This window comes from Periplaneta americana, chromosome 15, assembly GCF_040183065.1.
Source record: "Periplaneta americana isolate PAMFEO1 chromosome 15, P.americana_PAMFEO1_priV1, whole genome shotgun sequence".
Lineage (NCBI taxonomy): Eukaryota > Metazoa > Arthropoda > Insecta > Blattodea > Blattidae > Periplaneta > Periplaneta americana.
The window spans coordinates 108,636,457-108,780,635 of record NC_091131.1 but is presented as its reverse complement, the minus strand read 5'-3'; the positions used below and the strand labels follow the sequence as shown (position 1 = coordinate 108,780,635).

General features: G+C 35.8%; 2 protein-coding genes across 2 annotated transcripts in view; both read right to left on the bottom strand.

Moving 5' to 3' along the window:
• Positions 1–7,174, bottom strand: part of LOC138715258 (proton channel OtopLc-like) — a 117,753-nt gene extending 110,579 nt beyond the window's left edge. The window contains exons 1-3 of the mRNA XM_069847985.1: positions 7,042–7,174; positions 2,901–3,300; positions 1,029–1,169 (exon numbers count right to left, since the gene is read on the bottom strand). Of these exons, the coding sequence (XP_069704086.1) occupies positions 1,029–1,169; positions 2,901–3,300; positions 7,042–7,064 (564 nt within the window). The 5' untranslated portion in view covers positions 7,065–7,174. The remainder of the gene's footprint in view (positions 1–1,028; positions 1,170–2,900; positions 3,301–7,041) is intronic.
• A 23,864-nt stretch (positions 7,175–31,038) lies between these two features.
• On the bottom strand, positions 31,039–133,491 carry LOC138715730 (uncharacterized). Its single transcript, XM_069848788.1, has 9 exons — positions 133,387–133,491; positions 130,467–130,594; positions 125,315–125,396; positions 73,681–73,916; positions 69,710–69,902; positions 56,147–56,335; positions 52,212–52,432; positions 48,587–48,693; positions 31,039–31,374 (listed from the first exon to the last, which is right to left on the bottom strand). Exons 1-9 carry the CDS (start codon positions 133,489–133,491, stop codon positions 31,313–31,315), a joined length of 1,323 nt encoding a protein of 440 aa, XP_069704889.1. The 3' UTR covers positions 31,039–31,312.
• Between the last annotated feature and the right edge of the window lie 10,688 nt (positions 133,492–144,179).

Genomic DNA, 144,179 nt, shown 5'->3' with positions numbered 1-144,179 from the left:
CATTATCTTCTCGGCCTTTCTTTTTTCCTTTTTGACTTGGTTGAGATATATAACCGATAAGAGAATATGATAATTTATTATACATCTGCTTATACCTATACTCGTACTATAATGAAATTATTTCATTATCCTATTATATTTTATAACCTAATATACAGTATATAGTTCATCTTGTATATTTCTCTATTATTCCACGAGCAAAACTGGACTGCCTGTGATAAAAAAATTAATTAAACCTACTAACTTATAATGCTGTAGGGGGGAAAGCAATCAGAATATTGATAACAGGGATTATTTTAAAAAGCATGCTTCGCGTTGCAGAAAAACAGAACAAGTGGAGAAATAAATATATATAGATATACATAAAGATTAAAAAGTTTCAATACATACGAAATAATTAGATTATTTTGGAAACAGTTCTGAAAAAAGCACTATATAAAGAAAAACATATAAATATATTCTTTTGTCCAGAGAAGGAAGTCTTTCCTCTGGAGTGGCCTCCGATATCACCTTATCCCAGCTCAATTGAAGGCCTTTGTGAAGATACGAAACTTTGGACCTTCATAAGGCACATATTCAACGTGTGTATGCACACAACACCAGGTGTTTTTAACATTTGTTTGCCATGACCGGGAAAAACACGTTCTAGTGTTTTATCTGATGCCCATAAAGATACAGATATTCGGATATGCGTCATTGAGGAATGTGGGAGCCAGGAAGATAGAATTGCCATGATTTACTGACGTCGGCATTAGAAGACGATGATGTGGTAAGCATCACGCTTCGATCACTTCTACCACCGGAAAAGATCCGTTTGAATGGATCCGGCAGTTACAAAAATGACGTCTTCACCTTGGCTTGAGCCCGAGCTCTTCCAGTCACTCCACTGTCAGAGTCAACTTCGTTCCAATGGCACTCACAGGGAGTGCATTTTTTATATCAATGATCGTTTTGTTTACTGAGAGACAATTTGCCTTATGTTTTGAAACTTTTGAATAATTCTGTAAAACAAATGATAGGGTACTCACCAAGTAGCCTCCTCTTATGGGCGGGTGGTATGACACTTCATGAGGCATGCTGAAGGAACTAACACGACGTAACTGGCGGACAGTCTTCTCTCTTCTCGAGGGTGGAACTTTGTCTTCCTCCATGCTGTGTGGACGACCATACTGTAGAAAATTAATGCATACTATTGTATTTATCTGAGTGTGTGGTATTCAGCATTAATTTACATATTTCTGTCTGTGAGTCCGGTAGTGTAATAACTCGGTTCTTATCACAGAGATTCTTAAGGAACCTAAAAAAATATTTGGTAAAATTAATGACAGAATGACAGAAAAGACGAATAACTCAGAGGAAATCTGTCTCACACCAGGACTGAAGTTTTACTAGGACATGGCCTCTTGGGAGGATAGTTGCAATACTTAAACAGAGGTGACAGACTTTCATGATGATTGGGATCTAAACATGTTTCGGCTTTTTCAAAAGTTTTTTGAGATCCATTCGTCACTACGAAAATACTAGGAGGTCCATTATTGGGGTCGTATAGCCAAAACCTGCTTTTCTTTCGGGCCTGTTACATTTTTTGGCTAGTTCAAACAATTAGATCCAGATACTGTTAGTATTTCCGAGACATTGAAGAAAAAAGTGTTGAACACACGGGTGAAAAAACTAAAATGTTATTCAAATTTGTCAAATAATTAATATAGCTATGTGTACGCATCCCAAATCTGTCAGTATTCATATCTGTTTAATTTTATATCGAACAAATGTTTCCGAAATGTATTCAAAATCTGTCAAAATGCCTCCTCTAGCATATACTACCAAATGAACATGTTTCTAGAATGTATGTTTAAAATTGACAGCACATCTGTCATATGTTTGGGCTAGGTATACTCTTAAGGTGACCAGACGTCCTCTTTTGTCCGGACATGTCCTCCTTTTTAGGCCTTTGTCCGGGGCCCGGGCGGATTTTTAAAAAAATCAAGAAATGTCCTCCTTTTCGTAACTTGTATGCCTGGTATTTTCAAACTATCTGATTTCACGCCTTTTTCAAGTAATTTGCCTGTAGGTGGCAGCAGCATCGACGGAATATACTCTTTACCAACGTTCATAACTCTCTTTGCTTCTCCTTTTGATAATAATTATAGTTCCTTTGGCTTTCATTAACTGTAAAATCATTTTATATTACTAAGTTTTATCGTAAGTATGCTAAGCTAAAATAGATATTGACATATAGGCCTAAACCTAAATGTAAATAGATATTTTCTGCCCTTAATAATTATAGTTGCCTTGACTTTCATATGTACCTAACTGTAAAATCATTATTATTATTATTATTATTATTATTATTATTATTATTATTATTATTATTTTGTAATAAAATAGATATTAACATACTTTTAAATATGATACAAGCCTAAACCTGTATTGTATATTGAGATAATTTAAAGTATAATATAGACCTAAACCTAAAACTGAGTACATATTTTCTGTCCTCTTTTTTCGAACAATGTTCTCCTTTTTGAAGCTTTGTGTCCTCTTTTTTATCGATGTGAATCTGGTCACCCTATTTTCTATGTTACTCAGAGTACGTGTGTATGTCGATAATGAAAATGATTTCCAGTTATGTTTGAAATTCCTCAGAATTTCTCCCTCGGGTATATGGAATAAATAAATAGATACATAGATACATGGATATATGGATAAATGGGTACAAGAATACATGGGTAGGTGTTTCTATAGATAGGCATGCAGACAGACAGATACATCAATAGATAGATAGATAAATAAATAAATAAATAAATAAATGACTAAATAAATAAATAAATGACTAAATGAATAAATAAATAGTTCCAAATATGTCGATTATATGAAATTAATATTTTTCAGCACACTACCTGTCTGTAAGAATGCCCTTCATCTTCCTCCGCTTCAGGCAGGGATTCAACGCTGAATCGTCCCGTCCTCATTTCCACCTCCTCAACGGCCTCAGGTCTGTAATGTCTTTTCTTCACATCAACCTCGTTTGTCCTTCCCAAGTTTTGAAGACGCTCCCTCGCTGCCTTGTTCTTCAGTTCAGAATCGCTGTACGCGTCATCTCTAGTGTTGTTAAACCGTTTATATCTATTTCTGCATTGGGGGCTCTGGTTGGAGCCAAGATTATGTTTGGTGCCTGCTGGTGGTTCTGCTTTGTGAGAAGTATTGAGTTTTCTGTTACTAGTACTTGCGTTGCCTTTTTTTGCGTTTATTGCCACCAGGTCTTCTTCCGATGAGTCGGAGTATCCCATTCGCTGATACCTGATACCAAACAAGGACCAGTCTGACAATGAAACAGAACATCTTATCACCACCACCACCACCACCCTCTTCGGTCCTTTCTGTCCTCACTCTTGAGGATTACGAACCAGTACTAGGCCCCATATTCAGAGTGTAACTGAATGACTTTCTCAAAATTTGGGGGGATGTAAAGCGTGATATGGTCAAGATTCTTCTCATACGAATCTATGACCGGAAATGAGAATAGGAGTATCTTCAGTATTTTGTGACTCGTGAGCCAGTCCCTGGAGAAGCCTGTCTCAAAACGTAAATAAAGCCACAGCAGTGGTGCCTTTACTTGTATCAGCTTTGTTATTTCCTTCTTGTTGATCAATGAGTAAGTGAACTGAAACCTTGGCCTGCGCGCTCCCCTAACCTCACCCCTTCTGACTTTTTCCTGTGGGGGTACGTGAAGGCTGTTGAGTTCGCAACACCAGTAGAAACAGAAAATATGCTTACTGAGTGCATCTTTACAGCATTCGATACCATAAAAAAGGAGCGTGGAATTCTTCACAGAGTATGACAAAACATGGTTCGTCGTTGTAAGCTATGTAACGAAGTTGACGGTCATCACTTTGAACACTTATTCCAAATGTGAAAGTTAATAAAATTCTTCAAACTACCCCGACGTTTTATTTAACCTACAGAAGGCGTAGAGAGTTCGCCATCACAAGAACAGGAAAGCAACATTTCACAGTACTGTAGATACTCCAATTCTCATTCCGGTCATGGGTTTCTGGGTGAAAAATCTTCACTGTATCACCCTCTACATCCCCCCAAATTATGAAAAATTATTCAGTTACACCCTGTATACAAAATTAGCGAAACTATAACTGATCCTTTTCTTCTATGTCGTTATGAAACATACAAATCTACATCTCAATAGTGTAGAGTACAGGGTAATTCTGAAATAGGTGGCAATATTTCAGATATACTTGATGTTAAGGGTAGCTATCTACGTGCAAATATTTTAGAGGTAACTGAGTATAATATACTGAATCACATTATACAATAACAATTTCTCAATCATCGAAGTTACTTTTAGACATGAAAATATACCATGTTTTGAGGCTCGGTAATGCTTTTAGGCGATTTGTTTTCCTTACGAACGCCTCGCTAGATAAGTGCAGGTCCAGGCTTGTGGAGGTTGTCTATTATTCAAGCTTACCAATAAGGTCATTTATTTTGTTCTATAATACGTTCGAATTTCGAACACACCTATATTTTTATTCTTATAAAGGTGGTAGACTGTAATAAACAAAACCATTGAAAGCAATGTTATCTAAATTATCAAAATGACAACGACACTTTAAACGACACTTATAAAAATACTTCCCGTACGATATTACTGAATTTATACTGATAGGAAGGGTGGGATATTGTTGCCTATTTTAGCAATGATACAACACAGTATATGGTAGACACAGATCTATATAAATTATGTCTTATAAGTGTCATAAATCTGGCACCGTAGTGGTGTAAGATGCGATACATCAGGTTTGAACTTAGTTATAATGATAAGTGAAAAAGTAACTTACGTTCTAATAGAACGGAACATGTTACGCTATAGTTCAGGTTTTCTGTGTTTTACAGTTTGTATTGGCAGCTACAATTTTGTAGTTCATCTTTCATTTACAGTATGTAGGCCCACTTATGTACAAATTATGAAACGTGATTTGAACATGTTGTTATGGAAGTTTTGTTTTGCAAGCACAGAATTTTAAATAGACCTATATATTTTAAAATATGTGTTCCATTAGTGCCGAACACGGAACTCAAAGTTTTGAAACGTTAAACTACTCGTAGTTTTCATGTAAAGTTACACTCCACAACCGGGTAATGTCAAATCGTGTCTTAAAAGTAACTGAAAAAAAATTAACCTATTGCTTATGTTTAAATCATTAAGTAGAGGGATTTCTTGGTTATGTAGTCGGCAGAGGGTGAGTTCACAGCACGGCACAAACACAAAACAGGGGACACACAGACAGGTTGTATGAGACATAAAAAACTCCAATTTCCTGTATAGAATCCAGCACGGATTCGCAGAATTTATAGGTAGAATTTCCAACGCTTGAGCCAAAATGGAGTACTTTGATAGTTTAGCTATGCACAGAATAATATTCCAGTGCTCCAAAGTAGGTCTGCTGTTGTGGCATACCTGACAGCTAAAGCATAATTTTAACATTGCGTAAAAATCATGATCGTGGGTGGTAATCCCGTCTAAGATACGTGAATGTTAGTTCGTTGATAAATATGATTTCCTGTATCGTGTGTAGTGAAAGTACCGAGTTGATATTATGTCACGGAGGTTTCGCCCCCTATACCTCTCAAAATGTGTCCAGTCTCGAAGTTAAAATATGGTCTAAATTCTAGATTAAGGCTCTTCGAATACTCTACAAGCCAGAAAGGTCTAGTCTACGGTTATAAACAGCAGAGAGTAAAATTTGCACAAATGAGATTTACTAAGCTTCGAGAAATGTAGCAATTGTAGAGAATTTGAAAGTGTACAATGCAGAAAAAAATAGATCTATATACTGTATGTTACCGAAGAATGCGAACGTCTTCTTCTGTTAGTATTTCGGTATCATCCTCAAAATCAGATTTTGGTCTGATAAAAAGAAGTTGGAGAGAGCGGGAAAATAATGAGTTGAATTGGAGAAGCCTTAATGGTCTAAGCTGAAAATGTCTTGAATTATTACTACAAGTGCGTTATTCCTGTGTAAGAATAATATGAACAAAATCCGTCCAGTAGTTCAGGAGAAATCACAGCATATAAAAAACCAACGTCATGTAAAAAAATACTACTTGAAAGTCAGAGATGCCGCAAAATGATTTTCTTCAAAACCCCGAAAAGGTATTTAGTATTTATTGCTACATATAATACAAAATAAATACAGATTGTCGACGTAGCGCACACCCGTCTGAGCAAGCTCGAGTTCAGAAATAACTATTTTGTACTAAATGGGACATAACAAAGTTTTAATAAAATCACAAAACCAATACAATTATTATAAAACAGGGATAATTAACGAAGATAAGAGTAGAGAATCAAGTCAAGAACGGAATATAAGTTGGAATGAATAAATAGTATATTGAAATTAAGAAAAAGATAAAAGGAGAAAGGAACATGAATACTAAATAATTTGTTTAATTCTTTTCTTAAATTTGTTAAAATCGAAATAACCTAGGTCAGGATTTATTATCAAAATAGAGTTGGATAACCTTAACCTGCAACTCTGGCTATGATTTATTCCAGTGTTTGTGTAACATTTAGGTTCAGCTAAAGGACATGTCAGATTTCTTCTGGTAGGATAAACATGTTGTTTTTCTTTATATTTTTGACAATCTTTATGATAATATTTTAATAATGCATATTTATATTTGTTTAATTTGGAAAGAATTAAAATCAGAATAAACAAAATTTGTTGGATAATCAATTGACTTTTTAAGAAAATTTTAATTATCCGCTTTTAAAGCAATAAAATCGGAGGAAGTGTAAATTTTGTGCGCCTCCCATCCGATCATACCATACTGGACGACAGATTGAACCAAACCTAAATAAATTAATCGCAGAATATGTGTAGGGATGAAGAGTGAAGAATTAGTACGATAAATAATTTACGAAGTCTGTTATATAAAGAAAAATATGTTTATTCCACCTTAAAATGTTGATAGATCGCAGCTAATATTTATTCCGTACAAACTGAATTATTGATCGCGTACCTCACACTGCTGTCTTCTTCCATGATAATGTGTTCCGTCGCGCTCACTCACTGATCACAAACTGACATATAGTCTCTGCTATCTTTTCTTATATCTTCTGATTGTATTGTAATCTTTTGGGTAACTGATTCAACAGACGTTGAGGAAAACCGGCCGGTATCCGGAACGGTTGTCACTTTCCTGTTTATCTGTAATGAGTGAACCTCGTACGGATTTATTATACATTAATACATGTTGGAATAGTCTTCATTAAGTCAAAGTTTCAGTCTTCGATACAGCATACAGTTGCTCATGAGACGCATAGAAAAGTTCACAAGGGGGGATAAATTTAACGGTAATGCCACAGTCCAGTATATACAGTCACGAAGCTTCATACTTACTATATATGCAAACATAGACAGTTGAAATATGCATCCATAGATAGTTGCTCACCACCAGGATCGCTACTATCGCCTCATCACAGACTCTTTCCCTAGCAGACCATAAAATGTATTGTACTTTCGATATCGTGTTCTTTTGAAAAAATTAACACCTTCCTTCCACTATTGAAATATGAAATACATAAGGTTTATATATTATTTTCATAAAATATATATTATATTCTATAAACTCACCTTCCTGGATCTTTCGGAAGAAGGATAAATCTAACCTATTTTTCTTACAATTTATAGTACTACAAACGTCTCCTTGTCCCATATTATTATTCAAATTATTGTATTTTAGCCATTTACATTTATTACAACCGATAACGAACATTTCACAGTTTACATAGATTTTCACAAAAATGCGAAATACGGCACAGTCAATGCTTTTTCGATCTAGACCAGGCCGTAATGTTTGTTCGGGTTTTCTATTTCAGTGTATGGAGCTCAGTGAAATATTATATTATAACTTTATTGCTTATCATTGGTAAGCTTTATTTAGTGTAATGTGTCCGTAAGTTCCGTTTACTTCTTGTTGCATAATATGTTGCAGAAATAATTACAAAACTGTGTTATTTTAATGTGAAGAGAATTTTACATGTTAACATAATCTGTTCGCATCAACATTTCAAGTTGAAGCTATTTTGAGGTTAAAAAAATAATTTATATTGTAATTTCAATTTAGCACATATACCTTCCTTAATTTTAGACAAAACATTTACCATACCACTCCTATGAAATTAGTGTACGTACATTATTATTGTGTACTTCGTCTCTTAAGTAGTAGATAAATACAATAATTCAGTACTCAATTGTAGTATTACAATACAGACAAATTGAATGTCCGGGGTATCATACATGACATTATGCTTAATTATAATGTACGATTGCGAATTTAGGAATATAAGTTAAATATATTAAACATAATCTATAATTTTCATATGAATGGCAAGGCATTGAAGATTACTAAATTTAGACAGAAAGGGGCAACTGGTACAGTAAACATAACCTATAATTTCAACATATCTAAATATCCGTGCGGTGCAACTGAAAATTATTGAATCGTGCAAAACATAAATGTACAAGAATTTCGCAATATTTAATCGAAATAAAGGCAGGTATTACATATACGAACAAGGTAATTTTCACACCATAAATAATATTACATCTTAACTCGCAAGTGAATTATGTCTGAAGTTTCTCATAATCATTGTTTTAAATTTTATTAATGGAATTACACTACATTTTAGAGAAACATATGTTACTGTTTATGCATTCCAACTAATTTATATGGTCGAAACGCCGCCCTTTGTGATCGGATTAAGCGAGTTACATGGTCTGCCTTACGGCCTGTATTAGATTACGATGGCTGTGGCACAGTCTATTGTTCCTAGTACTCACAGTGCTCCAAGCGGCTAGCAACTATCGCGAGATTTGCAAAAAATCATCCCAAGCTTCGTGACTGTATATAGTAGACTGTGGTAATGCTATGGGATACGTACCGATCAGAGTTAGAAAGTTCGTAACGAAACTGTTAAGTTGTCAGATGAGCTTGGACTCCATATCTATCGAATGAACATCAGTAACGCAGCTATCAACGTCAGCAAACCAGCAAAATAAACATGTGAGGAGCATAGTATCACAGGTAGACAACTCCATTTTTTGCGATTTTGAGATATCGATTGTCTCTCATAGAATTTTGTATCCTGAATGTGATTCTGGAACTGTTTAGGTTCAAGAACGGACAGAACACAGCGAAAATAGCACTTACTTGTGCGTTTTAGAATCAAAATGTAGCCAACTCCACTGTGGCTTGGTTTCAAATTAGGACAATTCCTTTAGTAGTCAATGAGAAATCCACATTCGTACCACCTTTTCCCATCACGCATAGCGAATCCAACATAGCTGATTGTTTATATAATCGGTTTGTGGATGAATAAGTACTGTTTTACGTAAATTTGCTTTAAAACTGAGTTAGAAGAGACTTAGATTCAAAAGTAGGCAATTTGGTTTTAAATATGGCTTTGTTTCGTTTCAAAAGCAGACAACTGCACTTTAAATATGGCTTCATTTGGTTTCAAAAACAGACAACTCCATGACTTAGTTTCAGAGATGGACAACTCCACTTTTTAAACTTAAATTGCGACCTGAATATTAATTTCAATCACATTTTGAGACTGAAAAATGTTTCTATGACCCATGAGAATGTTTAAAATTAATGTATGTATAATAGTGACATTAGTTTTCAAGGATCTAGTTTTTCGCCTTTCCTGTAAAAAAAGCAAAAGTGGAGTTGTCCAACTTTGATACCAAGCTCCTCATGTACAGTAAAGTGGTAACCAAACTTGTCTTTGTGCCAATGATCCATGGTCTCAGAAGAAGAAACACAACGAACAAATAGTTTTATATAAAAAAGACAACAATTAGCAATTAAAAATATTCGTAATTTTCAATATAAAATAATTTACCTTCACATATAAGAATAAAATATATTAGGGCCTACCTAGTCTTGTTAAATTATCAATAATGTAGATTTTTCACTTTATCAAAAGAGATACTCTTCTATGTTTAGAAAAACAATATTTTTGTACTCTGAAAATGTTAGTTCTACGTCAAAAGAGGTAACTGGAGCAAATCTGAAATACGGTACAGTGTTCCTTACTGTATCACCAAGTGAACAATAGCTTCATGAATCTAGTAGTGCATTTCGTAATATCCCACATCAAATTAAACTTATAATTCGTTTCAAGAACACTTTTCATGTTTTGCTTTAATGACTATTGGGACTTCTGCGGACTGGTTTATATATTTGAACAATAATTATTCTTTCACATCTCGTGGCGTCAGTCATTTATATATTTCTCGACTACAGCAGAGTCATTGCTGCAGACAATTGTTTGAAGGAATGTTGAAACATAACCAACATAGGTCGAGATAGAATAAAAATTATGTCTATTTGAGTCAGATTTTGATTTTGAAGTATAATGTTTCTCGTTATTGTTGCATTTCTTACGCAAAGAAAGGTATTCCATATAACTGTCGCCCGACCAGTTTTGTCTTACGAGTGACAAATGCAAGGCTTGGACCATAAGAACACCTGACTCATCAAGAATAACAGTTGTAGATGAAGTTCATGAGATGTACTGCAGGAGTCATAAGAAAGGACCACAAAAGAAATTATGATATTCTGAAAGAACTAATAAATCAAACCAGTATTACAACATGTAAACAAACAAAGAAAAAACTGGGAAAATCATGTCAGAAAAGATGGATAGAATACGCATCCCGAAACAAATTCGTGAAGATCCGTTGGACTGATGTGAGACTCTAATAGACCACCTGGTCTAATACGTGTTTTGGATGATGGTGATGATTATGATATATATTTCGTAGCGCAGTGTCCCTAAACTAATATTCATTTTGTAGATTATTTTTCCACATTACATAATTTCCAATAAAATTTTTCTCCATTATTTGTTGATATATGATTACCAGCAAATCTTGAAGTATTGGATTCAACTTAGTGTGATTGGAAGATTTAAATTCCGCCATGATAAAAACCGCTCACTAAACTGCACAACTCTACTGCAAACGTTAGCACGTAATGAAACCCTTTCTCTACTGTGGATATTGCTGAAATGTATTAATTACGAAAGTCATCCATCCACACTTGCGGATGTACTGTGAGTTGTTTATATGAACAGAGTATAGCATATACAGAAGACAACTAGTGCAATAGAGCCGGTGTCATCTATATGAATGGCTGCACTCAACCTGAAAATTATGTTCTGGTACGAACTTCTTACCCCTAGTACCTATATAACATCGGATTTCACATGTTTGCTAGTTCACTGTGCTAAAGAGTAAATAGTCATTAAACTCGTATATACATAAATACAGAACTTATCAAATAAATTATACACATTCAGTAATAAATGTATAGATAGATTGATAGAAAAATAAGTAAATAAAACAAACAAACAAAAACAGACAAATAGGTAAATAAGAAAAAATAGACAGAAATACAGATAGACATACAGACAGACAGACATTCAGACAGACAGACAGGCAAACTATTTTTTTGAAATATGCAGTATAGGTTTTCTTAACGAAAGTACAGCAGTTTTCTGTCTTTAAATCTTGTCCACCACAAGTCATTTCATTCAATGCTGAGGATTGATGCCGAGTTTGCGGAATGAGCTGTATTCTAGAACTCTGAGGATTGATGCTGAGTTTACGGAATGAGCTGTACTATAGAACGCTGAGGATTCATGTTGAATTTACGGAATGAGCTGTGCACTAGAACGCTGAGGATTTATGTTGAATTTACGGAATGAGCTGTGCACTAGAACGCTGGGGATTGATGCCGAGTTTGCGGAATGAGCTGTACTATACTGGGTGTTCATTTCAAAGTGTGTCATGACGTCACTGTTGTGAGTCAGCGATTTGAAGCGAGTTTCAGCTTTTATGTCAGAGAAGTTGCCTATTAATCAAGGCGTTCAATCTGAACTTGAGAACGTGTACGGTATAACTTGAATGTCGTAGCAACAGATGGCGGTCTGCAAAGTCTGTGTGCTACCATAACCTCTTTCGAACTGTGTTTTGCGCGGGCAAGTCGTACGCAGGGTATTTCTTATCATCGATTGCGTACGGCAACATTCCACAACACAAATCAAAATGCTCTGTGTCCATGTTGACCGTCCAAGTTAATGTCAACAAATACGTAAGTAATCGTCTTAACCCTCTCCCCATATCCCGACAGTAAGAAAAAAAACTCACTTCAGTACGTGTTTCCAAACAGTTCACATTCTTTCCACTACTGGCGTTACCGTACGTATCGGTAAGTAATCTTCAGAATGAACGCCGTACTTGCTAGGCAACTTCTCTTGCATTTATGTAATACGCCTCTGCGGAAGTGTAGGAAGATTGAATTCTCTAGGCTCATCGGTTAGCCACATGACGACATACAGCGAGCCACGACACATTTTGAACTGAACACCCAGTAGAACGCTGAGGATTCATGTTGAATTTACGGAATGAGCTGTGCACTAGAACGCTGAGGATTTATGTTGAATTTACGGAATGAGCTGTGCACTAGAATGCTGGGGATTGATGCCGAGTTTGCGGAATGAGCTGTACTATAGAACGCTGAGGATTCATGTTGAATTTACGGAATGAGCTGTACTATAGAACGCTGAGGATTGATGCCGAGTTTGCAGAATGAGCTATACTATAGAACGCTGAGAATTCATGTTGAATTTACGGAATGAGCTATGCACTAGAACGCTGAGGATTGATGCCGAGTTTGCAGAATGATCTGTACTATAGAACGCTGAGAATTCATGTTGAATTTACGGAATGACCTGTGGACTAGAACGCTGAGGATTGATGCCGAGTTTGCGGAATGAGCTATACTATAGAACGCTGAGAATTCATGTTGAATTTACGGAATGAGCTGCATTCCAGAACTCTGAGGATTGATGCCGAGTTTGCGGAATGAGCTGTACTATAGAACGCTGAGAATTCATGTTGAATTTACGGAATGAGCTGTGCACTAGAACGCTGAGGATTGATGCCGAGTTTGCGGAATGAGCTGTACTATAGAACGCTGAGAATTCATGTTGAATTTACGGAATGAGCTGTGCACTAGAACGCTGAGGGTTGATGCCGAGTTTGCGGAATGAGCTGTACTATAGAACACTGAGGATTCATGTTGAATTTACGGAATGAGCTGTGCACTAGAACGGTGAGGATTGATGCCGAGTTTGCGGAATGAGCTGTACTATAGAACGCTGAGAATTCATGTTGAATTTACGGAATGAGCTGTGCACTAGAACGCTGAGGGTTGATGCCGAGTTTGCGGAATGAGCTGTACTATGAAACACTGAGGATTCATGTTGAATTTACGGAATGAGCTGTGCACTAGAACGGTGAGGATTGATGCCGAGTTTGCGGAATGAGCTGTACTATAGAACGCTGAGAATTCATGTTGAATTTACGGAATGTGCTGTGCACTAGAGCTGAGGATTGATGCCGAGTTTGCGGAATGAGCTGAACTCTAGAACGCTGAGGATTGATATCGACTTTGAGGAATGAGCTGCGCTCTAGAACGCTGAGGACTGATGCCGAGTTTGAGGAATGAGCTGTACTCTAGAACGTTGAGAATTGATGCAGAGTTTGAAGAATGAACTGTGCTCTAGAACGCTGAGGATTGATGGAGAGTTTGCGGAATGAGCTGTGCCCTAGAACGTTGAGAATTGATGCAGAGTTTGAAGAATGAACTGTGCTCTAGAACGCTGAGGATTGATGCCGAGTTTGCGAAATGAACTGTGCTCTGACAGCCAGACATAGGGCGGTGTGTCTATGTTGCTTCGAAATTATGAACACTACTCAGGAGAGATGACAGGATGCTGCAATTGAGTAAAGGTGAACCGAGAAAGATATGAATAGTCCTACTGAAATAATCTGAGACGACCTTTCGCAAAGCTGTTTGTCCGAAACGAATAGGCATATGCTAATCATGTAGACCTATCAGGAATCCAAATCTGAGAAGTCACTGATTTATATGTTGTTTTGTTGTTTAGTCAACTGTCCGAAGACAGGTTTGAACCTCATAAGTAACACCAACAAGGCATCACTCATGAAGGAACTAGGCCAGGAGATAATGGGGTAGGGTGGCCAGTTCCTTTCCCCTTCCAATGCATACGTCCCCGATTAGCTACATATTCCACTAATCAGACTTCCGATGCATATAAATAATTGTTCTTCCTCTGACACATATCGTCAAGTGAGATGTACTGCCTGATAATAGATATACATATCAGCCAGAACCTCAATCAGAGGTACTAATTTATATAGTAATTATAATATTAATAAATATAATAAAATAATAATAATAATAATAATAATAATAATAATAATAATAATATAATAATGAACGTAGTTTTCCTTCTCGGATTTTGGATAGTGTTAGACTTCTGTATCAGCAACAAACTTTTCAGTCTCATGAAAGTTGAATTGGGTCACCCTAGGATTCCCCTTCTGAATGTGTTTTGACGCTGATTTAATTGTAATTCACCTTTGTCGGAAACAGTGCTCCAATTCCGCATTAACTGCTGCATTAAAGTTGCCGTAATTCTTCCTGGAAACAGACAAATTTGAATGCTTCTAAGGCAGGAAGCATCACGCTATGACATCAGCCTGGATACCCCTTACCACTTCCTGCAAAACTAGACAGGACGCTGTGATCTGCCCTGGCGTTAAAAAACTAAGATACTATGAACTTGAGTTTAAATGTCATTTAATTGAACAGGACTGTGGGTTTAATCCGCCAGTCCAGGTACTTATCGAATAATTACAGTAGTTTAATCTATATGATTTATAACTTGGCTTCTACTGGTTATGCATGGACTTTGTCTCTAATTATTATTGGAGAGAATTTTGTCTACAATTCAGAAATGGTACTTATAGTGTTGTCATTTCCCAGATTAGTGTTAGGTCTACAAGCATGGCATATTTGACGAAAACAGACCCAGAATGCTCTCTTCTTTTTACGAAAATTATACTGTTTTCAGCTAATTTCGTAGTCCTCCTCCTCCTCCTCCTCCTCCTCCTCATCATCATCATCATCATCATCATCATCATCATCATCATCATCATCATCATCATCATCATCATCAACACCAGCAAGCAATCAGGATTATAGGTCCCGTGGCGTGTTCCGATCCAATAGTGCATCAGTTTAGAAGTCTTTTGATTCGATTTCTTCTGCGGTGTGGTACGAGTATTTCCGGATTAAATGTGGTAATCTGCTGCTGTCCATTCAATGAATGTATTGAGTAAAATTACAACGGTAATTTTAAATTATGTTCAACAATGGCTTGACTTTTATTCCTGATAAAATTTCTTTGTTTTGCAATCTTGCTACATATTATATTTTGCAGTTTTTTTTATTTCATCTCTGCTACCTTATCCTGGATTTCTCTTTTCCTCTTATTTCTCAAATCTCACGTCCATATAAATGTTTTGCATATTTTCAATCTGATATGTTTTTGAATTTGGGATGACTTAGTATTTTTTTTATAATACCTGTTATTTGGAGAAACTCTGAAATTTTTCTGCTTATATCTTTTTCTAATATTAACGTTAGTCAATATTTCTTCTTCTACATAATTAAATATTCAATTATTAACGTTATTTAACGAGAAAATGTAACGGTAGAAAAAAATGTTATGTTTTATTTAACGACGCTCGCAACTGCCGAGGTTACATTAGCGTCGCCGGTGTGCCGGAATTTTGTCCCGCAGGAGTTATTTTACATGCCAGTAAATCTACTGACAAGAGCCTGTCGCATTTAAGAAAACTTAAATGCAATCGACCAGGCCTGGGATCAAACCAGCAACTTCGGGCATAGGAGGCCAGAGCTATGCCAACTGCGCCAACCAGGCTGACTGTAACAGTAGATTTATCAGAGTTATATTTGGAATAGATAATGGATATACTCGTAGCCAGTTTTAAGATATGATTGTTGTATATGCAACTTTACGTGGTGGACTGAAACTTTTTCCTAAGATATATAGTCTAGTGTTACTGACACAATATCAATTACTCATACATCTGTTGCAATTCTTTCTAAATGTTCGATGCAATTTCCCTATGTAAAGCGATGTAATTGCTTTGTAAAACGGTAGGCGTGGTTCATTTTTCTAAATAAAGACATATATGAACTATTTTAGGTACTTTCCCAGCTTTATATTTAAACCACAAGAAAATCCCAGTAAAACCTTAAGAATGCGAGGCCTCAAGCGCTGGCATTATCTCGCAGTGTACTGCCGATACAGCAAGTCATGGTGATTTAGACAAGTGATTTTTTTTATTAATTCGCGAAACAACAAAGATGCTGACATACAAGAATGCACTTAGTCTTTCGAAATTTTTGCAAATGTCTACCGGATATTTTTGGATATGAAAGGAGACTTGATTAATAGATTGTATTTCGGAAATGAGGAACTGCCAAAGCTGGAATTTATATACCTTCAAGGTCCACAAGTCCAAGCTTCCTTTGCAATATTGTATATGTATAGACACTATAAATATGAAAGAATTACTGCCAGTGAGAAAAATGAAACACAGAAAAACTTCCAAAAACAGTTCATAATCTGACTTTGAGGAATCTTTTCTTTTCTATTGGAACTCACTTGCTTTCATCAACTAGTCCTGTAGACCAAATATGAACATTCCGTCTTTTACCTTCTATTACATCATACTGGAGTTTTATCGACAAATAAGATACAATTCCTCTAAGTGTTCAAAAATTGCACAACACAGTTCGTAGTGATATGGATAATATTTATAAAATTGTTTCTAGCGTAGCACAATGTGTAACTTCTCTAGTGACAAAGACAAGTAGATACTGGCAGAACGGAGTATTTTACGCTATTTTTCAAAGCAATTTTTTATGTCTTACAATTTGTACCGTCAGATCCAACGAGCGGTGGAGTTCCCAGCCATGCACAGGTCACGAATGCCGTGAGAAAGGGTGACGAAGAATCCCACCAGCAGTCAACAGCAGAGTTCGGTGTAGTGCGGACGTATTGGTCGTGTATTGCGTTCATTGTGACATTATTTGTGACTGACTATTATTGTTTTCAAATAAAGAAACGAAGTGACTTTCACTGTAGATCAGAGAATTTTTAATTCTTATTGTGGAACATTTAATGAGAAAGAAAGGTCACAAGAGATTGAAGTGACGTTTTAGACGAGAGTATCCGGAAACACAGTTCCTTGATAACCGTACATTTATAAACTTCGTCATAAGTGGAGATCTGCGAGATGTGTGTTACAAAAATACTGTTGTAAACAAAAATAAAAGCTTACGGATGAAAAGATTAATAACATTCCAGTGCACTTGAAACTGAGTCCCAAATAGCCCTAGTCTTATTAAGACGTTTAGCCCAAGAAACCTGGTTATCTTGCAGTAATTAAGCCTAGTGTTATGTCTCATTCACGTTTTATTTATTCATTTCTTATGTACCTCCATTATCCAGTAATTTTATTTATTATCTATTATTTCATTTACTGGAAAGGGTGAGAATGGTATATATAGTCCTAAGCCACACAGACAAAATTTTACAGGTAAGAATATTAAAAGTTTAGAGTCCTACACTATTAGGAGCGGTATCATAATTTCTTTGTTGAGTAATTTTTATAGTATTTTATTAGTAGCTTCCCCATGTGTGTAAGAAATGAACTTGCACAAAAATATTTTTGTTAAAAGTGTGGCGTTGGACAATCTCATTCTCACCCCTTCATTTATTAATTTAATAGAATATTTTATACAGGGTGAATCAGGAGAAATGGTTCATGGTTTGAGAGTGATAATATTGATGATTCTGAACAAAAACGTTTATATGAACTTATGTCCTGCCAGGCAATGGGACCACTCCTTCCAATCCATCTACATGGAAAATGGTGATCTAACCATTGGCGTACTGGAGGTCTGAAATGTGCTAGAGCATCGTTTAGTTGATACCACTATTGGACTTCTTTCTCCGGGGCTGAATGAAGCAGAAAGTGTACCAAACGGAGATAGCAAGCAGGGAAGAGCTCGTTATAAAGATTAATACGGCTGCAATGGAGATACACCAGCACGGATTGGATAATGTGCAGCGAGAGGTCAGACGGCGTGCTGAAGCGTGTGTTCGTGCGAGAGGGGGACATTTTGAGCATTTGCTCTAGACAATTATCCTACCTTCTCTCAAGCAGACAAGTCCATTAGATGTGGAATGAAATGGGGATAGATACGGTACGTCATATTCGTGTAACTCGGAAATGGGGATGAATATTGAAAAAGTGTATTAGGATTTTTTGTTGCAAATAAGGTCCTGAATCACCTCCTTAAGGATTGACCTGACCTTTTGATACACCGTGTATAGTAGGCCTATGAAGTGACAGATGAAACGTTTGGGATGGTAATTCGGAGACATTAATAATATGCTAAAAACTTTTCAAAGAAAATCTTCATATAAAGCAGTGGTCGCCAGCACTCGCTGAAATGTGCAAAGGGTAAGTGGAGCCGTCCCGTGCAGCAGGAAGAGGTAGAGAGCATACCCAGTAGCAGCTACGAGTTCACCATGGTGCACTGTGTTCTCCACAGGTAAGAGACGCTAGCCCCAGGTTGCTCTGTGCTGATGACCGCTGATATAAAGCATAGGACTACATAAAGAAGACAGACCTTCTGTTGTCGGGTTTCGAATCCATAACAGTTGCGATGATAGGCATGAACTATCACTGTTGAAAAAAAAATGCAAAGTTGAATACTTCTAATAGAGAGAAGGAGGTGTTCTCGAACTCTGACCTGTCACGAATCACCGAATGATTTTCTGATTAACTCGTTGACCAACCAACAAAACTAGTTTACCGTAAATATTTGTCTAAAATATTGGAATGCAATTTTTGTGGTTAGGACATAACAACGTTCACCATGTGTGGATTACAAAATTATTTAATTTGTTTTTATTTGTAATGTATTATTTTACTTACTAACCAGTGGTAGACTTCTACCTAAGCAAACTGGCCAGCTGCCTAGGGTCCCAACATCGGGGGGGGGGGCCAGGGATAATAATAATAATAATAATAATAATAATAATAATAATGTTAAATAAATAAACAATTAAAGTAAAGTTTTTTTTTTGCTAAATTATCAAAAAAGGGACCTAACTCTATAAACTGCCAAGGGATCTGAGTCTCTATGTCCTGGCCTGTTAACGTATTACGTAACCTTTTGCCGAGGACTACCGACTGTATGCGGAAAATGCTTTGAGAAACATAGATGTTGTACAAAGGAAAGGATATAAAAATCATTTCTGTCGTCGAGATTCAAACCCAAACTATAGCATTTACAGACAAAATCTATTATTGTCCGAAGATACAAAAAACTCAAATTCAACAGAGGCAATACAGTACATTATGAAGCAAAGAACATCCATAAAATATTGACATCTTACATTCTTTTCGATTATTGGAAAGGAACTGAAGTGTTTAAAGGCGTGAGTTACTGTTTCTTGAAAAGATGGAAACTTGAAATTGCTATTGAAATAAAACATCACATTATAAAGCAGGGAATTGCAATGTAAAGAAGATGTGTAAATCATCATCACCTGGATTGGCAACCGGGATCTCTATGTTCGTAGCTCTACTTCCTACCATCGGTCCAAAGCAACCGTCTGCGAGCCACTTTCTCCTGTCTGAAAGCGCAGCATGAATGAAACACTTGATTTGGTTTTATTACCATAGAACCTGAATGACGCTGCAAAAGCTGGCACCGCTTTCTTCCCAGTCCATTTACTCGCTCTTTAATTAACAGACCAATACGTCACTCTCGAGCGGACACGTCTATATCCCCAAATACTCTGACGTAATAGTCAATCTGGACAAGTAAATCTATCAAATATAGGCCTATTATATTTCTATTATATTTTGCATAGAGCAATACGTTGGCAATTGACGCTATACTTCTTTTTCTCACTCGCTTGCCAGCAGATGATTCAGATCTATCTGAGGCGCTCATTTATCAGCGGAACATTCTACAATTTCTCAAAGGTCAGCCAACAGGAAGTAGTTTGGTATTTACTATGTATTCGTAATTCTTTATTTATATTTATCTTAAAATACGATGATGCGATGAAATAGAGCAGTAATGCATTTAAATTGGAAAGCAAAATATAGGACTAGACAAAATCTGACCTGCAACTGTCCTGTTCACCACAAATCTGAAAGATGTACCTGGAAACGAACTCTAGTCTTTAGGGAAAGAGGCAAATTAATTAAGTTAATAACAATATAAACTTTATTTCAATAATTTATTTCATGTACAAAACCATTTCATGTCATCGCACAACATACTAGCTATGTTTAATTTATTATGTTTATAATCTTCGTATATTTCGACCAATAAGAAAATTCTTAGAAACTTTTCAATTACATGAATCTTAAATTGAATTTCTTATATAAGCAACCATTTACACCAAGTTAGCCTATGTGAATATGCAATCTGTGTATAAATTAGTATGTCACCATCAAAATAATTAGAAAATGCTTGTCCTTCATTTTATATACTCCTCACGCTTTCTAAATTTGTGAAAATCTAATCTTAACGTCGATTTAATCAAAGAAAATATTTTTACCATATACAGATTTGTCACTTAAAAATCACCGAAATTCTTTAATTTCCCATGAAATAAGTCAATAACAACCATTTTCTTCCAGATTATACTATACAAGTACCTGTATTCTGCAACTTCTCCCGACATTCTATACATTGTAAGAACATACTTGAGATTAAAGAAATTAATACTTTTACCGTTTTGATATTTCACATTATTTTTCTTTTATAATCAACAAAATTGCAAGATTGAAGATTTTATAATACCGTGCTCAAAACGGTCCCAAGATAATCTCTGTGAGTGCTGATGTACCATCTTGAATCATCGTGTATTTTAATCTCTGCAGGGCCGTACGCAAGGGGGGTTACCGGTTTGAACCCCCTCCTGAAGTTAAAAAAATTACATTTAGATTTGAGTATTTTTTATATCCATAATCGTTTCCCAGTGTCTAATTTTTCACTGTCAGGGTAACAAAATCTACATCGACATACCCTTGGTGCTGCGGCACGTTCGAATTAGGCCTATAACAATGCTTTCTTTCTTATAGAGAGACCTACCGCCTAGTACCGACCTTGTAATATAATGAAGGTCACATAATATGAAATTTAACTTGTTCTGAAACATATTGAAAAGGCTGTTTTTACAGTTCTGCAGTGCAGATGTTAAATATTGTGCATTGTCGATTTTAAACTCATTATATAAATAAATTTAGCTTCCCTTAAGAAAAGGTTGCCAGATTTGACAAAGCGTATTACATATAATTTGGAAACACACCTAAAAGGTAAAATGATATACATTTGAAACGGTTTGGGAATCGAATATACAAAATGTCAGAAAAATTTATACTTAAGTAGCGTTTGTGCTCATTTGCAGTTAAGAAAGGGGGGAGAAATATCATCAGATAGGTTAGAATGATTTGAATGCCATATACCGCGAGAAAAATAATAGTACTGATTTATTGGAACATTCAACAGCCATCGGTTAAGATAACTTGAAATTTCCATTATCACTCCCATACAAATGATTTCTCAATATCTGAACCGATCCTTTGAGGGCACTAATGGCTATTTCCTTCACAGTGCTGTGTGTTAGGCCCAGGTTTTTACATTTGTTGGCAAAGAAGGAGGGTATGGTACCTCGTGCTCCCACCATCAGACCTATTACATCAATGTGGGACAGGCTATATTTATCTTTATAGAACGGGATTGTTGGTTCATAGACCCGTTTATTTTTACTGTCCATCTCATGCGGTTGATCTGCATGTGTCTCGAATCTGATGGTGAGATCGAGAATGTATGCCAAGTTGTTCTTAATGGCAATGATATCAATTCACCGATCACTTCCTTGTGTGGCTAGTCCCTGCAGCTCTTGATGGACTGTAAACCCTACTTCCTTCACCCGTTCGTTAGTTTGAGTTCTCACTTTATTGTGAAACATTCGTTTAACGTTTTGTGCATTTGATAGTTCATATTTGTAATACAAAATTAACATTATCTTTCCGGGTTCTTTGATATGTCCAAGCGACCGCAAAGCTCAATTTTACAATTCTTTTTAGCAAAAAGTCATTTAAGAATGAGTTTCTCTCAGATCTTCAAATATTGAGTGATGACAAGAAATGGTCTAGTCTTGTTGACAAAGTCAGAGATACTTCCTGATGACCCCCGTAAAGAGATTGTAGCTTCCATAAGGATTGTCACAGGACACGACTGCCTGGCGGAATATTTATATAAACTGGGTATTTTACCATCACCTCAGTGTGTCGTTTGTAATGAGGAAAATTATATTATGAATTGGGAACATTAAAATGTTTGTAAAAAAACTTGTAAATTTTAAATCCTCTAGGGCAGTGGTCGTCAGCACTCGCTGAAATGTGCAATGGATACGCGGTGCCGTCCCATGTGCACTGTCGTGCAACAGGGAGAGATAGAGAGTATATCCGCTAGCAGCTACGAGAGCACTATAGTACACTGCGTTTTCCGCGGGTAAGAGAGGCTAGCCCCAGCGTGCTCTGTGCTGACGACCCCTGCTCTAGGGGAACTTTGTACCGGTCTGCCAGAAACCAAAAGATGTTGAATCAATCTGGTTGAGCATTACATACATACATACATACATACATACATACATACATACATACATACATACATACATACATACATACATACATACATACATACAATGACACTGAAGTATAGGATTATTTACCTCATTGACAGAACGGACAAACGGTCTCATGTTGAAATGTCTGTATTACTCGCACCAATTTATCGAATAATTTGCCACTAGTCGCGCGAAATAATTCGTTTCTAGTCTTAACTATTCGTTGTGAGACAAGGTAGGCTATTTGTATTCTAAGGCCTATATTACACTATCAAATTTCTGTGTCACAAAAGTTTGACAAAATATATATGATAAAATCTTTTACAGTGTAATATATCATCTTTGATCACATCTAGATGTAACATAGTTCTGTGATAAAAGTATGGTCATCATCATACCTTTGATAAAATCTGTGACTGAGAAAAAAGAAAATGGCGGACATTAAGTACACATGGTCTGTGAAAATTACAAAACTTTTAATATCACATTATAGGTCGCATGAAATGTTTCATCATCCATTATTAAATACTTAGTATATAATAGGATTTCATATCTTCATACTTAAGTTCTCTCAGTAGAGTTTGATGGATTCCTTTTGTATTATTTTCTCTCTACCCCAATCTCTAACCTAAATCGTCGGCTTAGAGTGTAAACATGCTAACCAACAAAAAGGAAATTTTACAGGGGAAACAAAAAACTGAGTATAATTAACTCTGGGTCCTAAAGTTTCAGAGTTTATTTATACTCGATTTTTTGTTTCCCCTGTAAAATTTCTTTTTTGTTGGTTGGCAGGTTTACACTCTAAGCCGACGGAATACATTTCGTCTTTGATTTCTTCTTTAGTATTAATGCAATAACCATTACTGCATATTTTACAGTTGCAACAAGCATTGAACTATTGTGGATCCATTATTAGAACTGTGATGAAAGATATGACCAAAGTTTTGACATAGTATAATATAGTCAAAATCTTACACTTGATTTTATATATTTGATTAAAAATTTTACCATATTCTGTGACACAGAAATTTAATAGTGTAATATAGGCCTAAGTGATGATAGCTTGTGGTATTCATATGATTTGTTGTGCTAATATTGTGATTTCTCACGGTTAAATATTCTCTTGAACAGTTTAATTTTACGAACAATTCTGATGGAAACTGTTCTTCAGCAAGAAAGTACCACAGAAAGTTTAGTCCAGACTGCAGACAGTTCAGAATTTGTTAATTCAACAATGGCTGAGTTTTCCCGCAACCGACTGAAGATGAATGATTTTTTTCCAACAAAATGCTGCAACTTTCCAGTGTCCAAATCAAAGAAAATTAAATGTTTGAATTAAGAAGCATATTTGGGGGACAGAGCAACAAGTCCTGTTTTGAAGCCAGAATATTTTTGTTCTATCTAAGCCCATTAACATTAATATATGGAAGATTTTAAAAGAAAGTGTTTGCAAAAAGTCTTCGAATAATTGAAAAATTAAATGATAATATCCATAGTTTAATTTGGAATAAACATTTAATAAATATGATTATTGGAATAAATATTGGAATAAGACATTCAATTTGGAATAAATATGTACCCATAAAAAAGAAAATAGCAATGTATAACGCATATTTCAAGACAGTGTTGACATATGCTTCAGAAACCTGGACATACACCAATAAAGATCTGAGCAGAATTCAAACCTCAGAGATGAAAACCCTGCGAGGTATTGTATAAAAGACGAATAGACAGGATACGAAACGACATAATCAGGGAAACTCTGAAGGTTGAAAACACAGTTACGAGTAGAAAATAAGAGATTACAATGGTTTGGAACCTTAACAGAATGGAAAGAAAAAGGCTGCCAAAGAAAATATTACATTTAAAAGTGAAAGGAAGACGACCAATGGGAAAACTACGTGAAAGGTGGATAGATCAAATTCAGAAGAATTTACTAGAACGGGAATACAAGTGGGAGGAAATAAACAGGAAAAAAGCTTGGAAAGACAGAGACGGATAGAGGCATATTATATTTGGAATCGACCTTCCAAAAGGAGGACACGATAAGAGGATGATGATGATCCACAGTCAAATTATAGCAAGTAATCATGAGGAACTTCCTTTAGGATTTACAGAATGAGTTTTTGGATGTTTTGGGCAGAATTTCCTTGCATCTGCTATAATTAAAAATAACTTCGTTTGTTGTGAGTATACAGTATAGGCCTACTCCTGATTTCTTATACTACCGGACGCGGGAGCCAACAAGGAAATAATCTAATTGTAGTGGCTATATAAAAACCATTCATAGTCTGAAACCAAATTCGGTTAAAATTATTTTTTTTAACTAATGACGAGTACTTGACTCTTCGTCATTCACCCATAAGAAGCCAGTTGTGTAGACCAATTTACTAACAGAGTTTAGTCTCTTATATTGAGACAACTCATCCTGCCTAAGGTATTTCCGTGGTTTTCCTGAGGCGTTAAGACAAATGTCGGGATGAGCCCTAAGAGAAATGGATCACGGATCTATATGCCCTTCCCCATAAATTCCCTCTTTTCTAACAAACGACGTAATGCCCTAGTTCAGAATCTATCAAATTGCCTGTTACATGTGTGAGGTCACTCATTTAGTCGCAATGCGAAAGGACAGGGAACCTTTCAATTTGCAGATTCAGAATTCTTCTGACGGTCTTCATCTGCCTTGTCATCGAACAACAGACGACAGACAGCGTATTCCGAATCTCACCGGACCGGTGGACAACAATGACGTCACGCTGCAGCGAAATAGGAGCAAAACTGTTGGAAGGATCGATGGCTGTCATGACGACTGTATATGTTGTTGTCTGTGCTAAACTAGCAAAATTTTGCGAAATTTTCGTACTGCCATCTCGTTCAAAGAAAAGAGAGCATAAACAATTTATTTCTTGAACCGGTAGTAATAACTGGTCCGTTGACATGTTCACTCATAAGCCATTAACATATTGTTTTTACGTTGTGCTCATTACAAACAATACAGCAGAACCAAAGCAGAACACACCGCCATGACACAACAGTGCACGACGTCATTCGTCTGCTAATTCCCGCCCTATACAAGAACCAATCAGATTCACTGATGGCAGCTGATGGAGACTGCCACCACCTCTGCAAGCTGATGGCACCGGTGCGACACCGGTGGAGCATCAGTGACTCCATCGGTGAAATTCGGAACACCGTGATGCCATCAGATTGCTCAGCGCTGAGATTCGGAATACGCTCAGAGTCTTCTCGACTCCATTTGCATTGCGAAATGGCAAAGCCCTTTTCAATGTGCAAGATTACACCTGCCATCCTAACTGCAAACAAACGAGTATTCTCGACTTCTCCTGCACAGTTCCTTTCAATGTGCAGATTTACACCAGCCATTTCTTCCTCGTCCCGTCGCATGATCACTTTGATCACTTTTCCGTCCCCTCGCGTATGTGTACCTAAGAGGTTACGTCCATTTTCGGTTTTTCCCCTTCAAAATTTTCTAGAGCTCCTTCAGTGGAGCAGCGTAACCCGGAGTGAGACAAGTGGCCAACAGGCTTGGAGCTCACATATTTAGTTTCTTACAGCCCCGAACCCCTTGCAGGGACGCGTTTTGCGTACCTTTTAAATTTCTCCTCCCAATTATCCTCTTTCAATTCAATTCACCAAAAAATTCACCATTGTCCAGGATGTACCATAGGAGGCAGCCTACGCTATATTAGTCGCGATATGATGATGATGATGATGATGATGATGATGATGATTTGTTGAGATGCCACAGGGTAACTGGAGCTCCCGGAGAAAACTCCTGAGTTACCTGGACCACAAACTTGCTTAACACAAGTTATAAATCGGTACTCCGGAAATCGAACTCAGGTTCACAGGATTATACAGTAAGTCCAGCCCTCTAGCCACTGGACTATCGTGGCGGCTCTCGGTTAAATTATAAACTTCAAAAAAAGTTTAACACATTTATTTCAAACAACCTTATGATGTCATCTAGGTTTCGACCAATTTTTAGTAATGTATATGCATGCGTGATCACTTTAGTTCGCATGCTCTATCCAGGAAAGTAAAAGTTATTCTTTACAAAACATTAGTGAGACCAGTTTTGACATATGCGGCAGAAACGTGGTCAATCTCCAAAAATGATGAAAAAAGACTGGAGATTTTCGAAAGAAAGATTCTGCGAAGGATCTATGTCCCAACATTTGAGGAAGGTCTCTGGAGGAGGAGATGCAACTATGAATTATATAGACTTCTAGGAGAGCCAAATATAATCAATACAGTTAAAACTAGCAGATTGAGGTGGGCAGGACATGTAATACGCATGGACCCAAGTGAACCTTGCAAAAAAATTGTAATAACAAATCTGGGAGGTCAGAGAAGACGAGGTCGACCGCACTTGCGATGGATTGATGGAGTGGAAGAGGATGCCAGAAAGTTGGGGTGCAAGAATTGGAAGGCTGCTACACAAGATAGAGACTGATGGCGACAATTACTAAGGGAGGCCCAGGCCCACCAAGGGCTGTAGCGCCAATGATGATGATGATGATGATGATGATATGCATGCGTGTGTAGCCTATTCATGCACGCAATTAAAAGTAACAAAGAAGAGCAAAGTTCGTTATATATAAAATAGGCTGAGAGGTTCTTAGCAAATAAGTAACATCACAAAATCAGATCTGTAATCTATGTGAGAAACAGTAATTCATCGGTTGACATGTTCGATAGGTAAGATTACAGTGGCTTAACGCTGACAGCGGTTACTTTGAGTATCTAACCTATTGCTTTATGGATGTATTTTCCAGTTTTATTTGTTTAAAGAACTTAAACTAAAGATTAAATCTACTAATGTGATATACATGGACAATGGCGTAGCAATTATAGTTACTGTATAATCCTTCTAGTGTTTAGTGAAATATGTTTATAACACTATACAGATTTACATCTTCCCTAGAGGTTCTTTTCTTAAGATGAATGTAAACAATTGTGACTTTTTATAAAATAATTTATGCCAGTTGCCAGCAATTCAACCGAAGAGGTATTTCCGTTCACTAGTTGGAAGAAAATGGGATTTAACTCAGCGGTTTGTGTTAAATACGTTAGGGAAAGCCAGACAAAGAATCCTTGCTCACAGAAGGGAATCCCAATCGGTGGAAGGAAGTCGGATCTTGTGTTCAAACGTAAACCTTTCCAAGTGAGTAATATTTACACAGAGCGGACAGTAAATGCCAACGCACAACTCAAGGACTTGATAAGGAAAATAACACTGATTAAAGCCACGTCTACATATAGCTTCTGTTCAAGCGATCTAAGTTCGAGCCCCAGCTAGGTTGTGATGGAATTAGTAGTGGACAAAGCAGACGTTGCAGGCGATTTTTCTTGGGGTACTCCCATATCCATATTTCATTCCGCCAACATTCTCAATCGCCCTCTTCATTTCAGCTATCATCTGCAATAATTAAAATGGGCTGAAGTGAAATCTTTGGGGTACCCTGATATAACAAGGGCTTGGAGCTCCGATCCTTGGGACGTATCAGGTACGTGTCTGGGGATGGGACCTAGCTCTGTCTGGCTGATTAAGATAGCCTACCTGTCAGTATCGGATTCATGAATTCCACCCGGACCATCTGTCGGACTAGAAAATTCACCACATATAGGGGACAATAGGGGCCAATGTAAGCCTAAGTGCTAATAGTGAAACCAAGGTATTCATTCGAGATCTATGTCTACTAACCGTCTAATTTTGTAAATAAAAGTTATTATCCTATTGTTAGGAACACACTGTTTATAACAACTCATTTAGCATCATTTATCATGTAACAAAGACATTTTTACTACAATGTTGACTTAAGGGGTTAGGTACAGCTCACAGCAGAAACATTTTGAAAATATTCGACATTTTTTTCCTCCATTACTGTATTTTGTACAATAATGAAAATTAGTATGTATAAAACACTGTCCTTTTGCTATATGAAAAAATATTTTTACGATAAAAAAAATTACATTTTTGTTTTCAAAATTCAATTCACTGTGTGATGAAGCATTTCCCACATAACTCAAAAACTACTCAACATTCTGTCATGAAATATTTTGTAGGTATTTATGCATGTCATATCTAAAATATGATGCAAGATCACTTCTCTACCTTTGATAGATTGTATGATAAAAAATAAATTCATTTAAAAATGGTCAAATATCAGTACTTTCTTCTACCACAAAATAAAAAAAAATATTTATTAAGGCATGTAGTTGAAAGAGCATGATATTGTAAACATGAGTGTTAGCAATAAAATAAAAGAGAGAGAACATGAAAAAGTTAACAAGTTTATGCGTTATGATCGAAAAGTTTTATCACTGCACAGTACACTGTGCCATTATTAATTTTGAAAAAAAAAATATATATATATATATATATATATATATATATATAACTTATATAATTATTTTAAACCGTAAAGATATTTTTTTTTCATATAGCAGAAGGATAGTGTTTTACACATACCAATTTTCATTATTGTACAAGATACAGTAATGGAGGAAAAAATTTTGAATTTTTCCAAAAATTTTACTGCTATAAGCTATAACTAACCCCCTAAGGAATACAGCTGATCTCATGCAGTTTTTCAGTTTAAATGATTATATTTCATGTTCATACTTTCCGGTGAATTTACTCTTAGATAATGAGTATGAACAAAGTCTATCAGAAGGAAAGACTGTACACAGATGGATAGACAGACATCATTCCACACGCCAGTTTTCGTCTGGAAATATGTTTTTTCCTAAATACCTAGAAAATGGATTTTTGCAGCAACACAGTATTGTCTCATCAATCCCTACTGGATGGAGAAAAGTAAGCAAACTTGGATCCTGTTAGCTGTTACACTGCCATATATGTACTACCACTAGTATTTTCTACTTTTTTCCTACTTCTGTCAGCCATGGGTCTATGCAAGCATGAGTCGCCCTGCAGAGACATCTGAAATTTCAAAAAGGTGATGATCTGCATGTACATCTGCTCTTTAGACTACGGAATTTCGTGGACAAGAATGGTGGGGCCGGTGAATTTTGTCTGCCACCCTTTCATTACGGACATGATTATTTTACATGTCATCATAAATTTGACACAGAATCACTGATTATACTGGGACAGAATTTTATTTTTACTAACATTTCTTATTTAACCTGGCTATGCCTTTGGATTAACGGTTGAGAACCGGAAATACTGTTTGCTACCCCCTTCCACGACCGGAGTTCGATGATACTGGCGTAAATACAAACAAATCACTTTACTAGTTATAGGAGGGAAGAAAAGTAGTTCATCCATTTAGGAAATATCGCGATTTTGAGTTTGATAATTTTCATTACGTTTTTGTTTAATCGAAATACAGTACAGTATTAACAATAAGTGTTTTTACTCACGAGCTGAGCTATCCATGCGGACGTATTCATTATGCAGTGTATATTATACTGTTTACAGCGCATTAGCGTACAATATAGAGAGTGAATTTAAATTGAAAAATAATGATAATATGGATATTTAAACACATTTTTGAAAATGGTGGCCGTTCAATTCGATACAGGCTTCAGTTCTTTTGTGCATGTTGTAGCACTGTAAACTATTGTACGTAATTCCAATTTCCAGTTTCGTCCTTCGTACCAATAACTTATGTTGAAATAATTCTGTACCTACTCTATAAAAGAGTACCTTACGTACCGGTACTGTAAAATTCAATCTTCACTTCTGCCCGATCCGAAAAGATAAAATTACTCAGACATGCTATTTACTGTCCATCAAAGTGGTTTTGTCGCAGGATCGTAGAAAGGGGGGAAATCACGTAACAGTTAATTACTTAACGAAGCCCTTTGATTTAAGTTATTTTGAACAGTTGTATAATACGTAGACGTCCAATTTCTCACAGAAATGTTTACAGAAAAGAGATAAGACAGCCCACCACTAGCTTTTACAGAGAGGCGAGCAGAAGCAGGTAGGGGAAACCGGGTTGCGACGTTAGCAAAAGGACTCACAGTATTTGTGCGAAAATATGACTCAATGTTGAAAGCTCTTTCTTCAATGGAAAACGTGACCATATTTCTGGGACTTATTATACTCACTAACTCAATACTGTTTACTATGATCGTAAGGCGACTTTGACTACATATTCGGCCTTGGTTCTGTGTGGAGGATGGTTGAACTTCGTTAGTAGAAGGGGTGAGAGTGAAGTATATAAAAAACTCAGGTACAATAAAAATTGAAGTAAAATAAAATGATGTCCCTGTACTTCTTTTTCGAAAGAGGCCATGCTAAAGATACTTACTGTCACTTAAAATTTATCGTCCTTGTATCACATTACAAACATGATATCCATTTTGTCATCAGTAACTTTAGCACATACAACACTGCAATGCACAATAAAACGCTAGACTTATCTTAATTTATAAGCTTGTCGTGGTGTTACAAATAAAATATATATGTTAATTAAAATATTGCACCACGTCTATGCAAATTTCCAAGCTCTCTATAGCTAATATGGTTACATTCAGCTCTATGTAAATGTGATTTCGGTATCAATGGGCAGTTCATTACAATAATTAACGTCAAGCCTGCTTCTTCCTGAAACTGATGAAGGACTCTTCCACATCTGAACTAAGGCTCAGCTCTGTAAGACAATAAAAACAACAATATTGGAATGGTTAGTTAGTGAGGTTGAAAAAGAGCGTGTCAGCTACTATGGCTATTTCACCCTTAATATTGGAATGAAAATAGAAATCCTTAAAGGAATAATAATTGACGTATGCATTAGAACCTTACATTACGATTCTGGTTTAAGTTATGATTTTCAGTGTTATATGATTCTACATTCTCTCTGATTTCAAATACCGATATGTATGTGAACAGTTCATAAACAATATTTTGCAGTACATGCATACAATTTGAATTTTTATAATTTGGAAGGATACTTTTCTTCATATTATTGTCAAAATGTCATCCATCTTTTCCTGAATGTTTTTTTTCTTTCGGATTTTCCACATTTTCAAAATACAGAACTATTATTATCATAGATCCTAGAGAAGAACGCCCGGCCATGCCCTACGTGGTTTCCGCCGCGCGCTAACCGTTTCTCCCGAGCAATCGACCTCCAGTAGCCATATGGCATTCAGTGTGCTTAGAAGTCGTGTAATGAAACTCTCAATTCTTCAAGTGTACAACGTTAGTGTATAATGTTTATTGATTATTGTGTGTTTAAGTAATGCCTAGCAACAAATTCTCATTGTGTGAGCGTGTGTATATGTACAATACGTACATAAAAGGCAGAAAGATGTGTGCCAAACAAGATGAAAATTTCGAATAAATTTTCCAAACAGACCTGTGCCTTCTGCCGAAACAATTAGACGACTCGCTAATAGTACATTAAGCAACGAGCCTATAATGGTAGTAATTAAGACGCGAGTATGTTTATGAAACGAGCGCGAGAGAGTTTCATAATTTTCATACAAGCATCTTAATTACCATTATAGTCAAGTTTCACACGACTTTTTATGCTCGACCATATTTCTAACTTGAAATTATTCATAAGTATTCATGTTATTCTTATCTGACTGAGGAGCGGATATTGATTTTTTCCGAGAAACAAATGTCGACATTGACCTTGATATAATCTAGAGAGTAAAATAAACATTAATCTTGATATAACCTTGAAATTGAATTGGACATTGAAAAACGAGATGACAAATTGGATTTGTTTGAATATTATTTACAATTAACGCTAATTATTATAGTAACAGAACTGACTTTATTTCAAATATAGATGATTTATTAATTTATTGTTGTCTTTCGATTGCATATCCGAGAATAATCGATATTTGCGCTTTCATATTGCTACAATGGTATTTTCTGATTGGTGGAACACCTGAACTTTAATGAATAGGTGTACTTTAATGAGGTCCATTTAAGGGCTGCTACCAGGTGTATAATTACTACATTTCGTAATTTTAACATTGTATTACTACATTTCGGCATGGTCGAGCATAAAAGATTTAAAGAAATAGGCTCAGTGAAGAATCGAAAATCAAGCAGAAAACGTAGTATTCTTATGCGGAACGATTGTCAGTTTATTTCAAACAAGATTCTGCCACTGTTCATACAGCTGTTGTGTCAGTGAGAGAATTGAGGCGTATTTTCGGTACGAGACTAATCAGTAATAATTTCTGTCTCTATGAAACCCAGATATAATACCCTGTAACTTTTATTTATGCGGAACACTAAAAGATAGGGTTTATAGGAAACATCCTCATTCTATAAATGAACTAAAAGACTATATACGAGAACTATATGATGTGGAACTTCAGAGTGTTGTTCATTCGTATATCAGAAGATGTCAGTTGTGTGTTTCGGCAAACGGGAGCCATTTTCAGCAACGACTGTGAGCATGGTATGTCTAAATTATTGAACATTTATTGACCGTATTGTTATGTATTGGAGAAGCACTGGAGAAAAGGTTATGCGCTCGGCGAATACCACGCAGGGCGCGGCTGGCCGGCCGGCAGCTCTTTTTTGGGACGTGATAATAAAAGCTCTGTAGAAGCATGTATTACACTTAACGATTCTGTATATTTGAACTATAAATAAAGAACATTACAGATCTTTGTAGTAATTAAAAGCTTTAACTACATAAATAATGACACTATATAGGAAATAAAATACTTTGTTACATTTCCAGCACCGATGAAGGAGTCATTTATTTGTCAGAATACAAAATGTGGGTTACATCATAGTCTAGTATATACAGTCACGAAGCTTGAGTTGTGAGGGTGCTAGGAACAATAGATTGTGCCGGTACTATTTCGCATTGTCTGTAATTAGACGATATTAGCGACCCTAGTGGTTAGCAACTATCTATGGATGCATATTTACTACGTATTGAGGTTCGTGACTGTATATACTAGACTGTGGTTACATACCCTTTTTGAGGCTCAAAACATCTATATATTTAGGAACAATGTTAAGCAAAGAAAGACAGCTTAATATTATTCAGTAAGAAGGTGAAGTATGGACATGAATGTGAGTCTTTTATTAAGTACATTTTTGGCCGATCGTGTTTTTATCACCTTACCGATGTTGATGGTAGGCCTTGTAAGTTAAACTTACAACATGTGCGGTAAGTAAATAAATGAAATCATCTATCATTTATATACTTAAAAGTAACGAACTATCAGTGTCGCGCACCACTATGTGCTATGAGGAAATAACTAAATGTCTTATTATACTCTGTACTCTTTCTAAATTAATTTATTGGAGTGGAGATTTGTAAGAAAACAGTAATTAATATAGATAAAATGTAAGGGTGAAAACCATTTCTGACGACTTTCGGTTGTTGATCTGAACGCCACTCGTGAGGTCGTGACTGAACACGAAAACATCCATGGAGTAAAATACGTATTCAAGCATTAACCTATACCGGTATGCAATTTATTTACACTGATGTATAATAAATTAATGTGTCACGTACAAATATATTTTATATGCTATTTATTTATATTGATGTACAATTAATGTGTCACCTACCTACTTCTTTGAAGACAAAACTAATTTTTTTTATAATTTATTTTATTACAACATTTTCACAATCGCCGCCGAATAATAACAAATGAATAACACCTATCGACAAATACAAATAATAACAAATAAATGACACCTATCGACAAATAAACGGCGATCACACATGAAAATGTTAGCGTCCAAACAAACTATTTATTTAAATTAAAAATGATTAAACTTCGTCTCGTCTTCTCAAACTTTTCATCGATTCTGTTATAATGCACTTACCACGTTATATCGCAATATACTATTTTGCCCACGCGTTACATTAGTTTGATCTCTTCACAAAATGTTTAGCATTGAACCGAGGTGTCTAGAATTAGTATTATCTTCCGCTGTCTCGCAAAGCGACGTGGCTCTGAGTAATCTTTACCTTTTCGGCATTTCAATTAATTATATTTTTTAATTCATAACTTTCTTACCTTCTAAAAGTGGTATCAGTCTGCATGATACAAAAATATCGAGGTATGATTGTTAATTGTTAATTAGATACGTTACAATAGAAAGGTACTAAGTGACAAATTAAAAAAAATGTGGTATTTCAGTAGAATGGTGCACATTGCGAAGGAGTATAAACATACATATCAACAAAGCTAGGTCCACAAAAGATGGTAGAGTGTTATTAATACCATCAAAAGATGGCAATGGTGCTATTTCACCGAGCTCTCTCATAAGAAAGTTGCAATGTGCCATTCGTTTTGATTTCCCTCTGTTTCTTATTTGTGACGTTAATAGTAAAGTTCAGGCAAAAGGCAATGGCAATTATATTTAGTGGTATTTTCTACAAACAGTGAGGTCAGGGAAGGTAAGACATATACAACATATAAGCTTGTAGGTAATATAGGACTATGAATCACATAGACGACGAGTCGACCTGGTTGGCGAGTTGGTATAGAGCTGGCCTTCTATGCCCAAGTATGCGGGTTCGATCCCGGGCCAGGTCGATGGCATTTAAGTGTGCTTAAATGCGACAGGCTCATATCAGTAGATTTACTGGCATGTAAAAGAACTCCTGCGGGACAAAATTCCGGCACATTCGGCGACGCTGATATAACCTCTGCAGTTGCGAGCGTCGTTAAATAAAACATAACATTAACATTACTAAATTCAATATTTTGAAATTAAAGGATGAGGAAGCTCAGCAAAATTTTCAGGTCGAAATTTCGAAGAGGTTTGCCACTTTAGAAAGTTCCGATGAAGTTGAGAAAGAATTAGATATTAATAGCGTGTGGGAAAATATCAGCGATAGTATCAAAATTGCGGCTGAGCAGAGCAGAGGTTATTATGAAACTAAGAAAAAGAAACCGTGGTTTGATGAAGATTGTTGCATGGTAGTAGAAAGAAGGAAACAGGCAAAATTGAAATTCTTACAGGATCCAGTTGAGGAGATGAGGGATAACTATTTCAAATGAAAGACGGGAAGCAAGTCGTACACTTAGGAATAAAAAGAGAGGTTACTTGAAGGAAAAACTGAATGAGGTAGAAACAAATAGTAAGAATAAAAACATTCGAGATTTATATAAGGGTATAAAGGAATTTAAGAACGGATATCAGCCAAGGGTAAACGTGATCAAGGATGAGAATGGTGACTTGCTTGCAGACTCTCCATCAATCCTAAATAGATGGAAAAACTAGTTTGCGCAACTACTAAATGTACATAGGCCAAATAGAAATGATCGGGACGAAATTGAAATACAAACTGCTGAGCCATTTATACCCGAACCCACGCTTTCAGAAGTCAAAATTGCGATAGAAAATCTGAAAAAGTACAAGTCTCCAGGTATCGATCAAATTCCAGCAGAATTAATACAAGAAGGTGGAAGTGCATTATATAACGAAATTTATAAACTTGTACTTGCTATTTGGGAAAAGGAAATTGTACCAGAACAATGGAAGGAGTCCATAATTGTACCTATCTTTAAGAAGGGGAACAAAACCAACTGTGGTAACTTTCGAGGAATATCACTTTTGTTGACGTCGTACAAAATTTTGTCCAATATTCTTTTGAGAAGATTAACTCCGTACGTAGATGAAATTATTGGGGATCATCAGTGCGATTTTCGGCGTAATAGATCGACTATTGATCAGATTTTTTGTATTCGACAGATAATGAAGAAAAAATGGGAGTATAAGGGTACAGTACATCAGTTATTCATAGATTTCAAAAAGGCATATGACTCGATTAAGAGGGAAGTATTATATGATATTCTTATTGAATTTGGTATTCCCAAGAAACTAGTTCGATTAATTAAAATGTGTCTCAGTGAAACATACAGCAGAGTCCGTATACGTCAGTTTCTATCTGATGCTTTTCCAATTCATTGTGGGCTAAAGTAGGGAGATGCACTATCACCTTTACTTTTTAACTTCGCTCTAGAATATGCCATTAGGAAAGTTCAGGATAACAGGTAGGGTTTGGAATTGAACGGGTTACATCAGCTCCTTGTCAATGCGGATGACGTGAATATGTTAGGAGAAAATACACAAACGATTAGGGAAAACACGGAAATTTTACTTGAAGCAAGTAAAGCGATCGGTTTGGAAGTAAATCCCGAAAAGACAAAGTATATGATTATGTCTCGTGACGAGAATATTGTACGAAATGGAAATATAAACATTGGAGATTTATCCTTCGAAGAGGTGGAAAAATTCAAATATCTTGGAGCAACAGTAACAAATATAAATGACACTCGGGAGGAAATTACACGCAGAATAAATATGGGAAATGCGTGTTATTATTCGGTTGAGAAGCTCTTATCATCCAGTCTGCTGTCCAAAAATCTGAAAGTTAGAATATATAAAACAGTTATATTACCGGTTCTTCTGTATGGTTGTGAAACTTGGAAAACTCTCACTCTGAGAGAGGATCATAGGTTAAGGGTGTTTGAGATTAAGGTGTTTAGGAAAATATTTGGGGCTAAGCGGGATGAAGTTACAGGAGAATGGAGAAAGTTACACAACACAGAACTGCACGCATTGTATTATTCACCTAACATAATTAGGAACTTAAAATCCAGACGTTTGAGATGGGCAGGACATGTAGCACGTATGGGCGAATCCAGAAATGCATATAGAGTGTTAGTTGGGAGACCGGAGGGAAAAAGACCTTTAGGGAGGCCGAGACGTAGATGGGAGGATAATATTAAAATGGATTTGAGGGAGGTGGGGTATGATAATAGAGACTGGATTAATCTTGCACAGGATAGGGACCGATGGCGGGCTTATGTGAGGGCGGCAATGAACCTTCGGGTTTCTTAAAAGCCATTTGTAAAAAAAAATTGTATTATCAGGCAATACATCTCACTTGACGATGTGTCAGAGGAAGAACAATTGTTTGTATGCACCTGAAGTCTGATTAGTGGAATATGTAGCTAATCGGCGATGTATGCATTGGAGAGGGAAAGGAACTGGCCACTTATTTAGATGCTAAAATAATTCTTACTTAAGTTTTATCTTCATGTATAAGTGAAAATGAATTTCTTTCTTCTTCTTTACTGTATCTTTGATGTCAACGTCGAGCATGAGCAAAGCGATCGCCTTATCAGTAACGTATTGAGTGGTGTTCCTGTAATGGGAGGAGTCAGCTAGCTGTCCAAATTAGAAACAGGAGATTTGAACGGAGGGACTCCACTGTATTATTTGAGGATCTGTGGATAATAAATAGAACCCAGCACCTACAAAATATTTATGGGACTTAGGACCTTTCATAAATTGTGAAGTTTGCTTTATCTCAGTATGTTAATTTTATTAATATCATCAAACCATTGAGAAAGAGTGTTCAAAAGTTGTCATATGTCTGAAAAGTAAAATTTCAAAATTGTTTAAGAGAAGAAGTTTCTATTAATAAAATACTGTTTACAAATTTGGCACTTTGCTCCTTTCTACTGCTACATATCCAATTAACCAAAGAATCCCAAAATAATTATTGGGGGAGCCAGAATTTTCCTATAAGACAATGAATGTGATAAAATAAACAGTTTTGCAATGATGGCTCTAGCTGATCGATCACAGATCACCCAAACATTTTAAATACTCTGTTTTTATTCAGTTGTTAAAATAATAGTTTCCTTAAAATTAGTCAACGCAACCGAAAATCAAGCTCACATGAATTCCTTCGACTTGATGATGCGATGATAATATTCATTTTGTTACAAAGCAACTTTTTTGAAGATGCAAGACTGTGTAGTTCAAGTGGGAGCTAGGCCCACAAAAAATATTTTTCTTATGACACATGCTGTCCCATTACACGTTTGCGCAATAAATCCGGTATTTTACAAAATAATTAATTGCTGTTCCGTTAATAGATAGGCTACATTTTATTTATACAGGATGGAAGTGATATAATAATTATACATAATTTTTAGTGGTTATTTTACTACGCTGTATCATCATCTCATGTTATTTTGCGTCTGAATGAAGTGAAGGTAATAATGCCGGTGAAATGAGTCCGGGGTCCAGCACCGATATTACCCAGCATTTGCTCATAATGAGTTGAGGGAAAACCCCATAAAAAACCTCAACCAAGTAACTTGGCCCGACCAGGATTCGAAACCGGGCCACCTGGTTTTGCGGCCAGACGCGCTAGCCCTTACTCCACAAGTGTGTATTGATTATACATAATAGTAGGGGGATATAGAATACATTAAAATAATTAAAAACGTATTATTCGTTTTGTAATTAAGTGTATGGTTAATTAGAAAATTGCCTACGCTGAAAGTTTGCGTAGTTTGGCAACAAAGCATCGCCGGTTTGGTCTGAATAGCAGCATTCCGTCAGTTAGTCATTGTAGTAGATTTGACAGGCTTCCTAATGGTAGGAAGTAACAACAGGCCTACGTGTTAATCTCTTCATTTAATTTGCAAGGAAACCGTCTATTTTATTTAAAACTGTAAAGAGATTAATCATTCCTTATCAGTTTCTCTAATGATAAGAGTAAAAATCAGAGACTTGCGGATAGTACCTAAATGCCGAATAAAACAATGTCAACATTTAGAGACAAATATATCTATTTTTTTTTTTTACTGAGAAAAGTCTGAAAGTATTCATTTGGGACTAATATGATATTAGATATTATTGTACTCTATCCAAAGAATAAAATCTAAAAAACTGCACAATTATATTACTTCCATCCTGTATATAAAGAACTATTCACTTCCATTTTTCCATGAAATTAGTGTTTGTAGTATGGTAGAAAAGAAACAATTAACAAAGAAAGCGGGTCCTACGAATAATGTATCTACCCAAACGCTTCCCAAGTTAGATATTTTCAAAAGAACAAATCTCTGATAGATAGATAGATCTTGTCCTAATAAGAAAGGGAAATATTCGCATTCATATAAAATTTAGGCACGTTCAATTTTCAATATTTAGTCTACTATTTTATCCAATATTGTGGTCGGCTTCGGTAGCGTAGTTGGTATAGCGCTGGCCTTCTAGGCTCGAGGTTGCGGGCTCGATCCCGGCCCAAGTCGATGGCTTTTAAGTGTGTTTAAATGCGACAGGCTCATGTCAGTAGATTTACTGGCATGTAAAAGAACTCCTGCGGGACAAAATTCCGGCACACCGACGACGCTGATATAGCCTTGCAGTTGCGAACTTCGTTAAATAAAACATAATTTAAATTTTTATCCAATATAGCGTGTCGCCTTTGACAATCTCAAAATTATCATGCTTGTCCCAGTAAGGTGTATGTTATCTCTTATAGCATAAATACTACAGCAAGCCTTGGAAAGTACAGCCTACAGCAGAAGTCTTTTAGGAGAAGATGTACGCCATTCTCATCTGTATGGAATTTTGTGAGGAGAATGGTTATGTTTGCAAATACTTCATCTTTCTCAAAGACAGTCAATCTGCACTCACAATGCTTACTTTTCACCAAGTATAATCCTGACTGACATAAAAAATGAAACTTAAAACTAAGTAAAGTTGTGTATGCTGAGGCATCTTAATATTAAAGCCAACAAACAAAACAGGAAGTAGCAAAACTGGGATCTAATATTTTCCTCACTGAACTATAGAAATAAGAGGAAACACTGCTGGAACTGCAGCTTATGAATGGATCACGATAAAATATACAAATTTGGAAGAATGTTCCTGATAAAAGACCAGAGAAACCTGTTTTAAAACGCTCAGCAGCACCTTGCTCAAAGTCTTGATTCAACTGGGCAGAACACAGACTGGAACAGATACTTACATAAGTACTAGAGACGCGTTCAGGAAATGTAAAAAACTATGGAGTTCTCCCGAGGAGTTCGTATTTGCAGTATAGTGAAAAAACTTACCATTTTGCAGTGTGAAACTCTGGGCGGAAGAAGATTTTCACTTTTTGAAGAAATGTAAGTTTTACACGAAAACTACCCAAATTTGAAGGAAATTTTCTGGAACTTAGAAAAGAACTAGTATTAGAACAAAAATTAGGAACCGAGGTATACAAAAGATCCTTTTGTCTTACGTGCCACGGTATACATAACGCGGTCCTTAAAAATCTATCGACCTCGCCCAAGCTTGAAACCGTGAACTTTGCATCTACTCCTTTCCGAATATCACGAGCAATGGGCATGGAAATCGATAAGACCTTATTAAATTTGGTATTAACTTCTTAACAAATGCTATCCGTTTCAATTTTCTTACAATTTTCTAATACCCTAGTCGAGAACAAGGTTAATGTTTTCACCAATCAATCAAAGATGACAAAATATCTGGACGCATTTATCATAAGCGCACTGTGATAATACGATAAAGTGAAATGTCTCATAAGCATCATTATGCATTGTTGTTGGACGCAGTCCTTTTGTTTTGATATGCGTGTCGACAGCTGATTTAAGGCTGACTTAAAACGATAAAATCCTGGAGATCTAGTAAAAATCTATAGTACTATAATTTCACAAATACATCTCTTCTACTGCGAATTAAATGGTAGCACATGGCTTCAAGCCTAACGGATCCAACTTTGATCTCGGAAAGATATTAGGGAACTATATCACTTCCACAGACAGCGACTATGTGTACCTTGTGTTCAATTTATCTTGTGATATTAACAGAGTTTCTTAAGTAGAAAGGCTAGAAGCCACAGCGTCGATTTTATAAGCTTGAACTGGGATTGGGACATATTATACAGTTTTCTTTGACATAATATTAACTTACCTTCTTAATTTATTATAACTCTTTTCACTGACATAGTATAAATGGAAAAATATTGCATTACATCACGTGAACGTATGGGATTCCTAACTTGTAGACTCTACGTAGCAAATAAGCACGGGAATCCCCGAAGCCTGACTATTAGGATATTACGCCATATAACATTTGGTGTGAACATTTTTGGATTTTGTACCGTGTACATAAAAACATACAACGTTTCGGAACCACATATTGGCTTCATCATCAGCTTAGCAATGGGAATATGTGTAATGGATCTTTACTAAGGGCGATTCTCTGTATTGACATGGAATTCAATATTGTGTGTAGGCATATTATAATTATAAAGAGATCAAACCTTGAGCTCTCATTGGTTATTATCCAGAATTAACAATAAAGGCTATTTCGAGAGCCATGAAAATATATTTGGACATTAACACAAACATTGGAGGAAAAACTCAATGCATTTGAAAGGAAAGTCTGAGAAAGATTTATGGACCAGTACTAGATAATGGACGCTGGCGTCTAAAATACAACAAGGAACTGTATGATTTGTATAGGGACATACATATAGTCGATGACATAAAAATCAGAAGACTAAGATGGGCAGGTCATATTGTAAGAATGGATCAAGGAAGAATACCAAGGAAGATAGTAAATGGGAAATTTTATAACACCAGATCAGTAGGCCGACCAAAAGCAAGATGGGAGGATGCAGTCCAAAAGGACACAGGAGAACTGTTGGGAGTACGAGGATGGAGACGTCAGGCTGGAGACAGAGAAGAATGGAGGCGACTTCTAAAGGAGGCCAAGGCCCAGTAGGGGCTGTAGCGCCATATGGTTGGATGATGAAAATATGTAGAAAAGAAGGAAAGAACAAAAATATCTGTATCAATTATCGTTAACATTCATCTTAATGAAACCTGTCGTCGATACTTTCGAGGACCAAGGAAATGTATACCAAGCTAAGGGATAAACGAAATACCATCTATTATTATCAGGCACTACGTTAGTCCTTTTAAGGTTCAGGAAAATTCTCGAGACTACTAACATATAGAAAGAGCAGAGTTATCGTTATTCTTTAGCCAGAGATCAGATGGTCATGAATATTAGCCATGTTTAGGGCCAACATATTAAATGCGAACCTGATATAATGGAACTATTACGATTAACATAAACATAACTAAATATTGCTGATGGCCCCTTTGGTGGCCAGAAAACGCTTTTGAGGTTGTGAAGAAAGAAAATGAACATTGTTAACCATTGAGGAATTAGATAAATTTTTTTGAGCAGACAATATGCAGGACTCAGAAGTAGAATACGTATTGACATCGAAATATCGACCTTTCGAGGGCCCAGGAAATGTGTAGGATTAGAAAAAAAATCTATCAAGCACATTAGTAAGAAAACCATATCGAAACATGACTGTTGGCCCTTTTGTGGAAAAATTGACTTAAAGAGTTGTGAGAGAAGAATTCTATTATGCACAGACATCAAAGAAAATTTTATTGGCCCATTTAAGAGCGATTAAATTGTACAGGACTTTGGGAGTAAAATAACTAACAATGACAATCACCCACAAATCATAGCCTAATATCTTTGAAACAACGGAATATATGTGAATAGAAAAATTACACGGATTTGTGGAAGAAGATATACCGAAGTTTGTATTCCAATTCACATGGAAGCAACGCTTTGAGACGTATGATGATCGGAAAGAATGCATGCTGGATTATAAGATGGGAAAAACTATCGTTGATTATTGTTAAGGAAGCCGTGTCGTTCCGTTTAAGCAACAGAAAAATATTCGAAACTACGATACCACTATATCTCTACTATTTGCAGATGATAAATTGCATTAGGAAGAAAAGTCTTACCTCCGGACTAAAAATAGCTGATTCTTATGGAAATCAATGCGGTGATTTCGAAAATGTCCTTGTCAATTTAAATGTCAATTGAAGTTTTCGTATTTTTAAGGACAATGAAAGATCATCCAAAACAGGAATAAAATAGATTTGTATAAACCGCTTAAAATATTAGCAATAGAAATTATATAACTCACAGGTCTTAAAAATGCTTACTACTTGATGGCTTTCTCTTATAATCACAAATATTGTCCTTCAGAAAGCAACAATAATCTCCCAACAATGCAGGATCCCAACGAACATGATAACATTTTTCCACTGTGGTTGTGCCCTGATGAAAAAACTCTCTCTGTTCATCACTAACAGCACCTAAATTTGCAGAAAACATTCTAAGTGCGAATTAAGGAAATGCATTTTCAATGACATCCTACAGTCCATTTCTCTGCAATAATGTAGTAATGAGTCCTTTAAAGATTAATATTTTTCATCCTTCCTATTGCATTAAAAAAACCCTTCCACAACTTCCTTAAAATCATGCCAGGTCTCCAGTTTCACATATGTTAATTTACTTTAAAAAAACTTCGTCTTTTAAAAGCTTCGTTTTCTGTGGGGCAACGAAACCCCCCCCCCCCCCAAGTTTGCATATGTTAAACTGGGAAATAATTCTTGCAGGTAACAAAAACCACTATTCAATCCTTTGACAAACTGTTTCATTAATCTCAATGCTATGTACAGAGGGGACAGGAGAATATTTATAGCATTCACAAATGGGTTATACTTCGGATTGTATTGACCTCAACGTTATAATGTTTTGGAGCCCACTTTTTATCTTGATCACCAATTTTGTAACCGAAGTAGTGAAAGTAAGCTGTTTTAGTAACTTTATTGATTTTTCCTTGGAATTTTGGTGTGAACTTTCCACAAACATAACAAAAGTGATGTGGAAATTACGACTTTGACGTCTGTTACTTTTATTAACCATTTGAGCACTGAGGGTCGGGTGAGTGTTGTTGATGCTTGTTCTCAGCATGTTCCAGATACATAGTCTATATCTTGCTTCAAAGAAAAACACTACACTAATTCATCAAACCAAATGTCGTAACAACATTTGCACCCGAACAATTTTAAAGAAGCAATAGCATATTTAGTTTATTTATATTTTAAGATAATATTTCTTTTCAATACTAAATAATTTAGTTCTTACGCTCTGACGCTCCCATTTCAGGCAAGGGACATCCGGTAATAAAGTTCTACCTACTTCATACATGACACACGTAACAGGGTTTTAAGAAATTCGCCAAGTACAAATATAAAGATGTGTAAGAGTTATGTTTTAAACTGCATATAAAGTGTTTGGTATACATCCTACAAAATAAAAGGAACAAAGCCTTAGTAGGCCTATATACAGGATGTTTCAGAAATACTTTGACAAACCTTGGGAGCATGTTCCTCATATTAAAACAAGAAAAGAAGTTCATATAAACATATGTCCGAAAATCCTTAGTTTTTAAGTTATTAATGAAAGAACATAACGAAACATCTCTTAGATATTGTCAGCTTGATAGCAAGTGTTGCAACTTTAATCAATTCAGAAACTCATAACAATGAAAGTTTACGTTCAACGCGTTTCGAGGTACAATCCAACAATTTAACTTAAGTTTGTAACCGATAATAATATTAATTTTGTTAGATAATCGAATGATGTCGATACAAGTCTGCTAATGCACCCATTGTATCCTAAATGGCTATGTGTTGCTAAAGAGACTTGTTTACTGCAATCATTTGTTCATTTGAACATTTGTTATAAGTTTCTGAATTGATTAAAGTTGCAACACTTGCTACCAAGCTGACAATATCTAACAGATGTTTCATTATGTTCTTTCATTAACAACTAAAAAAAACTAAGGATTTTCGGACATATGTTTATTCGAACGTTTTACTTGTTTTGTTGAGAGGAACATACTCCCAAGGTTTGTCAAAGTATTTCAGAAACACCCTGTACTGTACATGATATTAATTTTGCAGTAATCGGGAATTAAATATAATAAAAACTGAGACCCGATAGGCCAATTTAAACAACATAGTCTATTCGGTTTCTACATACTGTATATTGACAAAAAAACAGCCATTAGCTTCCCGGAGGTAAAAATCGTGTTCCCCAGTGTTATTAATTGAATAAGAGTAGGACGATTTAAAATACATGATTGAAAACTGATAGAAGAATATGAGTTGTGGGGCTTGAAATTAAATATAAAGAAAACAAAATACATGGCGATAGGGGGCACTTCAAGGGATAATCAGTCATGTAAATTAATTATGTATCTAGGGACGAAAATAAACCGACATGGAAATAACGAATCAGAAATTAATGAGCGAATTAATAAAGGACAAGCAGAGGAGGAGCTATTGTATATCAGAACTCAACAGTGTTTTATAGGATCGGGCAGTGACTTCTGAAACAAACACTCATATTTATCATGCAATACTCGAAAGTAGAAATTCATATGCAGCAGAAACATGAAATTTAAAAGCAAGGAACATAGAAAAATTAAACTCATCAGAAGTGGAACTTAGTATAAATATTTGTGTGAGAAGTAAATCTCAGTGTAAGTCAGCCTGTTACACTTAATATATAACTAAGCGTTAAGGAATAAAAATATCAATGTAAATAAAATTATTGTTATTTGAAAAAAACATGATTTGAAATAATAACTACTAGTAAAATATTTAATTATGATTAATTATATTATTAAAGTAAATGAAGAATATGTTATATTAATGATCTACAATTGGAACCTACAGAATTTGTGGGAGGAAGGAATGCGTTGAGAGTCGCCCATGCTGTAACTGTGGTTCAAAACATAAAATATATGCTATTACTACTCGACCGAGGTCAGTGGAGTCCTGCAGCCCGGAGCGTCACTTGTACTGCTCCTGCGTTTTTATAGCATCATCGCGAAAGTTCACATTACGCCCCCTGCTCCACTCGCCTCAGTCGAGTAATAACCATGGATCAAAACATAGGCTATATGCTATTAACCGCTCATATAAATATTGATCGCAACTTGACGGTTATTGGCGGTTAGTGACAAGCTAACGCTACTGATATATGTTTAACTAATGTTGCCAGATTGTGAGAAATTTCCCACAGAGGCAAAAATAGCAAGAATTTTGATTTGTGGGGAAAAATGGGGAAAAAAGAGAAAACATGTAAAAACACGTGATGAGGCTTTCGACGGAGTTGCTGTAATACGATCCACTTTTCAAACTAAAAGATTGCACTGCTGTTCAAGGTCACCAACACCCATCTGAAGCTTCACGTTTAAGATGTTTTGTATTATATTTGGTGAGTGATAATTAGGGACCAGATTTATAGGTATTTATCTATTTTTTCCTTACTTCTAAATTCATAATTTCTTAGATAATTTTCCGAATCATGGTTATAAGATTCATATATATATATATGTTGACTCTAAAAATCCTAAATTGGATCTAAAGAACTAAAAAAACCCTAAATCATAATTAATATGTATTATTCTATACTTTATCTCTGATTGAGGTTTTGGCTGATATGTGAGGGGTTCACAACCAGAGTGGACCAAGTCCATCTGGAATAGTTCTGAGATATTGAGTCTTAAAGTTCCTGGCTCACGCTTAGCAACCTTCACCTTCCATAGGAAATGCTGCCTCTGTGGAGTAACAAATAAGTTATGGACTTGGTTTGTTATGGCAATGAATAAATCTAAGTTTTCTTCATCCGAGATTGTATTAATCCACAAACTGATCACTGGTGGACTTGGCCCACTCTGGTTGTGAGCCCCTCATGTATATAGCAGTACATCTCACTTGACGATATGTGTCAGAGGAAGTCTGATTAGTGAATATGTAGTTAACCTGCGATGTAGGCCTATGCATTGGAGGGGGAAAGGAACTGGCTACCCTACCCCATTATCTCCTAGCCTAGTTGCCTCATGAGTGATGCCTTGTTGGTGTTACTTGTGAGATTCAGACTTGTCTTCGGACAGTTGACTATATAATTTCTATATTTACTGCGTTTTATGTAACTATATTTAGAAATTTCAATATATCTTCTAATTTTTATTCTCTTCTGCACTGGAGAAAGCGAGGCTTCACCCTCTCAAGAATAATGATTGGGACTGTAGGTTTTAAAATTGCCATTGATCAGAGATATGACATGCCATTAGAAGGGTATGAAGTGACTGAACTTTCTCTTGAGGTGAATGCACTGCGAAAAAGTCGCATTGTTAAAATTCGTGAAATTTCCGAACATGTTCCCTGATAGAAGACTGTGATCTTGATTGTGCGAATAAGAGCTGTGAACTTTTCTGCGTTCTCTGTGCAGCTATGTTATTCTAGTACTTCTGATGTTAACATTGAATTTTTATATTTTGTGTTTTGTTAAGCTATGCCAAACAAATGAAATCACGTTTATAATGACAGTGGATTGTAAATGATTCCATCTTTACAACCGAGGGAAAAGTTATGTTATTTAAAATTGACTGTAATCGTACATTTTTAACACTTGCTCACAGGCAATTTTTGCGACCCCATTCACAGCTTGGAAAAAAACTAAAAAAATCTATTTCACCTATTCTAATAACTTAAAATGGACTTCTTAAAAACCTAAACATCCGGTCCCTAGTGATAATATTTTTATTTTCATAGTTATAGACCTGTTATTAGAGGAGAGGATCGCTGCCAGGAAGAACTTGGCTGTGAGATCAAACTTCTCATGCAGTGGCAGATCAAGAAGTTCCCTTCGTACTCCGGTTACATATCTTAACGAAGGTTAGGTTTGTTTAGTTTAGATTTTTTATTAACCAAGTCCGCACATGTGCAGTTTGATCTCACAGCCAAGTTCTTCCTGTCGTGAGCCGCAAGAATAATTACTCTGTGTTCTTTTTCATTACTATTTGTTTATTTAGGTTGTGGGATAAATCTCAGTTGTGTGGGAAATTTTATGCTTCTTTGAGGAAAAATGAAGGTGGAGTTTCTGGCAAAACTGGTTTAACTCAATAGTAGCGTGTAGTGACTGCGAGACCTTGGGCCAAGTTTTTGTCTCTTCCTGCAGCAGTGACTGATACTAACTCCTTACACCACTTCAGCCCCCGCTCGCAAACAGTCCAACTCCCAACAGTGTTAGTTTTTACTGATGTATTTTCATTTTTAGGGTAGTGCATAGCAGTATTGTTATTTTGAGATTTTTTAAGCATAATACGCAGAAGTGACTGTATAGATTCAGATACTTACTCCCTTGTTGACTTTCAATTGAAGTCCGCAATCCTTCCTTTCTGAGGTACTCAGGTTGAGGTATTGTGGGGTGATCAAGAAGCCACTTGCAGTAGGCCTTTGTGGATCTGGTGATAGAAAACAGTTTGTAAGAAAACTAGGAAATATTTCTAGTAAAGTAAGTAAAAACATACAAAATTATACACCAAAAGAGAATCCGTTACATTGTAGTTCTATAGTATACCTAAAATATATTGGGAGTGAAAAGTCAGGCTTCATATGTTTTTCCGATAGTTCAGTATAAGGCCGCAGCTTTATCATTCCGAAAACACGGTTCCGAAACCGGTGTGTTACTTCTGAAGGTCAAGAGACAAAAATGAGGGTTATTCTATTTTCTTTATCCTTACTAATTTTCGGTCCGTTTTTTCTTATTTCTCTTCTCATGTCACACCATTTCGGCCAGACATAGGCCTACAATTTCTCTTTGCAACATTCACAACAATAGGATGATGCCGGTAAAACGAGGAAACTTTTCTTAAGACCCGACTGAGATCTCCAGTTGGCGAGATCCACTACTAAAAATCTGGTCACATTTCCTCAGAAGGCTGTGAGTGAAATAGACCGAGTGGTCGCAGTACGAAGGACTCCGTTGGTGGAATAATAAAAAAGTCTATACAATATAACATGTTGACTTCATGCACGCCCTTCATTACTTAATAATGTTAATTAAGGTTTTTTATTTCAAGACTTAACGACCTTTATGAAGTTTTAGAATGTTCACAATAATGCAGGAAATGATTCGAGTTCCAGACACAGTTGGCGTGAATGTAGAGGCAGGTAGCGATAGGAGACCTAAGATGCGACTATAGATATTTTCTATGGAGAGCATTTTAAATAAATCTAGGTCAGTATGATGTGTTATGTAATGGAAACATTGTATGTCCTCACTTATTTCCAGCTCTCTTAAAATGCACGTTAGTCCACCTAGTAGACTTTTTAAAGTCATATTTCGAGCCCCATCAGTTACTAGAGATATCAGTTGCTTTATATTCAGATTATTTTCTTTATACATTTTCATAATGCTTGGGATACTCGTCTCCTGTTGTATTTCCTGTAAGTGGTATGATATCAAGCAAATATTCTCATATAGAGGGATTCTTTGTAACTACGCGGATGAAAATTATCAATTCTACTATATCAATATCTATGTTTTCACCTAAGGCGAGAGAATAGACCACAAATTTTATTGATACATCTTTGATTTTATTTCTCGTCCAGCAAGTGTTGCAATGTCCGTTATCCTCCTTGGTATTGTCCGTGTGGATAATTTCATATTGCTAAACACATCAGATTATTGGGACTAATAACAACTTTATTCAAACACGTTTCAATGAACTCTCCTTCATTATAGCACTTAATGATTTTGCGATTTCCAAAGCAATAACATAATAGGCATATAGTTTTTTTTCACTCATATTTTGTTTCATCATATTTTAATATCGGAACTATTATTTGAATTTCTTTTTTAAATGTTGTAATTGCTTCGCCCCGTGCAACCCTACGGAAAGAAAAATTATTTTTATTCTTATTTTCTATTACAGTAGATCGTCCCGTTTAGGCACAGTGAAAATGTAAACAAAGTGCAGGTAACGTGTGGGGGGAGGACTAGCCGAAGGATAAACACGAGGGATGCACAAGGTTTTAGTTACAACATTTATGGCGGAGCATTAATTGAAATTATATTTTCCAAAAACACACACAAAAAAAGAACACAAATTGCATAACACATTTCAACAAACAAGCAATTGTAACTATAATAATAGGTAGCTACAAGTTGACTACATATAGCCTTGATTATTCAATGAGAACGGCGAGGCCTCATATATGAATACATTATAAGCAATTGTAACGTTGAAATAATTCAATATAACAAATCAAATTTTGCTGCTGTACCTGAATAAATTGAACTTTGAGAAGGGGTGATTATGTTTAGGAAATTGTGTTGTTACTTCAGACCAATATACTGTAGTTATGTTAATTCGGCCACAGAAGACGGTGATATTGTGTTAGTCATACAGAGAATGAAATTCGTGACCGTAAAAAATTCTGCTTGTAAGCAACATCATATAAGTAACAAAATTTGATTTGTTATATTACATTATTTCAACGTTACAATTGCTTGTTTATTAACATGTGTATATGATAACGTTATGCAGTTTGTGTTCTTTTGTTTGGGTGTTTTTCGAAAATATAATTTCAATTAATGCTCCGCCATTAATGTTGTAATTAAAACCTTGTGCATCCCTCGTCTTTATCGTTCGGCTTGTCCCCCCCCCCCCTCACCAAGCATTACCTGCACTTTGTTTACGTTTTCACTGTGCCTAAACGAGAGGACTGTACATACAATATCCGTTCACAATTAGATTGGATATGTTCATGCTTACCTACGATTTCATGGTAATCATTATGGCATGTACTGTATCATAATGTCGTCCGATGTTTGATTAATAAGTGCCTATTAGAATTTTAGAACCCGCGAAGCATCAACATTGTCACCATGTGCACAACAAATTTTGTGCAAGATCGTGCGTATTTGCTTGCTTTCCGCACAAAACCAATACGCGGTAAGTGTGAAATACCACATTCAGTATTCCCAACGTAACACACATAACAATTTCCCTATTCTTACCGCTTAAGCGCCATATTCATTTTACTGCTTTAGGCTTTTAACATATTATTTTTAAAGGCGTTCAATATAGTAATAATTATATATTGGAAACTTACCACTGCAATATCACCTAAATTGCACTGTTAATTATTGTTTTTAAATATTTGCAAAAATTAAGTAAACTCTACAACACCACAAAAGTTACTGCATTTGTAATGCAAGTAACATTAAGGAAGCCGTGAAAAAATCAATAGGATTCCAGACTCATCATGGCGGCTACTTTGAACAAAGGAGATGAACCTTACCGTTTGTTTTAAGTTCGCATTTACAGACTGGGGAAAAAAAGACAGACATATATCACGGCCTGCTGGAGTATAGTAAACACAGAAAACATTTTATAGGAACAATGTTGAAGATGGATATATTTGTTTTCCAAAGTTGCCGTCATTGAACAGAAACCAAGATGGAGATTTCATTGCAACTAATTAGAAATTCCTCTTTCAGGTATGTAATAAACGATCTTTGTACAAAATAATGTACGATACACGAGCGGTATGTTTGTTTTCATGTTCTCGGAAATTAAAATAGCTCAACTACGTTTCGCTTTTTCAAACTTTTCCTCGAACATGAAAACTTCAACATACCGCTCTTGTAACGCATATTACTATTATTCTTCCCATTCTTCGTTAAACACACGTCTCCGAACAACGATGTAGGTTTTGAGAAAGAAGCAGTCTAAATCTAAGCAGTAACCCGTCACTGATGGTTGCTTGTGAACTGGAGTTGTAGGGGAGTTGGATGGAAGGGAGGGGGTGAAGCAAAGACAGTTTACTGTGCTGCCCCTTATGTCACTATTGCTAGTGATCGCGATTACATTTTTGCCGATGCCTGCCTTATAGGAATGCTGATTAGTGTACCATGCCTTAGTCTGTTTTAAGGAAGTGTGCATTTAACAAGTATGATTTCTGAGTTACCTACCTCAGGTCGGTAATGTCTTGCCATACAACTTGCATGGTTTCCAGGTCCCTTGGCACGCTAGCACAGTCTATCCATCTCTTCTTGGTTTCGTTTCTGGGAGGACGGAAGCGAAGAGGAGGTCTGATGGGCAAGGCTGTTCCAAAGGCCACAAGTTTCGCAGGCCTTTTCTCGGCTTTGATATCCAAGAGGATTTCTTGTTTCAGACCAGCACGAATAGATGCCTGTAATATGGTTATTATTAAACAACACATCAAACTAAAAAAATACAAGCCCACTGATCTTGGGACTGATTGATATAATGATGTGATCTCCAAGTCCGTATGCCATTTATCTCGCTTCAAGATTCACCATCCCAACGATGTATAATTCTTTGAAGGATCAAAAAGAGAGAACTTAGTCTACTAGAACATAAGGGATAGAGCTCAACACGAAAGAAAAAAAATGACTAGTTCACAAAATTGGCTACAGTTTTTCCAATCGAAGTCCGTACAGTCCCTCGAGAGACATTTAGTAGCTTCATCACTCACAGTTATCGAAATTCAATCCCGTGACATTTCAGAATCTCTGAATTCATACACTTGAGTCAACGTACTATAGTCCCGTCGCTCTAATTTCCGGCAGCCAATCACGTTGCAGGTCGGCTACATTTAAACGTGTGCGTCTTGTCATTCGCTGATGAAGATGCTGTTCATTTCTTAAGGCTCGATAAATACTCACCATTTTGGCTCTTTCGTTGGCGTTTGCAGAAAGCACACAAAGACGTTATTTGCAGCTCAATTATTTGCTGAATTACACTGCGTTTGATTTATTATCATAGGAGCTACGACATGATAATGTTTAACGGTGTAGCAAATAGATTCCTCGTCTGATAGCTCGGCAACGAAAGAACAAAAATGGCGAAAGATACTACCTACCTAGATTTTATAGAGCCTTCACTTCCTAAGACGTAAGCAAAGAGAAAGACTCACGCCGGGAATAACAGCGTCGCGACTACAACAGTGTAAACCTTAAACTTCATTTCTCACACTAGTTTATTAAACCTTGTCGGACTATAAAGAAAACAACTATAGCACTGTCCATATTTCACATGTTTATTAAGCCTTGTCGGACTATAAAGAAAACAACTATCGCAATGTCCATATTTCACATGTTGTACAATATTATAGTATTTTATGAAATTTTAATTTTCCTACCATTTTTTTCTATTGTTCTATTAAAATTATAACATATAGCCTATCAATCTGCTGTATCCTATAGGATACTTCGTCAATTTAAGGGTTAAGAAGTAAAGTTTAATTCGGAAAAATCCAAATTATTAGGGAAAGTAAGTAGACACGTAGGCCTATTTCAATATTTCTAGGACTCTTCTCTACTGAAGACGCATAAGTACAGCAGAAGCAGTATTTGAATCGAGACTAACGTAGTTAGATGTTGCTTCTAATCAAAATCAATTGTGGGATGAGAATGGCAGTTGGGGTACAGTATTCACATTACGTCCCTTCCTCTGATAACCGTTAGTTTCTTGAAACTCATGAGAAGGGAGTATTGTTGACACGTGTATGTCAGAGTTCAAAACATTAGCTTCATTTTCTCCTGGAAGTTTGTCAATACGTAGTTTGTCAGTGTCAGTCAAATTGCCAGAGCGTATGCAATAAAATTTTACAAAATGTCATTTTAAGCAATGCGATATCTTGCACGTAGCTGGGTATTGTAACGGCGACATAACTCCCAGTAGAAGAATAGACAAGGTTCGGTCTCTCTTAGTAAAAACAGTATCAATACATTCCACAATAGTTGCTAGAAACGTTCTCTGCTTGTGTCTCAGTATAAGTTGAAACCACCTTAAACATTTCGAATTTATGTAGAGTTTTAGGAGTTCTATGAGAGGAATATATTTCCCAATATTATCTTCCACTTATTCTGAAATGCGAGAATTTTACTTACACACTTCGTTCTTTAAATTCACCCTCAAGTACTTAATGATGGGGGGAGAGAAATTTTTAATTTAATTTCTTTTCTACTTCGTGTCTAAAAGAGACCCGCTGCCTTTTATTTTATTTGTAATGCTGTATATCGTCGTCCTGTCGGCTATGGCTGTATTTGGTAATTATCTAAGGTATTCTTTTAGTTGTTTCCAATTAATTAGTTTTCACATAGTATTGTACATACATAATAATCAATGTATTACACTCAAAAGCTGTCAGTCAGGAACTTACCTGTTTTTCGTATCGAAGTAACGTAAAACAGTGTTCATTTGAACTTGAAACGCACATATAGGCCTATCGAATTTTTCTCTTATGGAGGAAGGGTCTCATCCCTATGCGGCCTGCTAATATTCTATAGAGTAGCTGAAGACACTGTAGTTTTACGATATTAGAGGCTGTGATTAAGATGTGATTCATTTTCAAAAATTTTTAAATTACATTTTTAAATTATAATTTACAGAATGAGAAATTATTTTTTTCATAATTTATTACAGTATTCTTCTGACCTTCCATACCTTTCAAAAAGAAATAAAAATATAGTCCAGCGGCATTAATAAAATACGTTCACAATATATGGAAATCCGGTGACCAATTTTCGCTTTGTACACAAATCTCGTAACAGTTTCCAGGAATAGATCCTTTGTATTGATAGACTAGTTATAGTCCCGTCGCTCTTATTTCCGGCAGCCAATCACGTTGCAGGTCGGCTACATTTAAACGTGTGCGTCTTGTCATTCGCTATTGATGATGTAATGAATTTCCTATGGCTCGATAAATACTTAATATAATCGCCCGCCATTTTGGCTCTTTCGTTAGAGTTCGCAGAAATCACACGAGGACGTTATTTGCCGCTCAATTACTGTATTTGCTCAATTACAGTGTGTTTGATTTATTATCATAGGAGCTACAACATGATAATGTTTAACGGTGAAGCAAATAGATTCCTCGTCTGGTAGCTCGGCAACGAAAGAACAAAAATGGCTAACGATACTACCTACCTACATTTTATAGAGCCTTCACTTTCTAAGACGTAAGCAAAGGAGAGGAGTCACACCGGAAATAACAGCGACACGACTATAGTAAGAAAATATCAGCCACTGCCAACGGAATATAACTAGTCGACGAGATCGGAAAAAAAAACGAGTAACATGAATATCAAATTACAGCAATTAAATAAAGCGGTACAATAATAAAAATTATTATTTTCAAAATTGTAAAATATGAACAAGCACTGCAGAAGTGCCATGCGTGCTATTATACGAACATGAAATCTGAATGATAACGGAAAATCATACTTAAATTATCATCAAAAGAAATATGAAAGAACAAAATAATTATTGTCATTTTCCTAAGAAACCGAAATTGAAGCACGCTAAACTTCACGAGCAGTTCACGATTAAAAAAAAAAAAGCGAACCCAAATGCTTTTAGAATTGCGGGCTGTTCAGGCTATTACAAACCCAGGGCCATAGTTCGCCGAAAAGATTAGATCAATGAGAAAAATCAATGACCATGTGTAAACACTAGAACAAGTTTTGTAGTATAATTAAGAAAAGAAAAAAGAGAAAACAGAAAACGACAGAGATGGTAAACTGACATCAGAATAGGAAGTGATTTGAGATGATGATCATGATGATGGTGATAGTGGTTGTGATGGTGGTATTGGTAGTGGTGATGGTGGTGTGTTTGTGAATATGGTGATGGTGATGGTAATGGTGATGATGATGATGATGATGACGACGATGATAATTTAATGTTTTTGGTGTAGCAGTGGTAGTAATGGTGATCGTGTTGTGTTTGTGAATATGGTGATGGTGCCTGTTGCGTTGGTGGCGGTGATGGTGATGGTGATGGTATTGGTGGTTACACTATAACTAATAATGATGGTGATGACGATGATAAGAGATGATGAAACAATGAGTAGGTTAAGTTTTGGGCTAGTTCATCTTACCTGCGGCACATTTCGCGCCATGGCGATTGTCTCCGTGACCACTGGTAGTTCCTTGATGCGTACACAGAGGGCTTTAGCTGCCGGACCTTCAAATCTGATCTCAAAGAGTTGTTGCACTGTATCTTCAGTCATCGGAGATTTCTCCACGCCACCAAGACTTTCAATCCATGTGCAGAAATCTTTGATGATCTAAAATCACAATTAAGTAAAACTCAGTATTAAAAAGATGAGAGTTTAGTTTCTCATTATATACTATGTGTATATTGTATATTGTACTCAATTAGAATCTGGCTGGGCGGACGAGAAGGCCTACTGACCTTAGCTCTTCCAGATTAAATAAATACTTACTTACAAATGGCTTTTAAGGAACCCGAAGGTTCATTGCCGTCCTTCCTCACATAAGCCCGCCATCGGTCCCTATCCTGTGCAAGATTAATCCAGTCTCTATCATCATACCCCACCTCCCTCAAATCCATTTTAATATTATCCTCCCATCTACGTCTCGGCCTCCCCAAAGGTCTTTTTCCCTCCGGTCTCCCAACTAACACTCTATATGCATTTCTGGATTCGCCCATACGTGCTACATGTCCTGCCCATCTCAAACGTCTGGATTTCATGTTCCTAATTATGTCAGGTGAAGAATACAATGCGTGCAGTTCTGCGTTGTGTAACTTTCTCCATTCTCCTGTAACTTCATCCCGCTTAGCCCCAAATATTTTCCTAAGCACCTTAATCTCAAACACCCTTAACCTATGTTCCTCTCTCAGAGTGAGAGTCCAAGTTTCACAACCATACAGAAGAACCGGTAATATAACTGTTTTATAAATTCTAACTTTCAGATTTTTTGACAGCAGACTAGATGATAAGAGCTTCTAACCGTATAATAACACGCATTTCCCATATTTATCCTGCGTTTAATTTCCTCCCGAGTGTCATTTATATTTGTTACTGTTGCTCCAAGATATTTGAATTTTTCCACCCCTTCCAAGGATAAATCTCCAATTTTTATATTTCCATTTCGTACAATATTCTGGTCACGAGACATAATCATATACTTTGTCTTTTCGGGATTTACTTCCAAACCGATCGCTTTACTTGCTTCAAGTAAAATTTCCGTGTTTTCCCTAATCGTTCGTGCATTTTCTCCTAACATATTCACGTCATCCGCATAGACAAGAAGCTGATGTAACCCGTTCAATTCCAAACCCTCTCTGTTATCCTGGACTTTCCTAATGGCATATTCTAAAGCGAAGTTAAAAAGTAAAGGCGACAGTGCATCTCCCTGCTTTAGCCCGCAGTGAATTGGAAAAGTATCAGACAGAAACTGACCTATACGGACTCTGCTGTATGTTTCACTGAGACACATTTTAATTAATCGAACTAGTTTCTTGGGAATACCAAATTCAATAAGAATATCATATAATACTTCCCTCTTAACCGTGTCATATGCCTTTTTGAAATCTATGAATAACTGATGTACTGTACCCTTATACTCCCATTTTTTCTCCATTATCTGTTGAATACAAAAAATCTGATCAATAGTCGATCTATTACGCCGAAAATCGCACTGATGATCCCCAATAATTTCATCTACGTACGGAGTTAATCTTCTCAAAAGAATATTGGACAAAATTTTGTACGCCGTCAACAAAAGTGATATTCCTCGAAAGTTACTACAATTAGTCTTGTCCCCCTTCTTAAAAATAGGTACAATTATGGATTAAATAAATAAATTAACAAATTAATAAATGAACAAATAACTGAAATAAACAAATAAACAAAATAAATAAATAAATTAAAACTAGTTAAATACACTGGTCAAAAAAAGTTAAGCATATTTCCAGTTTACCCAATAATACCTGATATTTATGTTTCTTTTAGTTTTATGTGGCACGTATTATGTTTACCAATTCAAACTCTTTCATTTGTTTTATTCTGCATCACTAGGTAACGTCCAAATCACGGCTAGTAAACAAAGCCTGTAATTCGAGCAAAGTTCAATCAGTGTCGTTTTGCTTCATAGTGCTTCATAGTGCTTCATAGTGCAGTAAACAAAGTCTGTAATTCAAGCAAAGTTCAATCAGTGTCGTTTTGCTTCATAGTGCTTCATAGTGCAGTACAATGGATCGGAACACCCTTACAATGGCAACCCGCATCAAAATCGTCACTTTGATGGAACAAAACATGAGACAAGTTGATGTTGCTAACATTCTTCATGTGAATCAGAGTATTGTCTCCAGACTGTGGAGAAATAGAGATGGCCGATATTTCACAGACCGATATTTTGTCACAGGTATTTTTTTGTCACAGATGAACCTGTGACTGATGATGCGAAATATCTGTGACAAAATATCGCTACCGAAATCTGCTCCGTATTCAGTAGTCTGTGACTAAAATATCACTAGTGATCGATTCAGTACTCTTATCTCTTAGGAACAGGGAGTCTGTGACGTTCTCAGAACTTTCTCCTCTACGTCGTGGGTTTGCGCATGCGCATGATACAGTAACAGCAATCGGGCGGTGACATTTGATTATTTTTTCGTGATATTTTCTGCAATATTATTTTTTGCAAAGTGATGATTTGTTGCAAAGTTATTAGCGGCATTATAATAATATAATTATCAGTCTGAAATTTTTGTTTTCATAGTTAGTCTGTAGCCTATATATGTTTTATAAATATTTTATGCATTCTCCGATATCTTTACATTTTCATATAACTGTGAATTCATATTAACTTATATGTATTTTCCACTCAATTTTTACGCAGTAGCAATATTTTTTTCAGTTATACTTATAATTACAAACAGAATAGTTAAAGGAGCTTACAACATTATCTTAATAATGTCACTGAACGTTATGCTCTTCCGAACTTTCGAAGCATTTCTCAGAAGCCGACAACAGCACCTATAGTATTAAAACCGAACGAGACAAAACTGGCTAATTTGGTGGGCAACTTATTTGACTAAACTAACCTTGAGGTAGTTTTCTTCGTATTCCCCTTATACACTTTGCATATACGAATCTGTGACAGGTCAGGTTTGGTTAGTTTAAGCTTTTATTATGCCTAGACATATATGATCAACAACTAAACTAGCGTTGAGGTAGTTCTCTTCGTACTCCGCGCATACACCTTACATATACGAATCTGTGACAGATTAGGTTTGGTTAGTTTAGGCTTTGCTATGCCTTGCATATACGATCACCTGCATCTCCACAAAACATCAAATTCAACGATTTTCATTTCCGATATCACCGAAACTACCTCAGCGCTAGTTTAACCCGATCAACTGCATCTCCACAAAAAATTCCTTATAAATGCAATGATTTTCACGTCCGAAATTGTCAAAACTACTTCAGCGCTAGTTTCACCATCTTATTATAAATGATGTGATTACTTCAGATATCACCGAAACTACCTCAGCGCTAGTTTAATCCGAACAACTGCATCTCCACAAAAATTCCTTAGAAATGCAACGATTTTCACGTCCGAAATCGCAAAAACTACTTCAGCGCTAGTTTTACCGTCTTATTATAAATGATGTAGTGATTACACGATTTAAATAATACCCCATTGATTACAAGTACCACTTTATCTTTTGTAAAATCCTATCTGAACAACTGTTTTGTTTCGTAATTATTTTCCAATGTTTTTCCGAATACTTATGTTTCGTTAATTTTTATTCTATGACTGAATATTATAATGTTAATGCACGACTTAAAATAATTATCCATTATATTATATACAATAAAAATGATCAATTTTTAAAACGATTAGGATAATCACATAACCTCAATTTCTCCATATCCAACTACATTTAAAAATGATCAATTGATTCAATATTTATAATATAACCTCTTGATACAAGAGGTTAACTTTTGACATTTATTTATTTATTAATGGTACATGTACATAATTTATTTGTTGCATTTTCCCATATAAATCACTGATGTGTGGCGCGTATAGAGAAATCGCATTCACATTTCATTGCTCTTCAATATTTCCTGCTAGTTTTTATCGGTGTGACAAAATATCGGTGTAATTCATGCATATTGTGCTTACTTATCGATATAAAATATCGGTGTGACAAAATCACAGATAAAAGTCACAGATATTTAATTGTCACAGTCACAGTTGTCACAGATACTTGAAAATATCGTTTAAGCTCATCTCTATGGAGAAAGTTCCAGGAAACCCAGTCAATAGCAGATCGACCTCGCGAGGGCCGTCCACGCAAAACAACACCAGGTCAGGACCGGTATGTAAGGTTATCTGCACGTAGGAACCCTATATAGCCTCAGCTACAACTCTGCGCCATGACCTGCGCGAAGCCACTGGTGTTGTTGTAAGTAGCCAAACTGTGCGCAATAGACTTCATGACATAGGGTTGTATGCTCGAAGACCACTCAAGACTCCAGCATTCCGTCCATATCACAGGGGTGCTCGTGCAAGATGGGCTGGAGCACATGAGAATTGGACGAGACCAATGGACCAGAACTTTATTCTCAGACGAAGTGAGAATGGGCCTACACCCTGACAACAACTCTATTCGCGTATGGAGACAAACAGGGGAACGAAATCATCCCTCAATGACCGTGGAATGTCACCAACAGTTTGGTGGTTCAATCTTGTTTTGGGCAGGTGTCATGTTTGGCCGCCGCACACCACTGGTTTCAATAGAGGGAAACATGACTGCTGCCGTGTATGAGAACAACATCCTCCAACCCATAGTAAGTGGTTTAGCAGAGACTGTAGGAGAAGGGTTCACTCTACAGGACGATAATGCTCGGCCTCATCGTGCTCATAGTGTGCAGCGGTATCTGGTAGATCATGGGATCCGAAGAATGGTTTGGCCAGCATGCTCACCGGATATGAACTGCATAGAGCATGCATGGAGCTTTCTCAGGAATGCTGCCTTGGAAGAATGGGACAATTTGCCTCAGGAGAGCTTAGATGCATTTGTACTGAGTATGCCCCGTCGCATACAAGAGTGCCTCAGGGTTCGTGGAGGACCAACACGTTATTAAACAGGGTACTGAAAGCACCATTTCCTTTTCTTTGATGATGTACGAATTTCAACTTCCCTTATCTTTTCCGTTGTTTCCAAACAATGAGTCCATTGTTAACAAATAGTGTATTTCTACTTTTAAGTTTATTCTGTGGAACCAAGAAACCCAATTATAATTTATATATTTTATTTTAATTAATAAAAACCGTTGTATGCCTAATTATGCTTAACTTTTTTGACCAGTGCAAGTGTAATTAAATTAAACAAACAAACAAAAAACAAAGGGATAAATAAATAATAATTATTATGTGTTGTTATTAAAATATTAATTTCTTTAACAAAGATGGATACAAGAAATAAAGGAGCCGCAACGGGCTTAAAGCCTACAGCTTGAAGCAGCAGAAGAAGAAGAAGAATTTCTTTAACTGGCAAAACTTTATTTCTCACACCAGTTTATTAAACCGTGTCGGACTGTAAAGAAAACAACTATTGCAATGTCCATATTTTATATGTTGTACAATCAATAGAAGAACCCAGAAAGCGATTAGACCCTACGATTTGCTTTGAACTAGATACGAATCAGGCACTGCAGATAAATGATGACAAGCTAGCTAAATATGTACCTTGTCTTCCATTCCTCAGTGAGAAATATGGCATTTCACTTTACAACTGAAATATTACATGCTTACTATTTGGAGCGAGGGGTTGTTTACCAAAATTTACATTAATATCTTTAAATCCTTTAAAATTTCCTTTTATGAGGTTCAGAAGACTATGATGGAAATTCTGAAGGCCTCTCTTCAAATTCTACACTATCATTTATATGTTAACACATAAATTTTTGTTTTAATTTACAAATCGAATAATTATTTTACTAGTTTCATTTCCCTTATCTTTTTATGTTTGTTAATTCCGGATCCCAGTGGTCAACCTCACTTGAGGACGGATGATTTTAAATAAATCTTAGTAGTTTGTGAAATTTTAATTTTACTACCAATTCTTTTTCTATTGTTCTATTAAAATTATAGCATATAGCCAATTAACCTGTTGTATCCTATAGTATACTTTGCGAATTTAAGGGTTAAATTTCATTTTCTGTAACTATGATTTACAAATCATCTATACTAATAATAAATCTGTAGTCGAAATTTTTCTGGTAATTTTCGATTTTCCAAAAATAATTGGTCCTAACATATATAATTAACCACCCTGAAACCGAAAATCGCTTTTCTGAAATTTTTGTTTGTATGTCTGTCTGTATGTTTGTTACCTTTTCACGTGATAATGGTGGAACGGATTTCGATGAAAAATGGAATATAAATTACGTTCGTTGTAACTTAGATTATAGGCTATATGGCATTCAAAATACATTATTTAAAAGGGGGATTGTAAGGGGGCCTGAATTAAATAAATCGAAATATCTAGCTTATTATTGATTTTTATTAAAAATGTTACATAACAAACATTTCTTTAAAAATCATTTCCGATAAGTTTTAGTCTTTGAAAATTTTGATAGGACTGATATTCAATGAGATAAATGAGTTTTAAAATTAAAATAACTGCCATCTAAGGCCGTGTAATGAAATAAACAAATGACTTCGTCTATAAGGGGCCTTGGTCAACAACAATCGAAAGCTGTGAATCATAGCCTGCAGAAAATGTTTCTGTGTTCGTATGAAGCAATATCGGAAGCTAAATTAACCGATTTGTATAATTAATTATTATTTCACCATTGGAAAGTGTAGTTTCTCTGTATCGACATAATGCTATAATGTTATTACATTAACTTCTGAGTGAATTGAGGACAGGTAAGATTAAAATAGCTTCTTATGCACAGAAAACTTGATAGGCTATTCTGTGTATTCGTTTCCTGTATTTCTTAAAATAATGTTTATCTCAGAGAATTAACGACCAACGAGAGTGTATTGATTTAGTATGCAGTAATAATACGTTAGCTTAGCATTTCATTATTTTATAATCCAAATTTTAACGATGCTCAATTGAATCGAGCTAAAATACATAAAATACATATGCATTAAATGCAATGCAAAAAATTTGGGTAATGAGCCAAGCAGATTATGTTGCCCTGTTGTAAAATAAAATTTGTTCCTCCTGAGATTTAAGAGCCTCCATAACAAATTGAAAACTTACTTATCGGGGTACATCCGTTATCAACACAATTTTTATATAATATAATATAATATAACATAATATAATATAATATAATATAATATAATATAATATAATATAATATAATATAATATAATATAATATAATTTAAGTTAGTATTTAAGTTATTTGAAGGGTTCAGAACCATAGTGGGCCAAGCGCCATTTACTGAATACGTAGAAAACGAGAATTAAAATTAATTTATTACCATAATTCAATGGAAACATATGACAAGTAAAATAAAGTATACACATTAAATGTAAATGATGTCAATGTTCATTGAACTATGGATGCATGTAATAAAAATTAAGAAACATGTTAAAGGAATTGTCATTGCTCCAAATGAGTGCTCTGTGGACCAAAATGATTCCATTTTAATTATTTAAATATAATTTAAATTAAGTAACATATTAAACGATTTACCCTTCTATCAAACACGAATATTCCCTGGATCAAATGTCCTATTTTAATTATGTAATTACTTTATATCTATTTCTAACGGGTGCAGCGGAGCGCACGGGTACGGCTAGTAAGAAAATAAATCCATATTCTGTGCAGCTAAACAAGAAAGTAAAAACTGGTCTTCTGTATTGTACTACATAAAATACATATTCGATAATCTTGAGAAGATATATCACTTCAGTAGTTATTTTTACGGCTTGAGTAAGATGCAGTTCAACTTATGTAATTAATTTTGTACACGTTTCCATGATATAGTTCTTCATATAATGTAGGGGAAAGTGTTGTACCTTTAAACACCTTTCACATTTTATTTTATTTTTTTTAATTTTGGGAAATGAAATTTTTTAAATGAAAAAATGCTTGAAATAATTATTGAAGATTCCTTTACAACTTCCTGTATATATTTTCTTGCTTTACAGATCTATTAAGGATGGAAAAAATAAAATGAAGGGATATGTAATGTGTTCAAAGGTACAACAGGTTCATGTACCTTGGAACATACCCTCTTGTAAGTTGGTACACATGGCATGCAGGTGGGAATATAAGCTGTAAAAACTGGCAATCATATTTAAAATGTATTTGCCATCATAAACCAAAGCAGGCTTTTCTGATTGAGATTTTATTTCCTGGAGGATCAATAACTGCTTCAACAGCTTTCTTCAAGGCATCCGGATCAACTGGGAGGCCTCTTAACTCCAGACTTACTTTGTGATGACCTTAAAATAAAACAAAAACAAAAACCGGCAGTATCGTGTACTTTGGAACATGTTCCATGATACAAGATGTTTTGTGTTCGAAGGTACAAGAGGGTGCACTTTTAAACAAATATGGCTCCCAAAACTAGAGATTCGAATAAATCATGGATATTAAAATATGTTATTACTCACCAGATGATAGGGATCACACTGTATTTGAAAGATATTAACAAATACAATCTGGTTTCGTGTTAGGAAACATATATCAATGAACGAAATGTTTACTTTTGGTACTAAAAAAATTTCTTTTATCCACGGGACTCACACTTTGCAATAAATCAAACTGAAACTACGACCAGAGCTACTTAGCGGCTTTCTCTACGATCTACTTCAGTTTGAGTCCTCTAGGTAGCAGCAAAAATTTAAAAACAAAAAATGTTCAAAGGTACACTATGCTAAAGGTACAACAATCTCCCCTACTAGTAGCAGTAGTGGTAGCTGTAGCGCTGTAGTTGGTTGATTTTATTATCGACGCTGTTATCAACTGCGTGGTTATGTAGCGTCGATGAAACAGCTGATAGTGAGACGGTATTTGGCAAACGGAGCCAAGAATTGGCCGTAACATTCCTTGACATTCGCCTTACAGTTGGAAAACCTCGAAAAACCCAACCAAGTAATCACCCAAGCGGAATTCGAACCTACACACGAATTCAACTTTGGATCAGTAGGGAGAAGTGCAACTGAGCTATGGAGGTGTGGCGGTGGCGGCGGCGGCGGCGGCAGCAGCAGCAGTAGTAGTTGCAATAGTAGTAATTGGCGCTTTCAACTACGTCGGGAAATGATCGACCGATAAATTTTGTCTGGAACTCTCGGGGATAATATTTTTTAGGTAAAGGTAAATCCAATCCAATTACAGACCAAATAGATTCAGAGAATAGGGGGAGTTAAGGCTGCCACTTTCACAGACAATCGGCATTAATAACAATAGAGCCTTTACCCCCAAGGAAATGATCCTGGTGCTTATTTCTGTTAGACGCTGAGTAAACCCCAGGGTCATCGTGGCGGCCGGAAGAATTAGATCAAAGGAGAAAACCCATGACGCCATTGGGAATCGAACTTGTTACTTTCAAGCTTTTCAGAGTTACGCCTTGACTGCGACGCTACCGCGCGCCCCCAATGTTATTTTGCATGTCTAAATGTACGACACGGAACCTAGAACTTTACTTTCACTCATGAAGGAAGAATTTTATCGCTCTTTGAATTTCATCGTCCTCGGCCGGGTTTGAACTCACGGACCTGGAATGCAAAGGCTAGCTTGGTAACCATGAGACGACTCAGGGTGACTTGTATAATGCAAATACTTGTAATATTACTGTACTATTTACGAAAATCGATGTATTTAAAATTGATCCATCCATCCATCCATCCATCCATCCATCCATCCATCCATCTCTGTACGAATATATGCTTCCAGATCAGTAGGTCTGCAGTAAAATTGTATAATTTTACTTAAGGTCTAACGGTCAAAATGTCTAACAAAATGTTGTCTACAACTAAATGAATGTCAACGATAAAATGTCTATCAACAAAATAGTCTAATGCAAAAATATCTGTACTTGTCATATCTAAAACTTGCCTACAAAGGAAGTTATGTCTATACTTTACTAAAAATCTTTTATACGCTAAAATATAATAATACTAGCCGTACCCGTGAGCTCCGCTGCACCCGTTAGAAATAAATATAAAGTAATTACATAATTAAAATAGGACGTTTGATCCAGGGAACATTCGTGTTTGATAGAAGGATAAATCGTTTAATATGTTACTTGATTTAAATTGCATCCAAATAATTAAAATGCTATCATTTTGGTCCAGAGACAATTTGGTGCAATGACAATTCCTTTAATCTGTTTCTTAATTTTTATTACATGCAACCATAGTTTAATGAAGAATGACATCATTTAGATTTAATGTATATATTTTATTCTACTTGTTATAGGTTTCCATTGAATTATGGCAATAACTTAATTTTAACCTTTGTTTTCTACGTATTCAGTAAATGGCGCTTGGCCCACTATGGTTGTGAACCCTTCAAATAACTTAAATTATATTATATAACTAGCCGTATCCGTGCGCTCCGCTGCACCCGTTAGAAATAGATATAAAGTAATTACATAATTAAAATAGGACATTTGATCCAGGGAATATTCGTGTTTGATAGAAGGATAAATCGTTTAATATGTTACTTAATTTAAATTATATTTAAATAATTAAAATGGAATCATTTTGGTCCACAGAGCACTCATTTGGAGCAATGACAATTCCTTTAACATGTTTCTTAATTTTTATTACATGCATCCATAGTTCAAAGAACATTGACATCATTTACATTTAATGTGTATACTTTATTTTACTTGTTATATGTTTCCATTGAATTATGGTAATAACTTAATTTTAACTTTCGTTTTCTACGTATTCAGTAAATGGCGCTTGGCCCACTATGGTTCTGAACCCTTCAAATAACTTAAATACTAACTTAAATTATATTATATTATATTATATTATATTATATTATATTATATTATATAAAAAGTGTGTTGATAACGGATGTACCCCGATAAGTAAGTTTTCAATTTGTTATGGAGGCTCTTAAATCTCAGGAGGAACAAATTTTATTTTACAACAGGGCAACATAATCTGCTTGGCTCATTACCCAAATTTTTTGCATTGCATTTAATGCATATGTATTTGATGTATTTTAGCTCGATTCAATTGAGCATAGTTAAAATTTGGATTATAAAATAATGAAATGCTAAGCTAACGTATTATTACTGCATACTAAATCAATACACTCTCGTTGGTCGTTAATTCTCTGAGATAAACATTATTTTAAGAAATACAGGAAACGAATACACAGAATAGTCTATCAAGTTTTCTGTGCATACGAAGCTATTTTAATCTTACCTGTCCTCAATTCACTCAGAAGTTACTGTAATAACATTATAGCATTATGTCGATACAGAGAAACTACACTTTCCAATGGTGAAATAATAATTAATTATACAAATCGGTTAATTTAGCTTCCGATATTGCTTCATACGAACACAGAAACATTTTCTGCAGGCTATGATTCATAGCTTTCGATTGTTGTTGACCAAGGCCCCTTATAGACGAAGTCATTTGTTTATTTCATTACACGGCCTTAGGTGGCAGTTATTTTAATTTTAAAACTCATTTATCTCATTAAATATCAGTCCTATCAAAATTTTTTAAAGACTGAAACTTATCGGAAATGATTTTTAAAGAAATGTTTGTTATGTAACATTTTTCATAAAAATCAATAATAAGCGAGATATTTCGATTTATTTAATTCAGGCCCCCTTATAACCCCCTTTTAAATAATGTATTTTGAATACCATATAGCCTATAATCTAAGTTACAACGAACTTAATTTATATTCCAATTTTCATCGAAATCCGTTCAGCCATTATCGCGTGAAAAGGTAAGAAACATACATACAGACAGACAGACATACAAACAAAAATTAAAAAAAAAGCGATTTTCGGTTTCAGGGTGGTTAATTGTATATGTTAGGACCAATTATTTTTGGAAAATCGAAAATTACCAGAAAAATTTCGACTACAGATTTATTATTAGTATAGATATTACATATTATATTATATTATATTATATTATGTCAGAAGTTACTGTAATAACATTATAGCATTATGTCCATCTAGAGAAACTACACTTTCCAATGGTGAAATAATAATTAATTACACAAATCGGTTAATTTAGCTTCCGATATTATTTCATACAAACACAGAAACATCCTCTGTAGGCTATCTTTCATAGCTTTCGATTGTTGCTTCCAAGGCCCCTTATAGACGAAGTCATTGGTTTTTTAATTCATTACACGGCCTTGGATGGCAGTTATTTTAATTTTAAAACTTATTTATCTCATTAAATATCAGTCCTATCAAACTTTTTCAAGGAATAAAACTTATCGCAAATTAGTTTTAAAGAAACTTGTGTTATGTAACATTTTTCACAAAAATCAATAATAAGCGAGATATTTCGATTTATTTAATTCAGGGCCCCTTATAACCCCCCTTTTAACTAATGTATTTTGAATGCCATATAGCCTAAAATCTAAGTTACAACGAACTTAATTTATATTCCATCTTTCATCGAAATCCGTTCAGCCATTATCGCGTGAAAAGGTGACAGACAGACAGACAGACAGACAGACATACAGACAAAAATTTCAAAAAAGCGATTTTCGGTTTCAGGGTGGTTAATTATATATGTTAGGACCAATTATTTTTGGAAAATCGAAAATTACCAGAAAAATTTCGGCTACAGATTTATTATTAGTACAGATTAGAAAACATATTATCTCCAGTATTGTATACGCATCTGAATAAACAATGGTTTAAGTTACCGTGGTAATGAGAATATGTAATTCCATTTTGGCTCCAAATTTGCAAAAACGTATCATTAAATACTAGTAATCATCTTCATATTTAAATAGGTCAAATAAAGGTAAAGATAGACTATTTTAATACACAACACGATTATCACTTTAGATGAAACAGTAGGGATGTAAGAAGAATATACTGGAGATACAGTACTTCCAGAGAAACATTTGCAATGCAATTTGTGTTACTGGTGAACTACAAGTAATGAAAATCGGGATCCATAAACTCAAGCCTCGCAGATCAGAAATTCAAGTGAGACGGAGAGGAGCGTATTAAAAGTTTAAGGGCCGTATTCATAGATATTCTTAAGGCGGGCTTTCGGTGGATGATCGGCGAACTAACGTTTTTCATATTCATAAACCTGTGTTAGCGATGTGATATGATATGAATCCTGTACAAGTAACCAGTCGGGGCTAGTTTAGCACGCTCGTAGCGCGGGCTAGCGAAATGTCTATGAATAGCACATTGAGTCCAATGCTATTAGATACTGTGTCATAATTTTTTCAGTATATACTCATAGTTATATTATCTATTTATAAATTTTATAATACTTCACTAGTAGCTTCGCGTATGTGAAAGAAATGAATTTGCATAAAAGACTTATATTTGTTAAAAATGTGGCCTTGGACTATCTCATTCTCACCATTTCAGTTAATTGACGAGGGAAGTAAACGTGTAAATAATGTAACGTAACTGTTTCTATATTTCACTAGCAATCATAACTCCATTTCTCAGCCCTATTATACCTACAGCGTTTGTTATAGCGTTGGCTTTCTCACTTAGATTCGTCTTCGGATCGACAAGTAGATGAGATGCAGCAGCGACTGAAGATCCAGGAGGCACCACAAATACATATTTTGGCCTCCAGGAGGCAGCACGGTGTTCGGGTTTCTTCAGAAATTTAATGTATGGATTGGTTTCGTGGACGATTGCTTTATGCTCCCTAAAAATAAAGAATGCAGTATGAAATGAACACATTAACATAATGTACTGTACAATTAGACAGAAATGACTGAGCGCTCTCTGAAGGTTTGAAATACTTCTAAGTCAATTTAGTTGAGAGTTAAATTAATAAAATGGATTTCAAGTAATTTCATTGTTTCTGAAACACTTTTGTGATGATGGAACTCTTGAAAGTTGAAAGTTGCATTATGCCCTATGGCATAGAGTTAATGTGTCTGATATATGCTGGAGATCCCAGCAAGATCCTAATTTGTGTATTATGTCCATATCATCACGTATTGGACACAAACTTTATTTTACAATCACTAATAAGGAATCGCACATGATCGGAAGGGCATATGGAAAATTAATTGAACGGGTAGCGTAGCTATAGAGATCGGATAACCGCACTTTGTTCCTTCCACGATCTTCTTTGAGGGGGACGAGAGGAAAGCTCTCGTATGCCATGGAGTAATAAAAGGTTCCTGAAGTGAAACACTGTGTTCAAATGTAAGAACAAAATACACACCTGAAGTTATGACACTGAGGACAAAGTCCTTATTGGTTGTATTGGAAAAACAGCGTCTCGCTCCATGGGGTTAATATAATAAGTAGCTACAGAGCGTTCCCTTACATCATGTAGGTCGACCGGGCGGCGCGCGGCCGACACGAAGGCCATGCAACACTCGGCAATCCAGTTCAGTCTTTCCGTAGGAGTGGTTGTGTTGACGTTAGTTTACGTATTATTCTTATGATTTGTATTAGTGAAGTGTTTAGAATTAGGAATGATTGTGTTGACGTTAGACTACATGTTATTCTTCTAATTATGTTAGTGAAGTGTTTAGATTAGCTTACTCAAATGACACCAGAGAAATTTACATTAGAGCAAAGGATTTTCATGATACTTTTCTGAAAAAGAGTGATTGCGGAAAGGTAAAAAGATGATTTGAAAGAAAATTTCCCAATGTTATCGTTCCACATAGCAACAGCAGCAAAAGACCACTCCCAAATCTACATCTAAACACTTCACTAACACAGTCAGAAGAATAACAAGCAATCTAACGTCAACACAACCAATCCAACAGAGAGACTGAATTGCATTGCCGAGAGTGCGCGAGAGAATTTGCCGCGTGTTGCATGGCCTTCGTGCCGGTCGCGCACCTCCCGGTCGACATACATTATGTATGTTTGCAAAGGGATAACCATCTCATCAGCGGGTGGATCAAACAGAAATTCAGAAGCCTTGAACGCACTTGACAAAGAGAAAACAACTTCTGATATCTTCAATTGAGGACCGTTTTTGCAAAATTGCTAACTGAAAAAACTAAATTTTACAGGAGAGACAAAACACTGTAGTAAGCAAATTTTTCTGTAACTCTTAAATATAGGAGAAAGCAAGTTTTGAAAAAACGATCACACTTTGACACACTATAATGAAGAGAAATAATCCAATTTTACTAAGACGCCTTTTACATCATGTAGAGGCCTGCCTTATGTTAACGAATCCATCAAAATCTCAATTTTGCAAATTTTGCAGTTAGCAAGTTTTGCAAAAACAGTCCTCAATTGGAAGCATTAGGATTTAGTAGACACTATATTTTGGAATATAATCAAGAAAGGAAACTGTGTGTGTGTGTGTGTGTGTGTGAGACTAATGCCTACCCACTTCACTTGCGTGATTCGGGTTCCGCATATTGCGGAAAGAAGGCAGGACTGTGACCAATTTTCAAATTGCACACCACTTCGGCGGGCCACGTTATGCATGATGTGTATCTGTGGAGAGTGATGTCATATTTTAGGGTGAGTGTACGTTAAGTGTTCGTGTAAGTGTAGTGTAAAGAATGGGTGAGGATGATGGTGAAGGTGAGGAAGGGAGAAGGGGAAATTCGGTGCCGGCACGTAGCCTACTCCTGTCGAATTCAAAGGGGCCGTCAGGCTTAACGTCCCCATCCGACGGACGAATCACTATCAACAATGACATATGCCTTCCCTTCATATGCACTGCGGAGAGATTTGGGATTTAACACGGTCATATTGGTGCACAATTAGAGAAAGGAAACTGTTGAATAGTTGAATTATCCAGTTTACAGAAGAAAATTATTTACTCAGAACACAGAAGAAAATTTAAATAAGCTACTAGACTTCGGTGGTAAGGATGATAAAACCACTTTCAACCTCCAACCAACCTCCTCATTAATTTAAACAGACGACTGACCGATTCAACAAACCAAACCAAACGAAACCAAACCAAACCAAACAAGGAAAGAAGAATGGAAGGAAGGAAGAAAGCAAGCCATTCAACTAACCACGAAATCGGTCGGTCGGTCGGTCGGTCGGTCGGTCGGGTGAGTCACTGAGTCTGTCAGTCAGTCAGTCAGCCAGCCAGCCACGTCAGTCAGTCAAACCAGTCGGTCAGTCGGATGAATCGCTGAGTTGGTGAGTCAGGTAAGTCAGTAGCCAGGTCAGTTGGTCGGGTGTATCAGTCAGGTCAGGAAGTCGGTCGGTCAGGTCAGTCGGATGAGTCGCTGAGTCGGTCAGTCAGGTCAATCAGATTACTGAGATCAGTCAGTTAGTCAGACAGATCAGTCAATCAGTCGGTCGGACGGTCGGTTGGGTCAGTCGGGTGAGTCACTAAGTTGGTGAGTCACTCAGATCAGTCAGGTCAGTCAGTCAGTCAGTTGGTCAGACAGTCGGTCGGGTCAATCGGCCAGTCAGTCAGTCAGCCAGTCAGTTGGTCAGACGGACGGTCGGGTCAGTCGGCCAGTCAGGTTAGTGAGATCAGTCCGTCAGTGAGTCAGTCGGTCAGATTAGTCAATCAGTCGCTGAGTTTTTGAGTCAGTCAGATGTCAGTCAGGTTAGTGAGGTCAGTCAGTCAGACAGATCAATCAATCAATCAATCAATCAATCAATCAATCAATCAATCAATCAATCAATCAATCAATCAATCAATCAATCAATCAATCAATCAATCAATCAATCAATCAATCAATCAATCAATCAATCAATCGGTCGGACAATCGGTTGGGTCAGTTGGGTGAGTCATTAAGTTGGTGACTCAGTCAGTCAGATTAATCAGGTCAGTCAGTCAGTCAGTCGGATCAGTCGGATGAGTCGGCCAGTGAAGTTAGTGAGGTCAGGTTAGTGAGGTCGGTCGGTCAGTCAGTCAGTCAGTCAGTCATTCAGTCAGTCAGTCAGTCGCTGAGTTTTTGAATCGGTCAGTCAGATGTCAGATTAGTGATGTCAGTCAGTCAGTCAGTCGCTGAGTTTTTGAATCGGTCAGTCAGATGTCAGATTAGTGATGTCAGTCAGTCAGTCAGTCGGAGATCGGTTGGGTCAGTCGGGTGAGTCACTAAGTTGGTGAGTCGGTCAGTCGGGTGAGTCGGCCAGTCAAGTTAGTCAGGTTAGTCAGATCAGTCAATTAGTCGGTCGAGTCAGTCGCTAAGTTTTTGAGTCGGTCAGTCAGATGTCAGGTCAGTCGGTTGGATCAGTCGATAAGTCAGTCAGTCAGTGAGTAGTCAGTCGAACGACCAAGCGACGAACCGACTAAACCGCCCGAGACCAACTGATCAACGGACCTCACATATTCCCAGCAAATAACTTACATTAAAGAAAATAAACTTGCTTACGTTTTCAATTAAGATCCGCATGGAAAGAACACGTGACATGAATGAAGAGAACATAAAGGATGAAGAACGAGAGTCTAGAATACTGAGCCTAGTAATGATGAAGATGTTTACTTCTAGGGAATGAACAAGTTTCACGTAATAAAAGCTGTTTACCTACTGGAAGGTGGGTTCACCATGAGGTCAGAAGAGAGTACGGTATCTTCCGATTCCTCTTCGGAGAGGCTAGCCAAAGACACTTTTTGGATGAACTCTTCCTCCTCTTGGTCTCTGTCACTGTATGATGACTCTTTAACATCGGTTGGGGGTTTCATCTCTAGGATGGAGGCGAGGACTTCGTATGTGTCCTTCGGGAGTATGCTCTGCACGAAGGAACTGCTGCGATGCTTCGGCTGCAAACATTATAGTAATAGTAATAATAATAATAATAATAATAATAATAATAATAATAATAATAATAATAATAATAATAATAATGCTTGTTTAAATTGTCGAGCAGCAACCGATAAGGAAAATATAACATTTGTGCATAATTCATCACCGATTGTATCCAAACTATAATAGACTAATAAACTAAGATTAATAACACAGATTTCATAACCAAAACTTTCTCAGTTTGTGAAAATTTTCATATTATAACTAAGAAACGAAGCTGAGACACCAAAACATTGCCTAGAACCGGCTATAAATTTAAGGAACACAGGATATAGGGTGACGTTAGTTGTTTACTTTACTGGTGTAGGCCCTATCTTCAGTTTCTTATGCAAAATGAAGGACTCGCGTGAGGGATCTCTGTTCATTCGAAATGTAATAGGTGCGGGTTTTGTATTGTTTATTGGATTATAATAGTTGTTTTGACACTTTACTCCTATTTTATATTTAAAAAGTAAACCTTTTGTATGGAATTCAGTTTTGATCTAGCAAAGGTACTGCGAAGATGTATTAAAATGTCGCCAATAAAAACTGAAACTTTGTCTGTGCTTGTAAAAGACTTCGGAGATGACTATTTTTCAGTCAAGAACGAAAATATATTATGGTGTAAAGCAGTGGTCGTTAGAACTCTGCTGAAATGGGTAACGGGTAAGCGATGCAACGAAATATGCATCCTCGTGCAGAAGGTAGAGGTAGAAAGCACACCCGGCCAGCAGCCACGGATGCACACTGATGCTGTAAGAGACCTGCGGATAAGTGACGCTAGCCCGAGGATGCACTGTGCTGATGATTGCTGGTGTAAAGTGTGTAAGTCAGACATAAAAGTTAATGAGCCTCATGTTTTACAAAAAACATTGTGACTCTAAAAGACACATCGAACATCTGGAATTATTTAGTGACTTGATTTCTGATCAGTCCACTTTTTACTACTAAGATTTATTTAAAAATCATCCGTCCTCAAGAGAGGTTGGCCACTGGGATCCGGAATTATAAACTGCAAAAAATAAAGACACATGAAACGAGTAAAATAATTATTCGATTTGTACATTAAAACAAAAATTTGCGTGTTAACACATACATGATAGTATAGAATTTGAAGAGAGGCCTTCAGAATTTCCATCACTATCTTCTGAATCTCATAAAAGGGAATTATAACTTGTGCCTGATGCTGATATATGCGAATATTCCGTTCCATAAACATGAGAATCCACATTTTGAACACTTATTGAAAAGTATACGTTTAGAAAATTGCCGACTCCAACAACCATGCTTACATAATATTTAACCTAGTGTAATGGAGTAATTTTAAATTCTAACGATCAGTTGTCGGTAACAATAAACGTGTTAAACTAAAACTGAAGAATGTTCTTGAAAAAATCATGCTTATTCGAAATTCTGTGAAGTGCAATATGAAGTAAGTAATGAACAGGCACAAGATTATAATAAACAAAAACAATTTCAAATTCGCACCTATAACATCGTGTTATGTCGAAAGAAAATTTTCTTGTTTCAGTGACGATCGAAACAGGTACAAATTTGATAATTTATGAATGTACTGTACACAGTTGTACATCGCAACAAAATTAGTGACACTTAAAGTATACCATTATTATTTAGAATGTATCACCATTTTATACAAAGAAGAGAATTAAATAAGTCGCTTTCGTAAATGTGTTATGCTCTACTTGTTTTAGTCTCCTGATTATACCGAGCAATGTTTTCATTCAAGCACAGCAGTTATCTGTAGAAGTCCCTGTACAGTAAGTTGATGTAAACAACACGACTTTTATAATACGCGACGTAGTTAACTTCATAGATTCGGTATCTAAATTTCCATACCTAATTATAACTACCCTGAAATGTTATAACCTCTAATATTATAATTAAACAGCGCATTTGGGGCTTGTAAACCTCAAGGTTAACTGCAACATCGACTATAGTTATGGACCATGAGCAACACGTAAGGCAGTGCAGTGTATAACTCGTTGCACGAATGATTGCCGATTTCGAGAGAGGCATTGGCGCTGCGTTACACGATACGATCCAGTGTTTACGCTTTAGTTCTCCTACTGGCCGCCGGCAATCATTCGTGTAACGAGTAATATTGTTCTCATACAGCCAGAACAACAAAGCTTGGCGGTACAGTCGATTGAGCTACATATTTAGAGTTTTGTTCCGTGAATACATTTAAAAGATTAAATCACCTACTATTTACATTTTACATTACCATGTTTATTTAAAATATAGATATTCAATTTAGTTTGTTACAGCATTATAATACACATATTTACAATGAATTTATACAGCTATCCTCATGTACAAAAAGGTACATTATTTTACTCTGCACTACTTTCTTTTCCATTATGTTTGCACTTGTCCCAATGGACAACAATATACTGCACAAGTACTTTATCAGGAATTGAGAACATATAGAATGAAAAATCGAGGATTATAAATGTCGACAGAGCAGCTTCTGCAGCATTTTCAATATCATAATTTTCTGAATCACACATATTTACGAGAGATTAAAAAAAATCATGTGCAGGTCTCTAGCGTAAAATGAGCATACCTACTGAGAGCAAACATTTCATTCAAGAAACCTGAACACCCTTGTGTCTAGAATTTATACAGTTATCCATGACAGAAGCTATCAACTTAGTAGAATAACTAACACAGTCACTCAAGTTTCTAAGTCTTCCCACTGCTTGTGAGTTTACATAAGATTTATTATTATTATTATTATTATTATTATTATTATTATTATTATTATTATTATTATCAAATGTAAAGGTCTTGTTCCTAACAATTTTAAAATTTCTGTATAATTTCTTTCAAGAGCGATTTTTTACATTAACTCTGTTACTGTACCCAACTCCTCGATTGAGAATAAATCAGTGAGCGGTGAGAGGGAGAAGAAAAGAGAGAGAGAGAGGTAGAGGGAGAAAGAAAGAGAGGAAAAGAGAGAGAATAATTATGTCTCAAGCAGACAGACAAACACGCTAACACCCATCTATATATAATGGGAGCAACAAAGAGCTGCTATACTTCAGAATAATGCGTAAGTACTTATGTATAGAGACTGTGCAAATTAAAAATAATTAAAAACAAGATTTTTATTGATGGTACAAGGGCAGATAAATAAATACGTACATAAAAAAGAGATGTCCCTTGCACCAAAAATAAATAATTCAATAATGAATTAACGACCTAAGTACTTACACGGTATTCTGAAGTCGTTCCGAAAGTGCTTGTAAATGTGAAAATATCGAAATTAACCTCTTTTTTTTTTTTTTTGCACAGTTACAATACTTAGTCTTTTCATATTGAGGAATGAAGTGATTATAATGCCTATTTGCAGGAGAGAAAAGAGAATCACCTCATCCTTACTAATTACCGATACCAAATAAATTATAAATGTTCTCAAACAAATACCCAGTGGCACAACTTACATCCCAGCAGACCCCGCGTTGCGGGGGTGGCCGAGGCCAGGGAGGGCCGAAAACGTTCAGTGGCTAATGACGCATATTTGGAAATGAGTTCGAATTACAGTTCAAGGCCCATATCATGTATTTTCCCTAACGCATAGCCACTCTTTTTACTCTCTGGCATATGGAAATCTATGGTAACGACCACCATCACTGGATCCGAGGATGCGCATACAATGATCCAACTGGCAGTACTTCGCATCAAACACCCCATTCGATTGCCTCAGTAGACTCGTCCACAACCATACTGCAGTGACGCCAATGTTGAAAATGTGACAGAGTGATTTTTATGGATGGATACATTGCTTCTCTTGATGTATTTTCATATCATCAGGTTGCCAGTCATAGTTGCAGTATATAAACAGTAAAGACACATTAAAATAAATAAGTTTTGTATAGTAACACGTCTACTTGTTACTAGATTTAATTTATCATTTTTCTCATGTTTTATGTCATGAAACCTTTTAAAAGTAATTATGAACATTTAAGTGGTGCAGAAAAACGCAAAAGGAAAAAACTTGAAAAATATGTTTTGAAACTGACTAAATTAGACTCAGTATTTCGAACAAGTTGTCAAACACAAACTACCTGTTTCAGTACCATGACTCAAGAAAAAGTCAAAAGGAAAACGCGCTTGTTGAATTAAGCTTCACGTTAAATTTATCTTAGTTAGGCCTATTATTGTGTACTTATAGCCTTAGTAAAATAGTAGTTATATCATTTAAATTTTTTTTCAGTTCTGTTCACTTAATTTTGCTTAAAATGGAGTATTTTGCTATGCTAAATAAAATTGTTTTGTTCAAATTAGATGTAAAAAATAAAATTATGAACATATGAAAAAAAATGGCAGTAAGGAAAGGGGGCCCAGATTATCATTTTTTCTGGGGACCCCAGCTATAAAAAGTTACGCCACTGATTATACCTATTTATTAATTACTAGAAATTCAAAACTCTTATAACAAATTGAATACATAACTTAAGATTATGTATTTATGTATTTCAAGAGCAATGAGTTTTACCACTGGAGGTTTCTCATATTCTTTGAAGATTTCTTTCCACTTCTGCTTCAAGCTTCTGTCTCTGTACTCGTATTTCGAAGTTAAAACAATTTTTTTAACTTCTTCACAATTATTCACGTTCATAATAGTAGTAGTAAAATAAAATTTAAAAAAATATATTCATATATTCGCATACGAAACTGTACAGCGCCTTTTCAATGGCTATAAACGCAATTCAACAACTGTTGCATGGCAACAACGTTCTTAACTATCGATTGTTTCCATCATATTGTTCTGTATGCTCTTGCCATCTGGAGAGGGAAACAGAAAACAACTTTCCATGTGGTTCACTGTTTCAGTCGGCAATGACGTGCTGTTCTGTTTTAGTTTACTAATAATAGAAAGCGCTGTTATGTTCATAGTTTGGTGTGGTACTGAGTATTGTTTGATCTCCGCAGAAACAAAAATGTGAAAAATGATGCTGGAGTAGCGAAAAACTGATGAGCGGCAGAACAGTATGCAGGAACATGGGTATTCATTCGTTGTCAACATTACGATTTAGGCCAGGTTTCTTGCTGACCCCACGTCAAAATTTTCGTCTGTTCGAGAAAATAAAAAGTAAATGTTAAGCTATATGGCATGTAATACAATATAAATACGAAACAATAAAGCAAAGCCTTTTATAATGTAGTATTACTAAAAAGTGACTGGTATAAAACAGGATCATTGAAAAAGTGACAGGGGATTCATAGAATCCCTATAATTGTGTGAAACGTTCATGTTGTTCGTTATTGTCTTTCTAAGTTTATTTATTCACGCTTCAACAACTTCTGATCACTAGATTATGCACCAATAGGCCTGGATTAAATCCCATATGAAGAGAAGGCATATGTCACTGTTGATAGTGATTCGTCCGTCGGACGGGGACGTTAAGCCTGGAGGCCCCCTTGGTGCTACTCGACAGGAATAGGCTACGTGCCGGCACCGGATTTCCCCTTCTCCTTTCACCACCACCACCACCACCACTACCACCGCCGCCGCCACCACCACCACCACCGCCGCCACCACCACCACCACCACCACCCATTTCATATACTACACTTACACAAAAATGTACACATACACTCACCCTAAAACAAGACATAACACTCCACAGATACACATCATGTACAGCGTGGCCCGCCGAAGTGGTGTGCAGCTAGAAAATGGGTCACAATCCTGCCATCTATCCGCAATATGCGGAAACTGAATCACGTAAAGTGAAGTGGGTAGGCATTGGATACATAACTTACATTACATACATACATACATACATACATATGTATGTTGTGTCAGTGAAGTGTGTGTTGTGTCAGTGAAGTGTGTTGTGTAAGTGAAACTTGTTCCTGTCAGTGAAGCTTTATAGTTTATAGTGGCAGTGCAAAGTATTTGAACAGTGAAAGGTTTTTGAAGTGTTAGTGAACTCAGGATAGAATCAGTGAAATGTGTCGTAGTTCCAGTGCAGTGAGTGAATTGACAGCGAAATGAGTGTAATGTTGAAAGGTTCTTGTGCAGATATGAACATATACTCGTGGGTTTTAGTTCGAACTTAGGTTTAAGATACAAATTAGATTTATTTTAAATGTTATTTTAAGTGATCGTGCTTCATTTAATTTAGGATATTCCCTGTTATTATTATTAATATTATTATTATTATTATTATTATTATCATTATTATTATTATTCTCATTATTATTATTATTAATTACTCTTAGTATTAATTATTAGTATTATTAATTGTAGTTTTAATTAATAAATTTATTATTGTCATTATTGAGTGTAATTAGTTACCACTGCCACCGGGTATATACCCATTGCAGTGTGAATAAATAAATAAATAAATAAATACATACATACATACATACATCTGTGGTCATATCGCGTGTAGTATCAGGTATGTCAGTAGGCCGTTGTTACTACTGTTGAGTTCCTGTTTCTATTGTCGTGTGTTATAAATGCCTTGTGTTCATGTAACTGGTTTTAGATTTTGATTGTTTATGAGATTAGTGATTGAGGCGGTGATAAATCATGGTATGTAAATTTCCAATCCCGAATTTTTACTTTCTGACTGAGGGAAACTATGAAAAACCCCAGTCAGATTGGTCGGTCACGGGATTTGAACCCGACACCTCCCGAATCTCAAACGTCACCGTCTCAGCCAAATCGCTCGGTGTTTGTTATTGTGAAAATGGTTGGAATTGTAAGAATGTTTGGAATTTGAAATTAAATTCTGATATTTCATTTCATTTCTGTCTTTATAGGACTAGTCTCCGCATTGTAGGCCTATTTAATAGTATGGAGCCTTCTCGTTGATATATAATTTATTGCTTCCTCATTCCATTGGACCTAGTCTCGAAACAAAAAAATTGTAACTGATAGCCTAACATTTAAACACTTTGAATAGTACTATGCAACAAGATGTTAACATAGTGAGATTAAAACAACGGATTTATAAACAATCTTGATTTCTCGTCGATATGACTGACAAAAAGAAATATTATTCATTCCAGTTTATTAAAGAACTCACGGAAAATGCAGCTAGTATGTATGATACGACAAATACTGAATTTGTTTTTGCAGACATGCAATTAAGTTTTCACAGTTTTAAACAATAGATTTTTTAGTCTTTTCCCGAAGAAACTCAAAACAATTATGACAGTCAAAAAAAGATAATAAATCTACTTTTAGACAGTTGCGTTCAACTGACTGAAAAAAGAAGGAAAAACTTACTGAAATGTATATCTACTGATGGAATGTTGAAATTAGAATTTACTTCGCAGGACGTTGACCAGTTTTGAATCAAATGAATGAAAAAATAACTCGAACTTGGACTGTTCATTCACCTGGAAAGCCTTTTCTTTTGACATCTTTTTTAAGCGTAGACATATAAGCGTATTATAGCAGTTAGTCAGTGCCGGATTTAGGCCTAGGCAGTTGCCTAGGGTGGCAATTTCAAGGGGGCGGCATTTTCTCTCTCGCTTTCTCTTCTTTTTTTTTTTTACAGTGAAATTTGTTTTCAAAACACTTGCTAGTAAACCTTTTCTGAAGTTCGTTCTTGGACACCTTGTGGAAGTCGGATATTGTTTTGTTATCGCATTGTTGCAGTCACGACGACAGTACAAGGAAAGTGTGCAGCTGCATAGTTATATTGTAATGCCCATGGATGGGCAACTCATGCTCACATAGTGCTAAGAAACCTTGAAAGAGAGAAAGACAGAGGGAGCCAGCCGCAGCAGTTACAAGATGTTTGTAATTTCGCTGCAAAAGCAGTTCACTACCACGGTGCGCTCTGGTGGCTCATGCAGGTGGTCCTGATATCTACTCCATGATTTGAATTTTAGAATGGCGCATAGTTCAATAATATAGTAATTTTAGACAGACTGCACCTAAAGACACATAAAAAAATTATATTATTTCCTAGCTTTGTAAATTAGTTTAGCACTGGATGCATAAACTCAATACAACCTTTTCAAGATACAACAAATAGCTGCAACACGTATTTATTATTACACTATTTGTTAATATTTCTTATTATATGTCTTATTTTAAACATAGAAAGCGAGAATTTATAAGTCTTTATACATTAAAGAATAATCTTCTGTTCTCAGAAGGGTAATAGTCTGTATTCGCAAACAATCACAAATTCAAGGAACTAATTTACATGTCACGGCAAATGAAATAAACTTACATCTAAGCTCCTTCTGTGCTTTGAAAGTTTTTACACTTCTTTCTTGTATTAAATTCTGCCTCAAGCATATACAGTATATAATATGGAAGCAAAGAGTATATTTGGAAATTCTGACTTAGGCAGCATTACGAACAGTTCGATTCCCGATTTCGCTGGAATCTGAGTGGCATGCTGTTCTGTAGATTTATTAATTCAAGCTATATTGTGTTAAATTCTGCCTCAAGCACATACAGTATATATGGAAGCAAAGAGTATATTTGGAAATTCTGAATTACGAACAGTTCGATTTCTGATTTCGCTGGAATCTGAGTGGCATGCTGTTCTGTAGATTTGTTAATTCAAGCTATAAACTTTCAGAATCTTCTATCGGCTGTAAGCCAAAAGGATTTCAGTAAAATCTCGATTCCTTGTCAATTATCACTTTCTCCAAACTTGCCAATGAATTCTGCTGTAGGTTTTGAAGTAGGGCCTTATATTTGATGAGAAGATTTTCTTATCGCTCTTCAAGATAGTTTATAGTTAAAGAAAGTGAATTTGTCTATGTTCTACATGATACTGCCACATTTCAAATTTATCCATAAATGCTCTTAATAGTCAACTCTGTAACTCGCACGCACAAAGTGTTAACGATATTTGATATCAGTCTCACCTGGTTGAGATCCCATTTTTACCTTTAGCTGTTCTAAAGCAGATCTAGACAGTATTTCTTTACTAAAACCTTCACTGTGTTTATTTTTAACAAAATGTAATGCGTAAAAAAGTGTAATAGAACATAAGAAAAATTTTACCTCTCTTCATAATAAAAAAATCGTTCTTTTTCGACTCATCACTAACGGAAAATGATCTGGGGATTATATTGTTTTTCACATAAAACGAGCCGCCACTTACTGCAGACGAGAGCAAACTTGCGTCTTGCAAGAACCGCATGCAGACACTACAGCTAGTACAGAGTCCGTTCTACCTGCACTGAGGTTGTGTTGACACTTTGAGGGCACAAGATGCCCACCCATGGAATGCCGGTATCACGTTATTATACTATGAAACTGCTTAAATTTAACTGCTTGTATAAACAAGAATGCATTATTGAAAATCAAATTGGATGTGTGTTTATTAGCTATTTATCGCTATGGATTTATTTATTTTATTGGGTTATTTTACGACGCTGTATCAACATCTCAGGTTATTTAGCGTCTGAATGAAATGAAGGTGATAATGCCGGTGAAATGAGTCCTGGGTCCAGCACCGAAAGTTACCCAGCATTTGCTCGTATTGGGTTGAGGGAAAACCCCGGAAAAAACCTCAACCAGGTAACTTGCCCCGACCAGGATTCGAACCCGGGCCACCTGGTTTCGCGGCTAGACGCGCTGACCGTTACTCCACAGGTGTGGACTATCGCTATGGATAGTAACCACAACTCTCAGTTACTTTTCCAATATAATTATATCGTCAACAATACTATTGATCACTTTTCAGCATGTGCACTACATTAATATAATTCGATAGGGTAAACTAGGGTCTGTTGGACAGTCGGGCATGTTGGACACTCCGTAATTTAACGTGTTACCACGCCACTTGTGAGCACCACATTCTGCTGGAAGTCAATGACTCGTGCCTACTTCCGTCATTGACTTCTAGCTGAATGTGGTGCCCACAAGTGGCGTGGTAACACGTTAAATTACGGAGTGTCCAACATTCCCGACTGTCCAACAGACCCTAGTTTACCCTATGAAATGTTTATTCCGCAAAGAGTTGGAGTTTATTTTCCAATTTACTTTATACTTCTTATCGAAGTAAGAAATAGTGGTAATAATATACCACCAACAAAACCAATGCTTAAAAGTAAACCATAGCTTGCCTTTCACAAATCAATTTTGTTTCAATAATGACTAAGTTTGAATGTGTTTCTTTGCATAGATTCTGATGTGCTTCGTCAGATCGACTTTGATGACATCATTAATGCTTTCTCTATGAAGAAAGTGCGCAGAAAATATTTATACTTCACAAATAAGATGCATGTATTTTGATTCCAGTAATTTATTGTTTTCTGAATTGTAACATTTCAGTTAGGCCTAAAACTAATTTAAACTAAACATGGCCTTTATAATAGCTGCTCATAAATTGTTTGTGGGAGTTGGGCGAAAAATTTTAGCATTTCCTAGGGGAGGCACTATACCTAAATCTGACCCTGAGTTAGTGGAAGTGCTACAACTGTGCTAGAGTTAAGAACTGATTCACATTATTAATTAGTAACAATGTCTTTCCGTTTTTCTTTCATTCCATATCCGTAAGTAAAAGTTTTTTTTTAGAGATTTAAATGGGCTATACAGCTGACGTATGAACAACATGAAGTGTGTACAATAAAACTCTAGACACTATAACTTAACTGAAGCAACTGATACAGTTGTTAACTCGCATCAAAACGTTTGCCTCGACTGATGGACTTGTTATGTATGGTTTGGCATGGCAGCAATAATGTACTTGATTCGTATGTTCATTGTAGGTACATGTGGATGGCTGCACGGAAAAAGAAGTGGAAGATAACACTACTAAAATTCCACACTTAATCCACTCGTCGAATATTCAGTACTTCAATTCACTTTCTTTGTGCTTTCCATCGTTAGGGTGACCAGATTCACATTGACAGAAAAGAAGACAGAAAGCTTAAAAAAGAAGGACATTGTTCAAAAAAAGAGGACAGAAAATATGTACTTACATTTAGGCTTAGGCCTATATTTTACTATAAATTACGTCAATATCTATTTTCTTACAAAATATTTACAGTACAGATTTAGGTTTATATCATACTTAAAAGTACGTTAATATTACAAAAATAATTATGATAAAACTTAATAATGCTTTTACAGTTAGCTACATATGAAAGTCAAGGGGACTACTTATTAAAGAGGACAGAAAATATCTACCCTATTCACATTTAGGCTTAGGCCTATATTATACTTAAAATTATGTCAATATCTATTTTATTACAGTATACTTATGATAAAACTTAATATAAAATGATTTTACAGTTTACTACATATGAAAGCCAAGGGAACTATAATTATTATGAAAATACATGAAAAGACCGCACAAAATGCGCATTTAATAGTCTGTTACTCTGTATGCAAAAAAGAGTTATGATCGTTGGCAGAGAATATGTTGCCACCTGTGCCGTTTTAGTTTCGGCACTCTGTGTTTCTTCCTTTCTTTCCTTTTTTCTTCCTTATTTATGTAATTTTTCTTGTTGTTAGTTACCCTTACTTCTCATTGATGGCATTCTATTCCGCTATTTTAGGTCTCTTTCTTCCTTTTACAGATAGCTTGTTTTTTTTTCCCCCCGCCATTCATGGAGTTTTACTTCTCACGTATAAGGAGCGAATTTAAGTTATCACGTGACATGGGTTTTAGATTTTCATTGGCCCTATTCACATTAATTAGTGTCGGTTCTCCTGAGAGGGACGCTTGACGCGGTGCAGTCTGGGGTCGACGCTCGAAGTGTATGGTTGTGTGACAACCGTGGAGGGCTGAGGGGTTTTTGTTTAGCGACTATCTGTGATAGGATCACGGATAACCCAGCCCGGGCAGGGACGTGTACTGCTGTAGTCGGGGTTCGATCGGGGATAGTGTCTTACTACATGTAGAAGCGTGGCCGAGCTATGGTGTGGTGTGCTGTGTGATAATGGAGGCATGAGAAGTGAAGAGAGACCATTGTTGTTTGGTTTCGAGACTGGCCTACCAGGGATCATAACAGGTTTTTCTACATCAGTAATTGTATGTTTCTTTTGATCAGTAGAAGTATATTTGATTTCATACAGAGTATTAGGTAATTCACATTTGTTTAAAGAATAAGCTGGCATTCGTCAAGTGTATATTTTACATTGGTTGTGTTTGGTTTCGTATTTGTGCTTTCTGCCACATCCGACAAGTTTGGACTTGTCTAGCAAGTTACTTATACTTATAATCTGTGGGTATAGATGGTGTTACTATTGTGTGTAATGGTGAATGCCAGTTGAGTGACGATTAGTGGCAAGCCAGTTTCGATGCATTGGTGGAGTTATAGGTGGCTGTATTTCTACTGCATCCTTTTTGTTCATCTTCCAATTATCGGAAGTGCTAATTAATAAATGTAAACGGATAATTGATCATTTGTGCTGAGTGTTTTCTTTGTACCACCTCACCCATGAGACAATCGACCCTATCATATGATTGACGGCAGGGCAAAACTTTATCATTTAAGTATTATTTACTTATTTATTTATACCAACTATTCAAAGTAAACAGAGGTCCACCGTTGCACAGCTACAGAAAAATTACTTGAACAAAGTCGTCAAATCAGATAATTTCAAAATATCAGATATACAAATTACGAAAAGGACATTTCTTGATTTTTTTAAAATCCGCACGGACTCCGGATAAAGGCCTAAAAAGGAGGACATGTCCGGACAAAAGAGGACGTCTGGTCATCCTATCCATGGTAGTTCTTGAACAGTGAATAATGAAAGCAATTAAGAGTCAATCCTCTGGGGTAGCTGAGCGGTCAGACCTTCAGCCTGTCACGCAGGCGGTCGGGTTCGAGTCCCGGTCAGGCCTGCGATTTTTCATCGAAAAATCTAATGACACTTGGCGGACGAGGTAGCAGTTGAGGAATTTCTCGAGGTTCTCCCGTTTTCCAAAATTATACAGCTACATCATTCTGTCAACATTTCTCCATCTCTTCATTCGTATACAATGACGAGATGAAGAAATGGTGAATCGTCAAAATCCTTCTTCCCATACCGCTAGCAGGAATGGTTTAGAATATGAAATTTCATATTTTTCCTGTTTCTAATGATGATCTAGTGTCAATTTACGAACATTCTCTTTAAGGTACTCCTCTACCTTTGATTTTTAATTTTCCTTAAAAAAAATTAATGTTTTATTTTTATGTAATCTGAAAGATTGAACTTTCTACTTCTCAAAATTATATCAGTTTTGTCTCTATGTTGTTTGGTTAATTAATTAGCTGATTTTTTATACCGGAAGAACTCTTTCTTTAAACCGGAAGTGCAGTTCTGCAAGTATCAATCTGTCACAATATGTCAATTTTATATATATTTTCGTGTACTAACAATTCGGATTTGGCGGTAGAATTTGATTTATATTTTTCATACCCTCAGAATATAGATGATTTTTCTACATGTTCAGTTTTACAGCATTTTACAACACTAATGTTAACATAAAGTGCACTTAGAATTGAGATATTTTCATCATTCTTGCACCAAAATTAAGCTGATTAATGTAGCTAAATGTCAAATTACAAACAGTGTCCTACTGCTTACTTACTTACTGGCTTTTAAGGAACCTGCAGGTTCATTGCTGCCCTCAAATAAGTCCGCCATCGGTCCCTATCCTGAGCAAGATTAATCCAGTCTCTATCATCATATCCCACCTCCCTAAAATCCATTTTAATATTATCTTCCCATCTACGTCTCGGCCTCCCCAAAGGTCTTTTTCCCTCCTTCCCAATTAACACTATATGTCCTACTGCTTAGGAAAGTTAATTTAATTTAAAAGTCCAAGATCTTAAATTTTTATTTTTATGTTTGAAATTAAAAAAAAAATAAAATTACATTTTTCCTTAATGGGATAATGTAGGGGAAAGCTGGTTTCACAGTTTATTCTGTGTTCTTTTATGAGCAACAAAGTGAAAGAAATTTTGTTTTAACATAAAAACTGTGAACCAAAGACTAAAACAAACAAATTTCAGTTTTCGTTTTAAAAAATTGCCCCCTCTGTCCTCCCAAAAATATTTTAGGGGTTTATTTTGTGTGAAAATCCTTAATTGTGTGTCAAGTAATCAGGGAAAAAAAGAGTTTTTAAAATCTGGATAAAAACTGCAAATTTTTCTCCCAAGGGTAGATAAGCATCTTAAAAGTACATACTCATTCCTACTACTACGCACTTCTGCCAACTATGCACAGTTGCTGGTAACAATGTAGAAAATCGTTTTCGAAACTGACCGAAGCATTTGCATTGCAGCTGTGGTAATTTCGTTTGCTGAAGCGTAACCCTACGCCCTCGCAACTGACCCTTTCAAACAGAGAAGGGGTGAAAATTACAAGATACAGTCAACTCCGGATATAGTGAATCTCTGCGGACTTGCATATTTCGTTCACTATATCCGAGGTTCACTAAATCTGAAATGTCTCCCCCCCCTAACCTTAAATGACAGAAATGAATGAAATTATTGTGAACAAGAAAATAAAATACTATACAGTAATTAAAATATTTCATTTTTGTGGATTACACTGTATACTGTTACTCACAGTTGATTTACTTAAACTGTGCTGTAAACCCACGTCCGATTGCGAAAGACCACGTTCAATGTCACTTATAATATTCGCCTCATCTTCCAAATAAAACACTTTAGGCTTCGACATTTTTATACAGTACATTCATTACATTCACTGTTCGAAACAGACTGGTAAAGTAGAAATGACAAACGCTGTTATGATGTGACTGCGGACTCAACCTTGGAATTTCCCGGGTCACTTAATGGAAACTGGGAGGGAGGTTGATGGAGTTTGAAAGCCATCGGAATCTTACCTTCCTTTATGCTTTGGTCATAATGCCCGTCCCCTTTTAATAAAAGAAGGCAATTTCATTTTTCGTTGTTCCGATACTATCCGTCATAATGGAAATGTTTCTGAGAACAAAAGGCAACCCTTTGACTGTGGAGAATTAGAAATAACAGTAGGGTAGTGTGTCTGAGAACAAAAGGCAACCCTTTCAGCGTATTCCGAATCTCACCGGTCCGGTGGCATCGATGACGTCACGTTGCAACGAAAATAAGGAACAAAACTGCTGGAAGAATCGATGCTGTCATGGCGACTATGTAAGTGGTTATCTGTGCTACGCTAGCAAAATTTTGCGAAATTTCCGTACTGCCATCTCGTTCAAAGAAAAGAGAGCATAAACAACTTATTTCTTGAACCGGTAGTAATAACTGGTCCGTTGACATGTTCGCTCATAAGCCATTAACATATTGTTTTCACGTTGTGCTCATTACAAACAATACAGAGAACTAAAGCAGAACACACCGCCATGACACAACAGTGCACGATGTCATTCGTCTGCTAATTCCCGCCCTATACAAGAACCAATCAGATTCACTGATGGAGACTGCCACCACCTCCACAAGTTGATGGCACCGGTGCGACACCGGTGGAGCATCAATGACGTCATCGGTGGAATTCGGAACACCGTGATGCCATCGGATTGCTCACCGGTGAGATTCGGAATACGCTCTTTGACGGTGGAGTGAGGCAAGGTCGTCACGCGTTGCCTAGATTTACAGTACAGCTCACTGTCTAGGAATCACTAATCCTACCTTTGGCCTTTGACTGAAGGACTAAGAAACTTATGTTGTTCTCAACACATTCTTTCAATTTTATACAAGAATGTCTGACTTCAAATAAGAATTTGGCAGGGTACAACTCTTGTAACTTCAATTTTTAAGGTTCACTATAAACGGAAATATTAATGTATGCAGGTCAGGACCAACGATTTAGGTTCACTACAGCCGAATGTTCACTATATCCGAGTTCACTATATCCTGAGTTGATTGTATATGTCGGGCAAGCGTGGTTTCTTCACCATACACTTTGTGGACAATTTTAGAGCTTCAGTTACTACTGTACCTATTTTTTTTTTACAAAATTAAGTATTTAAATGTTCAAATTTTAATATCGTATAATCCCAAATACCACCCGCCCTCGTATAGGCCTAAGACCGGCACCCTAAATTTCTAACGACAAAATTCGGAACAATTTACGTATGCAACCACTATACTGAAGGCTTGAATTAGACCCGCACCCGATTTTCAGAAGAAATATTTTTGCAACAAGAGTACGAGTGGTATTAGGGATTATAAGGTACTGTCGAACTTGACAATACATTGTTCTCACAACCACGAATGGATACTAAACGATTACTGCTGAAAAACAACAACATACCTACAAAATGACACTTGTTGTACTGCATTCTGATAGATAGATACTCCTATTAGAAGAGCAGTGTAGTTGGTTTACAAGATGACTGAAGCTATTACATATGAATAATTTATAGCTATGAGTTTACCAATTAATTAATTAAATATAAAGTTTAATTCTAAGAAGTATAACATTTTGATGTGGACTGAAATCATACATAAAGTAAAATACAGCCTCATAAAGAGGGAATTAGCACTTTTAATATAACAAATATACAGAGATAGGATCAGGATTTAATTACGATGTAATGTTATAATATGTGTATATACGTAATGACGGACAGACTCATGTTTAATCCGGATATTTTTCCCAGTACTTCGCGCAGATTTGGCCACATAATTACTACATGTTCACTATTAACGAGGCGACATGGCTATACACTCCCTTGTAACACACTGTACCTGATCCAAATATATGCATATAGCATAGCATATAAAACTGGCTGTTAGGCTGTTAATTAGACAACACGGTTATACACTACCTCCCTGCCTGTGAGTGGCATTTCCAAGGCCTTGACTAATATGATTATGTCATCTCAGACCTTGGCAACGTCTGTCATCACCACCAGGATTGCTGTTCTTCTACCCATCATAGATTTGCAAAACCTTTGTTGAAGGCAATTTTTAATTTATATCCCTATGGACAGCAAACACATTAGCAAAAACACAACGTTTTTAATAAAAGCTGTCCTCTTTACACGTCATGAAGGTGCATGAGGGGATAGAGACAGAGCTCTGTGATTTCACGATCTAGGTCCTACAATTAAGTGGTGTTGCCGTATTTACCCCCGAGAAATACCCAGTACTCAATCCGACAGGAGGCTGAGTGAACTCGAGACCATTCTGGAAGCTTTGGGAGCGAGAAAAAATTCATTATCACCCTGAATCGAATCTGGGTCTTTCCAGTCCGTAGCCAGTTACTCTATCAACTGAGCTACCCGGTCGCCAAATTTAAATAAATAAATAAATAAATGAACGAACAACAAACAAACAAAAAATAAATAAAAATGAATGAATGAATGAATGAATGAATGAATGAATGAATAAATAAGTAAGTAAATAAATAAATAAATAATAGATAAACAGATAACCAAAACAAAAACCTAAATAATTAAATAATAAACAATTAGTAAAATAGTCAAATACTCAAGTAGTCAAGTAGTCAAATAGTCAAGTAAACAAACAAACAAACAAACAAAGAAGGAAGTAAATAAATAAATAAATAAATAAATAATAAATAAATAGATAACCAAAACCAAAACCTAAATAATTAAATAATAAACAATTAGTCAAATAGTCAAATACTCAAGTAGTCAAGTAGTCGAATAGTCAAATAGACAAACAAACAAACAAGTAAGTAAGTAAGTAAGTAAGTAAGTAAGTAAGTAAGTAAGTAAGTAAGTAAGTAAGTGAGTGAGTGAGTGAGTGAGTGAGTGAGTGAGTGAGTGAGTGAGTGAGTGAGTGAGTGAGTGAGTGAGTGAGTGAGTGAGTGAGTAAGTAAATAAATAAATAAATAAATAAATAAATAAATAAATAATTAAAATAAATGAAATGGTAATTTTCTTCGTAACTGAAAGGCTGGCGTCTTGAGCTACAAATCCAGATGGCTCGGTTTTGATTCCTGGCAGGAAATTATACATTTGTATCTCATTAATAAGAAATTATGAGATCCCACGACCTGTTTTGTTTTGTAACATGCTGATCACATGATTAGGGAGTAACGCTATTTTTAGATGTCTGGCATTTTGTTCAAGAATCTTTACATAACTGAAGATGGAACGGACCAAGAGCCACAGTTTCTGAAAGGAGTTCTTTTTGACCAGGCCCTGTGAGATGAGTGGTAGACAAAACAAATATTGAATAGGTTTGCTCCGAGTACTTTGGTTTTTCCTGAAATTGTTATTCCACCATAGCTTCATGTCGCAGTAACATTATGTAATCGTCTTTGAAAATCTCTATAGTTCAAATGAGATTAAACGAATTACCAGTTAATTACTGTACTCCACTCGCTATTTAACCTAGGCCTGTAAAAAGAAATTGACTGGGTCACTGACTAAGATGAAATTGCCTACTGAAGGATGCACTGGAAATAATGATGAACAGGACAGAAGTTCAGGGCAGAAGATGATATCAGATGATAGACAACAAATATACAGGGTGTTTCAGAAGTCACGGTAAAAAATTTAGGGATGCGGAGTAAAAATGAAAAGACATAAAGATGTTCCAGTAAACATGGATCCGCAAATTAACCGTTTACGAGATAATGCTTTATTTTCTGGTTGGGTCCGCCAGTGAACCGAGCCCCTGAATACGGTAAAGCGGCAACATTCATGCTTCGTACACTCTTTCCATCCCATTTCCTTCAAAGTGTGAGATGTTATCTAAACAGACGATATGGTGAACGGTGGATAGGTAGATTTTTTTATTTTATTGGGTTATTTTACGACGCTGTATCAACATCTAGGTTATTTCGCGTCTGAATGATATGAAGGTGATAATGTCGGTGAAATGAGTCCGAGGTCCAGCACCGAAAGTTACCCAGCATTTGCTCGTATTGGGTTGAGGGAAAACCCCGGAAAAACCTCAACCAGGTAACTTGCCCCGATCGGGATTCGAACCCGGGCCACCTGGTTTCGCGGCCAGACGAGCTGACCGTTACTCCACGGGTGTGGACGGATAGGTAGAGGAGGACCTGTGCCTAAATCACCGTATTTAAATCCTTTGAATTTTTGTGGATGGGGTTATGCAAAAAAGTCTAGTTTACATAACAGACATCTTCACATATGAAGAATTGCAGCATCGATTGTAGAAGCCTTTCAGCAAAATGGAGAACGACCCAGGATTGCTCGAGCGCATTCTTGGGTCTTTGCGGAGAAGATTAGGCATATATTCAAGTGGACGGACAGAAATTTTAACATCTGCTGTAAAATTCTTCAGTTAGCTTGTTCGGGATCCGGATCATTCGCCACAAATTTTTCGTCACTACGACGATTCGTAACACAATACAATTTCGTAAAAGGACGGTTCATAACACATTATATTTTTATATAGGCTAGATTTTTTAACTTGGTTATTTAACCACGCTGTATCAACTACGAGGTTATTTAGCTTCGATGGAATTGGTAATAGCGAAGCGAGATGATATTTGGCGAGATGAGGCCGAGGGTTCACCATAGATTACCTGACATTTGCCTTATGGTTAGGCAAAACCTCGGAAAAACCCCAATCAGATAATCAACCCAAGCGGGAATCGAACCCGCGCCCGAACGCAACTCCAGATCGGCAGGCAAGCGCCTTAGCCGACAGAGCTACGCCGGTGGCTTATATAGACTAACAATACGTTTCCGCAGTTACGGATTCACAAACCATTCAAACAAAATTTGTATAAACGTTTCCACAGTTTCGGTTTCACATTCCATTCAAACAAAATTTGTGCTAATTTTTTTTTGTAATATTTCGTGATGGATAGTTAATTATTAACGTCAAGTAAACGTGGTATGACAAGCTTATATACAACGGTTTTTTGTATACGAAATATCGAATTCAAAAGGAAGGTATCGCCTGGCAAAGTGATCTACGCGGAGAATGTGCATCGATGCTGATATCATCACTTGACAGGACAAGAATAGTGTCAGAACCAACTGACCATTTGCGCCCCTGACTGGGGACGGATTCAAGCTACAGAATGTATGAATTCGATGAAAACAACGGCTAGCACATCGGCAGAGAGTCCAGCCCACATAATCCAAAACCACATTTCTGCGGTGTTGAAGCCAAAATTATTACTTTTACTGTCTCGTGACTGAAATATAAAATTATCACTGCTTTTTGTTGGAATTAGTACTTGGTATTCAGAGGGACTCAACTAGCACAAGATATCATTATCTCGTAAACGGTTAATTTGCGGACCTATGTTTGCTGGAATTTTTTGCTTCCCTTCGTTTTTACTTCTCATCCTTAAATGTTTAACCATTACTTCTGAAACAGCCTGTATTTAATGGATCGTATGTGGAGACTATAAAGAAGGGAAAAATAAGAAGATTGGAGAATGCTGGGTTTAAAGTGAAAGACCTGCCCTTGGGCAGAAAACTATGATTGAGTATATGCATAACCTAATTAGAAGAGTTCATTAAAATCCATGTGGCTGTGCAAGATATAAAAAAACGCGCAATAGATGCATTCACAATACATGCGCAATTATAGAAAATTAATATAGAGCCTACCTGGCATTATACACAAATAGATGAAGAAATAAAAATAACGATATTGACGAGAAAATCTCATATGCTTACGTATATAGTGTATAAGTTAGTTCTAATTGTAAAATGTCTGTGGTCCAAAAAATAATTCTTTACCTATCCTGTTAAAAACACATTCTGCTTTTCGATGGAGAATTAACCATTATTCATAGTTTATTTCATTCCGTTCATTATACACTTAAATCTTACAGACAATAATTTAAATAATAAGATACAGGAAGTAGAATTATTAAGATTTATTCAAAATCATCCGTTCTCAAGTGAGGTTGACCACTGTGATCCGGAATTAACAAACATAAAAAGATAAAGGAAAATGAAAGGAGTAAAATAATTATTCTATTTGTATATTAAAACAAAAATTTATGTGTTTACATATAAATGATAGTGTAGAATTTGAAGAGAGACCTTCAGAATTTCCATCACAATCTTCTGAACCTCATGAAAGGGAATTTTAAAGGATTTAAGGATATTACACGTAAATTTTGGTAAACAACCCCTCGCTCCAAATAGTAAGCCTGTAATATCCCAGTTGTAAAGCGAAATGCCATATTTTTCACTGAGTTATGGAAGACAAGGTACATATTTAGCTCGCTTGTCATCATTTATCTGCAGTGCCTGACTGTGTCTCGTTCAAAGCAAATCGTAGGGTCTAAGACCATCGCTTTCTGGGTTCTTCTATTGATGGCAATTATATCCACCCTTCTATGATTATACAATATACAATTATACAATAATACAATTATTGTATTTATTTATACGACTTGATTCCTATATAAGCGTTACACACAATCATGGGGATTTCCTCAAATCCCTCATCACTTTTTAAATAAGGATCATTAAATTTTTAAGTAAAACTATCATATTTCAGAGTACATTGTTTCCGTTTAAATTAACTGTCCTATAGTTTAGAAGAAATCGCTGTATACAGAGAGATAGACGGTATGTCTGAAACCACTCTTCGAGTACAAGGAATGCTGATAATGTTTATGAGTCATTCCACGTCAAATCGCACAGCAATAAAACACGACCTTCTCGGAAATGGTCGAATTTTTTTTCATGAATTCCAGACATCAAATAAGGAGACCCGTATTGTTTTATTTTCACAATTATTAATTATTTGTGTAGTTATGACTATTTGAAGTTACGCAAATTATGCGCGCACTGTTACATAAACTCACTTGGAACTCTGTGTCTACATATAATTGAGATTTGCGGTTTGGCGCATTTGAAAGACGAAATACAACACTTTTTATTACTTTAGGGCTATCACAAATAAATTAAAAATTTGGCCTATTTTGTAATCATTTCTTTTTCAAAGCAAAATTACTATATTAAATAGCCAAGTTAAAAATCTGAAAAAAAATATAGACTTGTTCGCTGATGTATTATCTGTAAACTACTGCATTTATAAATATGGGATCGGCACTCATACATTTGTAACAACTTATTTTCCGGAGGCATTCACTCGCTCGCGATGCCCAGCTTATGAACTGCTTGCAGCCATAGGCTAGAAGGCTGCTCGTGGAAAGTTTTACGAAATTCCCCGTTGCATCTGATGTCGCCATACTAATCATCAAATGATTAATACCTTAAGGAACAGTAAATATCTTATCTAAAATTATTGTCAGCTCAGCTAAGAGGGGAAGCCCTTCACAGTGCTATATGTTTATACTGTAATATAGCCAAGTGTTTGATGATAGCAAGGCTGGGTAAGGCAGTAAACTTTATGGCAGTAAACAGATGGCAGGAGACAAAATATGGAAGAGAAAAATAATCAGTTTGGGTTTGAATTTCACGGAGTGACGTGACTTCTATACAACATGAATGATGGTAAAGATCGCGTAATATATAACAAGTCTTTAAATCCATTTACCTTCCTAATCACGCTTTTAAAAAGAAAAGTACACTAAGACGCGTAAGTCGCGACTTATTGATAAAGCTCAATTTAAAGGAGTCTTTGAATGTGCAAATATGTGATTCGTTCCGTAAAAAACAATCAATTTCCGGATAGGTCAGGTGAAATTATATGTGAAGCCGGTAGTTCTTGTGATATTAATAAACATGAATCAAATGAAAGTGCGGACAGAGAAAGTGATTATCCCAGTTCTTCTTCTAGCAGTTCTATGGATACAGTGCTAGAAATCACTAATATTGAAGAATTAAACAAGAGTTTGATGTCAATAGAATCCCCTATCAAGAAAAGAAAGCTACAACAAAAACGATATCCCCGTGAAAACTTTCAAAAAGTAAAAGGCTCCCTAGCATGTAAAGTTTTTCATGTAGAAGATGCATCGTCATCCCTTCAAAAGTCAGCCATATTTTATTTTTGACGGAATGCAAAGAAATGTACAACCTGAAAATTACATACTGTATTTATTGCAGACTTTTCTGAAAATTATTCATTTGTAATACAAGATTCAATACAAGGTGTGCATTGGAACATATGCCAAGCCACAATACAATACAATTTTAATTTTACTTCCTACTTTATTTTATTTTATATTCTCTTATAGGCCTATTAATATTATATCTGAACTGCGACCGAACACGAGCGCTGCTCATTCGGTCTCAAATTTTGTTAAAACTACTGTATCTCCTTTTTTATATTGATCGTATTATTTTATTTCTATTTCTCTTGTTTGCAATTATATTCTTTATTCTGTATATTTAAATAAGTAAATAAATCCTTTCGTAGTATATTTCAATGGAGATACAGAAATTCGTTACAAAAGTATTGTCATCTCAGAAACCATGAAACATGACACCGATTCCTTTCACTTTTTTCAATCCGAAGCAATCAATTTCTTAAAGCAAGAATTCAACGATATGAAAAAAATAATCTACTTTTCCAGTGGCTCAAGTTCACAAAAAAAATAAATAAATAAATAAAAAAATAAATAAAAAAAATTGCTTACATGAAGACGATTATGGAATTAGTGCTGAATGACACTTCTTTGCAACGTCGCATGGTAAAGGTCCATGTGATGGCATTGGAGATACTGTTAAAAGACTTGCCACGAGAGTAAGCCTATACAAGATCCTATAACAACACCAGAAAAAAAAAACTGTTTGATTGGTCACAAAAAACATTTCTAACAAGCACAAAAACCACACTGAAAATTTGTAGGCTAGATACCATAATCTAAAACCAATAACTGGTACATTAAAATTACATTCTTTCATTCGGTTGTCAAAAACTGAAGATTTAGTAAAACAATTTTCTTTCAAGAAAGAAGGTAGGCGAATGAAAATGTAAAGTGTAAATGAAAAGAAACATTTAAAAAGCATAATGTACAATTATTTGAAGATATTATAATAAGTAAATTAGCAGCGTTTCCTCGAGTAACTTGATCCGTACTGGGTGTAATGTTGCAACGTTCAGTCAATCATCCAGTGCCGTCCACTGCTGCTGCGCCGACCGCTACACATTCTGTCATAAGTAATTAAATTTCCATTAAACTACTGGAGATCCCACTCTGATTTTTTCTGGAATTATTAAGAATACTTCAGTGCACATAGTAGACATTTTTTAGATTTTTAATAGGGCTATTTCACATTGATATATGTTTTAAAAATTGAATTATAAAAAAATATTTTTAATAATCATATTAAAATTAGTTAGTAAATATTTAATAAAAGACAGTACTTTAAGCTTTTAAATGTATTAAAAAAAAAATTTAACATCAATATCGTCAGAAATATGACGCTTTAAATGTTGCATTGTGCGACATTTTTAACGAATTTTAACATGCAATATTTTAAGAACATGTGGACTTCGGAGGAAATAAAAATTCAGTTGTTGGTTTATTAGACCTATAGAGTTGGTAAAAAAAATATAAATGCAATCAGAAATATGAAGGTCAAAATTTGTATAATTTTGTGCGATTTGACGTGGAATGACTCTTATTGACGTGATAAGTTCGAACTCTAACATCGGCAAAGATATTTTAAAAGTGCAACGACATAATAAACATGTATTTTCCTGAAAACTTCGAAATTAGCATTTTGAAATGCGACAATTTGTCTTTACACTGAACAAAGTGAGAAAATACAAACATTCTGGAATAAATATTTTCAGTCAATTTATATCAGTCGAACCAGAAGTACATGAAATTATATGTATAGATTTTTAAAAGAGAATCTCGCCCGAAGCGATGAAGCATTACGATCAGTTAGAAACTGATGCAATTAATTAGTGATAAAATAAAAGCGAACAAAATTATAAACATACAGCAAAATATCTTACATAAGATTCTAGTATAATTAACAGTCTCTGTGTCTGTTATATTATTGTCATATTTTATTTTGTCAAATTAACTCTGAAACTTTTTTTGCTGTTTTTGCATGGGTAGAGCTTGCCTTCAATAATTCGAAGCTCAACTCATCACTAACATTTGTACCGATTGCACACCAACTTCGGTGTTTATGAACGTAATAAATATAACCACAGTACCAGTAATACTTTTCCTAATATAGTTAGAATCCATAGGACTCGAATTTGATTCCCGAAAACGGATTGTCCACACCTGTGGAGTAACGGTCAGCCCGTCTGGCCGCGAAACCAGGTGGCCCGGGTTCGAATCCTGGTCGGGGCAAGTTACCTGGTTGAGGTTTTTTCCGGGGTTTTCCCTCAACCCAATACGAGCAAATGCTGGGTAACTTTCGGTGCTGGACCCCGGACTCTTTATCACCTTCATTTCATTCAGACGCTAAATAACCTAGATGTTGATACAGCGTTGTAAAATAACCCAATAAAAAACGGATTGAATTTTAATTTTCCTCCTTATGCAAGTATATTTCACGTGTCCTATTTTTATCTGTGTGTCTTTGTTGCTATACGTTATGCCGACAATGAAATTAAATTACGCAGATTTATTTTTAATTTTAACTGATATTCAGGAGCCTCCAGTTTGAATCCCAATGTGGAAACTAAATTTATATTCCCTCTATAAGGTTCAATTCATATCCCTTCCATTGTTTTCTTTTTGCTTGTGTTCTATAGACAGCCTTTGCGTCACGTTAACCACACTATCAAGGAAGAGCCACTCTTGTAGCTCAGTTGGCTTGCGACATCCGCGGACCGAATTTAAATCCCGGCGATGGCGAATTTGTATTTGTGGTAGAGGAAGCCGAGGTTGTGAGAGTTTTCCTCAGGATTATTATTATTATTATTATTATTATTATTATTATTATTATTATTATTATTGAATCTCCAAAGCACTTAGCTCTATTTTACAAATGTATGCTAGGCCTGTAGTTTTACGAATAAACAGTTGTGGACAACTATACAGTACAGTTTTACTTAAATTTATTGAAGAATATTACTTATTAGAGGTCGGCCTGGTTGGCGCAATGGGTATAGCGCTGGTCTTCTATGCCCGAGGTTTCGGATTCGATCCCGGGCAGGGCGATGGCATTTAAGAGTGCTTAAATGCGATAGGCTCATGTCAGTAGATTTACTGGCATGCTTTCGAACTCCTGCGGGACAAAATTCCTGCACACCGGCGACGCTGATATAACCTCGGCAGTTGCGGGCGTCGTTAAATAAAACAACATTTTAACTTATTAGAGTGTCTTAAAAATATCATATGTAAATTTAAGAAATTCTCCTGTGTTCCTTTTTCATTCCTCCAACACTGTCCACAACTTCCCCTTAATTATCATCTGTGTTTCGAAAAATGGGGCCCTACTCGTGTTTGTTCGGCGTCAGCTTTATTGCATCTGCAGTGTCGTGGTATGTTCAAAGGTTGGTAGATGGCAGTGGTGGTGTTTCTAGAGACTCGTGGAACTCCGGATCTCACTCTAGCGGGGACACGAATCACATGTGTCTAATGTACGAAAGACCAACACCAGAAGTATGGTTTTCGGAATTGTTGACTGAAGACAAATGCATGCGACTTAGCAAGGCGGTACAATCGGCACGCAACTTATTCCATAATGAGTGCGCAAAAACCCTACTTGTGTTGAAGTGCTTAGGGACGATTCCGTTCAGCTGGATAACTAATCAATACCAATACTAACATGACAAAGGCATCTGTCTCTAGAATTTGTGTCCTAAAAGTAGAGATATTTAATTTAGTCCATAAAGAAAATATTGTCGGTTTAATATACACCTGTGGAGTAACGGTTAGCACGTCTGGCCGCGAAACCAAGTGGCCCGAGTTCGATTCCCGGTCGGAGCAAATTACCTGCTTGACGTTGTTTCCGGAGTTTTCCCTCAACCCAATACAAGCAAATGCTGGGTAACTTTCGATGTTGGACTCCGGACTCGTTTCACCGGCATTATCACCTTCATCTCATTCAGACGCTAAATAACCTAACATGTTGATAAAGCGTCGTAAAATAACCTACTAAAATAAAATAAATTGTCGGTTTATAAGCAAAACACATCAAGTCAAAAATATTACTTCTGAGAAAAGGACGTATATAATGTACATAATGTAGGCCTATGTGTATAAACTTAGAATTGAAAAATTAAATACACATTAAGAGAAGCAACTTACTAAAAGTAATATTTTCAGGATTCAGTTTTGTCAAGAGGTTTCAAAATGGCTTTTTCTCGGAGGTAATATTTTTGACTTAATGTGTTTTTCTTGTAAGCCTGACGATATATATATTTTAGACCGAATCAGCTTACTTAAACCCTAAAAGTGGAACCTAACCATTTTTCTCCTATTACTACATATTCCAGTGGATTATAGTGATTTTGTAGGTGTCAGGTTGAATTTTCTTTTACCAACTTTGTTTCAAATTTCGGGTAGTACTGACAAATATTACAACCGGCAATTTTTCCTAAGTGTTATGTTGACAGCAATAATAATGGTTTGAAGTAGTGGAAAACTGATGAGATGAAAGTATTTATGCTTGTGAATTAATGAATAATTAGTAATACCGGTATTAAATTAATATCAATACATAATTTCAGTTGTTTGCGTTGTGATTCCAATTCAACACTATATTCGGGTAAGTGTATTAACTAAGATATACAGATAGGTTTCCACGTTCCCCTTTCCCACCTTCCCTGATGATGGAGCCACATGTTGCTCCGAAATGTTGGATGTCTGTGCAAGAGGTCCAGTCCTGGAGAATAGCTCTTGGTAACGGATCCAAAAGGTAGGTTTCCCCGTTCCCCACATTCCCTGATGATGGAGCCGACATGTTGCTCCGAAATGTTGGATGTCTGTACAAGGGGTCCAGTCCTGGAGAATAGCTCTTGGTAACGGATCCAAACGGTAGGTTTCCCCGTTCCACTTTCCCACCTTCCCTGATGATGGAGTCGACATGTAGCTCCGAAATGTTGGATGTCTTTACGCATGGCTACTCTAAGAAAAAATTCTCAGTGGCTGCAGCACTCAAACATCTAATAAAGATGCACGAGGTAGACGTTAATAAAAAATCACTGATTCTTAGTAAAATGACAGGTAGTGATTATCAGTGATTCTTAGTAAGAGGACAGATAATATCTTCTCTCAGAGAACAATTTTCACTGTAATTTTCAAAATCAACCTACAAGCTTTTGAAACTCTCAAAACATTTTAGTGTATTATATTGGATTAAGTAGATACATTTTTTTTATTTACATGGATTAAGCGTCACACTGAATGTACTGCGTACTTATCTAGCATTCAGCTATCTAACTGTCTTTCTGTTGAAAATAAAAGAACTAGTCTCTTGGGTTGCAATCCAGAGTGATTTTGGCAAGTTTTGTGAACCTTTCTTGTCATCGTTGTCTTTGAACTTCTGTTTTTGCACACATAACAAGATCAAGCTGCTGAACATGAAACATGAAAATGATTATCGCAGCATCATAATATTTTCTGTATAATTCGAGTAATAAAGATATCATAAATTACACCATTTTGTTTCCTACGCAGTGTTTGTAAACATACATTAATATCCTTTCTTCTCTCCGCTTTGAGAGAAAGCTGCGGGGGGGGGGGTGTGAAGGGCACTGAATCCCTTTACTCCGCAATTCACTTTGAGTGACCGCTTCTTCTTTGATGTTCTGGCTTCAGCTGCGGTTGCTTGGCTTAACACCTGTGATTATAAGCCTGTTCCACACCTGCTGAAAATCTGTACTTTGAGGGAGATCTCTTGTGCGGTTTTGAGGAAACCTGATCTATGAAGCTCCTATGACCTCTTCCATAGCTATTGGTATAACCACTTGTGTAAATTATATATCACAGATATTACTACATAACAAGGTTTTTCATGTTAGCACGCGATACGTATGACAAGAAACAAAACTGCCTCGTATGTTAAGATACTTTCTTTACTTTCTTACTATAAGAAGCATAAAGATAAGGTACTGCGATATTGCTAAATGTCAATTTCGAAAATTCTGCTGAGATACACGTTTTTAGTATCTCTTAAACAGAAAAAGTGGTTTTATATACCTGTCTTTCTACGTACAGCGATTTCTCCTAAAATAGTGGTAGGATTTTATTCACATTACATATCTAGACCCAACTTATTCCGAATATGTATAAACTACAGTCATTTTAGTAAACGTTAGCGAGTCTATTTAAAATCGACAACAAACAAAGGCGGTTTATTTTGTTTCAGTGAAGAAGGTTTTCTTTGTAACTTTTTTGTATTATGTAGAATAAACTGACGAAAAAAACGGTATTGACTAGATCATGTGGAAGAGGAGAAAACTATTTCCACAGAGAATTTATTATATTCAGACTTATTTCCAAGTTCCGTTGTAATTTTCGTCTTGGTTTTATCGCTCCATTCCTTCGGTCATTAGACATCATCTTAAAGGATTAAAATCACTAGCAATAAACCTCTCTTATACTTAACAATTAACTCTATCTGTATATCCGTATTGCTCACACAATCTGCTCTACTTAACGATAAAAATAAAAATGAAGTAAAATATTTTACTCTTTGTGATTATAAAGAATTTCTTTTTTCAATACAGAAAAATAAAGAGTATTTTCATATTTGGAATTATAGTAAACGATTTTATTTTTGTACGTTTTAAATGATAATTCAAAACAGGAACTTATAGACAGTACTAATATTAGTCACAACATAATAAAGGAACTAAGTTATGAGAAAACGCTCAAAATATGTAAGAATATGTGTCATCTTTTCTTAAACACTTCGTGAACGGAATATAGTGGAGACGTCGGCAATCGGTAATTGAAAATTGGTCAGCATATAGCAATAATTAATCTACAAAAAAGATAACAGGGGATTTATTAAACTCCTACTATTCCGTGTAATTTCTACGCAGTAATTAAAGTTATGGAATTAAGAAAAATAAATATAATTTGCTGTAAGACTTATATGTGTCTAATGAACGAGATGAAATTAACTATGATTAATAGTTAATCCTGTAATAATGATAATACAATAAAGCACAATGTATAGGATTTCTACATGAAACCTTTACAAATTCAGATGTAAATAACAAATTATTGAGACGTGATATCTGGATGCGGTTTTCTGCATTTTAATCAGAAATTGTCAAAGTTTTTTTATGGACATTTTATTGTATTGCTGAAATGCGTTTTTTTGGTTTCAGGTGTGAATTTTGGTGAAATCTGATAGTGAAGGAGATGTGGATGGCACAATGTGTATCCTGGTTTATCGAGATACGATCAGTAAGCCCTAGTTAGTCCATTTCCAGTGCCGCCAAGGAATTGAACTTCCCGCGTTCGACTGCCCACAAAGTCCTTTAAAGAATCTGAGGCTGTATGAGTACAAAGTTCAGTTAGTGCAAGCTCTTCAGCCAGATAATCGTCCACGCCGCCCAGCATTTGCTGTCGACATGCTGGCTAGAATTAACGCCGAGGATTGATTCCTTCGGGGACAGATACACCTTGCAGACGTTCAATGTCCTCCAAACTTGTGCTTTGCCACTCACTGCCCTTTTGCCGCAGCACACTCCCAGTCTCTATAAATTTTCGGTGCCACTCCCAGATTGTTGGCCGTGATAGCGGTTCTCTTCTATACAGGGTGGAAGGTAAGGTAATACATTAATTAACAGGAGACATAGATCTCATTAGTTAGAGTAAGTTTTGTCAAATAAAACAAATTATAGGACTTACGGATAGTGAGATAATTACAAGTGTTTCGAAAGCGCTGACGGCAATTGCAAGATGTCTCAACGCCGCATAAGTAGTACCCCACATCCCATGCGGTCAGCGACTTGAAGGGTGTGGGTTAAGTTCAACTTCACCATGTACCTTGCAGCATGTGAGGGAGAGGACGGCAGCAAACAAATGTACTGAGCTTCGGTGCAATACTTCGCGAGCTAATCTGGGGAAAAATCTTCGCACACAAATTACCTACGTAAATTCCGGATAGGGACGTAACTGTTATTTGTTTAGTTTGTGTAATTTAATGTCAGAAAATATAAATTAATAATCCGAATGAACAAAATAGCTCGTGTTCGGGCGCAGTTCAACGATGAATATAGAATTATCAACTTACAATGCAATACACTAACAATTCAATACTGAGTATGACGTAATAATTTTAATGGAAGACGAAATACTTACAGTAATAACAAGAAATAACATGAAAAATCAGGAAATGATGTCCAAATTAGTGAAAAAAACGTCGTATTGAAGTTTCAGTTACAATTAATGAAAAAAAATTAATGTAACTTTGTGAACAAAATGTAATTAACATTACAGTTTGTTGCTTTACGAATCACTAATTCTGGGCGTTAATAATGAAATAAAGAGTAATAAATTCTGTAAACCACATTCCACTCTCATTTTACAGGTACTGTTCAAAATGTCCACATTCAGCGTGCGTGCAGCTTTCACATCTTCTAGTCCAATTATGACGAACTCTGGCCAGTAGTCCTTCACTGTTTCGAATTTCTTCCGCGGCCTTGATCATGTCTAAGTACTCACGATTTGTGACCTCTGGCATCTCGTAGTTTGAAATAAACTAAACTGTATCGCTGTACGTCCAACTGCAACCTAGTGCAATGTAAACATCACAAAGTGTATTCTGGTTGCGATCAGTTGCGAGTACTACGAGACTGCCGTCCCGACAGCGATGCCAGACTTTAGACTTTCTGTCCGTTACTCGACAATCAAGGTTTCCAATGTTTCTTCAATGGATTAATTCGAAATCTGTGAATTTTCTAATTAAAATACTGCTGCAACGTGAACATAGAAACGTTCTCTTCGTTATTATACAAGAAATTAAACCGTATTTTAAACAGTATTCGTAAAATTCGCGATCGAAATGTCGGCATAAAAGTATTATTTCTTCAAAAACGAGCAAAATGGTATTAGACTTTTCTTTTCGTTACATTTTAAGGAATCACACCCTACAATTAATGTATTACCTTACCTTTCACTCTGTATTGGGTCCGGACGTAATGTTGCACCTATGTATCTGATCTGATAAACCAGAATACACTTTGTTCCAACTCCTGAGCTGTCTACATCTCCTTCACTGTCAGATTTCAGATTTTACCAAAATTCACAGAATTAATTTTTTTAATTTTAATGCTCATTTTTCACAAGTTTGATTTTTTTATTCAAAAGAAATATTTTCTCAACTTTTCGTATAGAAAAGTGAAATTTTCAGCTATAATCATATTTATTTAGTAGCCTTACAGAATGTTCTCGTAAATCTAATATACCGTATATACGTATTACTGAAGATAGTGTATTGAAAATTTTGAAAATATTCGGATGGAAATTGTTTGTAAGGAAATGAATTAATAAAGCAAACAGTACCTAGGTAACTTTGCTTTGTACTGTAATATTGTTTTGATTAGTTTTTTGATTACTTTTGTAAGGCTAAAGATACCACCAATATAAATTCCAGCTTATCAAGTCATACTCAAGCTCTTTCTTTGGAATATCACTTTCTTTATGAATGATGTGTTTCATTAACTTTATACAGTATAAATATACTACTATGGAGTTTATGTTAATATTCCTTCTTGACTCTCTATTAAGTTATTAACATTTAAATCACAACTGCAATATTAAGAAATCAGTGTTAGTACTTTTGTTTTACAGACAATAGAGATAATATTAAACAGAAAGAAGCTATATAAAAATAACGACATAAAATTTCACGTTCCGTTTGAAGTTTGTGCACCACTGTTTTCTTAATCCAACAGGTTGCTTATTCATATAAACAACCCTTCCTCTTTCCATACTTAGCGCTTGCTGCCCACGGACGACGTCAAGGTCAGAAAAATGCGCTTGCTTTGACATCACTGATGTAGACACTCTGTACTATTTAGAGAACAAGTAAAGAACTCAAAGAGACAAGTGAACTGGTATACTGTATAATAGGCCTAAGCATATGAGAATATGCCGTAAATATTGTTATTGTTATTTTATCATTTGTATGCGAATAATGCAATTCATTAAATTTCTACCAGTCAGAGCCATCAAACTGCAATATTGTCGACTTGTTACTGTCAATTTATCTTGTGATGATTTGTAAATGTTTTCACAAATCAATGAGGAACACCATAACTTAATTATCAATAAATTAAGAAGTTACCAATCAACATCAATTTCCTCAGCATGAACTAGTTTACACTTAATAAATTTACGAAATTTTCTTAATTCTACAAAGAACTACATTTCTATTCTTTAAAATTTCATTGCATTTGTAAGAACAACGAACATTTCCATTATTCCGTTGTAGTTAGATTAGTTGACACTAGATGGCTCTAGTCGTATTTGTAAATACATTTTAACTTTTTTTTTTTGTTTTTTGCTAATTCGAATTAAATATCGTACGATGTAAGTAAAATACCTTCCGTGACTATCTTAATTTAATTTATTAATTTTTTATTGTTCTATTCGCGAACTTGTCTTATTAAATATAGTGTGAAGTTTCCGTTTCCTTTGTTATGATAATAGAAAAGTAGTCATATTCTAGTAGGACTTCGAAACAAAGACCGTGAATTTTACTCAATATTTACTGCTACGTTCCTTACGCTTTACGTGCATTTCGGTCGGCATTAATTATTATTCATTCCCTTTAACAATATTTAAATATATTTATTTCATCTTTTTCGGAACCCTACATCTTGATGTAACTACAGAGTTTTACTTAGAAGTTGCGTCGATGACAGTCGTCGCGAGCCATCCTGTCATGCGAGAATTGTTTGTAGTCTCTCTCTGTCTCTCTCTTTCTCTATCTCTTCTTTCGACTGTTTATGAAGTTTCTCCCCAGACCTTCGCGTCAGTCGCTCGGAGCAATGAAGTTATGTCCCTCAGATAGATGTTCAAATGTTTTGTCCCTTCCCTCCATAGTTTTCATTGCGTGTCCGTAGGAAATAGAAAAAGTATACTTGTACTTGTGTACTTAAACCAAGTTGAATTAGCAACTTCTCGGCTGTAGCTAATGGCCGTAACTTGATAGTTAGGCGCCTATGAATTGTTTATGAGCGTCGACATATTGCAGTTGGCTTGACAACCACTGAACTTACATACATGGGATGATCAACATGACTTTGGAAGCCAGTTACGTCCAGGTTTATACATTTCAGCTCTGTAATAATTGTCTTTAGAGGAAAGTCTCTCAAATGGTCTACCTATGAATTTATCTATTTCCTTCTCATTTCCATCCATCCATCCATCCATCCATCCATCCATCCATCCATCCATCCATCCATCCATCCATCACCAAGATATCTTCGATATTCGATAATAATACATAAATCTGAGACGAGTTGCTATATTCTACAATTACGAATACTTATTGTTTCTTGTACTCTGTCGGTGATGTGCGTAAAATTTTTACCTCAATAAAATAAAGCTCACAGAATATTAATGCACAAAGTAAAACTACCACCACCACCACCACCACCACCACCACCACCACCACCACCACCACCACCACTACACTCACGAATGAACGTCTATTTGAAGGTTCTGTACTACTGCTACTGCCATTGCTACTACTATCATTAATACTGCCACTACCACTGCTACTACTATTATTACTACTAACAACTGCTACTACTTCTACTACCACTGCTACTACGGGTAGGGGGTATGGGTAGGGGAGGAATTATCGAACCCAATTGAAATTACTTCCGGAGTCCCACAGGGGAGTGTCTTGGGGCCTCTTCTATTCCTGGCTTTTGTAAATGATCTGCCAGTTAATATCTTGTCTAGGGTTCGCTTATTCGCGGATGATTGTATGATATACAGGGAAATAAAAAGTTATGAAGATACTACTCTTCTTCAGACTGAACTAAATAGAATAAACGATTGGGCAATAGCCAACAAAATGAAAATAAATTCTCTAAAGAGCAAAGCCATCAGCTTTACAAGGAAAAGAAATAAAATAGTCGCATCGTATACGTTAGGGGGTGAAACCATTCCGGAAGTTAACAAATGTAAATACCTCGGAATAACATTTAGCAGCGATCTCGGCTGGGGGGGAACACGTTACGGACACAGCGGGAAAAGCATGGAGAGCGTAACACTTTGTGATGAGGGTACTAAGAAAAGGCTCTGATAAATCCAAAGAGATTGCATATAAATCACTAGTACGTCCAGTAATGGAATATGGTGCTGCATGTTGGGATCCTTACAGATTAGAACATATTAAGACACTGGAAAAGATTCTAAAACGGGCTCTCAAGTGTTGTCGGAAATATTCACCATTAAAATAGGACACACTCAAGGAGAGGAGAACGCGAATTCGATTATGCGCACTGTTCAAAACATACAGAGGTGAGCCTGCCTGGAGAGAAATAAAAAAATAGGTTGCAACCGCCAAATTACTCTTCAAGGAACGACCACTCATATAAATTGAGGGAAAGAAGACAGAGGACGGACACTGGAAAGTTTTATTTTCTCAATCATACTATCAGGGGCTGGAATGCTTTACCTGCAGACTTACTAAAGGCTTTACCAACAACCAAAAACGTATTTAAAAATAGGCTTAAGGACTTTACTAATAGATGGTAATTATACACAGTATGTAGAGGATGTAAATTATATTTTGTTATTGAAGTGTTGTATCAGTGAAGAATTATGTTGTGTCAGTGAAGTGTGTTGTGTCAGTGTCAGGGAAGCTTTATACTTTATAGTGGGAGTGCAAAGTATTTGAACAGTGAAATGTTTTTGAAGTGTTAGTGAAATCAGGATAGAATCAGTGAAATGTGTCGTAGTTCCAGTGCAGTGAGTGAGTTGACAGCGAAATGAGTGTAATGTTGAAAGGTACTTGTGCAGATATGAACATATCATACTCGTGGGTTTTAGTTCGAACTTAGATTTAAGATACGAATTAGATTTATTTTAAATGTTATTTTAAGTGATCGTGCTTCATTTAATTTAGAATATTTCCTATTATTATTATTATTATTATTATTATTATTATTATTATTATTATTATTATTATTATTATTAATTGTTGTTAGTATTAATTATTGGTATTATTATTAACTGTATGTTTAATTAATAAGTTTATTATTGTCATTATTGAGTGTAATTAGTTAGCACTGCCACCGGGTATATACCCATTGCAATGTGAATAAATACACACACATACTACTATCATTAATACTACCATTGCTGCTACTACTACTATCATTCTTATAGCTGCTGCTACTAGCACTGCTACTATCATTACTACTACTACTACTACTACTATCATTAATACTACCATTGCTACTACTACTATCATTCTTATAACTGCTGCTGCTACTGCCACTGCTACTACTATCATTATTACTACCACTACGACTGCTACTGCTACTGCTTCTTCTACCACCACCACCACCACCACCACCACTACCACCACCACCAGTATCCGTATTAAATTCGACATAAAATAAGTTGAATAACATCAAATGAGTACAAAGTAAAACTTCATGTTTATTCAGATATATCATCAATTGAAGTGAGTTCTTCAACAAGGAAATTAAAATAATACGAGTGTGTTAATGAGGCTGAAGTTTTTGATCTACGTATAGGAGAGTACTTCGCAAGTAGTGTGATGAGCTATTGTGAAAAAGTAACCTCAAAAGGAAGTGTAAAACTATCATTAAAATTTTTAAAAGAAATCTACAAAAACTAATAAAATGTAAAATTATAATTTGTTTTTATAAATGAGAAAGAAAGAAAATAATGTCATGTATGTAGGTTTAATAATTAAAGTAGTTTTGTTGTTTCGAAATATTAATATAAGTTCTTGAAGCCGTTTTTTGGCTCTTTTGCAGTATTTAGTCTTTCATGACTTGCTTTTTAATAAATATATGTAAGCGACATAAACAGGAATACTGAAAGTTCCCAAAATAGATGGAGACACTTTGATAGCATAGGCTAGTAGCTTAACAAAAGTAAAAGTTGAATTGAAATGAATTAAGGTTCACAAATTTAATTGTGAAAATAAATCAACTGCTCATTCACAAAATTACTCCTTAACACGATTCTTTTTTATAAAATATTTTTAACTTTATTTTCCAGAGAAATATAAACGTGAGTTACCATGTAAAATAAATAAAAAAATCACTTTCTGCCTTTAGCTATTGCAATAGTTAAACGAATACCTTCCCTTTATAATTGTTCATATTGATCACGTGACATGTCCTGACTTGAAAATATCACAATAAAATTGTACACAATGACTATAAGTTGCTCTCATCTCAAGTATAGTTCAAAAATGCGCCCGAAGGTACAATAAGAGCGAAATATGTCCAACAAAAATATTGATTTTCCCACAATACTGTGATATTTAAATGGAAACTTTTCTGGTTACGCATTCAACGACATCAGGCTTGCTTTCCGACAGAAATAGAGGATTGACTGGTTGGCTTACCACCAAGAACCAGACTCGAGACTTTGGTTCACATTGGCCCATTGTGCAATGATTATACCATCAGGTGGTGTGGGTGAAATTCGTTAACCTGATGCTAACAGGCGGGCCATCTCGCCTAAGTTCTGACAGAACAGGTCCTATCCTCAAATAAGTAGGCTATCTCGTAAACATCAGGGACTGCACTGCCAAGTCCTTAAATCCTATATTATCATTTGAGTCACGTACTGTAATAACCAGAAGATTTCACTCCAAGCTATTTTAAACTATCTCAGATGATAGTTGATATGAGAAGATGGAGAGTGTTGTGAAATGGAAGAGGGGAAACTGGAGCACCCCCAGATAAACCTCTGCATCGTCTTTGTCCACCACAAATTTCAACACAATCAGACCGGGTATCGGTCACGGGACTCCCGGGATGGGAAACCAGCGCTCTAGCACTAATCCACAGACGCGGAAAATGCCAGTTCTTACACTTACCTTCCACATACATATGCCGGAAACCGGAACCTCAGTCAATAGTAGGATTATGTGAAGAAAATGGAGGAATTTTAAAATGAGGCTGGTATGAGAAACGGAAGTACTGTGAGCGAATGTGCCCTTCTTCCGGTTTTCCCTCACAAATATCTAATAAACAGGGCCGTGACATCGGTATACTGTATTTGTATTAGTCATTGCAACAAGAACCGAAACCAGGCAAACAACATGCAAGAAAAGTAAGGTACGAAATTGATTTGATAAATAAATTCATGTAATAGTGACATATGGAGAAATCAAAATTGTACACCATATACGTTTTCGGCTTTCTAAAAAACTGTAATGAAAAATTCTAAGTAAAAAAAAAAAAAAAAAAAACATCTTTTCAGACTTATGTTTTACTACATTTGTGACAATTTAAGTATGAGTTCTCAACCTCACCAGTATTTTATACCTTTCCAATATTAGCCCTTATTATACAATAATTGTATTATCTTGATTTTATAATACGCAATAATCGTATACAAAACACGGAACGTGCTTGCTTAGGTGTGTCAAATTCGCTTCCGCTGCCTGTACTTGAAACACGTCGACTACATTTTGTCCGGGTCGTCGTATGTTCACCTCAGACTAATACAAATATATCGATGTCACGGCCCTACTAATAAACTAACGAGAAACACGAAAATGAGTCCCTTTTATAAGAAACAGTCTGGTAACTGAGCTAAGGTTGGACTTCTTCTTTTCTCTGTGGAGAAAGTAATTTAGGAATCCTTAGATTCTAAATAGAGGTGTTATGTTATTAGCATGCAGAAAGAGATACGGTTCAAACACCTCTGTCAGAAGTAGGAGCCATGCACTGCATGCTATCCTGTTATGCTAACACTCACTTAGCTTAAGCGCCCCGGCGTTTACTTATGCACGTTAAAGTGTCTATAACACAACCCAGAGCCACACTTTACCTACTTTAAGTGCACAAGTTAAGAGGCTGTCTACTAGGATAGCCAATGTTTTACTTCCTTTAGCTTGTGTTTGCTTCTTTTATAAAAAAGAAAGTTACTGGTCATTATTTCTTTTTTAAAAATATATACGAAGTAAATAACAGAAGCTTCTAAAACACGTAAGAATTAGTAGAATATCTTGTGATAAACTTGTCGCAGATTTTATACAAGGTGATTCACGAGGAGTTACTCCACTTACGGAGCATATTCCCGAAGATGTTTTGAGTAAAAAAGTTATATAATCATGGGTCACATTCTCAATATTTTCAGAGTTACATTAATTTGGAGTTGTTAAAAATACCTTTTTTGTTTAGTTTTAAGGGTTAAAGAATATTACAATTATTAGAGAATGAACTATTCAGAAGTACACTTTCTTGGCTAGTATTCTGAAGCTAACAATGTGTTGTGAATTCCATAGTTGCTTCGTACAGTTTTTTTTTAAATTTTAAACTACAAAATTACATTTTTATTACGCATTTATAACAACAATATTGTTACAAATCATGTAATTCTTGTAAACTCTTTAGGCCGTATTCATAGACATTTTTAGCGCGGGCTTCCGGTGGATGATCAGCGTTTTTCGTATTCATAAACCAGTGTTAGCGATAGGATATGATTTGAATTCTGTACTAGTAACCAGTGGATAGCCGGGGCTAGATTAGTACTCTCATAGCGCGTGCTGCGAAATGTCTGTGAATAGCACCCTTAAAGACTATACATTAACCCAGATAAGACTGACGTCCTATATATAGAACACCGGACGTTTTATTTTTTTAACATTGTTGTGTAAGATTTTCATAGTCGGCAATCATGATACCATAATTCTTATGTGTTGTAAATTGCCTCCAATTTTTTTCTTATGTTCAGTCTGTCATAGTCATTGTTATTAACATATTTGTGTGAGTCATGGCTGTGGAGCAGAACATGTTGTTCTCGAAGTCGGTATATATCACTAGTTATAGGCATAATGCTTTTGATATTGATAGGGCATACTCGTATGATGTACTTCGTATATAATAATTCATAATTAGATTCAATTTTTGGTTTAGTGTTATGCCATATCATGGTAAAGTTAGGCGTACTACATGTAGAACGTCAGTCATAAGAGGGGACATTTCGTGAGACTGATGGTACTCATGTTATTATAGGGGGTTTTCACTAAATGAAGCCTTACAAATGATTCAGGACGACCAAGTTAGGCGTACTACATGTAGAACGTCAGTCATAAGAGGGGACATTTCGTGAGACTGATGGTACTCATGTTATTATAGGGGTTTTCACTAAATGAAGCCTTACAAATGATTCAGGACGACCAAGTTGCTATATCTAAGTGCAATAACATTTCCATCACCATTTTATCAACAAAAATGCGTGTGGTAACGTAACTGATGAGGATTCGGGTGATGAAAATAACCCTACAATTAACAATATGCCTGGTAGTCAGTTGCGAGCTGAGACGGAAGTAACCCTCAACACACAAGGAGAGGGAATGGATGATTATGATGACGAAAGTCATAAATGGTGATGATGAACATAGTAAAGGCGACGGTGAGAATGGCAGTAGAAATACTAGTGATTCAGCAACCGATATATAGATGAAGAGAAAGAATAATAAATTTCAATTGGGAAGAAGTTGACATACAGCAGGGAAATACTATATTTTTCCCACTAAAGTCGGGCCTCAACAAACTTTTCTCCATCACAATTATTTGATGATGATATTTATATGCTGGTTAAATTTACTAACCAATATCCAGCACAGAAGAATTTCATTGGTGATGTTACCAATTGTGAAATGAAAATATTTATCTAAATACTGCTACTTAGTGGATAAGTAGATCTACCTAGGCGCCAAATGTATTGGGAAAACAGCTTGGATACCCATGACCCACTAGTTGCGAATGCAGTGTCTGGCGATAGATTCGAGTTTTATAATAGCTAATTTCCACGCATGCAATAATGATGAAATTGATGCAGCTGATAAATTTACTAAGGTACGGCTCTTATTTGATCATCTGAACAAACGCTTTCAGGAATATGCTCCCCATGGGGAAAATCATTTTGTAGATGAAGCAATGGTACCTTATTTCGGGAAACATGGATGCAAAAATTCATCTGGGGAAAGGCTATAAAATAGTATGAATATAAAATATGGACAGGGGCTACTAAATATTGACACATATTGTGGATAGATCCATATCAAGGAGCTGCAACTAGTGTCTCGGGAGAGAACAAGAATCTGGGTTTGGATGCTAGTGTAATTCTTCAATATTCGGAAATAGTGACAAACCTGGATGGATTATTCTGTCGCTTATTCCTGATAACCTTTTCACTTGAGTACCACCACTTTCAGAGTTACGTAGAAGGGGCATGTAAGGTACTGAAATAATTAGAGAAATGCGTACGTCAAAGTGTTCTTTGCAGTAATCAAAGAGTCTTCAACTCACTGCACTCTCGGGCTATCGTCTTTTACCCGCAGGTGCATTTGTGGCTGCTGGCGGGTATTCTCTCTACCTAATTCTGCTGCACTTACCCTTTACCCATTTCAGCGAATGCTGACGACCACTGCGGTAGACCATCTCATCTAAGACTGAGCAAAAAGATTCAAAGTTTGATGGAAGTAATCATTTTGTGGTATCTCAAGAAAAACAAACTCGATGCAGACAGTGTCGCACAAAGACAACAATAATATGTATGAAGTGTGATGTTGGTGTACATGTAAAATGTTTTATCACGTATCACACAGCATAAACATTCTCGAAAAATACAATAATCTTATTGTGTGTGAGTGATATTATAATTTTGTGTTAATTTTATCTATTGTTAAGCTAAACAATTTATATATGTTAGTGCTAAAACGACTTATGTCATATAATGATTTTGCATGGGGATATGACTGACGTCCTATATATGGGACACTGAAAATCTTGGATACTATCAACATAAAAAATTTAAAAATAGCTTTGTTGTGTTATATCAATTACAATTAAATAATTCATACAAAAAAATCGTATTTTTAAACAAAAAATATTTCAGTCTTATCTGGGTTAAGAAGTAAAATTGAACTCTAAAGAATCAAGTTGCTAGATGTCGTGTGATCTGTAACAATTGTTGTTGTTATACGTGTGTAAGAATAATACTTACTTCCTTACAAATGGCTTTTAAGGAACCGCAGGTTCATTGCCTGCCCTCACATAAACCCATCATCGATCCCTATCCTGTGCAAGATTAATCCAGTCTCTGTCATCATATCCCACCTCTCTCAAATACATTTTAGTATTATCCTCCCATCTACATCTCGGCCTTCCCAAAGATCTTTTTCCCTCCGGTCTCCCAACGAACATTCTATATGTATTTCTGGATTCACCCATACGTGCTACATGCCCTGCCCATCTCAAACGTCTGGATTTCATGTTCCTAATTATGTCAGGTGAAGAATACAATGCGTGCAGTTCTGCGTTGTGTAATTTTCTCCATTCTCCTGTAACTTCATTCCCAAATATTTTCCTAAGAACCTTATTCTCAAACACCCTTAATCTCACACATTCTCTCAAAGTGAGAGTCCAAGTTTCACAACCATACAGAACAACCGGTAATATAACTGTTTTATAAATACACTCAGAGACAAAAAAAACCGGACACTTTAATATTTGCTGGTATTTTGCAAAACATTATCTTCTCATACAATATTATGGTAGCCATCTGTTGTTATGGAGACGTGTATACATTGTTGATTGTTTTTGCTTTTATAAACAAGCCATTACAACCAAATATTCCAATTTTGCTTTCGGAGTCTCAGCTATAACAATTTTGTCTCAACCATTTTGTGCTTCATTATCGTTATCATTCGTTAGTTCTTTATTTTTACATTTTCTGAGTTTAAGTGGGGTTGTAACATTTGTCTTAAAACACGATCCGACCTGAAGATGTGGCTCGAGCTGTAGCCCTTTACGATGATGGACGCAGTGTACATTACATTGCAAATGTTATGCATATGGCTAGAAGCACAACCCATGATGCCATAAAACGGTATAGAGAGACCCTAGAATATACCAGAAGACCAGGCTCGGGTCGTCCAAGAGCTACAAATCCAAATGAAGGCAGGTATATGGTGTTGACAGTTCTTAGGGAGCGCAACCTGCCAGCTACTAGTGTAGCCCAGCAATTTGTTAACATGCATGGACGCCCAATTTCGGCCAAAACAGTTAGAAGGAGGTTGAAAGCAAGTGGACTGATATCAAGTAGACCTGCAACTGGTCCCAGACTTCTCAGGATGCATCGAGTTGAACGACTGCGTTTTGCAAATGATCACAGGGATTGGAGAAATGGACAGTGGGGTTGTGTTCTGTTCACCGATGAGTCCCGTTTCAATCTGTGCTCACCTGATGGACGTGAAAGAGTTTGGAGAAGGAGGGGAGAACGATTTTCACAGTGTTGCATTTCCGAAAATGTGCCGTATGGAGGTGGTGGAGTGATGGTTTGGGCAGGAGTGTGTACGGATGCTCGTACAGAGTTGGTTTTTGTTGAAAATGGAAGACTAACAGCTGATAGGTATATAAATGAATGTTTGGCTGATCATGTTGTGCTATTTTGCCAATTTGTAGGCGATAATTTTGTTTTAATGCATGATAATGCACGGCCGCATATTGCCCATGCGGTCGGAGATTATCTCCAAGAAGTGGGAATCCATGTTCTTCCATGGCCAGCAAGGAGTCCAGACATGAACCCAATTGAACACGTGTGGGACATGCTGGGACGGCGTGTTAAGAATAGAGGACCGAGACCAGAATCGTTACAAGAGTTGAGGCGAGCACTTGGCGAAGAATGGGAACTTATTCCTCAAGAAGATATTGCTAACCAAATTGAGAGCATGCCAAGACGTATGGATGCAGTTATTCAAGCCAGAGGGGTAATACCCGTTACTAAAAAGAGTTTTTAATGTTTAAGGCACCATAAAAAACAGTTAGACCAAACGATGCCATAGTTATACGTCCTTTGTAATTTTTTGTAAATTTTCTCATCAGAGATTTTTTTTTCTTCAAATGTTGTCCTATAAGGTGCTAAATGAAACATTATTTTGTTTAAATGGGTTTTGTTTCATTTTGAAATAATTGGCAACAAAATACAAGCAAATATAGAAGTGTCCGTTTTTTTTTGTCCCTGAGTGTATTATAGCTGTAAGATTTTTTGACAGGAAACTAAATGACAAAAGATAAGAATAATATAATCTTTAATTAAAAATTGTAAAAAAAAAAATCTGTACAAAATAACTGAGGAATTAACAACACATTTTTAGCTCCAGAATACTAGCCAATTAAAGAAAGTATACTTCTGAATAGTTCATTCTCTATTTGCAACATTCTTTTACCCTTAAAACTAAAGAAAAAGGGCATCTTTTAACAACTTTAAATTAATATAACTCTGAAAATACTGAGAATAGGACACATGTTCATATGACAGTGTTTGCCCAAAATGTCTTCGGGAATATGCTCCATAAGTGACGGTAATTCGTCGTGAATCACTCTGTATACACCGTATAAAATTGAAAATTGAAGTGTAGCGAGGAAATGTGATCTAAGTATCTAAAAGTTGTTTGTCGGGAAAAAAGGAAATCAATATCTTGTGAACACTGTTGGAACGTACCTTTTCTTTTATTATTTTTTTTGTACGTTGTGTTCTCATGTAATGACAAAATAAATGTAAAGTGTCTACGATAGTGCGTAAAGTTGCATTTTACCCACTGTTATCAGTGCCTAAAGTGAGCCTTTAAAACACTAGTGCGTAAAGAGTAAGTAATCACTTCAAACACTGCTATTCATTTTACGCACTACCAAATAAAATGTAATATTCAATGTACAAACTTCATTCAGCAAGAAATTAATACATTGCTTCGATTTTTCATTACACGTAGGCCTAACACAAATAAGTAACAAATTTAACATTCATATCTACATTTTAGACCTTATTATTCTGAATTTACATGTAAGCCTAGTAGTCATTGTAACAAGACTGATGATTCAACTGTTTCTAACCGTTTTGTAGATTATATGGCGGGTTTAAATGGCCACGAAATCGTGAATATGAATAAAATAGGCTGCCATTCCATGGATACTTAATTATTAATGGTTCTGAATATAGATGGCCATGACATTATGATCTTATAACTTCTCCAACTTGAAAATATATTTATTTAATGTAAATATGTGCTATAGTACGAGAACATTGTATGACACACATTCGTAAAGTTATCTTTTTGGCCTTTTCTCACAAACTTTACACTCGTACCAAAAAGAGAACCTTTGCAAACTTGTATCATAAATAACTATTATATTTTCGTATTTACATTAGATAAATATGTAATTCTGTAAAAACATGACTATAATATAAATAATAAACACATAATTACTTTAATTTATGGAAAAGAATGTTTATTATGTAAAATAGAAGGCTCTATGAAGCAAAATAACAGGCGGGTATATCTGACCTCATGAACAGGAAATGTAATATAAACAAGATCGACAGGTTCCAAGTAAAAAAAAACTGAGTTGGGAGGAACAAGTCACTTATATTAAAATGAAAGCCTGAAAATCACTACATTTTTCTATGCGAATTTTTAAGAAAGCTAACCGAAAGTCAAAATAATTAGCATACATAACCCTTGTTCGTCCAATAATGGAATATGGAGTGGTAGGTTGGGATCCTTACAGAAAAAAAAAATTGATTAAATATGAAATGTCCAACCCACGACAGCAAAATGTGTCAAAATGGGGAAGGACTTGGCGAAGAGATGGAAAATGATCGAATCAAGACGACGAAAAGCGACATTTAGCGCATAAACCGACATCAATACCAGATTAGTGACACCATCATACTTATGCAAGACTAATCATATTATGAAGTTTACATACAGAAAACAAAGAACAGAAGTTGCAAAATTTTTCTGTGCAAACCGCACAATTGCAGACTGGAACAGATTATCTGCTGCAATCTTTCAGGGTGGTCCTCTCGAAATCAATACATTTAAGGAAAGATTGAAAAGGTTAGGCTGAGATTTAATGGTAATGTAGGTGTAATGTAATTACTTAAGTTAATGTGAAATTATTTATGTTAACATGTAATTAATTTGACATGTAAACTAATTAAGTTGACATGTAATTAAGATGAATTGTAATTACTTAAGTTGACAATGGTTGGGTTTAGTAGAAATAGGTTTACTTGTAAGTTAGGTTTACTTTTGTTTAAGTATGCTTTAATAATTATAGTTTAGTTTTTATTTATTATTATTTTAATGTTCACACACTTGAGATTGTCATTCGCCGTTAGTATTTATTTATAGTCTAAGGATTATTGCATTTAGTATTTATTACAGAGAGACAATTTTACATTTATTTTATTTCTGTAATTATTATAATGTTATATATTTTATACCACTGTCACTAGGAGTATTCCCAATTGCAGTGTTAATAAATAAATATATACATATATCAGTACAGAGACTCCCATTCCATCCGACAATTAACAAAATATCGTCTACATTTCATATATACAAGGTGTTAAAGAAATAATTGAAAATATTTTTGGGTAATAAAGGACAGTGATAGGAATAACAATCCCCTTTTACATTTTGGCATATCTCTCTCAATATCCGATAATTTCTCTCTTGTTACACTTTGCTAGTATCATATTCATTTTGGAACACAGCATAAAGGTATCAATAGATAATGACCTCTTGGTGAAGTACGACACTAAGCAAGGAACAATAAATGAGGGATACTGAAGAATGCACTGGAAGGAATGGTGAAAGGGAGAAGAGTTCGGGGCAGAAGAAGATATCAGATGATAGACGACATTAAGGTATATGGATCATATGCGGAGACAAAGAGGAAGGAAGAAAATAGGAAAGATTGGAGAAAGCTGGGTTAGCAGTTAAAGACCTGCCCTTGTACAGAACAGTATGAATGTATGAGTCGTCTCTTTACATAAGATACGTAATTTCTTACGAAGCAAAAAAATAATTCAACCCATCACAAGTAGTCCATGCGTGTATCAATTCCACATATCTCTCCATACTTTGAATTAATAATAATAATAATGATTTATTTTAGCTGGCAGAGTTAAGGCCGTAAGGCCTTCTCTTCCACTCAACCAGCAAAAAGTGTATATACATATGCATGAACTTACAAAGAATCCAACAATTTGATTTAGATGAGAGTTACATGTATACAAAAGTTATTTACAAATTAAACAACAAAATATTATGAACTATTAATTAAACACTGAAATAAACTGTGTAGCAGAATTAAACTAAAATACATAGAATGTTAATATATTTCAAATAATATTAGGTAATAGAAAGAGATTATTACGAGACAATTAAAATACAGCACAATCAGGATGATGTCTAAAGAAAAAAGTAACAATGTAGTCAGTGATAGTTTAAATCAGTATGATTGGTATGAATTAGGTAAGTGGGTAAAGGTATTCCATTGCTGAGGGGACATCTGGGGCGCTCAAGAAGTTTTGGCAACGAGAAAAGTTCCACTATCACCCGGGTTTGAATCCGGAACTTACCAGTCCGTAGCTAGTTGCTTTACCAACTGAGCTACCGAGCAGCTAATGAATTAGGTATTTTTGTGATTATTACGCATTTCTGATTAATTTTGTATTACCAGCTATTTTGCATTATATAAATTATAAGTATAGATAACATTGAAGGTAATACGTTGTACAATATTTGTTGTCCCTAACAGATTTGTATTAATATGGTGCTGCTACAAAAATGAAATTTGCTTACTTATTCTCTTCCTGTCTTTTATGCAGAATTTCAAATATTTATCATTAGCAGTTAAAAATATTTTCGAATCAAAAACAGTGACTGGGTAACGTTTTTGACAGATAGAGAATAATGGTGAATAAATTCCCCTGAAAAAAGTGTCTAATGCCCACCGAAATTCAACAATGTGTGTTGGATGTGGAGTGAGTTATGTTCCTTTATATCAATGGGTGGAGAATAAAATAGATGCCGCGATTTCAGACGTGAAAGAAAACATGCGAACACGTGAAGAAAGCAACTCGAGCACAGACTGTGTGTAGGCTTACTAAAAACAAATATTTACCGCGTGAATGATTTAACCATGGGAAATCGTCGGCTGACTACTAGACGCATTGCTGAAACAATAAGCTTCTCAAGTGGCACAGTTGGAACAATTAGAAATGAATATCTGGGTCCCTATTGAGTGTCTGACGGGTGAGTGTCAAAGATTTCGACTCGGGAAAGAAAAGCGTGCAAGACTGTTTGCTCTATTGCCAATTTGGCTTTATTCGAGGAGAAAAATCCCAAGTTTTCTTGTAGATTTGTGATAGTAGATAAAATATGGCTGAAACATAGATCTAAAGTTTAAATTCAAAGTACGGGTGGCAACATCGTGGATTTCCTCAACCTCGCAAGTTTCCACTACAGGCATCAGGAAGAAAGATTATGGTCGTGATATTCTGCTATGTTAAAGGAATCTTAATGATTGATTACTGAACTGAGTCAAACGATTACTGAGAAACAATGCGAACATGGTTGTACAGGGACATCATTTTATTTTTACTAACATTTCTAATATTAACTTGGCTATACCTTTGGATTAACGGTTGAGAATCGGAAACATCGTTTGCTACCCCCTTCCACGACTGGAGTTCGATGATACTGGCGTAAAATACAAACAAATCACTTTACTAGGTTAGGAGGGGAGAAAAGTAGTTCATTTACGTAAACTAGGAAATATCGCGATTTTGAGTTTGATAATTTTCATTAGGTTTTTGTTTAATCAAAATGCAGTAAAATATCAGCAATAAATGTTTTTACTCACGAATTGAGCTATCCATTCGGACGTATTCATTATGCAATGTATATTATACCGTTTACCGCACATTAGCCTACACTGTAGAGAATGAAGTTAAATTGAAAAATAACCATAATGTGGATATTTAAACGCATTTTTGAAAACGGTGGTCGTTCATTTCGATACAGGCTTCAGTTCTAATGTGCATATTATCGCACTACAGACTATTGTACCTAATTCCCATGACCAGTTTCGTCCTTCGTACTAGTAACTCATGTTGAAATAATTCTGTATCTACTCTATAAAAGAGTACGTACCTTACGTACTATAAATTCAATCTTCACTTCTGCCCGATCCGAAAAGGTAAAATTACCCAGACATGCTATCTACTGTCCGTCCAAGTGGTTTTGTCGCAGGGTCGTAGAAAGGGGGGAAATCACGTGACAGTTAATTACTTAACGAGGCCCTTTTATTTAAGTTATTTTAAACAGTTGTATAATATTACGTAGACGTCTAATTCCTAACAGAAATTAATGTTTACAGAAAAGAGCTAAGACAGCCCAACTACTAGCATTTACAGAGGGGCCAGCAGAAGCGGGTGGGGGAAACCGGGATGCGACGTAGGCAAACGGACGACAGTACCTTTGCGAAAATATGATTCAATATTGAAAGATCTTTCATCACTAGAAAACGCGAACATATTTCTGGAACGTACTATACTCACTAACTCAGTACTGCTTGATTGCATGTACGCGGCCTTGGTTCTGTGTTGAGAACGGTTGGAAGTTTACTAGTAGAGGGGGTGGGAATGAAGTACATTAAAAAATTCAGGTAAAATAAAAATTGAAGTAAAAATAAAATGATGTCCCTGTATCAAAGACAAAAGAATAGGGAAGATGTCTCCTGGAATTCTCTTCCGTCAAGACAACGCTCCTGCCTACAAAATTATCATTGCTATGAATGCAAGTCACAATGCTACATGCTGTTTACACGTCTCGTAAGTTGACAATAACACACGTTATCTAGTTGACATACTAACAAAAGAAAAACAGTACTGTTATGCTTGCGAGATTTAAAAAGAACAAAATTCTATTCAAGTATAAATTACATTTATAATATCTGAAGTGTAATCATAAATATGCACGTGCATCACGCTGTATTTTCACCGAGTTGACATGTTTATTTTATTATGTCCCATAAGTTGTGTTTTAAAAACAATTACCCTAATAATTCAAGAAGTTAAGTCATTTTCTGAAAGTATGTATGGCATGGCGCGTCCTCAGGTTACGGATAAAGGAAACGGCCTTCAGATATGGAGAGTAGCTGCGAATATATTGAATAAGCAGTCACGGACAGCCGACGCAGTACATCTCAAGTGAGCATATGACATTTTATGAAGAACTTTTAAGTTGGCCTACAGACAGCAATGCAACGTGCGATGAGAGAGAAAGAGTACATCTCAAGTGAAAATATCGGTTTCTCTTCATCATTCATGATATTTTCCTATTTTTGTTCCATTTATCTTATTTGTTCGTTGATTATGTACGATTTTCAATAAAGCAGTTCAAGAACGTAACTAAAATATCTATATTTCATTTGATTTTACTTGTTACCAAATTAATTTTTTTAAAGGGCGGCTTTTTTCATATTTTAAATCTAAACAAAATTACTTAAGGGGACATATGTGATTTTTAAAGCTTCTACAATTTTCATCCAAAATTTATGAATTTTAAACTACATAAAGAGGTCTACAGTACTATCATCTGTACAAAAGTTGGAGCCATTAGTGCTAATAGTTTTGAAATTATATTTTGTAAATATATATTTTTTTAAACTGACGTCAGTAAAAAAAGCTCCTTGCAACAAAGTTTTCAAAATGTTTAGTTCATATTGGCTCAGAAGCTTAAAAATAGTCATGGGAATATAAATTAATTGTTTTATTGAGCTGAGTCTAAACAGTGAGTCACAATAAATTTTTAAGTAGATTTTATTATTTTTTTTCACCATTACTTCACCATAGTGTCCCTTTAAAATCAACAAACAACCTAGTCTATCAGCTCACATGACCGGAATTACAATATATTTCCAGAGAGTTTTTTTTCAATTTCCCATAAATTTACTTTTTCCGACTTCTGTCTTTAAAAAAAGCCATTTCAAATGCTTATGGAAAGAATGCACTGTAAAACCGATTCTAAAACCATCCTCTGTCCAGGTATTTCTTCAATTCTCTGCACGATAACTAAGAGGAACATTATCACTCTTTATTTTATTATTTTTAAATTACCTACCGCACTGTTTGTCCTGTGAGTTTTTCTATTGTTAGTACAGAGAGACAAATTCCCTTCTTCTACTGATGGTATCGGTTTTCGTATATTATACTTCCGAAGTCAGTCATTCAGAGCAGAATATCAGTGTCAAGTGTGAATAAGCAACAACTGAGCGAGCTGTTCCGTGCCATTTATATTGAATGCGATTGATTTCGTGGAGATAATGTATTGACAAACAAACAAGCAAGGTAGCTAGCTATCAAACAAATAGTTATCTTGTACCGGTATATGTAAAGTCTTAAAAAAAAGTTTTGTCGCATAAACAAACAAACGAACGAACAAACAAACAAACAAGCAAGCAAGTTAGCTAGCTATTAAACAAATAATTTTCTTGTACCGGTATGTGTATAGTCTTAAAAAAAGTTTTGTCGCACAGATACTTCGCAAGTCCCAGAAAGGAGACAGTGCGCAAGATTAGACATACAACGAAACAAAACTAATTTCATTACCTCAACTAGTCCTTCTCTTGTGAACCAGGCCGCACGTCTTCTGACAATTCGCACTGCCTCCTTTCTGGGACTTATGAAGTATCTGTGCAACAAAGCTTTTTTATAAGACTGTATACAGACTGATTATTGAAATATGTTAAAATATTTTGTAGCATGTGATATTTAAATGATACTTGTAGGACATGATTTACATATAGTACACACATGTCACAGTGAGGTTTTAATGATTATATATAATTGAAACTAAACACGTCAGAGATGTATGTATGTATGTATGTATGTATGTATGTATGTATGTATGTATGTATGTATGTATGTATGTATGTATGTATGTATGTATGTATGTACATAAGTAATTTAACATAAGATCATGAACAGTATTCCGAATAACAGAATAGAAATCTAATAACTCGACGTTTTTACCGTTTATCGGAACATGCACGTATTAAATATTAACTTATCATCAGCATGATCGAGATATGCAACAAATTATCGTGTAAAGAACCTGCCTGATTTCCAGATTTCAGAAAATCTTGTAATAGTGGTTGTGTCATACTTTTAGAAATATAAACTAAGATAAAATCTCATCAAAAACTTTTTCCTTACATTTTTGACTATGTCATGATTGTACTTATGCAGTGTCAAAGTGTTACCATGGCAACTAAAACTTACTATTAAGCAAAGCCTGCATGGTTCTAGTAAAAAGAGAAGGTACGATAAAAATGTAAGGAAAAAGTTTTTGATGTCATTGTACAAATGTTTTGATTATACATATTCAAGCCAGTTATATTATGACAATATTTGTCATATGCATAACGTTTAAATGCTCATTTTAGCAACATTTAGATCATCTGTCATCATTTAGATAATAAAAGATAACTTGTACATTATTTTCCAATGTAGAATTATAAAACAGAACTAGGTCGACAAAATAATGTGAATAACAAGCGACATTTTAGAGGACTATTAATATTAAAATATTTCGGGATAATTTCATCTTCAGGTTCAGGATCAACCAAGACAAATCTTTAACGAGCAAGAGACAGTTAGTGCAGTATACTTTATTGTTGATTTTAATTTATTCAACTCTTGTATTAGCCTATGTTATATATATAATTATATAACGAAAGGTGACAAAATTTCGCAACTATCCTAGCCATGACCTTCCCAAGAACATAACTTGCACTTGTATCAGTTTTGCAGGGGTGTTCCTAAATCGTCGCTCGCAGCTACATGAGATGAGAGCAAAGGAACAGGTTTTTAAACTTTCTTCGTCTTCTTCTTTTTTTGTGGGAGAGGAAAAAGCGAAAATCCCTTCAGAGACGAGAGTAAGTTAAAGTGAAGCTTAACACCCTACATATCATCTTTATCAAGCACAACCACTCCGGGGGTGATAGAAGGGATGAAACTCCCCTCGTGCGAGCTGATTTACCTGCTACAAGGAACTAAGTTCCCACTGGGACGAGATTGAGATGTGTGACATGGAAAATGCGACTTCTTTGTTTTATCGACTCAATGTTTCTCTGAAGGATTTTTTTCATACTTCATTTTCTACCTTCTCATCACATGAAGCGCAATATTAGATTATGAGGTAGGCCTACGAACGGAATTATACTCTTGCAACTTACATCTAAATACAGAATAATGTTGAAATTCAGCTTATTTTATGTATTGTATTTTATCTTTAACTAATTGACAAAAATTGCTTATAATTACTGTTTATGAACCTATTCGTAAAGAATTGAGCTTTCACAAAAATAATTATGCTTCGTTGTAAGCTAGCAGCTACAAGTAATAAATTTTAATGGATCATATACTTTTCGAAACTATAATAATCATCATCATTATCATATTATTATTATTATTATTATTATTATTATTATTATTATTATTATCATCATCATCATTGCAATAATCATAATTTCATCCATTCAGCGTTCTGTTCAAGGACAGGTCTTTCACTGCAAACCCAGTTTTCTCCAATCTTTCTTATTTTCTGCCTTCCTCTTTGTCTCCTCATATGATCCATATAATTTTCTTAATTTTATTTCTATTTTATTTGGTTATTTTAGGACGCTGTATCGACATCCCAGGTTATTTAGCGTCTGAATGAAATGAAGGTGATAATGCCGGTGAAATGAGTCCGGGGTCCAGCACCGAAAGTTACCTAGCATTTGGTCGTATTGGGTTGAGGGAAAACCCCGGAAAAATCTCAACCAGGTAACTTGTCCCGACCGGGATTCGAACCTGGGCCACCTGGTTTCGCGGCCAGACGCGCGGATCGTTACTCCACAGGTGTGGACCTAATTTTCTTAATGTGGTCTATCATGTGATATCTTCTTCTGCCCGAAACTCTTCTCCCGTTCACTATTCCTTCAGTGCATTCTTCAGTAGGCAGTTTCTTCTCTGCCAGTGACCCAACCAATTCCTTTTCCTCCTCCTGATCAGTTTCAGCATCATTCTTCCTTCATCCACTCTGTCCAACACAGCTTCATTTCTTATTCTGCCTATCAACTTCACACGTTCCATTCTTCTCCATATCCGCATTTCAAATGCTTCTATTCGTTTCTCTTCACTTCGACGTAATGTCTATATTTTCGGCCCTATATAATGCCACACTCCATACAAAGCACTTCACTAGTGTCTTCCTTAGTTCTTTTTCTAGAGTTTCACAGAAGATGCACTTTTTTCTATTAAAAGCTTCCTTTGCCATTGATATTCTCCTTTTGACTTCCTGGTAGCGGCTCATGTTACTGCTTACAGTACACCCCAAGTATTTGAAGCTGTCCACTTGCTCTACTGCCTCATTTAGAATTCGGAAGTTTAGCTTCTTTATTTTTCTTCTTATGACTATCGTCTTCGTATTATTTGCATTTCTCTTCATTCCATACTGTTCACAACTGCCTTTCAGCTCCAGTAGCATATCCCTTAGTATCATCTCCTCTACTGCCTCTCCTGACTTAGATCAGTTAATAGAGAATTAGCAGGCAATAAGAATGGATGCAAGAAAGGAAGAAAAAAGAAAGAAAGAAGCAAACAAACAAACGAACGAACAAAGAGAGAGAAAGAAAGTCAGTCAGACTAAGTAGAATGTATGCTCGCTGGCTTTTCTAGGGCCGTACTCTCAATGGATCCTTTGCACTTAGGCTCACATTGGCCCATTTTATGTCCTGTATGTGATGATTTTTCCAATCCAACAGGTGGTCCACCTGACATTCGTCAATCCTACGCTGACAGGTGGATCATCCTATCTCATCCCTAATAAACGCAGATCCCATCCGTGATAAACCCCAGGGTGGGAGTTCCAAACTCTTAACTCTGTAACGAAACCCGACTATCCTGAAGTCTTCACCAAAGCCTTTTTTTTTAACTATTTCGGATGATAGATGAAATGAGAGAAGGTTGGAGTACGGTCGCGAAATGAAAGAGGGACACCGGAGTACCCCGAAAAAAAAAAAAAACTTTTCTACAACGTTTCTTTTGTCCACAACAAATTCCTTCACGACCAGACCGGAGTATATGATTCTAGGGCGTCTAGATGGAAGACAGCGCGCTAGTGCCGAGCTACAAACGATGTCAAATGGGACAGATAGACAGACAGACACGTAAAAAGGTGAAAAAATTACACAGGAGAGACGATAGATTTTATTCATTACATACGATATTCACTTATATGAAGTAGATTATGCAGACAAGTAGGTATATAGACAGGTATGCAGGTAAGTAGATAGACAAGGCAGGTAGGCAAGTAGATACGGTAGATAAACAAATTTTATCTGAAGAAGAAACCTTCTCGTTTCTTGAGTCGGTATCCTACGGCACAGTAAAATTCTCTATTTGATTACGATTAAAAATACTTTGTTCTTGCTCCTAATAAAATTGTACGTATAGTGACATTAAAATGGAGCTTTAGATTTAGCGTTTCGTAATGTTTTCCTTTTCTTGTAAATGAAAGATGTACATAGGGTTAAATTATGTATTACTTAAAATAACATCAAGTTTAACTGTAATGAAATGGAAAATAGTTAAAGAACTGTTAAAATAGTGGAAGTGGATGCTGAACGTCGTCATTTACGAAGCGGTGACTTTTAGGGCGATTGTTATCATTGAATATAGTAAGAACACGAGCTGATGCAGTGATAATCTTTTCTATCACTTGCTGCTGTTTTAATAAATAATCATTATCACGACGGTAACATTAATTATCTTCCCGTTATAAATTCTGTTCACTTTATATAACCATATTCTTACAATGTACGAGGGAGAGTCAAAAAGTAATCTTAATAATTGTTTTATTAATTGAATATGTACAATAAGACTACAGACATTTCATCACTTTTCAACATAGTCTCCACTACGTTCAGTGCAAGCGTTCCTGTTATACTATATTGAAAAGTGATGAAGTGTTTGTAGTTTTATTGTACATATTCAATTAATGAAACAATAAATTATTAAGGTTACTGTTTGACTCTCCCTCGTAGTTAATGTTTGAAAATGTTTTATTCTGTATGTTCGTGCGTCACAAAATGTTAAGTAAATAAGTTCAAATATAAGTATAAGTGATAGAGGAACATTGCACTGTGTGATTTTAATTGAAATTAGTTTTATTACAGTGAGAAGATAAGCCTGACAATATCAACGACTAAATACCTCTCACTGAGGTATGACGCTAACCGAGTTCTGTGTTTATATGAGTGACTTAGCTTGGATTCATCGAGGACCGAACTCGGGTCGGCCCGTTGTACAGGCTAGGAATAATGGAATGAAATTGAATTTCGGGAGGAGGGTACTAATCTTTCAAGATCTATTGTGCTAACCCTCAAGCTAGGCTTATTCCCAAAGCCACACCGGCTGACTACACTAAGGTTCGATGCGTAACTAAGTTTCGAGCAGGCAAACCCACTCTCCCCAGGCCAGCCCCCTCCGTGCGTCGCCAGTCGGCGTTCGGGGAATATGACGGAATTGAGAAATGTTGACGGTATAATATAGATGCCTGGTATGAGGAAACGGGAGAAACCCGAGAAAAATTCAGACTACGAACTTGTTCGTCACGAGATCACCCCAAGTCTGACCGAAACTCGAACTCGCACCACCTGCGTGACAGACTGGAGGTCTGACCACTCATACACCGCAGAGATTTGCACAGACTTACTTTGACTCGAACAGTATGCGATGATTAAGTCCGACAGGTGGCGTGGGTGGCTTTCGTGAATCCGGTGCCGACAGGTGGGCCATTCGCTTCGTCTCTGACAGAGTCAAGTCCCATCCCCAAAAGACTACCTGAAAAATTTCAGGGTCGAAGCACTTCCTATATCAACATCGGAATCCCGTACTGCCCCCGAGACTTCACCTCACAGTCAGTCTATTTTTAACAGTTTACTATTGCAGATGAGTGATAAAATGAAGAAGAGCTGGTGGAATGACAGAGGGAAACAAGAGTACCCTGAGAAAACACTCTAAAACGTCTGTTTTGTCAACCACAAATTCCATTACATTTTCACCGGGTAAAGAACTCTGCCGCATGAATGGAAGACCAGCTCGCTAGCGCTTGAGTCCAGATGCGGATCTATGAGTGACATTTGACTTTTAAGAGGGTGTTAATGGAGGAATGAACATTCTTTAATATGGAAAAACAAATGATTAAATACGAGTGTGAAGACTTTCATAAACGTTTTTGAATCATAGTGTGTTTTCTGGTCGTTACAGCAAACGGTCGCCACGATTGAAAGTTGATTTTACTGAATCCAGAGTTGCCAATCTAGATATATTTTTTTAAGTTGGTTATTTAACGACGCTGTATCAACTACTAGGTTATTTAGTGTCGATGAAATTGGTGATAGCAAAATGGTATTTGGCGAGATGAGGCCAAGGATTCGCGAAAGATTACTTGACATTCACTTTACGATTGGGAAAACCTCGGAAAAAACTCAACCAGATAATCAGCCCAAGCGGGGATCGAACCCGCGCCCAAGCGCAACTTCAGGCCGACAGGCAAGCGCCTTAACCGACTGAGCTACGTCGGTGGCTCAACCTAGATATGTTGAAATATTACAAATATATCCTCTAGAGTTGTAATGAAAACCACTGTTTCTACGTCTGCTACAATTCTACAATACATGTAAAATTCATACCAAAACGCAGTGTTAGTTTACATTATACGAAACAAATCACTGCATTTGAAATGTACTCAAATTTATTTAAGGGGTTAGGTTAGGGTGACCAGATTCACATCGATACAAAAGAGGACACAAAGCTTCGAAAAGGAGGACATTGTTCAAAAACAGAACAGAAAATATGTACTTAGATTTAGGTTCAGGCCCATATTAGGTCTGTACTTCAAATTACATCAATTTCTATTTTATTACAAAATAATTACAGTACGGATTTAGGCTTATATAATACTTAAAAGTATGTTAATATCTATTTTATCACAAAATAATTATGATAAAACTTAATAATGATTTTAGAGTTAGCTACATATGTATGGAAGTCTGATCGTTGGCAAAGACTATATTCCGTCGATGCTGCTTCCGCCTAAAGGCAAAATACTTGAAAAAGGTGTCAAATCAGATAATTTCAAAATACCAGGCATGCATACAGAACATTTCTTGGTTTTTTAAAAATCCACCCTGACCCCGGACAAAGGCCTAAAAAGGAGGACATGTCCAGACAAAAGAGGACGTCTGGTCGCCCTAGTTAGGTGCATCTTACAGGAGTAAAACTTTGGAAATATTCAACATTGTTTTGCTCCATTACTGTAACTTGTACAATAATGAAAACTGATAGGTGTAAAACATTATCCTTCTGATAGCCTATATGAAAAAATTACAATAAAATATACTTATATGTTTTTTCAAAATCCAAAATGATGGCAGTTCACTGTGAAGGGATGAAGTGTTTCTGTCATAACCAGGCAGAGCATTTTCGTTCTCAAATAAGTTACGCAAGTTATCGGTTAATATATCCTGGAGTTTTAGAGTTGAAACTCTGGCCCTAAATGCTTGTCAGGACGCTACGAAAGGTATAACCTAGTTCGGTACATAATAATAATGGAGCATGGCAACTGTAAATGGGATTGCTACTAAATTGAAATGGTCTGTGCAGCTATTTTTTAACCACATAAACGCACTAACACTGCGAAACTAGCTCTGTACAAAATATTAGTGCTGCATATGACAGGAAATATAATTATATCGATAATAATACTGAACTGGTAAATAAAATATATAATATAGAACATAATACTAAACATGATACACATTAACTGCAAATACTCTATATATAATATATACAATTAATTCATTTAACGAAATCAACTCCGTTACGGTGAACAAAAACATATATTCTGAGATTATGAAATTCATATCTTTTACTATAAGTGCCAGTAAAAATTTGTTTAAGCTAAGAAATTGTTCTTCCTACATCACATGACGTTACAGGGACACAATAATAACAAAAATCAATATACAAATTATCAATATTTACATTTTACACAATATATACAAGTAACTCATTTATCAAAACCTATTCCGTCGCTGTAAACGAAAACATATATTCTGAGGATATGAAATGCAAATCTTTTACGAACATCACATAACATTTATTCAGACCAAATTGAAAGAATGTTCTTTCTACGTCATATAGCGTTACAGGAGCATATTTATGATACATTATATCATTGTTATTTAATGACCCCATGCGTACCTGCTTGCAATTTTATCCTGCTTATGCATCCACGTGACGTAATACGTGTACCAGAGTAAACTACTCGATCAGCTGCACGGTTGGAAACAGAAATGCGCTGCCTGGTCATTACTCATACAGTTTTCAACTTTTCCATGTTGTCTCTCTTTTATTTTATTGCTGAAACTCATGTTTGCAATATCATGCTCTTTTAATTACATTTCTTAATAAATAATACTTTTTTATTTTCTCTCCTCCTATCAAGCTTTTTTCTTTTCCCGTTCCTCAATTTTTTTTATTTCGTGCCAATTTGCAATTTCTGTTTTCGATCAGATATACGAGGTCGGATAATAAAGCAATGAGATTGGTTTAAAAACACTTTTACTTACATCTTTAAAACCAACTATAACGTGATCACCTTCAAAGTAGTCCTTGAGACTGAACACACTTTGCGCAACGGTGCTGCCACTGTTGGTAACAGCTGTGAAACTCATCTTTTGAGACACTGTTTAATGACTGGATTAGGCTACAGCCTTTTGGGCGTCTTCTGTTGTTTCAAAATGGCTTCCTTTCACAGCTGTTTTCATTTTGAGAATAAGAAAAAGTCGCATGGAGCAAGGCCGGGTGAATATGGAGGCTGCGGCAATGCTGAAACAGATCAGCAGCCACATTTCTCCGTTCATCTCGCTGTTGCCCGATGAGATTTTTTGGAACAATTTTTGCACAAATTTTTCTCATGCCCAGGTCTTCAGTTAGAATGAAGCGAATAGTTTCCTGATTCATGTTCAATTTGTGTGCTATGATTTTGGCTGTTAATGGCCTATTAATTCGTACAACTTGATGTACCCTGGCAATGTTGTCATATGTTCTTGCAGTTGTTGGCCGCCCACTCCGGTATTCATCTCCAACATTGCTTCTGCCCTCAGAAATATTTTATGCCGTCGGAAAGTTTGTTCTGGTGACATTTTCACCGAGTTTCACACAAAACAAGATGGCATATTCCTGCGCGATATTATGCGATTCCATTTTATTGACGAGGAGCAAACACACAACTCCACTATTCAAGCAGCTGCTTCACACTTACGGCATGCAGGGCGGTGCCAGTTGGATTTCGGATAGAGGAAGGATCAAGCTCAAACTTATCTCTGGTAGAGGCTGCAGGGTTGCCTCATCAGGCGGGAAAAAAAATCAGTCTCATTACTTTATTGAGCGACATAACTGAGATCGAATGTAAAGTACATTGTAAGAATATGGTCATGTAAAGTGAACAGAATTTATAACGGGAAGATATTTTATGCACTGCCTACTGGATCGTATCTTATGGCTGCTTACACTGCTAACTCAACCAGCGCTTATGTGCGAGTAATGAAAAAAGTTATTTTGCCGTTAAGTGGCAGGTAGTGCGTACTGCTATTAACATTACTAGTATATGTAAAGTAACCTAAAATAATCAATGATACGACGTCCGTAAGTACCAGAAGAGACAAGGGCTTAGGGAAACGATGGCCCAGGGTAACCTGATCTTTCCGCAGTGTTTAATATGTAATAATATTAATACTATATTTAAAACTTATTTTTTTCTAAACGATACTACATTCAAACACAAGTTCTAATTAACGGGTTTGTATGATACAAATACAATATACAAGTAGGCTTATGCTTGCTTTAGCGTTTATTAAAATTATTATTAAAATCAATTAACGTAATAAAATAATGTCTGAAACTGATATAAAATATTTCAACAAGTTTAAACATATTAACGAACCGAGCTAAGAGATTATTGGAAATCATGGTTTGAATTAACGACAATATAATGGTAACTTCCTGCTTGTAAAATAGCAGTTTCTTCCAATCCATGGACACTAGGCCTACTGTTTTATCAAATTCAGTATTGCCAGAAAGTAACGTCCCCATATGAAGAGTCCACTGCAAGAATGATGTATGTCACTTCCTTGTCGAAAATGAACCAAGAATGTTAATGCATAGCTTAAAACATTTATAGAATGTACATTCAGAGTTATATGTCATTAACACTGATAGTCATTGTCCAGTAATGATCGGAAAATCACAGTTAAGCTAAGCATTTCAAACTTTCAATTGATTCTCCTGCAAAATGTATTCCAAATGACATCCATCATTCTTGCAGTGGACTCTTCATATATAAAAAGACCCATTCGAAGTGTGATAAATTTTGGGTTCTCTTAAAAAAATCCCTCACCCTCGAAAATAAATGCTGAGTAAAATACTGCAAACAGATAACTTACTCCATGTGACTGAGGTTCTGGCTGAAATGTACATCTATTATCAGGCAATACAATATCTCACTTGACGATATGTGTCAGAGAAAGAGCAATTGTTTGTATATTGTACATCTGAAGTCTGATTAGTGTAATATGTAGCTAGGCAGCGATGTATGCATTGGAGGGGAAAAGGAACAGGCAACCCTATCCCATTATCTCCTGGTCTAGTTGCCTCATAAGTGGTGCCTTCTTGGTATCACTTGTGAGGTTCAGACCTGTCTTCGGACAGTTGACTGAACAACAACCTTTGGAAATATTAAGTTATAATTCAATATGTTTTACGAGATATAGTGTTCTGATCCTTTCCACTTCATGTTGCTGTAATACCATGGATGATAAATTCCACTTAAAATGACAAGAAATTAGCTTAATTAAGATTTTAATATGCAAACTTACACCAGCGTTAATTTACACAGGTTGTAACTTTAATAATGGCAACTATTTATTTACTACGAATATACACGTGATAAACCTGTGAAACTTCTATAGTCCTCCAATGTAGTAACCAGTATTGTCTACAACTCGTTGCCAACGATGTGGAAGTCGTAGCATCCCTGTAGCAGCTCCTGTTCTGTTGGTGTTTCTGATGGAGCGCCCTACTGCCTGCAAAATATCGGGAACAGTCCGGAATCGAACGTCACGAAGTGGTTCCTTCATCTTTGAGATTAAGCCATAATCACAGGGGCTTAAGTCCGGTGAATGTGGTGGATGAAAAAGCACTTCCCACCCCCAGCGACTGTACAAATCAGCTACAGAGTGTGCTGTGTGCGCCCTTGCGTTATCCTGCAAAATGATGGGAGGGTTCTGCAAAACGTGTGGACGCTTTCTTCGCAACGCTGGTCTCAGATTATGCTCCAAAAATGACGGAAATACTGTGCATTAACATTCGTCTTTGCGGGACGGTATGTGTTAGAATGACGCTGTCGCAGTTGTACACAACAATCAGCATAACTTTCACTGTTTTGCGTGGTGATCCGTAATGACGCCACTCATTTGATTGACGCTTAAGCAGAAGTTCGTATTAACTGGCTCATGTCTCATCAAGCGCAACAATACGCCGTAAGAAGGCGTCTCCTTCACGATCATAACGCTCCAAGTGAGTTTGAACGGTGTCGTATCGTACCCATCACTGTACCTCCGTAAAATCCCAGGGAACCCACCGAGATGCAATTTTTCTCATTTTTAGGCGATTCTTTAGAATACAAAACAGTCATATGCGATATTCCTATCTCCTGGGCTAACTCACTAGCGTGGAAACGGATTACACTTCCTCTTCACTAACACTCGGACGACCCGGCCGAGCCATGTTTTCCACGTGGTCACGCCCCTCGTTGAAGGCTCGAACCCACCTCGCCACAGTCCTTTATAAGACCGCCATGACATTGTCGTGCTTGTACGACCACTGGCTGATTGAATTTTCAGCCAAGATCGCTGATCCTGCTTTGTAAATACAACCGCTTAGAGCTGTAACTAACAGGAGACTAACTTCAACTCTCCACAGCGCATGTGCTATAAGTCGGGTGGAAGAGTCCTTTTAGGGGAGAAGAGGGCAGACATAGACTAACATGTGGTAGAAGTGACAACAATTAACTCCGTCTCGTTTCGCTTTTACAGCGGTGTTGCCACTATTAAAGTTACACCCCACGTATTATAATTGAAGGGCTCAGAGCCAAAGGCGACTAACCCACAATTACAAAATGAGTAAATAAGAGTTGATATTAAGAGGATCCTGATAAAAATGATTGGTTTCACAATTTATTTTAATTGGTCTACATTGAATAAATATAAAAAATAGCATGAATCCATAACAACAATATATAGTTTTGAAAAAAGGCTTAATAATGAACAATACAAAATTGTGGGTTGGTCGCCTTTGGCTCTGAGCCCTTCAATTAATATTGTTATTTTTAGGAACCAAGTTTTATATCTCCTACAACAAACCTTGTTTAGAAAACAACATTAAATTAAACGTATTTAACTCGAATATTTTCTTCCTTCCAATATATTTCAAAGAAAAAACCACATAATTAATAAACAATTACTTACATACACTGTAATTACTTCTAAGATTACAAATTAAACATTATAATTCACTTAGCACAGCCAAACCAACGGCAGTTACTTGCTGCTCTCTAGCGTCGAAACTGGACAATATGCTCCACGCGAAACTCAGTGCTAAGAAAGAGAAATGGGCAGGCAGTTACGTAGGCATAAGAGCGATCCAGCAGGCAGTGATTTTATGTTACCATCGTAATAATGACCAACAGTAAGGGATAGAGAAGATTATCACTGCATCAGCTCGTGTTCTTACCATTTTTAATGACAACAATCGCCCTAAATATGTCATCGCGCCTTAAATGACGACGCTGAACATCCATTTCCACTGTTTTAACAGTTCTTTAATGTCCCACACTGTTGAAGTTACCAAACTCATCCATTACCAAGAAACTGATTATTCTATCTGATCCACTAAAATAAGGAATTCCAATATAATAATGTCAATAAACTAAAACACTGGTTACCATGGTTTCTAGTGGATAGACAAATGAATAATTAATTTATGAATAATCAATGTTTACGATTTATTTGGGTATACAAAGAATTTTCTATAACATTTTATCTGTTTCTTAGACAATTTTGATGTGTGTATTTATAGCCCTCTCTAAACATCGTCTTTAAAACTATCTGTGGAATCGAGAAATTAGAACCTTATTTTATGATGCCAAAACCTGTAAACTGTAGCAACACATAGAGCAACAAATATACAAATATATATGCATCACCTTTTTTAATATAGGACGTGCTGCCAGGTAAAAGAGTAATGAAACGGGTTGTAAACTGAAACATTTTACCTCAAGGTGGAAGTTTCATTATGCATTTAATAAAAATTCAGATTTGGTTACACGAAGTAAAGAAATATCTCATGCAGAATATAAATTGCTGATTCCAGTACTCTGCAATGTTTCTTCACATTTAATATTTTCTTCCTAGAACCAGATGATGAAAGAATAATCGCAATAAAATTAATAATCTGTGGCGTGGCGGCCCATGGAGGGGTAAAACAGACCAGCCGACTGCTGGCGTCACACCCATTTGCCGAAATTTCATAAAAAATGTTTTCACAAAGAATGGAAACCAGTGCACATTCCGAACTACTAGTACAAAAGTGTGATGCATTATATCACACGGTTAGGGCGTGAGTCAATCGAAATAATAATAATAATAATAATAATAATAATAATAATAATAATAATAATAATAGTAATAATAATAATAATAAAAATAAAAGGATAATAACAATGATAATAATAACAATGACAATAATAATAATAACAATGATGATAATAATAATAATAATAATAATAATAATAATAATAATAATAATGTATAGACTTAAGAACATCCATTAAGTTTGTATTAAATTATATCGAGTAAATACTCGTTCTAACAATGTAGTTCTAGGCGTATAAAAATGCTTCAAATGAGGAATACAGTAAGTTTTTACACCCACTGAATTAGCTAATAATTTCGTTTTGACGTATACTTGGAGGATTTAATGAATAATTTTTTTCATAGCATGTGAGAGGTGAGTGTAGGGAGAAAAAGAATAAAGTGCGTAAGATTTGCTGATGATATGACGTTGTTAGCAGAAGAGGTGACAATACTAAGGAATATGCTACTAGAGCTAAATGACAGCTATGAGCAGTATGGGATGAAGATAAATGCAAACAAGACGAAGACCATGATCATAGGAAGAAAAGTAAAGAAGATAAACTTGCGAATTCTAAATGTGGACAGCAAGTGGATAGCTTCAAATATATGGGGTGTACTACAAGCAGTAGCATGAGTTGCTGTCAGGAAGTCGAAAGGAGGATAAAAATGACAAAGGAAGCTTTTAACAGAAAAAGGAGCGTTTTCTGCGGATATCTGGAAAAATAACTAAGAAAGAGAATAGTGAAGTGCTTTGTGTGGAGTGTGACATTGTATGTGGCAGAAACATGGACTTTACGACGAATTGAAGAAAAGCTATAAGAAGCATTAGAAATGTGGATACGGAAAATGATGGAGCGTGTGAAATGGACAGACAGAATAAAAAATGAAGCTATGTTGGAAAGAGTGGGTCAAGAAAGAATGATGCTGAAACTGATCGAAAGAGGAAAAAGAATTGGTTGGGTCACAGGCTGAGAAGAAACTGCCTACTGAAGGATGCACTGAAAGGAATGGTGAACGGGAGAAGAGTTCGGGGCAGAAGAAGATATCATATGACAGATGGCATTAAGATATATGGATCATATGCGAAGACTAAGAGGAACTCATAAAATAGGAAATAGTGGAGAAAGCTGTGTTTGCAATGAAGGACCTGCCATTTGGCAGAACACTATGTATATAGACTAGAATATGTCTTTCCGCGTACCGATATGGGCACCCTTCCGGGATCCGTGATGAAACAAAAAATTACAGAATTTCAAATGTTTAGTGAATAACATGCCATTGTATTAGTAATTAGGCCATGGACCAATGTAATTTGTGTGACCACTCCCAATGACGCCATCTCCTCTCGGTACGGGCTTGAGAGCGCCGAATTTACGTAGGCCTATACAATGAGCCGTGCCGTACGGCCTATCTGTAGGCCTACATCCAAAATTCACATTCTTCTCTACTCATTTTAAATCTAAGAGTATACTAAAATCGATCATGAAAAATTTATATTCATATCTGTCAATTCTCGATGTATGTGCATTTTTGTGCATCGTAAATTTATACTCATATTTTTACCTCCTGAATTTACATTCATATCAACCCATCATGAACTTATTTTCATGTCTGCCAATATAAATTTATATACAGGGACATCGTTTTGTTTTTACTAACATTTCCAATGTTAACCTGACTATACCTTTGGATTAACGCTTGAGAAACGGAAACACGTTTGCTACCCCCTTCCACGACCGAAGTTTGACGACACTAAAATACGATACAAATAACTTTACTAGGTAGGCTATAGGAGGGAAGAAAAGTAAACTAGAAAATGTTACGATTTTGAGTTTGATCATTTTCGTCGGGTTTTCATTTAATCAAAATACAGTACTGTATTAACAATAAGTGCTTTTACTCACTAACTGAACTATCCGATCGGACGTATTTATTATGCAATGTATAGTATACTGTTTACAGCACATTAGCATACAATATTTACAGTGAACTTAAATGTTAAAAATGATCAAAATATGAATATTTAAACAAATGATTGAAAATGGTGGTCGTTCATTTCCATACAGGCTTTAATTCTTTTGTGCATATTATCAAAAACGTTTTCAACATATCTTCTGAAATTGAATGTATGGTTTCTCAAATGTAATTATTTAATTATTCTATTATTGTAGAATGTTTAGCAAACACAGCTGTTTCACAACAACCCCAAAGAAATAATGCAAAGCACTCAAATCAGGCGACATGGGGGGAGTCATAATCCTACGCCTGTTGAAATAATTCTGTACCTACTCTATAAAAGTGTACCTTACTTATTGTCAATTCAACCTTCACTTCTGCCCGATCCGCACAGATAAATGTACTCAGATATGCTATCTACTGTCCGTCCATGTTATGTAGCAGAGTCTTAGGAGGGGGGAAAATCACTTACTTAACGAGGCCCCTTTATTTAAATTATTTTAAGCAGTGGTATAATATTACGTAGAAGTGCAATTCCTAACAGTAAATGTTTTCAGAAAAGAGCTAAGACAACTCAGCCACTAGCCTTTACAGAGGAGCAAGCAGAAACAGGTGGGGGAAACCGGGACACGTATCCCGGTATTTACTTGTGCGAAAATGTAATTCAATAGCGAATGAATGCTCTTTCTTCACTGAAGAATGTGATCATATTTCTGGAACATACTATATTCACTCACTCTGTACTGTTTACTATGACCTTAAGACGACTTTAACTGCATTTGCGGCTTCGGTTGTGTGTGGAAGTTTGCTACTAGAAGAAGTAGAGGTGAAGTACATTAAAAACTGAGGTACAATAAAAATTGAAGTAAAAATAAAATGATGTCCTTGTACATCTTTCCTTCCTAAACTTACTTTCATATCTGGTTGTTCCCAATTTGTATCAATGTTTCTCCATCCTAAATTTTTATTGTAGTTTGTTTATAATCATATTTGTACGTATATCCGTATCTGTCTTTTATGTTTTCTGTTCTTACTGACAAGGAAGGCTCACCAAATGATAATGGATTTTCACAACGATTTTATCCCCATACGTTCCATTTGGACGAAGAAATCTCTCTATACATTTTTACATCCGGAGAAAGCCTAGTTTTTGAGATATGTTTTCTTTAAATCTATTATTTATAATATACATGAATCACATTATTAAGGAATGGAGATTGAAACCACATGGAAGTATATCGATAAGTCGTTTGTCCCAAATAGATACTTTATTTTACTGATGATATTGTGTTTATGGCAACTTCAGAAGATAATTTACAACGTTTGGTTTACAACTTTAATCAAATGGCAGAAAGTTTCAATATGGAAATTTCAGCTGACAAATCTAAAGTGATGGCTTTTTTTTAGGAAAGGAACCAGTCCGTAGCAAAATATGCATCAATAATAAGATCATCGAACAAGTCAAAAATTTTAGTTATCTCGGTTACCAAATTTCATATGAAGAAGAAAAGGATATGACTGAGAAAATTATTAAATTCAACAGAGCAATGGGATAATTAATCAGATATTCAAACCAACCTTAGTACAAAAACACACGCGCACCAGAATTTATAAAACATTGGCCAGACCTATACATTGTTTTGGTAGTGAAGCTTGGACGATTCGTAATATTGATTCACAAAGATTAACGGCAGCAGAAATGAGATTTATGCGTCGTATAGCGGGATACACGAGAATGGATCACATTAGAAATTTTGACATTATGAAATAACTGCAGATTGAACCGATTACGGAATACCTACAGAAATATAGACAAAACTGGAGATCACATGTCATCAGAATGCCTCGTTCTAGAATTCCACTCCAAATTTTAAATTACCTTGGGCAGACTGTTCAAGCGTTGGCAAGAGACCGTAACGGGCCGCTAGGCCCAATACATGCAAGGATGACGATGATGATGATGATGATGACGATGATGATGATGATGATTTCTTTAAAATTCTTCAATCCAGAGCTATAACAGTTAACGCAAACAATGCTATGTGCTAGGCATATCAGGCAATAAATCTCATCTAGCTGCATACAGTATTGTCAAAATCTCCTTAAATAACATAAGTTATGAAAATGACATACCAGATATATAATATTCATGCAATTGACTATAGAATAATCTATGAAGAAATGATAAGGACATGCAAGCATATCTGAAATTAATCATTGTATTGATCATAGTAGTGGAAATCGTTGCAAAAATGCTCAAAACAGAATGGAACTTTTCACCACGAAAATTTCAGAAAAATAAGTTTCTCATAGTCAGCTTCAGAACAGTTCTGTACGTCAACGTGAAAACAGAATTCTACAGGAGTGACGAATTTATTAGGTTTGTTGTCAAGATACCCGGCTTTATGCCAGCCATATTTAAACATACGAGTATTTATATATATCTAGGAGATGAAAGCCGATTATGCGTTAAGAACTGTAGTTTTATCACATTGTCTCTCTTATGCAATATAATATTCGTGCCAAGTAACAAAACACTACCAGAGAACTTCCAAATGAAATTTTTCGAAGGCCTAAAGTAGTCATTGTCAGTTGATGCCCATAGGCACAAGCGCGCGTTTTGGAGCTCAGGAGAACCTGAGCGCTTTACAGCGGAAAGGAAAGAGACAGAAGAAGGAGGTAGTATATGCCGCTTGGTCGAGCTATATACAGGGATGGACAGCACTGATTCAATGGATAAAGGGAAGAGAACTTATTAAACCTGTATCCATGTTAATTCTTAGATTTGTCTGAGAAGTGTAAGTGCATTATAAGAATGTAAGTTTTAATTTTAATGCTCATTTTTCATAAGTTTGTTTTTTTTATTCAGAAGGAATATTTTCTCACCTTTTTTTTATAGAAAAGAGAAATTTAGAGATTAACCCCTTTCTATTTAGTAACCTTAAAGATACTGAAACAATGTTTTCGTAAATCTAATATACCGTAAATACGTAACTATTACTGAAGAAAGTGTATTACAAATTTTGAAAATATTCGCATGGAAAATGTTTGTAAGGAAATCAATTAACAAAGCAACTGCTGTTACATCATAAGCAAAAGATGTGTGCCCGTGTATTGTAAAAATGTCAGCACTATAGCTTCAGCAGGTTTCGAGAAAATAATTTAATATTCTGATGATAGGATTTTGCTCACCAATATCACCTTAAAAGCACATAATGCGGTAAGAGTTTTGTTATGAAATATTAGTTACAGTTAAAACATATACCTAGGTAACTTTGCTTTGTACTATAATATTGTTTTGATTAGTTTATTGATTACTTTTATAAGGCTAAAGATAACATCAATATCAATACAACTTATCATATCATACTCAATCTATTTTTTTTGGGGGGATATCACTTTCTTTATGAATAATGTATTTCATCCACTTAATACAGTACAGTTGTACTGCTATGGAATTTAAGTGAATATTCCTTCTTTATGATGTTATTGACGTTTAAAACACAAGTGCAATATTAAGAAACTGGTGTTAGTACTTTTGTTTTACAAACAATACAGAAAATATGAAACAGAAAGAAGCCATATAAAAATAACGACATAAAATTTCACGTTCCGTTTGAAGTTTGTACACCACTGTTTTCTTAATCCAATAGGCTGCTTATTTCTCCTTTCATACCTAGGCTTGATGCCCGCTCACGACGTCAAGATCAGAA

Excerpts from the sequence above, each read along its gene's own strand:
- LOC138715730 (XM_069848788.1), bottom strand. The coding sequence starts at position 133,491 with ATGAGTTTCACAGCTGTTACCAACAGTGGCAGCACCGTTGCGCAAAGT. Across the intron at positions 125,397-130,466 it reads CGCATACTGTTCGAGTCAAA|ATACTTCATAAGTCCCAGAA; the intron begins GTAAGTCTGTGC and ends TTTGTTGCACAG. Across the intron at positions 31,375-48,586 it reads AATTGAAAGTCAACAAGGGA|AGCTGAGCCTTAGTTCAGAT; the intron begins GTAAGTATCTGA and ends ATTGTCTTACAG.